The 144,179-nt window shown below is 36.4% G+C and overlaps 1 protein-coding gene and 1 non-coding gene across 3 annotated transcripts; both read left to right on the forward strand.

The window, feature by feature from the left end:
- The first annotated feature begins 5,750 nt into the window (after positions 1 to 5,750).
- Positions 5,751 to 102,735, forward strand: Cop1 (COP1 E3 ubiquitin ligase). 2 transcript variants are annotated; one of them, XM_048356422.1, is made up of 20 exons: positions 5,751 to 6,440; positions 19,981 to 20,040; positions 27,835 to 27,932; positions 33,941 to 34,005; positions 34,688 to 34,807; positions 38,402 to 38,470; positions 48,523 to 48,582; positions 49,780 to 49,856; positions 51,748 to 51,805; positions 60,429 to 60,543; positions 65,777 to 65,912; positions 70,839 to 70,982; positions 72,714 to 72,822; positions 73,682 to 73,763; positions 75,778 to 75,894; positions 77,364 to 77,481; positions 79,208 to 79,332; positions 80,420 to 80,580; positions 100,443 to 100,487; positions 102,404 to 102,735. In XM_048356422.1, exons 1-20 carry the CDS (start codon positions 6,022 to 6,024, stop codon positions 102,419 to 102,421), a joined length of 2,196 nt encoding a protein of 731 aa, XP_048212379.1. In that variant the 5' UTR covers positions 5,751 to 6,021; the 3' UTR covers positions 102,422 to 102,735. The 2 variants fall into 2 exon arrangements, with proteins under 2 accessions (XP_048212379.1, XP_048212378.1); XM_048356421.1 differs by having other exon boundaries at positions 5,752 to 6,440; positions 33,941 to 34,017.
- Positions 91,557 to 91,695, forward strand: LOC125360299. Its single transcript, XR_007212695.1, has one exon. It is a non-coding gene; the product is annotated as a small Cajal body-specific RNA 3 (non-coding RNA).
- Positions 102,736 to 144,179: the final 41,444 nt, after the last annotated feature.

Consider the following 144,179-nt stretch of genomic DNA (forward strand, 5'->3'; position numbering starts at 1 on the left):
TATAATTCAGGATTTTGTTTATGCAGCTATTCACAAGTTTTTGTGGAACTATTGTGTATGTGTGATTGATAGTGGTGCTTTTTGCCAACTTCTTAGATAAAAGGATTGAGATAAAGGAGATGATTTGTAAATTATGTGGCCATAGCCTTAAGGTAATTAAAGACAATATTATGTAAAAAAACAGAATTAATGAGACCTCGTTTTGATTTGACTTATGATCTTCAAATAAATCCTTTACATATCTTTGCAAAATGTAAACATAATCACTGTACTTAATGCAAGTTCTTTTTTTCCAGTAATTGTTGCCTTTTTGTTTTTTTTTAAAAAAGCTGAGAAATTATTAGTTAACTTGTCTTCCTTTACTTCCATACAGCCCAACCTACCATCATCCTTCATTTTTACAGTACTTCCAATTGCCCAGATCATATTTTACAAATGTCTTAGCTAAAAATTATTAGTAAAAGACTGTTAAAAAAGTGCTTTAATAAAAAATATTTTTGTCAGTACTCAGAACTTAGGACTGAAATCAGGGCCTCATGCCTGGTAGTTAGGTATTGAATCACTTAGGCCATATATCTAGCCCCTTTGGGCCCTGGTATTTTTGAGATAGGGTTTCACTTTATATTCTACCTGGGCTATGATCCTCCTACCTGTGATTCATGTTACTGAGGATGACAGGTGTGCACCACACTCCCAGCTCATTCATTGAGATAGGAGTCTTTTGAAATTTTTCTTGCTTGAGTTAGACTCAAACTTCAATCTCCCATCTCCACTTTCTCAAGCAGCTAGGTGGTGGCTTGAGCCACCAAGATTAGCTGAAAGTTAACTTTGAAAAATATGGTAATTGATCCATAAGGATATTAGTGCTATTAATTTACCTTTCATAAAAATGATTGTAGTTTTATAAAAAGTTAATGGTAAAATTTCATTCAATGAACAATTGTGTAGACATTTGTCTTTTACTTTTCACAGTCCCAGAGTTTGAATCCAAGGTCTGGTTCTCACTCAATTTACTTGCTGTACTAGTGTCCTACCAGTTGAGCCATACTTCCAGCCTAGTGTTCTGCTATTTAGGTTAGAAATAAAACATTTTCTTCCTAGGCTGGCTTGAGCTATAATTCTCTGTATCTCAGCCTCCTGAGTAACTAAGATTACAGAAATGCCTCACCTATTGTGGGGTTACATTCCAGAGAGCCCAGTGATAGGTGAAAATCTGCGAAGAGGCAGAATTATATTCATTTTATTATTCATATATATTTTAAGGCTTTATAAACCCTTCCCAGTCTCAATAAACCTTCCTCACTTTCTTATTAACCATAATTAACATTTTATAATGTTCTAAAATTTTTAGGCAAAAATAATTAAAATCGTAAATATTATATAAATACCTATATACTGCAAAAATCCTGTGATATAGCAAAAATTCTAATATACTGAATTAGATTTTTTTATAAAAAGATACAGTGAAGCTTAAATAACTGAACCGTGATATAGCAAGGGATGACTATAGCTGGTTGTGATAGACATTTTCTAAAGAGTTTCTCTCAAATAACATGTCTAAGAAATTATTGTTGTGCAGAAAACTCATCTATCTCCCTCTGGTTTTAACAAATAGGACCTTTTCATTTCACAAAAAATTACAGATTATTTTGTTAGATGCATTTTACACTACTGGGCTCAGAAAGTCTTCTCTATTTTTCTTTCCATTCACAAACCCAAAACAAACATTTCTCCTTTTTGTTGCCAGTTTAGCTTTTTAATAGCATGTTGTTTATTTCAGCTAAAAGGATAACTACATTAGCAGGAGGTTACTGTTCACTTAGAGACATGGTTAGCAGTCACGCAGGACAGACAGGCAGAAAACCATGTGTGTTGGATAGACAAAGCTTTGTAGTGAGGATCTGTTAGAGCACTCGTTACCAAAGGATAGAGTCAACTTTAGATGGGAAACAAAAGGCTTATCTCCCTAAAATATTACATTTAGATGACACCTCAGACATATGTGAGCAGTTCAGTCTTCTTGATCATTCCATCTTAACTCTTAACTATTTTTTATTGATTTTTCATGTCATTTTTGTGAATCACAGGATTAATATAGTTAATACAATGGAATTCTTTCAATTATTTGAGTTTAGTTTTTATTTTACATTTCTTCCCACAAAAAAAAAAATCTCTTCTATTTCTCCTGAGTAATCTGGCCTGCCTCTTTCTCCTATTCTCTGTATATGTAGTTAGCCATGCTTTTTTAAAACTTTGCTTTCATTATAGATATTGCCAGATTATACTAATAATGACTATGTATTTTTATGTAGTGTTTACACACTAATCTGGTATAAAGGGAAATCCTATTGCATCAGTTTTCCTTAGCTTCCTTTTGCAAATATAGGTTTTACTGATTAGGTTCCAAAGAGTTAATATTAAGCATTGATGACTTGCTCCTAAATGTCTCTGTTGGTTCATATCAGCTTCTATCTCTTCAATAACAATATAGGAAGAGACTATATTACAAATTTTACATTCCCTACATTATTAACCAGGCTTTTCTTTTTTTCTTTTCTTTGTTGCCAATCCTGGGGTGTGGACTCAGGGCCTGAGCACTGTCCCTGGCTTCTTTTTGCTCAAGGCTAGCACTCTGCCACTTGAGCCACAGTGCCACTTCTGGCCATTTTCTGTATATGTGGTGCTGGGGAATTGAACCCAGGGCTTCATGTATGCGAGGCAAGCACTCTTTTCCACTAGGCCATATCCCCAACCCCTTAACCAGGCTTTTCAAGTGTTAGTCATCTACCATCACTTGGATTCTCAGGGGTGCTTATAAAAATGTACACTCATGGCCCTCACTTTAGGATTATGGTTTTAGAATATTGAAAGTGAAGCTATTTTTTATCGGCCCTCTGAAAAGTTCTCTGGACCAATGTTTGAGAATTATAGGTAGAGCAAATTGTTTATGTGGTTTGAATGCATTCTTCAAAGGTTCAGGTGCTAAAAACTTGGTCGTGATGGTGCCAGGTGGAAGGCAATGCCTAGCTGGTAGTGGCTAGAGAAGGATTAATGCTATTTTTTTTTTTTTTTTGGTGGGATCAGGAGTTTCAACAAAGGGTCTTGTATTTACTAAGCAGAAGCTCTGTCACTTGAGTCAAGATCTCACCTTTTGCTTTACTTTTCAGATAGGGTCTAGAGCATTGCTCCCAGGACTGCCTTCAGACTGTAATTCTCCTACGTTAGCCTCTTGAATAACTTAAGATGGGGGAAGGTGCTTCATTAACATTTTTTGCCCAGGCGGAACATTGTATCTTTTCATTGCTACTTTTGGGATAACAGGTGTGTGCCACTGCAACTGGCCCAATGGTTTATTTTTTTTCAAATTTTTATTATCAAACTGATGTACAGAGAGGTTACAGTTTCATACCTTAGGCATTGGATACATTACTTGTACTGTTTGTTACCTCGTCCCTTGTACCCCCCACTCTCCTCTCCCTTTCCCTTTCCCCCATGAGGTGTTCAGTTCATTTACATCAAACAGTTTTGCAAATATTGCTTTTGTAGTTGTCTTTTTTTTACCCTGTGTCTCTCAATTTTGGTATTCCCTTTCAATTTCCTAGTTCTAATACCAGTATACATGGTTTCCAATATACTCAGATAAGATTACAGAGATAGTGTAGGTACAACCATGGGAAGGTGATACAAGAACATCACCAATAATAGTAGCTACAGATACACATGGGACGTTGAAAGTAGTTATAACTGTGATATAACAGTCATTTCCATAACATGGAGTTCATTTCACTTAGCATCATCTTATGTGATCATAAGGGTATAGCTATTGGGCTCTTGTGATCCTATGCTGTGACTTGCCTATACCTGTACTAATTATACCCAATAAGGGAGACCATAGAGTCCATGTTTCTTTGGGTCTGGTTCACTTCCCTTAGTATAATTTTTTCCAAGTCCTTCCATTTCCTTACAAATGGGGCAATGTCATTGTTTCTGATAGAGGCATAAAATTCCATTGTGTATATGTGCCACATTTTCCTGATCCATTCGTCTACTGAGGGGCATCTGGGTTGGTTCCAGATTCTAGCTATGACAAATTGAGCTGTGATGAACATAGTTGTGCTAGTTGGCCCAATGGTTTAAATGAAGAATGAGGATAGCTATTCTCTGAAGATCAGATTAGGGACTGGGAATATGGCCTAGTGGCAAGAGAGTTTGCTTCATATACATGAAGTCCTGGGTTTGATTCCCCAGCACCACATATACAGAAAATGGCCAGAAGTGGCACTGTGGCTCAAGTGGCAGAGTGCTAGCCTTGAGCAAAGGGAAGCCAGGGACAGTGCTCAGCCCCTGAGTTCAAGGCCCAGGACTGGCAAAAAAAAAAAAAAAAAAGATCAGATTAATATGGAGCAAGCTCACCCCAAATACTAGTCCCTTCAGTACTGATCTATTTCCTATCCATTTCTCTATGATGTCCGGATGCTAGTATGGCCCTTACAAGACGCTAAATAGATATAGCAGCCCAATCTTGGGACATTCAGCCTCTGAAACTGGAACTATTAAAACAAACTTGTATGAACTACCTGCCCATGGATATTTTGTGATTGCAACTCAAACTAGACTGATAGTTCACCAAGCAATAGGTTCTAGTATAATGATGATTGGCATACTGTCTCTCTACTTTCCAACATTTCTGACATGAACTTTCTCTGGTGATCTAGTCTTTTGTTTTCAGTCTGACTGGATATGCTCATTATAAGTGGTTTCATCCCACACCCACTCAGCACAACCAAAACTAAACCACTCCCTGAATGTCTCCAATTCTGTCATCATACCATTGTTCTCCAGAACTATGTTGGAGTTAAGCCTTTCACATGGTACTTCAAGGCTTTTGAATAACATATTTGTCATTATGTGAAGAACCATTATGAAAAAGGCAGACGTGGGTCATGTCCTTTAGGGCCCTGGATTCTTTTAGAGTAGTAATATTATTGCTTTTTAGGTGATTTGTACACTTTCTGATAGCGAATGCTAGGGTTTCTAGTTTTGTGCCAGAATTATGTCAGATTCATATTAACCTGACGTCCTGACTTAGCTACTTTCTGATTAGCGCCTGTCATTGAATTCAATTTACACGCGTTGCTCACAACTAAGTGGAGTCGCTTAGTTATCTGTAGAACTGGATGACGTGGTGGAATCAGTTTAATGCCATTTAAAATTGCTCCTCCAAGCTTCTCCGTTCTTCCTGCGTGTCTCTGGCGCTACCATTTTCGATTCGGAAGCACCCGTTTCAGACTTGTCATTGGACCACATAGTCAGGAGCCTGAAATTAGGAGGGATCTAAACACTTCTCAGCCGAGCTCTGGAATGCAGTGGGTGACATGCGTGCGCGCTATAACAATTCTGCGCATGCGCCACCCATTTACCCTGAAGGCAGATACCCAGGGAAACGCGGGAGTATAAGCACCCAGGCGCGCGTTCTCGCAGTTTCCTTTTGAGCCCTTCCCAGTCCTTCAAACTCATCCTCTCTTCCTTCTAGACATCTCCATGCTTTCTTTCCTTTGACTCCACTAAAGTCGCCTGTTCCCCGCTCCACTCAGTATACCACAAAAAAACAGCTATTGACCCGAGGTGTCCAACGCCGATCAGCAGCAGCGGACGCTGCGTCGCCGCGCCGGTCCCGCCCCTTCCGCTTCGCGTGCGCGCGCACGGCGGGCCACGGCGCGCCCGGGTTGGCTGCGGCGGGATCGCGGCGGCGCCGGCGGCCGAGTCAGCGGCGCTGGCTTCCCCTCGGCGTTCTCACTTCCCTCCGCCCCCTCCCGTCGGACGCTGTCGGGTGGTTTCCTTGAGAAAAAACAACAAAAAACAAAAAGCCCTCAACTTTATTGTTCCTCAGCCCCACCTCCCGGCGCGCGCCCTCAGGATGCACGGCGGCTGAGAGCGGAGGGGCGGCGGCGGCGGAGGGTCGCGCTCCTCCGGGCCGGCCCGGCGCTCGGAGGAGGAGGAAGAGGCGGAGAGGGAATCACGATGTCCGGTAGTCGACCCACCGGGTCGGGCTCCGCCGGGACGAGCCCTGGCTCCTCGGCGGCCTCCTCGGTGACTTCCGCCTCCTCGTCCTTATCCTCGTCCCCGTCACCCCCTTCCGTGGCGGCCCCGGCGGCGGCGCTGGTGTCCGGCGGAGGCGTCCAGGCCGCGGGCTCCGGCGGCCTCGGGGGTCCGGGGCGGCCTGTGCTGGTGGCGGCCGCCGTATCGGGCAGCGGCGGCGGGAGCGGCGGCGGGGCGGTGTCCGCGGGCCTGTCGCGGCTCAGCTGCGGGGCCAGGCCCGGCGCCGGCGTAGGAGGCGGCAGCTCCGGCCTCGGCGGCGGCGGCAGGAAACGACCTCAGCTCGCCCCGCTCTGCAATGGGCTCATCAATTCCTACGAGGACAAAAGCAACGACTTCGTCTGGTGGGTTGACACCACAGTCCTTGCTGGAGAGGGCCGCTGGGTCCTAGGACTAGGGTGACGGGTTGGAGTCCGTGGCGTCCCGCCGTTGGGCAGGTGTCCGTGTGCCGAAGGACGGGAGGCTAGGGCAGAGTTGTTCAGGCTCGTGGTTGGAGGGCGGGCCGAGGGGCCCTGGGAATGCGCAAATCCTGACGCCGAGCGGGGAAATGCGAATAATAAAAGCCAATGTTTGGCCAGTGGTGGTGTGCAGGAAGTGAAGGGTTTAGGGAATTATAAATAGTAAGTAAGGGTAGGATTAAAAGGTCAATGTAGTGTTGTGCAGAAAGAAAAACGGGACTGAGAGCTTGAGTTGTGAATTAGGCACCCATAAATCAGGAGTATTTGCCCAACTGAATTAAATTGGCAGAGGAAGAGGACTTGATGGAGTTGCCGGTTGAACACTGGTATGGAGATTATAGATGTAAGATGAAGTGGTCTTTAGGGAAACATCGTGGCTGTGTAAATATTTCTCCTTTTTAACATTTTCCTTCTCTCTTCCTATCATTTTCTTTTTCCCTTTCCTTTTTTTGTTTTTAAATTAGCGTATAGTGCACAGTTTTGTGTTTATAATATACTTTGTGCCTATACTTTAGAACATACTTTGTGCCTTTACTATACTTTGATTAAGTTCATCTTTTCTACTTTAAATCCGTTGCAGATGATGCAATCAAAAGAACCTGTTCACAAAAAAATTTCAGTTTTCCACTGGATAATTTGAAAGAGGGAACATATTTATTCAGCACTGTCCAAGTGTATATAGCACACTGTAGTACAGTATGCTGGAATTTCTGAAAGGAAAAATGCTTAGTATAGACATTTGTCCTTAGAATTGGCATCTTGGATAATGAAGTGTTTGGTCTTATTTGTTTCGACCTATTGAGTGAAAGATAGAAATAAGTGACTTGAAGAGAGTGTGTTGTAATTTCATTGGGTTTGGATTATGATTTGTAGGATTATGAGAGTAATTGCCAATAATTAAGAAATGGTACCATTTTGTGCCTTCCCTTCTGAAAGGCTTAAATGTTGACTTAAAATGTTAGTGAAGTAGGAAGTTAGCTTGCACAGTCATTCATGTGGAAGTTGATTCATTCCAGGGTTAAAGACTCAGTTTTTATTAATATGAAAGAGCTAGGAGTTGGAATTACTGGAAAGTTAGTGTTTACACTTAGTTTTAGTTCCTGAAGGAAAATAGTGATGTTTTTGTCTTATTTCAGCTTTTCCTTAAATTATTCTGGATTTAGAATTAACTTATATTTGAGTGAAACTGGATTGTAATTGTGATTTATAAAAAATTCAGTTTCTGAATAGATTATTTGTACTTTTCCCCAATCAATGGGTCACATAAGATAGAAACTACTTAAAATTGGAGTTTGTAGACTTTTTTAGCTACCACCTGCATTTCAATGCATTTGAAAGTACAAAAATATTTCAGCATTTACATCAGTCATAAAATGGTATAAAAGTTGTGAAAAGAGAATTATTCATTTAACAAGTACTTACTGGACATTTACTTTTTTAGAAGTAACATTAAAGTTTTAATTTGTTCCAACTAATTTTTAAGTATTTCAGCCCAATCTCCTATCCTAACCATGTTATATATTTATGAAAATACCTAATGAAATATTTTTCTTAAAAATGTCTGAATATTCTCTAAATTTTTTATTGGTTCCTACTTGTCTATCTGGTAAGGTTTAATATTCAAGAGAATTTATCAGTAAGAATATTTTCTGTTTCTCATGTAATACTTGTTTTTGACTAAACAAATTGGGATAAGAAAATACGCATTAGGCAAAAGCCCTAGAAACTTTTATTCAGTTCTAGTTGACCTCTGGGTGGTTGGTCATATATGCCTAAGATCAGGTTGTGAACCAGTTCAAATTACTCTATACAGTACTTTATCTAAATGAGGTCCCAAGTTTTAATAATTATAGTAATTCCTATTCATTGTTTACACTTGGTGGGGGTGTGATTCTGGGATATAAAATCAGTGCCTTGCACTTAGTGGGCTGGAGCTCTACTGCTGAGCCAAACCTCCAAGCTTGCTTTCTGAGGGGCAGGGGCGGTTTAGGTTATTTTAGGATAGGGTCTTATTTTACTGTTTGTGATCACCACTTGTTGCTGAAACAGATGTGTGCCACCATGTATGACTACCTTTCCTTCATAAGACTTAGTCCAATTTCAGCCTCCACGTGGCCCATAAAAGTTGGATGCCACTGTGCCCAGCTGTAGATTGAGAACTAGTCTCAACCTTTCTCCCTAGACCTGCCTTGAACCTTGCTGATCTCAGTTTCAGCTGCCCAGGTAGCTAGGATAACAGGCATGAGCCACTGGTGCCTGGCCTGGCTGTTGGTTACACATTGTAAAGATAAGTTTATCCTTTTAATCTTATCCTTAGATCAGTTCCCATTTTATCCATCTTATCCTCCTTAGAACAGTTCTGAGAAATTATACGGAATTTGTTAGTTGACTATAATACTGTAGAGGCGCAGAGAGGTTTAAGTAATTTTATTTCAGACTGGACAGCTAAGGGAGAGAATGAGAATTCAGATTTCCAGTTTTTCAATATAGTGCTTTCTTTATATGCAGCTGGAAAGTTTCAGTCCTACTGTTAGAGTATATATGTTTAAGTGTGTGGTGATTGGAGGGAAGGAGCAGTTTCAGTCATAAAATAATATGTAACTCTAATAGATATATTAGAATTAGAGGTTAGGGTGAGCAGTTGTGTGTGTGTGTATACATACACACACACACACACATATATATACACACACACATATGCTTTCATTCATTCCCTAAGAGTATAGTTATTTTAAGTAAAGTCACATCTAATTTCAGGAGCACACATTGACCTTCCTATTTGAAAGTAAGGTTTTTATAGTTTGCATTTAATTATTTTATAGAACAGCTATATCAAGTCACATGTTATATTAGCAGTGTTTTGTAGATGGAGCTTTTATAGGTAGCTTATAAATGTACTTATAAAGTGTTTCATAGATAGCTTGCTGTTGGGTACATCTTCAGTATTCTAAGTAAGTTTACTTTTTTTTCTATTTTCTTTTCTGTTTTCTATCTAAACGAAGTCTAGGCTGAGAGGTTATTTCTAGCTTTACTCTCTTGTTTTATTCTATAACATAACTACTGCCTCTGTATTAGCTTTTTCAACTATCTGAAATGACCTCTGCAGAAAAAGTTATTTTCCAAGTTAAAGCAGACATATGTATTTGCTAGTAAATAGTATGCTTCTTCAGGGAAGATTACCTTTAACACAAGGCTGTTTTTTGTTTGTTTTTTGGTAGTTGAGTTTTGAACTCAGATCCTTATGTTTGTTAGGCAGTGCTTTGCTTCTGAGTCATGGCTCTAGTCCTTTAATTATATTGATAGAAAGTAGAATCTACATTTAGATCTACCATTTCACAAATGTGTGGTTGCCTATTTATGTAAAATTAATAATAGATATTCTTTATCTTTGAGGAACTCATTGTTTAATGAGAACAGTTAACTACATGACTACAATATGAACGTCTGTTAGTATCCCGACAAACACTAATACCATATCCTTTTCTTATTATCATTACCCATGTTAAATAGTCTATAATGAATTCAGCTGTTGTCTCATAGTCCTCAACATACACTGTATGAACCCTATTAATCACATTAAGTATTGAAGATAAAACCTGTTGACCTTTCTTGCTACTGTGACTGTTTTTTAAACTATTACAAAATGAAATTGATTAGGAGTTGCCATAGACTATCAAACATAACAGTAAAGTGAATCTGATGAAACTTTTGATGATGTATGTGCAGTATATGTGATATGTTTCTTGACAAATATCAAGGTAAAAATTGTATCACTGAATTATGAAATATAATTTTCCCTGTGATAACGTAAATTAAAATTTTAAGGGACATTTTAGATCATTGTAAATTTATAGGTCTAAATGTTGAGTTGTTAAAACATTTAGTTATTGAAATAAACTTTAGAGTTCGTTGCATTATTATGTTAATATCAGTCAAAACTTCCTTGAGTCTATCAAGTTGAAACTATTTTTTTAATGTATAAGCCATTTGGATGGGAATGATGAATGTTTCCAAACTATATCAGATGTTGAAGTATCAACATCAGTGTTAATGGAAGATTTAGGTGAATTAATTGGTAGTAAGAATATAAAACGGGGTTGGGAATGTAGCCTAGTGGCAGAGTGCTTGCCTAGCATGCTTGAAGCCCTGGGTTCGATTCCTTAGTACCACATAAACAGAGAAGGCCAGGGTGGTGCTGTGGCTCAGGTGGTAGAGGGCTAGCTTTGAGCGCAAAGAGGCTCAGGGACAGCGCCCAGGGCCTAATTAAATTCAAGCCCCCGGAGTGGCCAAAAAAGAAACACACGCACACACACACACACACACACACACACACACACACACACACACACACACACTTGTTGCTGGGGGTCAGTGGTTCATGCCTATAATCGTAGCTACTTAGTAGGCTGAAATCTGAGAATCACAGTTCCAAGCCAGTCCAGGCAGGAAAGTAAGAGATTTATCTTCAATTGAGCACCAAAAAAAAAAAAAGGAAAAAAAAAAAGTCAGAAATAGAGCTGTGGCTCAAGTTGTAGTGCACAAGTCTTAAGCAAAAAAACTCAAGTGGGTAGCGCCCAGGCCCTGAGTTCAAGCCCCAGGACTGGCACACAACAAAAAGAAGATGCTACCTATATTATTAGAAGTTAGCGTGAGCATATATGAAGAAAAGAATAAACAAAATAGAAGGCAAAGATAGAGAGGACACATAAAAATACATAAATGATTTTTAAAGGATTTTTTTTTGGTGTGTGAAAGAAAAAGCCTCTTGTACTCTTGTTTTCGTTTCCTGGAGTTCATTTCAGTAAATTCTTTTATATGATCAGAGGCACATAGGCAGTTCCTCCCCTTGTAATACATATTTGAGCAGAAGAAAGGCTGGCTAACAACCAATGTTAAAAACCTCCTTCCTATCAAGGTATAGAGGTTTTCTGAGGAAAAGGATTGTGGCTAAAATAGTTATATGAAATAGAAATCAAGAACATACACAGGGCTGGAAATATGGCAAGTGGCAAGAGTGCTTTCCTTGTGTACAGGAAGCCCTGGGTTCAATTCCTCAGCACCACATATGTAGAAAACGGCCAGAAGTGGCGCTGTGGCTCGAGTGGCAGACTTAGCCTTGAGCAAAAAGAAGCCAGGGACAGTGCTCAGGCCCTGAGTTCAAGCCCCAGGACTGGCAAAAAGAAAAAAAAAAGAACATATAAAGAAAGTTATGTAGCTCACATAAGTAATGTTGGTTCACTATCAGTAAGGATACACAACTTTGCAAAAAGCAGATATAACTACTAATCAACATATTCTTTAGTAATACATGCTAATTCACAACTACCTGTCAGGTTAGAGCCTAGAATCCAAGTTAATAGTCTCTCACACTTTTATAAACACCTTAATTTTCACCACCAGTTAATTCACCTAAGTCTTTTATTAACAAATACTAAGTCACTGTAATATGTGATTTCTGCAGAGAACATTCATCATCATTGCCATCCAGATGATAAATGTATTTTTCAAAATGAAGTTTCAGCTTGACTCAAGAAAATTCTTGACTGACAATAACAATGTAATGAACTCCAAAGTGTATTTCAATAAATGCTTAACACTACCTTAACATTAAGTCCTATAAGCTCACAATGATCTAAAACGTCCTTTAAATTTATATTTTTTTGATGTTTCACAAACTGATTTTATTTACTTTTTGGTATAACTTGGGGAAAATCTCTCCATTTTCTTCCTTCTTTCTTTGTTTTGTGATAGGTACTCTCTTTCCCAAATTTTCTTAGAGGACACAATCAAGGCCAAGGTAATCTAGTGCACCGGAAGCTTTTGTCAGTGTTAGTTCAAGGATGGGCATTTGGTTTTGGTAGAGATGATGAGACAAAGTGGGCTTTAAAAATTACAAGTAACAATTATTTTGGAGCTGTTCAGACACTCAAAACTTAAAAGTTCATAAATGCCAAATCCACACACAGTGCAAGTGGCTCATACTTGTAATCCTAGCTCCATATTAGGTAGGACTTGGGAGATCTCAGTTTGAAGGGAGCCTGGGAAAAGGTTTGCTAGCGTTATTTTCAATTAGCTAGCAAAATGCCAAACTGGAGGCATGGTCTGAGTACCAGCACCAGCTGTGAGCAAGTAAGCCATAGTGGGAATCTCTTGAGTTCAAGGTTCTGGTACTGTACCAGGAAAAACAAAAAGACAAGTAAATGCTAAGTCTAAGGTTTAAATGGAATATGTTTTATTAACAATTGGTGGACAGAACTCATAATCATGTGTTCAGTTATATGCTTTTGTTATTTAGTGTTATAAAGGTTTTAAATTTTTATTATTAATTTTTTACATTATTTGTTTGGTCTTCACAACTCATAACTCGTAGAGTTCTCATTTTGTTGGTGAGGAAATGAAGTCCAGAAAGGTTATGTCTTAGTTCACACAATTATAGTGGTGGTACTAGCATTTCAGCCATTTTTTTACTATGACTTATCAAATCATTCTATATTGTCTCATGGCTCTTGGGCTCTTCCACCTCTTTAATTTGAATTATTTCTCTTATTTCCACAAATTTACTGCTTCTTAATTTTTGTGTTGGTGAACCTATCAGAATAATTATTTGTCTCAGATCATGTGTTTTTAAAACTTTAGCAATCCCATTTTACTTTGTTGTTTTAGCTCAAATTCTGTATCTTTTTATACAGACTGTTTTTTTTCCTACTAGATCCATTAATATTAATCATAGTTTCTTGAAAATTTTTGTCTTACAGTCTTACCATTTGATTTAGTCTTGAATCTTGATTGCTTTGACTCTTGGCAAGGGTTTATTTATGTTTGCTTTGTGTTTATCTCATATTGGAGATTGTGTGTAGACCAGTGGAGACTAGGCAAATAGTGTTTTTCCTAGATAAATCGTATTTTTTTTTCCACAAGGGTGTTTTTGTTTGGATTGAGTGAGGAGTTGGACTGAGTTTGAATTTTTTTCCTGTACTTATTTTTCATATACCATGAGCTTCAAATTTTACTTGTGTTGTCTTGAGTCTGGGGGGACATTTGGGGTGCCCAAGAGCTTTTCCCTCATTGTTCATTGTCTTTCGTTTTCAGTTTCACACCTCTAGTGGAGTACGTTTCTGTCTATAATCTTTTCCCCTTTTTTGGAAGGGAAAAGGATTATCACAATATTTGTTACTTGATGATCCTTAGGTTGGTTCTTACTCATTGCTGTATTTATTTGTTGTGGCATATGCTTAAGTTTATTAATTTTGAGAAAGTTCATTCCCAGTCCATTCCAGTATTGTTAGACTTTTCAATGACTGCCTGAACCATAAATTTACTTGGTATTTAGGCTGATTTAAAAAAGCAAAACAGAACAACAACAAAAAATAGACTGGATGTCTTTAAACAAAAATTATTTCTCATAAGGTGAAAAGCCTGAAATACAGGCATTAACAGACCCATTGTCTGATGAAAGGCCACTTCCTGACTTGTGAATGGACACTTTTATGCTATATCCTCGTGTGGCTCAGTGAGAGCAATCTCAGTATATGATGTTCAAGCCATGTTATTTCACGTATCTTTGGCTCATTCCTTCCGACTGTTGCATGATATACATAACATAATGTACTACCCCATTCTACTCATAGTGAGTATCTAGGCTGTCTCAGATACAGTGCTGTCATACACTGCTGTTCCAAGTATATTAATACATATTTTCTGACTGACAAGTTTAATGGTTTTCTTGTATTTGTGTGTATGTACATACATAAATGTACATGTATACTATAGATGCACAATGTATATGTACAAATACACATATATACTCAGATATCTATGCTTATTTACATATAATCTCAAGAGTAGAGTCACTGGGTCATACTTATATAAATATTTAACATTCTATTTTATACATTATTAATAAATATTTAATAAATAAACATTTATGTAATTCTATATGTTTAATAGAATGTCTCTGTATGAAGATTCTTATTTCTCCATTTTGTCCCTAATGTACTTTGTAGTATGGTTTTTTAATAATTCACTGTTGCTTTAATTAGCAGTTAGCATTTTTTAATAACTAGTGATTTGGAACACTTTGTGGTTGTAAGACAGTATGAGTGTTTTCTATTCATTAGCAGTTTATAGTCTTTTCCATTAGGGTTTTCTCTCCTGCACATTCAGTTATAGGAATTGTGTGTGGTTTTACAGAAGGAATATAGAGTTCTAGGAGAAGCTTTAATGGATTTGTTGAGTTTTGCCCCTTTTTTTGGATGATACCACTATATCAGGTGTCCTTAAACAGTTTTAGATTCAAAATTGTCAGCAATGGTGTGGAGAAAAGGGAATTCTTATTATTTATGGAGATACAAACCCAAACAGCCTTCTAAAATAATGTTTTCCATAGAATGTGGAAGTTCTTGAGATGAATTCAATGAAAACTACCATATTATCTAGTAATCCTACTTCCAAGCAATTCTGTACCACGTATAGAATGAAAATATTCAGGAAGGTAAATCTTTACTAACCCCATGTAGACTTTTGCTTTTTGTCATTCCCTAAATAATATACAATGCCTGTTTACATAGTGTTACATTGTGTTAGGTATTTTAAGTCATCTGGGGAAGATTATACAGGAGGATAAGCATTGGTTGTATAAAACTTCTACACTTTTTACACAAGGGACTCCTACCTTTGTTGTACAAAGGACTTTCGATTCAGTATGTCAGTTTGTGAGTGCAATGATCAGGATCATCCCTTTCATCATTCTCCCTCATCTCCCAACCTGCTATATTTTATATAAGGAACTTGAGTATTTGCTAATTTTTTGTATCTATGAGTAGTGCTGAAACCAGGCACATATGGATGCCAAGGGACGATTGTATATCCAAAAGAAGTGATCAATATATGGAATACATATTTATGTTTTCATGTTCATTGGGTATTATTTATGCTAGCTGAGATACAGAATCAATCTGAGTGTCCATTGATGAATAAGTGATGAAAAATGTGTTGTCCTTAATAGAGTATTATTCCTACTGTTTGCCAGCTATATATAACAAAATGCATGGTAGTAGATACAGGATCCTGGTCCTGTCCTTGAGGATGCTGCCCTCATGATTTAATCACGCCCTAAAGGGCCCTCTCTCTTTATATAAGAACTTAACATAAGAACATTTTTGGGATATATTTAAACTGTAAGCATTGATCTTCACAAAAGAAGCAAATCCTGCTATTTACCACAACATGGATGAACCTGGAGTAGTTATGCTATATTAACCAGATATGCTAAATAACCAGATAGAAAAAGACAGAATGTTCATGGTTTTATATGTATTAAACTTAAAATTTATTTTCTTTTTAAATTTGAAGTTGAGAGTAGCTGCACACCAGTGGCTCAAGCTTGTAATCCGAGCCTCTCAGGAAGCTGAGATCTAGGGGATTATAGTTTGAAGTAAGCTAGGTCCGAAAAGCCCAAGAGATTTCATCTCAAATTATCCAGCAAAGTGCTGGATTGGAGCTATAACTCAAGTGGTAGAGAGCTCTAGTAGTGAGCAAGAAAGCTGAAAGGGTGCTTGGGGCTCTGAGTTCCAACATGGTACCAGGACAAACATAAAACAAAGAAAAAAGAAAAAAAAAAAAGAAAACAAGGAAGAAAGAAAGAAAAAAATAGTAGAACTATAGAACTGTGGTTGCCAGTGGCTAGGAGAACTGGGAAAAGAAGGAATTGCCCAGAAGGTACCACATTTCAGGTATGCTGAATAAGCTTTAAAGATCTAATGAACATCATGTTGGCTAGTTAGTACTATAAATAGTACACCTGGAATTGTCAGAGTAGTTTTAAAATATTTTTACTACAAAAATAAATGTGAGGTGATACATACGTTAATTAGCTTGAATATGGTAATCATTTGAAAGTATATACCTGTAACAAGTTCTGTACCTTAAGTATATCTTAAGTACCTAGCAGTCTTACTTATTGATGGACATCACAGCTGGAAAAGTTTGGAAAGTCCACAAGAAGTATTGGGGATCTGTATAAAGATTCGGGTATTTGTATATTTGGTCTAGCTACTACTTCCAGTTTGAATGATTGTCAGTTGTGTGTGTGTGTGGATTGGTGTGGAAGGTCCCTAATTGGATTGTTTGTTGTGTATGGGTACATATTTCCCTGAATCTGCTTTGTGCATATTCTTTCCCTTTCTTGTGATTTGTCTGTACTTCCCATGATATTTTCTTACCAAGGGGAATGGTTCTTTAGCCGTTCTTATTTTCCTTTATTCTGTGTTCTATTTCCAACAGGAATTTCTTACAGTTTGTGGCTTGTCTTGGTAACTAGAACAGTTCCAAAATGTCCTATTCTATTTAAGTAGGTAAAACAAAATAACATAAACAGAAATTTACTTTTTATAGTTGTGGAGGACGGCAATTTAAAGATCAGGGTGCAGGCATTGTATCTACTGAAAGACAGAATTTCTCATCCTCATTTGGACCTCATCACAGAAGGGGTGGTTATATTTTCTCAGGCCTTTTCTGTAAGGATATTCACTAATTTTACCCATCTAGTGATTCTGCACCAACCCTGCTATTTCTGGATCTGGACTATTAGAATTGTTTTCAACATTTCAGAGGTATTTGTTTGATCACTGTTAACTCCTGTCATGTAGTTATGTTAAATTCTCCAGGGAATTACTATTTTGCTCACTATAAAAGCCAAGGTCCTTTGGGTAGATGCCCAAAAGTGGGGCTGCTGGGTCATAGGGGAGCTCTATGTTTAGCCTTCTGAGGAATCTCCATACTGCTTGCCAGAGTGGCTGAACCAGTTTACATTCCCACCAACAATGAAGTAAGGTTCCCTTTTGGCCACATCCCCTTCAACATTTATTATTGTTAGTTTTCTTGATATAGGACATTCTTACTGGGGTGAGATGGAATCTCAATGTTGTTTTGATTTGTATTTCTTTTATGGCCAGTGATGTAGAGCACTCTACCCAAAAGACCACAAACAAGAACACACAAAAGCCACCAGCACAACAATGTTCATGGCAACACAATTTGTCATAGCTAAAATATGGAACCAACCCACATGCCCCTCAGTAGACGAATGGATCAGGAAAATGTGGTACATATACAATGGAATTTTATGCCTCTATCAGAAAGAATGACATTGCCCCATTTGTAAGGAAATGGAAGGACCTGGAAAAAATTATACTAAGTGAAGTGAGCCAGACCCAAAGAAACATGGACTCTATGGTCTCCCTCATAGGGAATAATTAGGACAGGTTTAGGCTAGTCACAGCAGAGGATCACAAGAGCCCAATAGCTATGCCCTTATGAACACATAAGATGATGCTAAGTGAAATGAACTCCATCTTATGGAAACGACTGTCATATCACTGTTGTAATTACTTTCAACATGCCATGTGAAACTGTAGCTTCTATTGTTGATGTGTGGTTGTACCTGCACTATCACTGTATCTTATCTGAATACATTGGAAACTATGTATACTGTTATTAGAACTAGGAAAGTGAAAGGGAATACCAAAATCAAGAGACACAGGATAAAAAGACAAACGACTACAAAGCAGTACTTGCAAAATTGTTTGGTGCAAACCAACTGAAAAACTCACCGGGGGAGAGGGAAAGGGGGAGGGGGAGGGAGAAATGAGGGATGAGGTAACAGTACAAGAAATGTATCCAATGCCTAATATATGAAACTAACCTCTCTGTACATACATCAGTTTGACAATTAAAAAAAAAGTCAAGATCCTTATATATTACTTTGAGTTATTGAAGTGGCTCTTAATACCTAACTACCCTCCTATTCTCCCTCTTGCTTATTCTGTTGACCTCCTATTCTCCCTCTTGCTTATTCTATTGACCTTCTTGTTAATTTGGGGGCATGTCAGGTTATTTTTTACCCCAGAACGTTTTCACTTACACTTTCTGCTGGATTACCGTTCTCCTAGATTTCCACAAGGATGATTTCCTCCTTACCTTGAAATATATACTCAGATGTCACCTTCTCATTGAGGCTTCCCTGATTACTCTGAACAAATCTGTTGTCTTTCCTTATCAGGCTCACTACAGCCATTTTGTGTGTATGTATGTGTGCGTGTACTTTCTCATTGCCATTAGTGTTTATGCTTAGATACTTTTTCTTAAGTAAATGAATTCCTATTTACAATTTTTAAGTGTCACTACATACATAAGGACAGGATTTATCAGTAAAGAAAGGATTTATCAGTAGCACAAGAGTTGATACTGGTTTAAGAAAATGAAGATATATTTTTCTCATGTAAAAGAAATTCTAGAGGTTTGATTATATATATATATATATATATATATATATATGCTTCCTGGCTGTTGTGTTTGTCGTAATCACAAGATAGCTTTTGTATCTATAGAAACTCATTGGAATTTGAGGAAAGAAAAGTATGATTTTTTATAAGCCTTTTATAAGCAATTTATTACTGATAGTGTTCTGTTAGGGAGTGATGTGGCCCCACACTATAATGAAGACTGGAATTTTGAATATTTTTGCTTTGGAGGGAAATAAGGGAAAGAAGAAATAGAATTGCAGTAAAAAGTGGTTAAGAACATAGGTCTGAATTTGAATTTTACTTTATTGCTTCCTAGGTATATGGCTTTTATAACCCTATGCTTCCATTTCCTTATCGATCTAAATGGATCAAGTAATAGGTACCTTCCTCATTATGGTATAGAAAAGATTAAATGAGTTGTAGGTGATGAGATTTGATAGACAGTTCTTTTATTTTAGCTGTCATTGTTATCAATATCTTTTACGTAGACACGTAATTGAAACTTTGGTATAATAATCTTATTACTCAGAACTTTTTTGGAAAGTGTTAGTCTTGGGCATGTTGATCAAGTGCTCTACAATTATCTCATACCCTCCTCCTTCCCCTTTCTTTCTCCTTTTGCTCTTTCCTATATGCCAGTCCTAGGGCTTGAAATTAGGGCCTGAGTGTTGTCTGAGCTTTTTTCCTCAAGGATAGCACTCTATTTGAAGCCACGGATCCACTTTCAGCTTTTTGGTGGTTAATTGGAGAGAAGAGCCTCAAGGACTTTCCTGTTCCATCTGGCTTTGAGCCACAATCATCAAATCTCAGCCTCGTGAGTAGCTGAGATTATAGATGAGAGCTACTAGTGGCTGGCAATAGAACTTTCTTAAGGGCTATATAGTGACTGCATTACAATATAAAAATTGTAGGCTGAGTTAATATGTTTGAGCCATTTAAATTTACTCACTGAATTTATAGAGTTTCATGGCCCTTTGGATCATTTTGCACACATTGTCCTTTAACCAGCATTCTCATAACATTCAGCTCAATAGAAATTTTATTCAGAACTTTATTTCACTGATGTTACTAATTTGCAATTACCCTATTGAAAAAGTTAACAATTCATTTTGTTTTCTTTTTAGCCCCATCTGCTTTGATATGATTGAGGAAGCATACATGACAAAATGTGGCCACAGCTTTTGGTAAGATAATTTTATTTAGTAAAAGGCCTTTTGGCATTTTTTAAATGTAAATATCAGTGTGATCAAGGAGAAATAGTGCTCTTTAAACAAATTTCATATTGTTTCTCTGAAAAGTCTTTACAAGTTTGATACTAACATTCTTATTACATAAATTTTGGGAAATAACTAGATTTACTATAGGTATGCAAGATGGATTTTAAAACACTTTTGTTATTAACTCGTAATGGGACCTTTGTTATTTTAGAATACTAAGAGTATTGAGTAATCAAGATCATGAAACTTCATTTATGGGGATACCAGAGAGGCCTGGTAAAGAAAATTGAGAACATGGAAAAAGGATGTAGAGTTCTGAAGTTCTGTGTTTTCTTTCAGAGTGTACTCACTGTTACTTGTACTGTTGTCATCTACACATCTCACATTAATGTATATATTTAAATTTTTAATTTAAAATAATAAAAATAGAATTTATTTTTATTTTTTTATATTTTTATTTATTTTTATTTTTACTTTTATTGTTTTTTGGCCAGTCCTGGGGCTTGGACTCAGGGCCTGAGCACTGTCCCTGGTTTCTTTTTTTTGCTCAAGGCTAGCCTCTGCCACTTGAGCCACAGTGCCACTTCTGGCCTTTTCTATATATGTGGTGCTAGGGAATTGAACCCAGGGCTTCATATATACGAGGCAAGCACTCTTGCCACTAGGCCATATTCCCAGCCCTAAAAATAGAATTTATAGATTGAGCCATTTTGATAAATCATTAACATTAACTGTGTTTGTTTGTTGCACACTTAATCTCCAGAACTTTTGCATCTAGTAAAACTGAAACTGTGTCAATTGAAAACACTCCAGCTTTTCTGTCTCCTGAAGACTGATAACAACTATTTTGGCTTTTGATTATATAAATAACTACAGATACCTCACAGAAGTGGAAAAATACAGTGTTACATTTTTCTGATTGACTTGACTTAATAATAATATCTTTTACGGTTACCTGTGTTGTAGTTTGGGTCAGAATTTGGTAGAAGACTGAATTGCAGCTGTTTATCCATTCATCCCTCCACAGATACTAAGATTTCTTCTACATCTTGTCTCTTGTGAATACTAGTATGAGTATGCATATAAAAATACTTCTTCTGGACCCTACTTCTAACTACTCAGGATACATAACCAAATAGTAGAATTGCTGGGTCATATAGAAATTTTGGTTTTTAATTTTTTCAGGTCCTACTATACAGTGGTCCTTAGCTATTTCATATTATCACTGAAATAATACCTTTTTAAAATATTCTCATTAGCAGTACATAATTTCTCTACTTCCATACCAACACTTTCTTGCTTTTCATAGTAATCATCAGACATGTCGCAGATAAGTAATCTCTATTTTGAATTTTTTTCTTTTTTAAACTTTTGCTGATTTATTATAAAGGATACGTGATTATAACGGATTATATTAAAGAATACAATGATGAACCAGATGCAAAAATATATAGGGTAAGGTATGTGGGATAAAGCAAGGAATTTTCATACCATCTCTAGACACGCCTCCCTCCCAGTACTTCTCCACGTTTATTAACAAGCAGCTTTCTGTGCTCTTTTTGAGATTGTATAGACAATTCACTGAATTGCCACATTTGATTAGATCATTGGCAATTGGTGTACACTTTAGTCTCTCTTCCCTTCTTGTGGATGGAGGCTAGACTGAAAATTTCCAGCATTCTACCTGTGTGTTGATGTTACCTATTTAATAAACAGCTATCTTGGAGCCTACCTACGACCTCTCAGGCCTCAGTCATCTCATTTAAGTTTTTCATTGTGTTGATTGGAGCTACTTGTAACTAGTTATTTTTGTAAGTTATTTATCTGTAGTATTGGCAGTTAGTTTAGCTTTACTATTTCTGTTGTGGTCTAATAATCCTTATATTCTAATTATCTTTGAAGTTGAGCTCATAATTTTATGTTGAAGTTGGATGTAGCATGTGATTCATAGCTTTCATTTAGTCATGATGGAAGGGTATTAGGTGTTAATACTATTCTTAATTAAAGAAAATTAAAAGCAGTAAATATCTTGACTTAGAAAAGGAACTTTTATACAGAGAAATGTAATATGAAATGTTAATATTTCCCTTCTGTCTTCTATTGTTTTCCATTCTCAGAAGTTATTACTAATCAAAGGATTCTTCAGAATCCTTTTGAGTACCCATCTTGGGACTTGAACTCAGGCACTGACACTGTCCCTTAGCTTTTTCCACTCAAGGCTGACACTCTGGCAGTTGAACTACATCTACATATGACCTTTAGGAGACTAATTGGACATAAGAGTCTCAAGGATTCTGGCTGGCTTGAACCTTCCTTCCTTGATGCTTAAGAGTTCAGCCTCTTGAGTAACTAGAATTTCAAGCATAAGCCATGTGCCCCCCAGTCATTTTTGTTGAAGTTACTTTGCCTTCTGAGTTTTTAAAGAAACATTTCAGTTTGTTCACATTTTCATAATTAATTTCTTTCTGTTCTGTTTGCTAAGAAATTCTGGTCATATGAATCTCAATATTAGGCTGATACATATATGGTGTTGATCTTTTTAGGCTGCTTGTTGAACAGTCATATTTTCTCTTGTCCAAAAAATTGATCCAGAATATTAGTGTTTTATTGAAAACCACATATTTATTATTTTGATTATTCTGAAACTTTTTTGGTGGTACTGTGGTTTAGACTTTTCAACCTTGATATTAGTAATATATTAGGATAGATAATACTTGGTTGTGAGTTATTGTCCTGTGAAGTATAATGTGTTTAACAATGTTAATGGCTTCTATTCAGTGGAAACTCTCTACTCCCTGTTGGGAGAACTAAAAATACCTCCACATATTGCCAGATGTTCTTTGGGGGACAAAAATTGCTTGCAGTTGGGAGCTATTTATTTAGAGCCAGCTCTTGAAGTAGCCACTACTTACGTTTCTAAATTTTACCTCACATTTGTCCAATCATTCAACTTTTCTCTTCTGCTACTGCCTTCTTTCTCCTCCTGCTTCATCCCTCCTCATTTCTCATCTGCTTTCTAGTCTTGTCTTCATCTTCTCCCTCCTTCTTCACTTTCTGTCCTTTAATAGATAGATGCACAATTGTTCAAATACTAAACAGAGTTTAAGATGGAGTTTTAAATTTGTTCCCTTAATCTCCATTAACCAATATGTTTATTTGCTGTTTAGAAAAACTTTTTGGTGAGTTCAGTAATCATTCTTTTCTTACTACATAGTAAAACATAACAAGTTACTGATTAACTTTACAGTTGGATAAATCTGGCTTTTACAGTATATTTTGTAATCTTTGTGTACTTACGTTATTTTAGGAAATCTTCCTGGATTTATTTTTTTGTGTGTTTTGTCTTGTTTTTGAGGAGGCAAGGGATGTGAAGTGAACTCATGGCCTCATGCTCCATTGGCTTTGCTTGATGGTGTTGGTATTTTACCAGCTGAGCCATGCCAGGCTTTTTGGATGTTTGTTTTGAAGACAGTTTTGTGGACTTTTACACTGAGGCTGGCTTCAAACTGCAGTTATTCAGACCTCAGCCTGCTTAGTTTCAGTACCTAGGATTGTAGGTCTGAGCACCAGTTCCTGTCTCTTAATTTTTTTGAATAGCTTTCCTGGCTCTCAAATTACAGCAATTTAGGCTTAGGTCCTTGTAAAAATTATATACTAATGTGAATATATTTTAATATATCTTCCTAAGAGCAGGTTTTAATATGATTGAGACCATAATCATGGCAGGAGCTAATAAAAATGGAAGCTGGCAGGCCCAAGTTTGAAACTTGTTACTCTATCGTTTTTTGGTGGTCTTAGAGCATGAACTCAAGCCTTTCCTTTGAGCTTGTTAAGCAGATGCATTGTCATTCGGGCCATGCCTCCAGCCTTTATTACTTTTGCTAAGTTTTGAGATAGAGTCTTTTTGCCCTGGCTAGAGTGAACCAGAATACCCTGTATACTTCCTGCTGTAGCTGTAAATGAGGGCGATAGCACTGCATTTAGCTTTTCTTCTAAGATGGGGTCTTGAGAAGCTTGGCTGACCTGAAACTGCAATCCTCCTGATCTTAGTCTCCCACTTTGCACAGATAACAAGTAAACACCTTTGTGCCCAACTGTTGGTTGAGATGAGATCTCACAGACCTTTTGCCCAGGCTGGTCTTGTACCACAGTCCTTCTGACCTCAGATTTTCAATTAGCTAAGATTATAGATGTGAACCAGGGCACTTGGCCATAGTTACTTTTCCTAACATTTATTTGAGTCCTCTGAGTGTTCAGTCATTTACAGTAAATTACAATGTCATCCTTCTTCTAGCTGTAGTCCTGGCTGGTAAGGTGGAGCCAAACAATATTCCCCCTTTAAAGCTCCACCTAGATCATTACCACTATTTCATATTGAACCCTATTAACTCTATTTCTGTGCATACATACCAATGGCAAATTAGGGTAGCAAGTTGGAGACAATATGGCAATACTTTCACATTACTCTCTCCCACTTGAGAACTCTGCTCTCATGTAACCATAATGGTGATTTTGTAGCCTGACTGAAACTCAATGACTTACTGAAAAACCTTGCTATTATATAATATATTGATGAAGTCATCCGTCTTTTCCCAGTAGTATCCCCAGCTTGTTTTTTGTACCTCACTTCTCAGACTTCATGTCTCAAGCCTTGATATACTGCTTTGATTCATTACCAATTAATTACAGCCTTGTCATCCATCTAGCTGATCAACCAGGGTGTCAGATTTTCAGGCTAATTCATTACCTTATGTTAGTCTTTTTTTTTTCAATGTGTGGTTACTATACTTGATAACTGATTTGCTGATTTGCTCTTGTTCATTTTTCTCTAGAATTTTCTGATATCTGCTCATCTTCATAAATGGAAAAGTATTTATATTTTATAAGCAGATATACATACAATTGAACAAACAACTATGTTCATATTATCGATATGTCCATTCTTTATAATTGCATATCTACTCAGTAGAAGAAACAGGCATTTGTATGTCTGCTGTGAATACTTCATAATGTCAACTTAAATCTTCTCAGATGTACCCAAAATGTATGGCCTGTTTACTTCTTTATATCCATCCAATTTTTACTTGCATTCTTGTTACTTGTCCTCTTGGCTTCTAAACTGTTTAGACAAGTGATAGTCAAAACAGATGAGTGAGAATTAATTAGAAATATTGAAATTTTTGATAGTGTTTTATGTAACATGGAAAATAGCATAATATCTGTTACATGGTTTGCTTTATTCATTCAACATTTATTAAGCTAGAACTCTTATTTTTTTTAATGTTTTTAAATTGAGGGCCTTGTACTTGGTAGGCATGTACTCTCCCTACCACTCAAGCCACACCTGCAGCCTGAGTTCTATCTCCTTTGCAGTATTGTGTTATACTTTAAAAGGTTCAGAGGTGAGCAAAACAAAATTTTCTTCTTAATAAGCAAGTGGAAGAGGTTTGACAGTCACATACAGAAATAAGTACAAGATGAGGTAGTTACTTTATTGGTCAAGTTTGTACATGACAAATAATTTGGTGAAATTTAATTTTCTAATGTAAATGGATATTGTCAAATCCACTTTACAGAAGTCATTTGCGTTTTGTTGCTGATAGTCTTTTTTTTAGCTATGCCTCAGTTTTTTCTGTAGGAAGGGATAGTGTGGTATTAAGCCTGTTGATAGGGAATATGGGTAGCCTGTCATAGAAAGGATAGAAACTAGACTTTGGGATAGTTTCTTGTATATTGACAAGTTTTTCAGTTTAATAATTTCTTTTCTTTCCTTTTTTGCTGAAGGTTGGAGATAGGGACTTGTGAATAGGAGGCAAAGTATTCTACAGAGCTATGTTTCTGGTCTTTAACCTGCTATTTTTTATGTTTTGTTATTGGCTAACGCTTTCTAAAATAGAAGCTATTTCTGATACCACAAATATCCTCCTGCTTATCTGTCACCTCTCATCTTTAATAATCTTTGCAAATTCTCATCATGGCTGATGATTTTTTGAAAGGGTAATTCTTGTCACGTGTATTCCCCAGTAATGATAACGCATCTCCTTTTCTACTGAAGCAGACTGTAAATTTCTCCATATTGGGATTTTTAGTCTGTTGTATTTGTGTATCTACAGTATTCTCTCTTGCTAAAAATATTGCTAAAATATTTCATATGTAATTTACTTAATTTATGTATCTAGATAGGAAACTTCCAATCAGGTATGGAGGGCGCATTGTAATACTACAGTAATATAGCCTTGGCATACATGCAAGCAGGGATGAAATTATTTCTCCAACATGAAGGTCTAGGTATTGAATATTACAGTGCTAAGCATTTACTTAGACCTCTGTGCTGTGCCAAAGACCAGTGTTACTTTGATTCTTTGTACCTTTCTCCTGTTCACTTATGTTGAAAATATCAAGAGGAGAAAGTAATTTAGAATAGTGGAACCTAATCAGTTTGGGTTCATAAAGGTGAGGTAATATAAGATAATTTTGCTATAAAATAAATGCATTCATTTTAGGGATGATTTTAATAATTTCTAGAATTTTTTTTCTGATTATCAGAGTAATGTATATTTTACTACAGAAACATTTTTCTGCAGTTTTTCACTCCTGAAGGAAAGTTTTAACATTGTAGTAAGTGTCCTTTTTAGTTTATTTAAAATACATGTATGCAAATTCTTTTTAACAGATGTGGGATTATATTGTACATATTATATTGAATGTATGTATGCATATGTTGTCACTTTTGTTCAGCAAGTTGGTATATTGATGCTTTTATGTCATGCCGATTCATCCTTTTTTAGTGGTTTGAACAGTACATAAAAAGGTAATTTTATCTTAAGGTAATACACAATTGTTAAAGGTTCAGTATTACAGAATTATGACATAAAGAGAAATTTTCTTATAATCACATTTTTCCATTTATAACTTACTGTGTTGTTCATCTCATCATATATATTACAATATAATTCTTATTGGCACTATAGTATTATGTTGGATTGATTTTTATAGATTTACTTAGTCAATTTCTTAGTGTTTTAAGTTTCTTCTATTTTAGTTTGCTACTTAGAGATATAGCTGCATTGAATCCCCTTCTGAATATACATGAACTTAGGACAAATTCCTAGAAATAAAGCTCACTATGGTAAAGGGATTGCAAAACCTCAAGGTTATTCCTACATCTTGCTTTCTATAAAAGAGCTAATGCTAGTTATATTTCCTTCAGTAGTATGTAAGATTGTTTATACATATTGGTGCTCATTAACTACAACAGTATTTTCTTGTTTTTCTTCTAAATCTAATCTGATTAGCTAAACTAGTGGCTACTTTTTTAGTCTTTTTTTTTTTTGCCACCACTGAAGGTGATAATTTTCTGATGTTTATGGACTAATTTTTGTCTTTGCTTGGGTATTATATTTTTTCATTTTTCTTTCAATGAGCTCTTTATGTATTAAGAGTATTACACTCAACATAAATGATTTGTTTAACTAAAGCTATAGGCATTTGTTTTTATGGTATTGGTATGTACTATATAAATTGCATAAGCTTTGGACTTAGTCGATATTTTAAAATTTTACATGTAATATGTTGATTTAATTTTAAAACAATTTATATACTATTCATCCAACTAATACCTCATAAATTTTGTGGTATAAAAAGATTTGTTAGATTATTTACATTTAAAATAAGTACAACACTTAGATTATCTTTTACTGGTTTGCTAATTTTTTGTTCATTGATTTAATTCAATTTATTTTATTCTTTCCCTGCTAATAGCTACAAGTGTATTCATCAAAGTTTGGAGGACAATAATAGATGTCCCAAGTGTAACTATGTTGTGGACAATATTGACCATCTCTATCCTAATTTCTTGGGTGAGTCTGGAATTATTTTAATTTTCAAAAATAATATTTTTCCCCAGAGAAGTGATAGCCATAATTTATTCAGAAAACCTAGCTCAGAACTAAGCAAGTTTCACAGGTACTCACCAAAGTGCTTTATATCTTCTTGGCTTATGAAAACAGATTTCATTTTTTCTACTCTATTTCTCAATACAGTATTTCAAAATCCTTATGCCTGATTATGGAACAGAAATAAGAATTAACAAAGAAAAGAGTTAATGGAGATGGGAACACAAGCTTGGGGAATACTGAACAGAGAAGGTAGAAAAAGGGTTGGGTAGGACAATTCCCCCAGATGGGGGAAGAGAGTATAAACTGGCCAACTAGTTGCAAAGTAAGAATTAGAGAAGGCAAGTATGGAAATACATTTTTGATTTAGAAATAAAAGAACTGGAAAAGGCAGATTTGAGACCCTAGCTACAAATGGCTAGAATTAGTAGTATGTAAGTCGGAGGTCAGTTGTAAATGTCAAGAAACCCAGAGATCTAGCCAGGTGTGATATTCCTTTAAATCTATCACTTGGAGACTGAGATAGAAAGATCAAGAATTTGAGGCCGGCCTGGACCACATATTAATGTTCTGTCTACAAACAAACAACAGTTTGTTTCTGTTGAATTACGTAAGATATTTCATATACCCCTATTGTCAGATACCTGTAGTATCTGACAAGATAGAAATATATGTGTGTATGTATATGTATGTGTATGTGTGTGTGTGTGTGTGTGTGTGTGTGTGTCCAAAAGTTTAACTGTTCATTTAGAAGAGTATCAGAGTATCAAGTTTAGCATGTGGTAGCTATTTGCACATTAGATTTTGGCCTACCAGAAATACTTACTTTTCCATAGTATTTTCTCTCAGTGTTGTACCTTTTTTTTCCTCTACTGTATACATTCTTTCTCTTCCCCATTTCCCTCAGTCTTGAGAATTCTCTTTCTCCTGTCTTCAGAAGTCTGACTTTGTTGAGATATTAATCTTCATAACCAAAGGGTACCTTTCTCCAACATATCATAGCCAACTTTGGTGTCAAATTATGTGCTAAACTTCAGTTTGGTAATGAAAATCTAAGAACTGTTACTCTGCAACAGAAATAGTGAGACTAAGTTAATATGCTAACACTGCAAATAAATAATGTATGAAGATGGCTCGTTACAAGTGCCATCTCCAGTCCAAAAATGCACAAGTAAAATGCGATGACAGATGCGTGGGAGCTCCTAGGTAGGCTCGTTGTACCTGGCTGTCAAGAGAAACCAAGCACACAAATAGGAAGAGAGTCTGAATTGTGCACCAATGGTCAGTGATATATCGAATCAACTGTGGCAACTCAGTGAATCATCTATAGAACTCCCATAAAACGGCATAGAAAGCTCCTTGTTGATTAACCTGTAGAGGTGCTAGGAGGGAGGCACGGCTAGAAATGGTATGAAAAATTTCCCACGTAACTTTATTTATGTCTGCATCTGGTTCATCATTAGATCCTTTAAGGCAGACTTTGTAATAAATAGCAAACATTTAAAAAAAGGAAAATGCCAAAAAAATAATTCAAAATACACAGATTACATGTCTGTGATGTTTAATGGCTTCTGTGAAAAGAAAACAAAAGCAAGTGTTGGTATAGATGTAGAGAAATTATGTACCTATAGTGAGAATATAATACATATTATTTTATTGATAATAAAAATAGGTAAAGAATACAATATGATGGTTCCTGAAAAATTAAAAAACCCAAATTTCTATATGATCAGACAATTCTACTGTTGAGTTATATATCCTGAATAGTTGTAATTAGGGTCCAGAAAAGGTATTTTTATATGAATGCTCATAGCAGCAGCATTCCTAAGAGCCAAGAGGTGGAAGCCACCTTAATGTCTGTGGAGGGCCGAATGGATAAACAAATATGTATGCTTAAAATTCTGATCCTTGTTACAACATTATCAGGTGGCTCAGTCCTCTTCATCTCCCAACTTTGTTGATAGTCTCAACTATAATCAAATCTTAGTCTGTAGCTCCCCCAACGCCTCCTCTTTTGTCTATTTCACTGTTTTCTCTATATGTAAAATTTGTAACTAACATTTTCTTGAGAATTGAGTGAACCTGCTACCCATTAATGTAAAGGGCAAGGAATTTAAAGTTTTAAATCTGTTTAGGCTTAGGTGTGTGGCATGTGCCACCATTCCTAGAACCTAGGCTACCTAGAGAGAACTTGTCTCCAAGAAAACACACATGTGCGCGAGCGCACACATGCGCACACACACACACACACACACACACACACAGCAAGCAAGCCTGTTTTGAAAAGTAAGAACATATGAAGCCCTCACTAATATCAGTCATTGTTTTAACAGCTTTATGAACATGGATTATTTACTCTTCATGGCAATATTTTTGAGATACTGCTATTATCCTCAGATAAGCAGACCTGAGGCCCAGACAATGTTGTGTGTGTGTGATTTATATAAAGTTATACAGCAATTAAGTGATGGAGTTGGGATGTGGTCTTTAGTAATTTTGTTTAAGAGTTTATACTTTTACTATAATTGTCTTGCCTCTAAAAAGACAATTGGTGGAGTAGAACTTTTAGCAGTAAAATCCATTTTTCTTGGTACTAAGATGTTGTTGTCAATACTGTGAATGTTGCAAGACTTCACAGAACTGTAACCAAAGTATAAACTATCCTTCAGGTTTGGCTCTCACTTCTGAGCACTAACTATGGTTTCAAGTAAATGTTTACCTTGATGAGAAATGTGAAAATTGTACGACATGTGTGGAATTGTGAAATTAAGGATTAATTTATTCATTCTACAAAGAATAGATGCTGGTATCTGTATATCCTGGTGTCTGTATGTTGGTCAGTAGGGCAGAGATGGAATCTTTAAATGCTTCAGTTTATAGTATACTGAGGAATCTGTAGCTGATGCTTTTCCTAGCAGCAAACCATCATTTAAAAATAAAGAGCCAAAGTTACAGAAGAAAATTGGGCACTTTGCTTTTCTTGTTTGTGAGTTATAGCACAGGTCTGAAGAGTTTTCCTTTAAATATAGAATTTTGATTGTGCATATTTTCATTTGAATGTTGAATTCATTAGTTATAAGTTGGACTTTTAAAATACTTCTTTGTTAATATTTGTATGTGCTAAAATAAAAATGATTCCTTTGATGAAGAAATTGAGCAGAGTGTTGTGGAAAAAGAAGTTTCTTTTATTCCTCAGGGATTGCTACCACATCTTACAGAAGGATATAATTTTTAAAGAAAAAAAATACAATTTTTAGATACACGGAAAATGTGATCCAGTGATAAAAACTTTAGTTTGATAAATGTACATATTAAATGTTATTAATACAGTTTTTTTTTGCTTTTTCTTTTGTTAACTTTTTGCAGTTTGATTTGTGGCCTTAAAATGTTTCATTTAAGATATATTTGGCAAATCAAATAAAATGAAGATTTCTTATTAGAATACTTTTACAATATTATAGTTGCTTTTAGTCACAACACTTATTTACGTATGCTTGTTTTTTCTCATTGCATTATCTTCTGTGGACTATAACTTTGTGAAGTATACGTATTTTGGGCTCAGATATGCCTGTATTCTTAAGAGTTAGTTCATAGTCATAGTTATTTACAAAATCACTGTCACCCTGTGTCTAATATATTTTTATTTTATGTAGTCATTCATTTATTTGTTTTGCTGGTCCAGGGGCTTGAACTCAGAGCCTTGGTAATGTTATCTCTCTACCACTTTAGTCACAGTATCACTTCCAGTTTTTTTGAGTAGTTTATTGGAGATAAGAATCTCAGGGACTGACCTGTCCAAATTGACTTCTAATCGTGATCCTCAGATCTCAACCTCCTGAGTAGCTAGGATCACAGGCATGAGCCACCAGCACCCAGCTATGTATTTATTTTAAATCATTTATTTCCAGTTGCATTATGGCTTTAATACAGAACAGACATACATACACACACACACACACACACACACACACACACACAACCTTTTCTAAATTCTTTTGTATTCCTCTGCTTAGTATCTTTGGGCCTATTTGGCCCAATTTTAAAGTCACATTATTTGAAGCCTATTTAACATTTTGATTGATCCACAGGCTGTGTATTTGTAACTTTATTTCTACAATACCTGGCCTTTATCCTTTGTAAACCTTTTTCAAGTGTAGTGCAGATCATCACACTATGTAATAACTACTGTTTTATTTATCTGTCTTGATAGTTTGAGTTACTTGAGGTCCTGGCTCCCTGGTATGGCCTGAATGTTTGTTTGTTTGTTTTTCATTCAAAATATTTGCAGTTGCATGGTGGGCAATAATAGATGGATAGCCATGTTCCTAATTCTTTTTTTTTTTTTTACAGTTTCACATGGCATGTTGAAAATAATTACAACAATGATATAACACTTTTTCCGTAACTTGGAGTTCATTTCATTTAGCATCATCTTATATGTTCATAAGGGTATAGCTGTTGGGCTCTTGTGATCCTCTGCTGTGACTAGCCTAAACATGTACTAGCTATTCCCTATGAGGGAAACCATAAGGTTTATGGTTCTTTGGGTCTAGGTCACTTCACTTAGTATGATTTTTTTTCCAAGTCCTTCCATTTCCTTAAGAATGGGGCATTGTCATTCTTCCTGATGGATTCATAGAATTCCATTGTGTATGTGTACCACATTGTCCTGATCTGCTCATCTACTGAGGGGCATCTGGGTTGGTTTCATATTTTAGCAATGACAGATTGTGCTGTGTTGAACATTGTTGTGCTGGTGGCTTTAGTGTGGTCTCTCTTGTAATCTTTTGGGTAGCCCATTGGGGCTACTGGGTCGTTGGGGAGCTCTCTTCAGCCTTCTGAGGACCATGTCCCTAATTCTGTCTATTTCTTATCTACACTGAGTAAAGTCTTTACATTCTCTATCTTAATGTTCTTTCCTTTCTAAATGAACACTATCCTTAAGGTATTGCCTCTAAAGTGCCTAATGGTGCCCAGTATTATTTTCCTTTGGACTTTTAAAAAATTATTATTCTAATGCCAGTTGTATACATTAACTATAAAAGCAACCAGAAGCATCTAGAAAAATAAAATTCAAAGTCACTTATACAGTATAAACAATATTAGTTTATAGGAAAACAATGTATTAATCCCTGGTTCAGCATTATTGTTATAAAGTTTTTTCCATCTTTCTGTTCTTCCATTTCCAGCCTATGCTTTGGTCCTTTGGCTAATTAGCTTCAAGATGGAAAAAATGGTTCTAAGTAGGTTGACATACCATGCTATTATGAAGAATTTGACCCAGCAAAAACTCTCATTGGTAAAACTGGGTCATCAAACAGGTCATAGTGGAACATACTAATTAATCCTGGAACTGGAGGCCTAGGAAAAAGGGTTACAAGTTTGAGGGCAGCCTAATCTGTATAATAAGACCTGTTTGGTGTAGTGGCTCAAGCCTGTAATCTTAAAAACTCAAGAGGGTGAGATGAGGATTGCAATTAGAAGCTAGCCTGGGCAATAAAGTTCATGAGCCTCTTATCTCCAGTACAAAAAAAAAAAGCCAGAAGTGGAGCTGTGGTTCAAGTGGTAGAGCGCTCACCAAGATGGTTTTATATAGATAATTCATAGTGGTTTCCATAATAAAACAAAGCAGAAATCTTTAGTGCTTATCTGACAGTAGACATTCAAGTATCATTTGCTTGCTAGCATGAAACTATATCACATAGTGAAGAATCCTCTATAAAGAAGGTAGTAGTAACAGGTACAAGAAAAGTGTTACAATTTGAAATAAAACAAAAGCTAACACATTCTGTTTAGTATCTTATTTTTAGATATTGTAAAGTTAAAGTAGAATATAGAGCAAAAGCTAATATATTCTGTTTAGTATCTTTTAATTTTTACATATTATAAAGTTAAATTAGAACCTAAACAGAAGAATTACAAGATCTGTTTAACAAATAAATGAGTTTTGTGTTCTTTCTGTTTGTTTTTAGTGAATGAGCTCATTCTCAAACAAAAACAAAGATTTGAGGAAAAGAGGTTCAAATTGGACCACTCAGTGAGTAGCACCGTATGTTTCAACTCTCATTACTATTTTTAATAATTTTTTGTTGTTTTTGTTTAATATTGAGTTGATGTTAAAACTTAGTATGTTATTTGTTTTATTAAAGGGTATTTATTTAAAGTTCTATTCAGATAAATAACTTTAAATCTACAAATGAACAACTGTATTGTTTGTCATAGTTTAGTGGAATGGTTACTTTTCTAAAAGTTGGATGGTATCAATGTTGAGATAGTTTTTAATAGTGACATTTGAAAGATTATAATGGCCAGGCTAAACAAAATGGGTAGGTATTTAGAATAGAGTATTGATATAACTGAAGAGTTTATTATCTTCAAATTATTCAGACAGTTGAGCTTTAATTACTACTTTTTGAAATGAAAGCTTAAAATATGGCTAGACAAATAGTGAAAACTTACTTATTCTGAAATCATACTTTTGAAAATTCTGACATAATGTTTGCCTTTATGTCCCTTTCATACCTGTTACCTAACAGAGAAATAATGCTTAAATTATAACTAGAAGAGAATGAAGAGCTATTGATTGTAGAGGAGTATTGTAGAACAGCAGTGTATTTTTACTATATATAATATGCATATTGGAAGCAGCTATTAAATATTTGTTTTAGAGTCTATAAACATTCTTGTTAAATGGTTACTTTGATTCTTTTCATTTTCAGAATGGCCACAGGTGGCAAATATTTCAAGATTTGTTAGGAACTGACCAAGATAACCTTGATTTGGCTAATGTCAACCTCATGTTGGAGTTACTAGTACAAAAGAAGAAACAACTGGAAGCAGTAAGTGGTAGCTTAACTTAAAAAAAAATGTTTAAATGGTGATGTTTATTGGAGTTAAAAAGTTCTAGAAATGCTTAAAATCATAGTGTCAGTAATTCATCTTTATTATTTGGCTAAAAAGATATGGAAAACTCACTTCTGACAAAAGTACTCATTATCAAGAGCAAATTCCTAAGCAGGCTTAATCACAGAACCCACAGAAGGAGGAAGCTGGAGGATCACAAGATGGAGACCAGTCTGTGCTACATAGACCCTCATCTCATGGGAGAAATAAAGGGAGAAAGCAAATTTCCTGTATAACATTTTCAATGGCTAGTTGTTATTAACATAAATGCTAAAAAAAGATAAAATAAAATTCTTGTTATATGACACAATTATTGATATTTCCTTCTAATAATTGTCTTTATCCTTTCATCCCCTTTCCATTTGAGACTTGGAGGGGAAGTAGAGATTTTTTTGTTATTTCCATTAGGCAGAAATCCTTGCAGAGGTGTTGCTTCAAAGCAGCAATTCTATGGCTTAACTTAGAGCATTTAAAACGTGATTATAATTGGGTGTAAAATGTTATTTTATGTAAGTAAATGTAAATGTAAAAAAGTATAAACTGAAACTGTATATTAATCTGCAGTTGAATATTTTAAAAGCAACATACCTTAACCTAAGCAAATATACATCTTGACTATTTTACTGACTTTTAAGTTAATCAAGTGGCTATTAGATAGTGACTTGGATTGAACTCAAACAACCAAATTTTAGAAGATTAGATAGTGGATTTTCTAAAATACTGCGAGCAAATGAGATTAGAGATTTGAATGTTTTTAGGAACCTTTTAAACCAGTTATGCTTTCTTTTCTGATACATTTTTTTATATGTGACACTTAGTTTATTTTTCAGACTTTTGATAAAAGATTATCTTTTTCCAACTTCAGCTAAAATAAAAAATCTGTTCATTAGTTAGCCCTCACCTGGGGTCTCACTAATAGCACAGGAATCTTTTAGTAGATGAAAGAAATTCCTGAGGTTAATTTCCCCTATACTTCTAATTATAGGGTTTTGGGTTTTTGTTGTTTTTTTTTTGCGTTTCCTGGGGCTTGGACTCAAGGCCTGAGCACTGTCCCTGGCTTCCTTTTGCTCAAGGCTAGCACACTGCCACTTGAGCCACAGCGCCACTTCTGGCCATTTTCTATATATGTGGTGCTGGGGAATTGAACCCAGGGCTTCATGTATACGAGGCAAGTGCTCTTGCCACTAGGCCATATTCCCAGCCCGGTTTTGGGTTTTTTTGTTTATTTTTACTATCTACTATTTCACATGTTGTGTTAAAAGTCGTGGAGTGTACTCTGAGTGTATGTATGACTGTGTGTATGTGTGTGTGCACACAGGCGTAGATAAACAGAACAATAAATCCTTTCATAAGACATCTTTGTGATAAATTAAACATATACTGTTACCTTGCCTTTTGACCTATGATTATTACAACGAAGGGACAGTAAAGAAAAGGGTTAGTGATTTAGTTTAGGGAAAAGTTCTTTCCTCTGTACCCCCACACACGCAAAAAGAAGGAAGAAAAAGAAAATGACAGCGAAGATAATAGGAGTATTTTGTAAGTATATCAACAAAGGCAATAGATTCAGATTGCTGAAGGGTGGTGGTGTCCTATACACTAAACCAGTAGGCAAAAGCTAAGAACTAACACTATGTTGTGGAACAGAAATTCCAGCATTGGTGACATCCGTTCTTTCATGTAGTCCAGGCTGAAGACAGAATTTGTCAAGAGACTGTTGAAAAAGTAGATGAAATCCATGATCCTTTCCTATTTGGCTCAGCTGTTTCTCCCTCCTCTACTTCCCACCCATAGTAAAATAGAAGCTCTTTGTACTAATGTACAACTGCATCTTTAACGATGTTGGAGACAAGTACTTTTCTCAAGCTAGATGATAGCGTATTAAATGTGATTACTTCACTTTCCGATATGCCATTGTACGTCTTTCTTCCTTTGTGGCTTAGAATTGAAGAAACACAGTTCCCTTAGTTTTAGATTATAGATCTTTGCTATTATTTTTTCTGAAAAAGGAGCCAACTCAGGAACAAATTTCCTGTCCTAGGCTTTTTAGCTACAACTGTGTATTGTTTCTGTGAATTAGAAGTGCACATAGGTTTTCATACTGTAGTTTTTTATTTTGACATATATACATACCTCTTTTTTTTTTTTGAAGCTTATAACTGATAGAGATTTGGTTTTATTTTAATGTATCCGGGATGAACCATTATAGGAATATTTTTACTACTATTAAACAGCATCTCCATTTCATTTATTAAAGGAAAATTGATTACTATGTTTATAAACTTATTATTATTCTGTTTTTAGCTTTTCACACTTTTTTTTCATGCAAGTATGGGGATTGAATTCATTGCTTCTGATTCTCCCTTGGCTTTGTGCTTGTGGTGTGCTTTCACTTTATCTGTACAGCTTTTGTTGTTGTTGTTAATTGGAGATAACAGTCTTGAAAATTTTTCTGCATTTAATTCCCTTCTGAATATATATGAATTTAGGATAAATTCCTACAAACAAAAACATTATGTTAAAGGAAATTTTTCCTGCATCTTGCCTTTTAAGAGTTGTACTGATTATATTTCCTACAGTATTGTTTAAGATTGTTTATGTCTAGGTATACTCCTTAACTACAACAGTACTTTTTCTTTCTAATATGATTAGTAAAAGCTAGTATATAATTTTGAATCACTTCCTTGTTACTGCCAAGGTAGTTGATTTTGTGAATTTTAATATTAAAAGATACTTGTTTTTATACTCAATAAATTTCAAGGCCCAATCGGGCACTGGTAGCTTATACCTATAATCCTGCTACTCAAGAGGCTGAGATCTGGTAATTTCAGTTCAAACCAGACTGGGCAGGAAAGTCCATAAGACACTTACTTTGAATTAACTACCATAAAGCTGGAAGTGGAGCCATGGCTCAATTGGTAGAGTGCTAACCTTGAGCAAAAAAGTTCAAGGACAGCACCCAGTCCCTGAGTTCCAGTACGGGAACTGGCACCAAAGTCTCATAATTTTAGTTTATTAGTTTCGCCTTTGTTTCAATTACCAGTTTGTTGTAGACACTATCTTCTTATTTATATTAATTTTTTTTATTTCCAAAGGTTTAATTTTGACTATAATCTATGGAAATGTATTCTTACTATCGTGACTAATAACCAGAAAGTTGTAAATTTGACTTCTGAAAAGTATAAATATCTATTTTTTAATGCTTACTGCTACACATGAAATTGTTACAGGAAAACTGATTTTCGTGTCTAGAAACTTTGTCTTGAATATGCTGTAAATTTGATTGGAGAAACAAAACCATTTTCTATAAGTAGGTTTTCAATATGTAGAATATCTGTTTCCTGTGTTTCTTGGAAAATGACTTGTTTTTTGAAATGCCAAATAGCAAATTATATATTATTAAGTGGTAAGAGTAGATTAACTTAAATGTGTGCATAAAAGTATTTTTTAACTGGTTTTGTTGTAGTATCAGTGAAATTTTTTAATGGAGTTATATTTCTTAAAAGAATATTTATATTTTTTTATTGTAGGAATCACATGCAGCCCAACTACAAATCCTTATGGAATTCCTCAAGGTTGCGAGAAGAAATAAGAGAGAGGTATATTATTTTGTATGTTTTACATGATGTTCCATTTGTTCTTGTTCCTACTTTGTAAAATCTTTGAAATACAAAGTGTTACAGTATTTTTAAAACCATTTAACTTTTCAGAAAATTTTCTCACATTTTAAGTTCGTTTTATTGTTTAACCTTTACAATTTAGTGTTTTAAAACAACTTTTGGAGATGTGTTAAAATAGAATGATCAAATGACATTCTACTTCTGTCATACAGAGACATCTTGGGAATATTTAAGAGTTATAGTTTTTCTTCCAGTAATACAGTCAGGAATAAATTAGTACAATGATTTCTTGATAAACCCATTTAGACTTGGAAGTAAAGTCATTTAGGCCAACTGAAAGTCAGTTTTATATTCATGGTTTTATAACTAGAAAGTTTTAATACTTATAAAATTCCTCAGTCATTTCACACATATACAAAATATAGGAATTGGAAAATTAATAAATAAGATTACATGCTCTGAACATGCCAAAATAGTTCTGAAAAATCTTTATTTTTGATCACATTACTAGGGTTTGAACTCAGGCCCTTATTCCCGCCCCTTAGCTTTTCTACTCAACTGTTTGAGCCACAGCTCCACTTCTGCCTTTTGGGTGGTTAATTGCAGCTAATAATCACATGTACAGTCTTTTTTGTCTTGGCTGGTTTTGAACCAGGATCCTCAAATCTCAGCCTGTTATGTAACTAGGATTATAACATGAGCCACCAGTGCCAATCTTGTTTTCTTTCTTTTTTTTTAAGAACTATGTATTTAGGGCACCTCCACTCCTTAAAAAGATACATACTCATGTACTATATTCTGAGTTACCTGTCTGAAAATAAAATGACATATAATTTTATTTTGATGATATACTCTGTACATTGCCAGAATTTTCCATTCGCTTAGTGGGATAATTCTTCTTTTGATTATTTGTTGTGTTTTTTTCTTTCTGACTTGGTTCAGATTACATTTGGATTGTGCTGGTGTTCATAGTGAAATATTTCTTAGATGATTTGTTATTGTAGTTTTTTTTAATGGGAGCTATTATTTATGTTTTTAATGTTTTAAATTTTATTGTAAAGATGATGTACGGAAGGATTACCTTTATGGAAGTCAAGTAATGAGTACATTTCTTTTTGAACAGTGTCACCCCTCCATCATTGTCTCCTAATTCTTCCCTCTCCCAACTCCTTTTCTCCCCAAGTTGTATAGCTTATTTCCGACATTGTGTTTAGTAAGTATCAAGGCTGAATTGGTTCACCCTTTGTCCCACCCTTTCCGAGTTTCCCCTTCCACTTCTCAAATCAGATCAACTTTTATACAAAACAAAGGATACAGAAATCAAAAACAGTGACAAAAGAGAATATACCAAAGAAAAAAGGAAAGAAAAAAAACTGTACAATTGAAAACTCTCTTATTTCTATTTCTTGGATGATTGTATTTTCCTCATCCTTCACTTTTGCTAAGTTAACATAGAAACATTATCTTCATTATATGTTTCAGATTTACTTATGTTGTTTGTATTTTATTTTTCCTTTTTGTGGGGCAGTACTGGGGTTTGAACTCAGGTCTTCGTACTGAGTCTGCTTGCTTGCTTGCACCTCTGGTACTTTACTACTTGGCCACACCTCCAGCCCTCCTCTGGCTGGCTTTCAACCACCATCCTTTGGCTTTCAGCCTATTAGGAGTTATGGAGTTAAGGCTAGGATTACAAGTGTGAGCTGTTGGCACCCAGCTGTGTTTTAGTTATGTAATTTTATTATTTTTCTTGGCAGAGGTTGGGAGGTGGGACATGAAATGGTATCCAAGCATTCATTTGTTTAAATACCTTATGACTTAGTACTCTTCTTAAACTACACTGTGCATGAGAATCCACTGAGAATTCTGTATAATGCTGATTTTTATTAAGGTCTTTGGAGACAGATGATAGTATCCATACTAGCTAGCTGCGTGATACTGAAATATTCAGTCCTTGGGGCACACTTCTGAGTTAACAAGACTGAAAATTTTATAATATATGGAAATTATTAATCCAACATTCACTCCGCATTTATACTGTAGAGAGAAAATTGTACTTTTTCAAATTTATGCATATTTCCCTTTTGAGAAAAATGTGTGAAATTATGTTTTTTAATTTTTTTTCTATATTAGACTTTGAACTTATTGAGAATGAGATTTAGTGCAAAATAACATGCCAGATAATGGTGGAGTAAATACATCAATCAAGTGAACTGCTCAAGCATAAGAATATTTGAGGGTTAAATAAAGTGGCTTTTGATTTTTAAAGTTTTACTTAGCCCCTAAGTGTTTTTCACTGTACAGTGTCTTTGGTGACTACTGATGTTTGCAACAAATACTCTTCAAATAGTTTTAAGTGATACAGGTCGGAGATGTTTTACTGTTACTATTAGGTTACCTTGCCACCATTTCTCAGATGCTAACAGAAGTCCTGAGACTAGTGGCTATCTTTCTCTCTCTCTCTTTTTTTTTTTTTTCCTGGTCATGTGCCTGAGAGGTGTGGGGGGCGGGTGTGGAGTGTCTCTCTGGTTTAGGGACCAATTCAGTCCTCGCTATTAGCATTTGAATCAGGCAGCCTGCGGGTTTTGATAGGAAAGAGGAGCTAAGTGTTGCAATTGAAGGGGGTAAGTCATTTTCTGGTACCCTTTAATCAGCTGGAACAGTTGGGGAAATGGCTAGGGAGAGCAAAAGCCTGTGCTGGCCTGGGAATGCAAATGGCCTCGTCTCCGGAGGCTCTCTGGAGAGCCATCTGAATAATCAAGGAAACGGGTTAATGGTCAGGGTCTTCTCTCAGGAGCCACAGGAAAGAACAGGCAGGCTTGGGTATGGACAGGCCAAAGCCTTATCCAGACAGCTCACTGGCGGGATGGTGGAGATGACTTGAAGGCGGCACCTATCTCTTGAATTATTTGACAGACCCACTGGGTTTGTATACAGCTGAAGAATGCTGAGCTTAGGAAAGATACCTAGTCTCTTCAAGAGGAATATATTCAGTATTCAGGGAAGCACTATTTACTGGTCAGAAGACAAATCTGCCCTGCATGTATTTACTATATCTGTTGTTCCAGGCTGTTCTTTATACTAATATCCTTGTTTAAAAAACAAAACAAAACAGTTTAGAGTAAAAACTATCAGGTGATGTGCAGCAATCGGAGGGATCAATAGAGATTTTTTTTCAACTCTCTGTTGTAGCTGACATTTTCAGTAACACCTTTTATGATACTGAGTTGCATTACATATCTCTATATACTATTTCTGTTTCTACTATTAAATTTCTGAAATTATGCTGGAGAAAGTTTGGCTTGATTTATTTTGAATCATATTCCTTTGGAGAGGTTATATTTTCTTATAGTAGGTAACGGACAAACAAACATAATAGTTCCAAGTACTTCTAAATATTGGATCCTCTAGTGATGACTGACTACACAGTCATGAATATATTTTGGGTTTTTTTGTTCGTAATTATTTGTGATTGAGTGACTTATATTTCATTTTTGAGAAACTAGATTAACTTTTTTACTGTTTTCTTGACCAAACAGTGTAAATTTCTTCTTGATTGGAGTCTAGTACTTTCATGTCTTATATAATCAAAATATGCTGAAGTCTCAAAATTTACTTGATGTTTTTCCCTGTCAGTGTACACAGAATGAAATTAGATGAAGACATTTGCATATTTAATCTTCAACAATATATGTGTTATTCCTGTCTCTTGGAGTATAGTTTATTGTTGAATTTTATTTAATTAATATAGATTGGATTAGAAACTACTACTTTGGAATTTTTCCTATAATTGATCCTGAAAATTAACTTTGTGATTTTGTTTGTGGTTTTAATTAGGTTATTGTTTTAGACATATGTAACACAAGTTAAACATGCTTTTCAGATTTAATATAGTTATTACTTCACTGTCATATCTGGCTATTAGATGCTTTTAGGTGCTAGCTATTAGGGCTATTTAAATCAGTGTTTACTTCTAAGTTTCAATTTATTTAACCTTACTTACTCTTTTCAGAATACTTAGAGAACAGAAAGTTTAAGGTGCCTAGTAGGCATTTGCATTGTATATGTAACAAATTACCCTCAAACTTGATGGCTTCAGACATCAAACATTTAATATCTCCAATCAGGAAATGTAGTACAGACTAGCCAGGTGCTTGGCTCCGTATTGTTGAGCAGGCTGCAATCAAGGTGTTGGCCAGGGCAAAATTGTCAATTTTGTCTGATGTAGGAACTTTTCCAGACCACATGGGATTCTTCATAAATAGGACACACAGTCCACAGTCAGCTTTCATCAGAGGTAGTGATTGAGAAAAATAGATACCATCTGCTATTGATGTTTAATGTTATATCCTAACATTTTTGCTGTTTCCTCATTGTTAGGAACAAATCATTAGTATATTCCAAACATGAGGGTTCCACAACTGTGGGAATACTAAGAGGTGGAGATCTTGGAAGGTCATTTGAGAATCTGCCTACCAAAGCATGTAGTAACCAAGTATGTTAATATTCCTTAATTATTTTGGACATAAGGTCTTTGGGTCCCAGTTAGAAGCCAGTTTCATCAGTTCAAATCTGTACCAGCATTTGAGTGATTGCTTTATCTTTCTTTTGATTTAAATTTGAATAGACTTTTGGACAATGTTAGTATCTCTTTTTGAATTTCTTTGGAGTTTCAAATGAATTTTAAACTTTTATTGGAAATAAAGAACAGAAAACCGAATTAATGAAATTTATGGGTTAAAGTGGTTTGGAGTGACTGTGTATGTAACTACTATCTTGATGGTGCAGCAAAATATTTCTACAATTCCCGAGGCCACCTGATTTTTCAGAATACAGCCCTTTCTCTTGCCCACTAATTTACCAATATTCAAATATTATAGCAATCAATACCTTGCCTTTTTTAGTGTTTTTCTACTTAAGTGTTTTGGGGCTTTATATAAATGTGCTTGTATACTATGTAATCATTTGTTCCTGTCTTTGGTGCAGTATTAAGATTTATCTGTATGGTTGTATGTAACTATAATTAATTTCTGTTGTAAAGTGTTTGCTAAAATAAATAGCTCAATTTTTCATAAAAATAGTTGTAGGTAGACATTTGAGTGGTTTTCAGCTTCGAATAGTCAAAGCAAAGCTAGTATCTCCTATTTATACTATAGCTTGAATATATATTAGCATACATATATGTATGGGATGTATTTAAATGTCATAGGGTATATAAATTCATATTAAACTCACAGTGCCAATATGTTTTCCTAAATACTGTTCCTTGTATTAAATACTTCTCCTATAGATACTGTCTTAGTGTTTGTATTACACTTTGTTCTTGCCAAAAGTTGGTATCAGTATGCATTTTCCAGTTTAATTGTGAAGGGTTTTAATGTACATTTTTCTGATGAGGAATTAGATTTAGCATCTGATACTATGCTTACTGGACATTGGATTTTTTTAAAGTATATGTTTTTGGAGTATGTATTATTAAGACTTTGCAGGGTTATTGGGGGGGGTGGATTTTCCTTAGTTTGTATGTTCTAGATATAAATTCTTTATACTGATCTTTCACAAATACCTTTTCTTCAAATTATGTTGCTCCTAGCTTTAACTCACAGAACTTTTAAACTTTTTTTAGACTCCAATTGATTGTTCTTGTTAAAATATCTTTTGATCCAGAGAAGAAATCTTCACCTGTGATCATGATGGTATTTTCCCGTTCGATTTTTTTGTTTGAAAATATTTTCTTATCTTTCACATTTACACCTATAGCTGGAGATAGGGTTTTATGTAGGGAGTGAACTTTTCAGATGGATACCCAGTTAGCCAAGCATTTTAAACTGTCCATCCTTTTCTCTTTTGCTTTGAAGTCTCAATCTATCATATATCATGTGTCCATATATGCGTGCGTGTGTGTGTGTGCGCGTGTGTGTGTTTCTGGGCTCTTTTCTCTTCTACCATTGTATTTTTGTATCCATTGAACAATACTATATATTACAATAAATACTGGAATTTTTGTTGTACGTAAAACTCTTGGCTGCTCATGGCTATTTGCATATATGTATTTTTTTAATCAGCTAGTACACTTCCCATCATAAATCTGGTGTGATTTTTTTATTGGTATTACTTTGACTCTAGATAAATTTGGGAAAATGTATCTTTACAATGTATCCTCTAATCCATAAACATGCATATTCTATATACACATATAGGTCTTTTAAAATGTCCAACATTTTTTATACTATTCAGGATATCTTAATACATCTTTATTTGAAGTTTAATCATTTTGTGTTATTATTAATGATGTCTTTGTCTTTAGTTTTCCTACTGTTGCTGGTATATAGATATTGATTTGATTTTTACAAGATTTTACAAATAACCAGCAACTTGTCGCACTCATCAATTCTAATTTATTTGTAGATTCTTTTATGTTTTCTATGTACACATCATAATCTGCAAAAAATAACAGTTTAGTGTCTTTCTTTATGATCCTTATATCTTTATTTATTTTTCTTGTCTTACTCTGCTGGCTAGGACATCCGGTACAATGATGAATAGAAGTGGTGATAGCTGAGCATCCTAGTCTTGATGCTGATCTCAAAGTGAAAGCATTCGACGTGTCACCATTAGGTATGACATTTTCTGTAGGTTTTTTATTTTTTTTTTAGCTAATTTTTTTAATCATTCGTGGAAATAAATTTCTATTTTTATTCCCAGTTTACTAAGAGAATTTTCTTTCCTTACTAGGGGGGTTGAGTATTCTCCAAACTTTTTTGTATATCTAAGACAATCATGATTTTTTTTCATTCTTTTAATGTGAATAATCATAATTACATTGGTTTAACATTAGAAAGTTAATTAATCACCTCTGTACCTAAAGTGACCAGACATCCTGATTGTCTCATATCCCTCATCTCATATCTCCTGTTTCAGGTATCCCCTGAATAGGTGCCCCTATTTGTATCTGTGTAAACAAAACATACATATATATTCTCTTCAGTATGGTTTAGATTATTAACATTTGGTTAGGTTTTTTTGCATTTATGTTCATGAGTAAGGCTGTGAAATGATTTTTTTCTAACACTACTCTTATGCTATTTTGCCAAAAAGATGGCTGGTTTTCTCAATTGAGTTGGGAAATGTATCCTTTTCTTCTGTTTTTGGATGACTGTAGTTTAGAATTAGTGTGTATGTCAAATCTGTAAAGATCTTGTTAAGATATCCGGACGTTTGTAGGAAGATTTAGATTACAGATTCAGTTGAATAGTTGCATGCTTATTCAAGGTTTTGTTTCACTATCATTTTATTTTTAAGGAAATTGTCTTTCATCATAATTTCAAAACTTATTGGCATAAGATTTATCTTAATAGAATCTCAAGTGTGTCCCCAGGATTTCTAGTCATGTCTTTTATTTCCAGTATTGCTTTGTGTGTTTTCTCTTGATCAGTTCTTACAAGCAATGTATCAGTTTTCTGAGTTTTATCTTTTGGCTTAGTTTATCCTGTTTGGTGTTTTTTTTCTATTTTATTAATTTACGTTTCTTACTTTCATCTCTTTAATCGATTTAATTTTATTTTGTTGTTTCTCATTTACTTATTTAGATTTTCATATAATTATACAGATTACTTTTGTCATATATCATGTAGGCCTACAGTGCCTCCTTCATCCCTCCTTCCCTTTATCATAGTGTTTTCTTAAGTTTGTGTATTATTTAGAAGCAATCTTCCTATTACTTGAACATGAGGATTTTCTTGGTATATTTTTCTATTTGAATGGCATTACAATAAAAAAATACTGAAGTTTTGTTTTGTCAGATATAGTATTTTCTGTACCACCTGGTGTAGTTGGTTAGATTTTGAAGTATTTGTGCTTGAAAAGAATATCTCCTGAAATGGTATAGTACAGTATAAGCTGGTTAAATGTATGGTGAGAATTTTCAACATCCTTACTGATTCGTTGTCTTCTTGTATTAAATTCTGAATCATTTGAGAAGAGTTTATTATTAACAGTATATGTCAATATACTGTTAGTCTCAGCCTTTTAACTGTGTGCTTAGATTTTGCATTTGACTTAAAAATTGTAACTTAAGCCTGCCATTTTGTTTTCTTCTTTTCCTCTCCTCTATTGTGGTTGTTCTGGGTGTTTTTCTCTATTTTCTTTACAACTTTTTCAGAATATCATTTGATTCAACTATTTTTTATTTTCTATTTGAATAGGCTTTTAGTAGTCCCACTAAGTATAATATAGTTTGTAATAGGTAGTGACATACATTTTCATTTACTTTTAAATAAGCTATCTTACTTTTCCATCTCTTCTATTTATTTAGTTATTTATATTTGAATTTGCTTGTTATTCACTTAAATTTTTCTGTGGAGAGTTCAGTGAAGTCTTAAAGTCATCTCTTCCGTTAAGTGTTAAGTATAAATATGTATTTAGGGTGATAGGGAAAAAGAGGTATTTGGCATACTGTAGTATATTTTGGTTAAGTGCTTTTCTTCGTTTAGTAGTAACTCTTTTTGAATTATTTTTCGAATTAGTTTTGCCACTATTTTCTTTACCAAGTATCTTACCTGAAAGTGTAGCTGCATATTCTTTACTTTGGTTTTTAGTAATTGTATAATGTATTCTAAGTTATTAGTTTATGTAAAATAAAATTCTGTGGGTTTAATACTAACGCATATTTTCTTAATCAAACCCAATTGTGAAGGCCAAGTAAATGAATACCAAATATTTGTACTTACACCAAAGTTATGAATTTTGAACTATTTTATTTTTTATTTTCATTATAAGATGTTCTGAGAATGTTCTTTATTTTTAAAATTTAAATGTTGTTGTTATTTTTTGACTTTTATTCCACTGGTGAGTTCTTGCTATTGATGTCTTAGAACAATTTTCCATTGTATGTGTGTGTGTCTGTCTGTCTGTCTCCAACCTCCATGTGAAGGCAAATTATATTCAGTACTTTTATGATTCTCAATTTCTGATTGATTTTCTTTCACAAAAGATCATCTGATCTTCATGGGCAGTTCTCTATATTGCTACCATTCTTGGACTTTTATTTTAGGTTAATGTTTCTAGAGTAAATTTAGTCTTGTTCTTTTTTTCTGCTACTTTCATCTAGCTGTCCTGTTTCTTTTTTTCAATTTAACAGTAGTAAGATGTGTTTCATTGTTTTTTTTAATAATTCAGTTTCCTTCAGAATCTTGAAATGTAAATGCTTCAAAATGGAAATGCCTAAGATACGTGGATTGTGGTCTATGCATGCACTCAGGCAGGAAATATGACCCTCCAAATAACATGTGCAGTAAAGGGCTGGAGGTGTGACTCAGCTGTAGAGTACCTACCTATCAAGCATAAGACCCTGAGTTCAAACCCTAGTTCTCTGCCTCCCCCCAAAAATCACTGAATCCTTTAATAAAATCAAGATGATACTATAGAAAACACTCACGTTGTAAAATTACTTATGATTGTTTACAAACAAGTATCAGTAATATTTAAATATATTGTTGTGTGTATATTTCAGTGACACAGAATATGGTTGAGATACCATAGGAAAGATATAAAAGACAAAGTATCTTAAGTATGTTTTAAAAATCTATAGAAAGGTTGGGATGCCAATATATGGGTTGCTTTGGGGTGGTGTTATTAAATATTAGTAAGACTATTGTTACTCATATAAGGAAGGAGTTTTACAGCTTTCATGGCAAATTGTTAATTTTTTAAAATTAAATGGGGTAATGCTAAAGTTTTTGTGTATATTAATATTTCAAGTCACTTATTACTATTATTTATTTTTTATGTTTTTATTATGAAGTCAATTCCTATTGTATTAAAATATAAGTATAAAGATATATCTATATTTACATTTTAACATTGGAACTCAAAGCTGAAACTTTTTTATGTGTGCTAGTTTATATCCATGAACCTTACCATTAGTTCCCAGTGTTTAAAAAATAATAATTTCCCAAGTGTGGAGTTCTCTTGTGAACATGGAAATGCCAGTGGTTTGGTTTAGAAATTTTTCTGTCTCTTTTTTTAACCTACAGCAATTGGAACAAATCCAGAAAGAATTAAGTGTTTTGGAAGAGGATATTAAAAGAGTGGAAGTAAGAAATCAAGAATTTCTCACATCTCTGATAATTTTGTATTGTCATGAAAATGTCACCTTTAAGTTGTTGCATTAGACTATGGGACTGGTCTCAGATATAAAGTACCAAATGTTAATTTTAATTGACAGTGCATTTTTTATTGATAAAGTGTAATTTAGTTTGTTTTGTGCTATTTTATTGCCATAATTCTTGGTTAAACTAAAGAAAAATCACTTAATTTTCTTTATTATATTAGCTTAAATCAATTTTCACAAAATCCTCTACCCTTAACATTGAAATGATTTACTGTTACATTTTTAAAGCAAAATATTTTTATATGCCTGTTTGTATGCAACATTGTGGTTCACTGAAAGGTTTGTGAATATATATTATCAATGTTACAGGAATTTTTAACTTATTGTTAGGTGAAGTTACTGCTTGTTGGCTGAATTTAAGTTCTGTGTATATAAGTTATTCACATAGTAAAATATATTTTATTTTACTTAGTTTTGGGTGGTACCTGAGGCTTGAACTCAGGTGCTAGGTGCTGTCCTTCAGCTTTCTTGCTGAAAGCTTTCTGCCACTTGAGCTCAGCATCATGTTACTGCTGGCAACCCACAGCAGATAGTGCAGGGTTTTTTTACTGGTAGACATTACATGTTAAAGAATAATGGTATAATATTTGTGGACTGCCATGTGTTGGCCATAACTTGTTATATTTATGTTGATACTTAGCTATATGATTGAACCAAGGTTAGGTTAACTAGAAATAATTGTACCTAATTATATATCTTTTAGTGGTAAATTTTCTGTTTTTCCAGTCATCAAAAAGTATCACCCTCAGAAAATATTAGCCTTGATATCCTAATATATATTAAGAGACTAGGTAAATGACTAGTTAGCTCATAGCTCATATAGTACGCTGTACATCTTTTTAAGAATACTTATTCTGTATTGGCTGGCTTCATTTGAGGTATACGAGTATTAGAATTTACCGTTCCTTAACATTATATACTCTCAAAATCTTGCCTCCTAACATTTCAGTTTATCTTTGCTTTTGCATTTTTTGGAAAGGAGTCTTTGAGAAATAAAGAGTGTTAAGAACAAAAGGACTAATGAATACTTGGGATTAGAATGGCATATAAATTATCTTTTTTATTCATGGAACTGCTCTTTGGAACTTCTACTATAATTCAAAAAATTTGTTTTTTTCAGGAAATGAGCGGCTTATACTCTCCTGTCAGTGAAGATAGCACAGTGCCTCAATTTGAAGCCCCTTCTCCATCACACAGGTAAAAGCTACACTCTACTGATTGTTTAGGGTTTATGTTATAAAAAAGTGCACATATGATACTAGCTTTTCATGGGCCCCTTCTCAATGTAGCATGTGAAACCCTTGAGAAATTGCTTTTGGTTGTGAACTAAAAATTATATTTAGCCCATGTATTTTCTTTCCTTCTAGGAATAGTTAGTATTTTCAGTTCACTATTGGATTAAAAATTGGGTGAATTTTTTTATGCCTTATGAATTAGACAGATGGAATTCAAAATCTGAATTTGGAAACATGAAATGGAAAAATTAGGAGAAAGTATGATTTTTTTTTTAACTTGGAATTTTTTAGCCAAGATCTGGTGGCTCTTGCCTGTAATTCTAGCTACTTAAAAGACTGATATTTTAGGATCCTGGTTTGAAGTCAAACCCAGGAAGAAAGACTATGATCCTCTTATCTTCAGTTTACCACCTAAAAAAAACTGAAAGTAAAGCTGTGGTTCAAAGTGGTAGAGCACTAGTTTTGAGTAAAATAGCTCAGGGACAGTGCTCACGCCCTGAGTTCAAGCCCTATGACTAACAAAAACAAAAACTAATTTGGTGGGTTTTGGGGGGGAGAGGTTGTGTGGGGTTTTTTGTTTGTTTGTTTGTTTTTGGTTTTTTTGTATTCTCTTCTTTGACCTTCAGCTTATAATTATGTAGCCCAAACTGGCTTTGAACTTGTGAATCTCTAATCTCAGCCTCCCAGTTACTGGCCTGTGCCACCACAGGTATTCTTTGTTTCTTGAGATGGAAATTTTGCTAAGTTGTCCAGTTTGACCTCACACTTGAAATCCTCCTGTTTTAATTCTAACTATTCATTCAGTAAAGACAATAACTTTTGTATAGCTCCCTGTCACTAATTTAAGTCTTCTCTTCTATGTTCTCTCCAAGAGCTTGAATTCTGAAATCCCTAGTAAATATTTTAGAACCATTTTTAGCTTCGTTTAGATGTTTACACAATATAGTAAGTTAATACCATCCTTTGAGACTAAAACTCTTACGTCATGAATTACGTGCTAATTTGTTTTTTTAATTATTTATTAAATTATTATTTTTTTGGCTTGCATTGAGTGCCTTACATTTTTGCTTGCTTTTTCTGCTCATGATATCATGATATTAGTAGGACCCCATCTCTTCCCAGCTTTTTTTTTTTTTTCTGGCAATTGGACATAGAGTGTTGCATGCACATGCTGTTTTTGAACTACAATCCAGACTTCAGACTTCTGAATAGTTAAGATTATAGAATCTGCCAGCATCCAGTGTACTATAGATTTTGAATTTTGAGTGTTCATGCTTGAAATGTTCCAAGTAAGCGCTATTTTACATGAATTCACTTTTTAAAAATTTACTATTACATTTAGACAAAATCACTTTAGGATAATGTGAATTATCAGGAACTCCAGTTTAGTTAGTACATGGGATTACATTAACTCTCAGAAAGTTGTTATGGATCTAGTTTGGCATAACATGTGTAAAAATGTTAGAAATGATGCTTTTAGTTAAGGAACATTTCTGAAAAGTTTAATATTTTTCCCATTAACTAGTGTGGATAATTCTTCTTTTACTTAGTTCTGTGGTTACCTTAGCTGTTTAATTCAGCTGATTTTACTTGGTATTTTACTTTATTTAGAATATTTCTAAAGACAAGGTGTGTGAAAAATAGGTATCTTTAAACCTAGTTTTCCCTTTCTGACATGAACTCTTGGGTAATTGGGTACTTCAATGAGTGCATAAAGGGAAGTGAAAATTTTCACATCACCAACATTTCAGTAATAAATGGTCATTCATTCTCATTGTCATGTGCCTCTCTGTTTAATGATTTGTTTGTTACTGAGTCTTATACTGTTGAATTTTTCCTTCTTCATTTTTCAGTAGTATAATTGATTCTACAGAATACAGTCAACCTCCAGGTTTCAGTGGCAGTTCTCAGGTAAATATATTTAACAGTTTTAGTTCTTGGTACCATGAATATAATCCCTTAAGTTGTAAATCAGTAACTTTTCAGTAACCCAATGTTTATCGCTAATCTTTGAAGTGTGTGTGTGTGTGTGTGTGTGTGTGTGTGTAGAAGTTGGGGAGGGGGTAAGGCTTGAACTCAGGGCATAGATGCTGTCCCTGAATGAGGTTTTGTGCTCAATTCTAGTGCTTTTCCACTTGAGCCACAGCTTCATTTCTGGTGTTTTGGTAATTTATTGGAGATAAGAGTCTCATGGACTTTCCTACTCCGGCTGACTTTGAGCCATGAGCCTCAGATCTCAGCCTCCTGTATAGCTAGGAATACAAGTGTGAGCCACCAGTGCCCAGCAGCCTTGAAGTTGTTTAGATGTAATCTCACAACAAACTCATTAGGCAAGACCATCTATCATTGGTGAAGTGTAACAAAACTAATATTAGTTCATGAACTTGTTTAAGCACATGAAAAAACCAAAGTGACTGTACAAACAATTTCAAAATATTTTAGACACATGCAAATCTTGACTAATATATTATTGCTTCTTTTCCTATTATTTTTTCAGCCTCACTCCTGTTTCCTGTCTTATTATTATTACTACTTTTTACTATTGTTTTTAATACTTTGCAGTGTTGGAGACATTAATAGCCCTTCTATTCTTCTACATAAGAGTTAGGGTACTTAGTCGTAGATTAATCTCATATAACTGTTCAATCAAGAGGAAAACCTATCCTTTTCTATATACTTTTCCTATGACACCTCTTTGTATGTGTGTGCCTACGCATGCACATGTGCTTGAACTTGGGACCTGGGCACTGTCCTGTTAGCTTTTTCTCTCATGGCTGGCATTCTACCACTTGAGCCAACTCTTTTTTTTGTTTTTTTTTTTGGTGGTTAATTGGAGATAAGAATCAAAGGCTTGCTGCTTGGGCTGGCTTTGAACCGGCATCCTCAGATCTCAGCCACCATGAGTAGCTAAGATTATAGGAGTGAGCCACTGGCTCACAGTTCAGATCCCTCTTGCTTATCTATACTATGCTCTCTTTCTATGCATTGGGCACTAAAGAAAACTGTGTCAGTTTTGGTGTTTGGCTTGAGAACATTGGGAAATTCTAAGTAAAGGAGCAAAACAGAGTCTTTATTCTTGTAGTTTTTATAGCATTGTTTTTGGCCTTTTATCATGAGCTAGGAAAAAATAGAAAGTAAACCTGAAAGAAAGAAAAATAATAGTACTTATAGTGATTAGTCTTAACCATTTTCTGTTTTGATCTTTTCCTAGGTATATTTGATCTTTTTTCCTAGTTATATGTAGTATAGTACTTCATATATGTTCTGAGATGCTGTGTAGTGACAGCAAACATACTTCCCCTTGACCAGTAGAGTTAAAAAGTTAATTCTCTCCAGAGCATTATGCTTAAGTATTTTGACTTAAAATTTGTTAGGAAATATCCTTATATTAGGTAGTGGAATTTTTAGTACTTTTAAAGTATTTTATAGTAGCTTTTACTAATAAGTAGTGAAGGACACTTTTGGTTTGAGAATAAGTAGTATAGTGAGACAGTGTGTTAGTATCTGGACTTTTTTCATCCATAAGAAATCCCATTGATTGCACCTGAAGGTGTGTCTCAAGTGTTGGTGTATCAGCCTGGAGTGTAAAAGCTAAGCAAGAGCACAGTTGCTTTACTTTCTTTAGTTTAAGCTTACCTATAGAGTGCTATTCCTATAGAGCTGCCTCTCCTATGAGTCACTGAGTGCAAAATAAATGTATGCTTAAGGAATGAATAGTCTGCATCTCTTAGGAGAATCCAGCCTTACTATATGCAGAGGGACAGAACAGTTGTTGAGAAGTAAATCCTACTGACACCTCTGTGGAATGGAATTAATATGATATGTTGCACTGAATGATGTACTGTTTGTTCATTTCTAGCTATGGTCCGAGACAGATCTAAAATAAGTTGATGGAGAAAAAAACCTGAAATGCATTAATGTCTGAAGCTAAGTTTGGCAAGTGTATACTAAATCTAATATGAAAACAAAAACCTGAACTATGTCAACAGAACTCTAGTATAAAACATGAAAGACACATTGTTTTCACAGTAATAAAAGGATGTATTCCTCAAGAGTATCAATCAAGCAGTTGCTTAGAATCAGCAGAGCAGTAGTTCCTGGACACTCCTTTCTGACTGCCGTAAGAAAATCTGTGGAAGATAGGTGCAAGTGGCTCACACCTGTAATCCTAGCTATTGAGGAGAGTGAGATCAGGATTGTGTTTGAAAGCCAGCCAAGCAGGCTGTGAGACTCTTCAATTAACCACCAAACACAAAAATGGTGGTGTGATTCAGATGGTAGAGCACCAGTCTGTGTGCACAAAGCTAAGTACAGTGCCCTTTCTCTGACTTCAAGCCCTTAAACTTACTGGTACAAAAAGAAGAATCTGTGGATCGTCAAGTCTTTTATGTAATAAAAGTGGCATGGAAAAACTTATTATGATATAACATCTAAGGAATAAGAAAAAAGTATATACGTACTCAGTACACAGGTTTTTTATCTATAGTTGCAGAATCTGCTTATATGGAGGATAGATTGTACCTGATGTTGCGTTAAAAAAAATAACTGGAATTTACATAAAACGAAAACTGTTAGAAACCAAAGAAAAACAGCCAGGTGCCAATGGCTTATGCCTGTAATCTCAGATGTTCAGAAGGCTAAGATCAGAAGAGCATGGTTCAAAGGCAGCTCCAGTATCAGAAAGGCTGGGAGACTCGGTCACTAATTTATCAAAATTCTGGGTTGGAGGTGTGGTTCAAGTAGTCAGCTGACCAGGCAAACACAGGCCCTGACCTGGAGCACAAAAAACAAAAGAAATACATGTATTCACAACCAGGAAAATAATTAGGTAACATTTATTGTTCTTCAAGTGTTAACTAATTTTCAGAAATACCCTCTAGGTAGTTATGTTATTAACTGGTATATTAACTGGTATAAAGAGAAGTTAAAGACCAACGAAGCTATTAAGAGGAAGAAGATGAAATTTTAAGCCAGGTACTATGGCTTCAGAGCCTGTGCTTTTAAGCATTTATTCATTCAACCATTAGACCTTTATTTTTTTTAAGTATCTGGTATTTATGAAGATGTACAATAGGCTTTGAGGATACATAGAACAAAAACAGACAGTAGTCCCTGCTATAAACAAACTTCCAGTCTAGTTTGAAAGACAGAAATGTAAAAAAAAAAGTTCAGTGACTTTTGAATGAAATAAGCCATTTGAATATCATTGTGTAGAAATTGTAAGAGAGTGAATGAGGTAAAAAGCCCTAAGGTAGGACTATGCCTTACATAGTCTAGTATAGCCACGCAGAGTAAACATTCAGAGAAAAGTAGATGAGGTAAAAAGCCTAACAAGTGTAACTTATATACACAGCTTTTTCTTCGGCCATTGTAAACAGTGTTTAATCCTTGGAGCAATTAGAAAAATAAACTAATTCTAAAATAGGATAAATTGCTGAATTTGGAAGATAGTAAACTAATGACTTCTCTGAATAGTTTTATAAGAATGATACTTCTTAGTACTAGATACTTCAAAAATTATTATCTTTAAGTGGTATACAAGGAGGCTTCAAGTCAACCTATTAGTTTTTTAGTACAATGCATGCTGATCAACGTCACCCTTTCACATATCCATCCCATCAAGTTACTTGGTTCCATTTTTACATATGTACATTGAATAGTATGACTATATTTGTCCACCCTTCCTCTCTCCATTGCCCTCTTACTGATTTCATCCCTCTGGCTACATATTGCAGCTTCCTAGTATTTATTTTGTTAAGCTATAAGTTATTCAAAGGCAAAACTCAAATAATGGAAATTAAACATTTAGCACATCCCTGTAATCCTAGCATTTGGTAGGCAGAGACAGGAGGATAAGCCAGGATGAATCCACCTGAGGCTAAATAATGAGATCTTGTCTTTATATATATGGAGTACATTTTGTTTTTGGTTGTTTTGTTTTGTTTTTGGTCAGTTGTGGGTCTTGAACTCAGGACCTGGGCACTGTCCCTGAGTTCTTTTTGTTCAAGGCTAGTGTTCTACCACTTTGAGCCACAGCTCCATTTCTAGTTTTTGAGTGGTTAATTGGAGATGTGTCTCGTGGAAACTTTTCTGCTCAAACTGACTTGAGACCAAGATCCTCAAATCTTAGCCTTGAAACCAAGATCCTCAAATCTTAGCCTCCTTAGTAACTAGGATCACAGGCGTGAGTCACCAGCACTAGAGCCATGTGCTGGAAATGAGGAATGTGGAATGAACACCAAATATATTTCACATAAATAAATTACATATAAAATTTATTAAGAGCAGTTAGAATTATACTAAAATCAAAAGCATTAAATACCTTATATGATGAAAAATAAACTAAGCATCCACTTCACTATAGTGTTGTAAGGTAGTCAATGTAGTTTGATAAAAGAGCCCATATACAACATAAAATTAGGTACTTTACTGATACAGACTAGATTAATTAATAGTGAAGATCTGTACTTGTAAAATAGTTTCAAAGAAATGTATAACTTTTTGTAAAATATTAAAATGGTTTAATGCAATTACAGGATAGATGAGATAAGCAAATAATCTTAATTATTAATTTGGTTACTTAAAATGTACAGAGAATGTGGCCAACTGACTTTAGCATTCTTTGATAAAATATATAATTCTGAGGTTACTATGGTAAGTATGCAACTGCCCATTCAACTATTTCAATGTATTACTGTAATGAAAGCAAAATGAAACATTAAAATCTAGTCAAAACATAGTTAATAGTTTAACTTGTGGTAGAGGCAATCATACAGTATTTCAAGTGGGAAACTGATGAAAATTAGTTTCTTGTTTTTATCACTTAATGAAAGAGGTAGCAATAGAAGGACAGAAATTATGAAGGAACCCTACATTTCGTTAAGTACCACAAAGCCCAAATTGGGAAAAATTTCATAACTATGAAATGGTATAGTCGCTTCAAAATATAACAACAACAAACACCTTTGATATCGATTCTTGATGTAAGTTAGGGCAAAAAATATGGTGGAGGAGACATGGTTAAAGAGATGAAAATGCTAGATTTGATCTGCTTGGTTTTGTGTGTGTGTGTGTGTGTGTGTGTGTGTGTTTCTGTTTATAAAGGCTATTGTTCTTTTTCAACATTCTTTGTTCAGTTTGGAGTGGATTAGTTTACATTGTGTTACACCAAGGAAATAGTTCAGGCAGTTAATTTGTTCAAGATTACAAAGAACTGTTTATAGGGACAAATTATGAGTGGTCTGTGATGAATAGGCTAAGCTCATATACAAGGAGACATTCATATTTCTAGTGGGAAGGCAAAGAGGGAGAAGGGGAAAAAAATTGTCTGGCAAAATGTTAGGGTTTACTAATAAACTACCTTCTATCCTTAATCCATTAAGGCCCTACCACCCAGTAATGCCAACCAGAACCAAACCATTAGTCACTAGCTTTGTATTCAAACTATCAACAGAAGTATGACAAAGATCAGGAAGTGTTTTTTCCTCCCTTTGTTCCCCTAAGAAATTCATATAATTTTAGTGTTATTTCTTCCTTAAATATTTGGTAGAATACCTAAGTAAAACTATTTGATAATGGAGTTTTGTTGGTAGGAAAGCCTTATAAAAACTTATTCATACCTTCAGTTTTGATTTGTGGCAACTTTGGTAAATTTTATTTTTCAAATTATTTGTTTATCTGTTATCAAATGAATTCTAGAAATTTGCTCATAATAGTTTATTTTCTTCTATCGAAATATTTTTGTGCACAGCCAAAACTTTTGACACCCAGTATATAAAGTGTTTTCCACACCAGGAAATTCTGTTTACAACCTTCAAGATAGCAGTTGGGTGAGCACAAGTGTATGGAGGTAGTTGGTTGTCAGAGCTTCTCTGGGTGTCTGTACAGTCCCAAGAACTCAATGTCTTTACCAACCCAGAAATGATCTAGTTGTTCAGGAGCAGTAGAGTTGAATTTCCAGACCTCACCTACTTCCTGAAGGTTGATGGCACAGTCCCTACCCTGTAATCAGTTGGTCTTTTTGGTGACTAGTACCTACCTCACTGTAAGTCCCTTTATTAGAGTTAATTTAGCATTGGACTTAATATTAGTAACAAAACACAAAGCCTTAAGTTTTCACTAAGTTTTCTTATTCATGGCTAATGCTCTGCCACTTGAGCCACACCTTCTGACTAGTATTTTACTAATTGGATATGGCTTCAAACTTGAGTCCCTAAAGTCTCATTGCCATATTTGGCTAGGATTACAAGTGTGAGTATACCCAGCAAACTATTAGTCTCTGTGTAAATTTTTTTCTTTTGGCAGTATTGGAGTTTGAACTTGAGGCTTAGCACTTGTGAGGCAAGTGTTCTCCCATTAAGCTAGCTTGTTTCACTATTTAAGTATTGGATTTTTTTTTTACACAAATTTGTTTTATGTTTAAACTGTTGTACAAGTTTCAATTCAGTGTGTCAATTTTTCTTAGTTGATTTTGCTGACCAGAACGTCTTAATTTCTTTGTCATAGAATTCATAACTTTTATAATGACTGTTTTTATGATTTAAGAAATTTTGCCTCTGCCCAAGATCAAAAACATTTCCCAATAATAGTATGTGGTCAGGTTTTTTTTTAATATTACATCCATGCTTAAGAGGAATACAGTTTTTCATTAGTTATGGTATTTTGTATCCATTAATTAAATTACAGTTTCTGTTTGACTAAATGTGTATTATTGTTACTTTTACCAAACACCAACTCTGGTTAGTTATAGCACAACAGGCCAATTTGGTGTTAAGAGACAAGGTGTTGAAGCAGGGAAGATAACTTTATTCAAAGAACAGGCTGACCAAGAAGATGGATAACTCGTGTCCCAAGTACATTTGACTGACTTAGGGATGATTTTTATAGGAGATGGGTGATCACAGACTACTGGGTACCTTCTCAAAGTCACAGGTTCATGGCCAAATGTTGCATATAAGGCATGATAAGCTTTTTTGTTTTGCACATCTCTAAAACAGATATCATTATTTCTTCAGGCTAGTCTTGTCACTAAATTGTTTGCCCATGTTCCATTTCTGACATATTACATAGTGTGCAAGCTACAGGGGTTTTCTCACAGCTGTATTGCTGATAACCAGACTTATAGTAGTGAAATAAATCACATTTACCTGATTATTGTGTGGGACAAGTATTAGTGCAGGAGTCTGCATCAGTGTTCCACTTCATTCCTGCCATATTTTTTTCAGTTGATGAAAATTGGTGAAATTCATCTCTCACTATACTGGAGTATTTTTCAGTGTGGGAGTTTCTGTTTTACATATTTCTGAGGCTGTTTTATCATGAACAAATACTTGTTTAAACTTATTTCCACTATGAACTGGCTGTTTCCATCCTGATTATAATATTTTCATGTTCTATTTTATCTTTTCCTTATACCTCCTTCAGCCTCTCCCTCCTTTCTATTTTCTTTATCATGATTTTTTTGTGTTCATGTATGTGAAGAGTTTTGCCAGTAACCCACATAACCCACATTAAACTCAAACTTAAGATCCTCCTGCCTCAGTTTTCCAAGTACAGGTGTGTGTCACCATGAATCTCTTTCTTTTTCTCTTTTTACTTAGCGGCACCTAGAGCTTAACACTTCATAGGCAGACATTCTACCTATGAGCCAACCCTCAGGTCCATTTTGCTCCAGTTGTTTTTCCAAAAGGATCTTACTTTTTTGTCTGGCCAACCTAGATAGTGATCCTCCTATTTATGTTTTTTACCATAGCTAGGCTGACAAGTGCACACCACTAAACCAAGCCTGTTCTGGTCAGATGAGTTCTCACAAACTTTGTACATTTGCTGACCTGGAACTGCAGTCTTCCTACTCTCATATTCCCAAGTACTTAGGATTATAGGTGTGATCCACCACCATGCCTAGGTTTGACTCTTTTCTCTCTCTCTCTCTCTCTCTCTCTCTCTCTCTCTCTCTCTCTCTCTCTCTCTCTCTCTCTCTCTCTCTCTCTCTCTTTCTCTCTCTCTTTTAATGTTTTACTATTTTTTTACATTATTTCTAATTTTTCAGGATTTATCATGTTTTCAGGGTTGCTTTGTCAGACAGCATATGGGCATATTTTTAGAAACCCATTCTTTTACTGTTTGGCCTGTGTCCCCATTTACATTTGTTATGAATAATGATAATTTCACTGCTTTTTACACTGCCATTGTTTTTCTCACGTTTTAACTTATTTCTTTTTGAAAAATCTCTTCCAATTACCCTACTACTGGTTTTAAATGTATGTTCTCTCTTGCTTTTCTTCTAGTATTTATAATTGAAATTTCTCCATGCTTATTATCCAAACAGAATATATTTTATTCTGTGAAATAATTTTTCTATTTTTACCTTTAAAGAAATGGAAAAATGAAGCCTGAGATCTGTAGCTTTTCACCATTTGTGATCAGTTTATTATGGTGAATTTTTGAAAATATATTGTAGTCACTTTGGTATTCTATTAAAAGAAGAGTATGGTTTGCTTTGAGTTATAAGTGTCTTTTCTTATTATCACCATAGACAAAGAAACAGCCTTGGTATAACAGCACATTAGCCTCAAGACGAAAACGACTTACTGCTCATTTTGAAGACTTAGAGCAGTGTTATTTTTCTACAAGGATGTCTCGTATCTCAGGTACATGTTCAGGATTTCTCTTAAAATTTTTATCTCACAGTAATATTTCTGATATATTTCTAGGATTTAATATTGGATTTACTGCAAATTCGTAGATGCAAAGTATATATTTTTGCCATTCTATTAGAATACTTTGTAGAGATCCACAAGAATATTGTTTTTAGTAGAATTTTTTTGGTTTGCTGAGATTTTTTTATCTTGATGTAATGAACTATATAAGGTTTAAACTATAAAGTTTAATTAAACTAAATAAGTTCTATTCAGTTGCCTCTTCTTTTCAACATTAATAAGTGTTAAGCACTTTCTCTTTACTGAAAATAAAACAAGAATGAGCCAGGCACTATAGTACACATCTGTAATTATAGCACTTGAATAAGTAGTGGATTAAGAGTTCCAGACCGGGCTGGGGATATGGCCTAGTGGCAAGAGTGCTTGCCTCGTATGCATGAGGCCCTGGGTTCAATTCCCCAGCACCACATATATAGAAAATGGCCAGAAGGGACACTGTGGCTCAAGTGGCAGAGTGTTAGCCTTGAGCAAAAAGAAGCCAGGGACAGTGCTCAGGCCCTGAGCCCAGGTCCCAGGACTGGCCAAAAAAAAAAAGAGTTCCAGACCAACTTAAGCTGCATGACAAAATTCTATCTTTAATAAGAGAATGAAATAAAACAATTCTTACTGTAAGAGTTTCATAAACATAGTACGTGAAATACAGCAGATATATGTTGCATGAACATGCAACTATTTTGGAAATGAGAATAAAACAGGCCAAGAAAATTATATGTGATGAATGATCTGGGGACTTGAGGGGAATTGCATTTCGGCCAGGTTAGTATGAATTAACTGAAATTGCTAATTAGAATCCTGTCAAAATAGCAAAGTACAGGAAATAACATATGGGACAACATGTGTGTGATAGTATAGGATATTCTTTTCCTGATATAAAAGAAATTCAGTTTTTATTTCAGTAGTTAAGAAACATTAGTTTTAGTAGACTTTGTGTATGGCAAGATGGTAGCTGGTGCTGAGAGGAGAGTTGAAAATCAGAGGCCTGCTTCTCATGGTCTCAAATCTCTAGATGTGAAGCCTAACAAACATCTCTCCTCTGTGTCAGTCCCTCAGTTTTTAGTTTAAATGTCACTTGAGAATAGACCTGCCTGGTAAAATGTGGCATATTTGTGAATACTTGATTACTTGCTTGTTTCCAAGATCAGTGGAAGTATTCTGTTTATCTTGCCAGGTCTTAGTGTTTTAAGAGCACTGGTCTAGAACCAATAGCCTGTGTTCAGATTCCTGATCTATCACTCAGTCTTATGACTGAGAACAAATCACTGCAAGCTTTTTTTATTCTCACCTTGTTCCAGTTTCATCCTGATCATTTATATAAAGTATGAATCAGGATATGAGTGACTTTTCTCTAAATAATAATGCAAGAGTCCAGCTTTCGTCCATTTTGTAACACTGCTATTTTCAATATATGGCTAGTTCCAAAGGTTTCAGTCTGTTGTGGCAGGGAGAACTTGGGTAGTAGCAGGGTAGCCAACATCTTGGTGGCCAAGAAACAAAGAATGCCGGAAATAGGAAACTTTTTAATGCTTTAAAAAAGTAATAAAGCTCCTTGTTCTCTGTTATTTAGTCATCCTAGCATCTTTTTCATCAGAACTATAAGAGTTTTTCTGTGTTTTATTTTTATTTATTTATTCTCTGTTAGTCTTGGGGCTTGAACTCTGGGCCTGTCCTATCTTTGATGAGTTCTTTAGCTCAAAGATAGTGCTCTACCACTTGAGCTACAGTGCCACTTCCAGTTTTCTGGTGGTTAATTAGAGATAAGAATCTCATTGACTTTTCCTGGCTTTGAACAGTGATCCTCAGATCTCAGCCTCCTCAGTAGCTAGGATACAGGTATGGGCTACTGGCGCCTGTTTTATTTATTTATTGTTTTATGAGGAATTTAACTTTTTTGCTGACATGCTATGAGGCAAAACAAAATTGACACCATGCAAAATAACTTGTAAACAATATATATAAAATTCAATACTTGGCACATCTTGGGTGCTGCAACATAGAAATCAGTAGTAGGACACCTTTTTAGAATGAGTTCAGCAAGGAAAAGTTTCTGATAATTTATTGATTGTTAAATCCTGAGCCTTGGTTTTATTCTTTTTCTGAACATGCTTATATTTAGTATTAGTAAGAACACATGTACCAATTGTTTGCATGCTTTGGACAATTTGCCATAGAACTAATGTGGGAAAATTCACTTAGTATTGTTTCTAGGAGAAAAAAATGGAGCCTAAAATTTGTTTGCTAAGCATGATTTAGATTAATAGTAAACAGTTTTTATGCATGGCAACTTGGTATTTTGCTGGCTTAGAGTTGAGTCCCTTAGTGACTAAATATAAACTACAATAAAAAGTTGTTAAGCTTTCAGTACTCCATGTCTTGCATTCTGACAGTCCTTTTGACTTGCTGTGTGTGTGTGTGTGTGCACGCACGCGCGTGCGTGTGTGTGTGTGTGTATGTGCACACGTGCATGCTTGCACAGCCAATACTGGGGCTTAAAATCAGGGCCTGGGTGCTGTTCTTACCTTTTTTGCTCAAGGCTGGTGCTCTACCACTTGAGCCACAGCTCCACTAATGGCTTTTTGGTAGTTAATTGGAGATAGTCTCACAAGACTTTCCTGCCTGGTCTGATTTTGAATTGCCATCCTCAGATCTCTTCCTCATAAGTAGCTAGGATTACAGGAGTGAGCCACTGGTGCCAGCAACTTTTGAACTTTTAGTTGTATAATGATGTTGAAATAAACAGACCAAATATTATATTATTAATATTAACGTTATTGATCATCTTTAAATTACTAGTAATATAGGTATGCTATGGTGTATAAAAGGTGTTCACTAGACAATTTTTTGGCATAGTTGTACAGGAAGACTGAATTAAAAGCTAAAGGGAAAATTAGCATTTTTTTTTAGTCATGGTTGTTTTGTAGTTAATGCATATCATTTCTAGGTGTTAAGAATTTTACATAACTGTATTTCTGCATAGCAAGTATTTTTTAGTTCCTTTGGGAGTAAGGACAAATTTTAACTTGTACATATCTGAGAATGTAAGATGATGATTGTTCTTTGTATATTTCCAATAAGAATCCATCCATCTATTCCTACCCTCAGTTATTTCCAGTTATGAAGATGAGAAATTATAAAGAAATTAATGCCTTAGACTGTTAATTGTAATTGATAGACAATGTAAATGATAAAGCATTAGAGGGGGGGAACCCAATATTGATCCTATATTTTTATAACCAGATAAATGAAAACCAGTTGTTAGGCTTCCAAGTACTGTAATGATCCTTTTTACAAGTTTTTAGTAGTTTCCATTGAATGAGCTTGAATTTAACTGGAAGTCTATTTACTCTACAAAAGGGTTATTGAATACATGTTCTTGAATGCTTATGATTGCATACTTAGGAATTGATTTAAAAAGGTAAAATAACAGAGTAACATGAAAACAACTTTTAAGCAGTACTCCGTGGTTCATGCTTTTAATCCTAGCTATTCAGAGGGCTGAGATCTGAGGATTCTAGCTCAGAACCACCCCACTCAGACAGATTTGTGAGACTCTTATCTCCAGTTAACCAGCAAAAAGGTGAAAGTGGAAGAGTGACTCAAGTGGTAGAGTGCCAGCATTGAGTGAAAAGGCCATGCAAATGGGTAAAAATCCTGACCAACCAAACAGAACAACCAAACAGAACAACCAAACAAAACAATTTTAAATGGATTAAAAAACTGTCTTTCATAGCATTAATTACACTAAAAAACTTACTGTAATAGAATTGCATTTTAAAAAAGCAGTTTACTACTACATATCTATCATTCCATGATAGAGTTAATGTTTTTCAGTAACTACATTTTATTTATAAATGGTTGGGTTTACTGAGAATAAATTCTAGAGGAGAAACTTTATCTCAATATCATTGTGATGATTTTCAGTGTTAATTACAATATCCATTTTGATGCTTTTAGAATGAAAGCACTACTAGTAATGTGTTCTTTTTAGTGTAGGTTGTTAGATGAATTTGCTGACTTACTGTTTTCGTTTTTCAAATTTGTAAAATACCTGGGAAAATACTTTTAGTGATCTTTTTTTTCTGTTAAATTTCTTCTGATGTCAATAAATTTTATTAAAGATAACCTAATCTTCCATATCATTTCCTTACTTTGTATTAAGGGCAATCATGAACATTTACATTGAAAATCTATGTGTATGCACATGAGAATAGAATAAACAAGTTATGAAAGGGTAATACTAAGAAGATCTGTTTCAGATTGTCTCTTAAGAGGACAAAATACACTTTTTTTTCACTCTTTGGAAATTAAATTTCTAAGTCCAAATTTGAAGCAATTTTGAAACACTGAGTTTTTAGTTTGTTTCCTTTCACTGTGAGCCTGCCTTTCCATAGGAGAATAGGTAAGTTGTCAGTTATGTTGTGAGCCAATCTTATTATTTTGATCTTGTATGATTTAGCTTTACTGTACTAAGGTAGACATAACTCACATATTTGTATGATATTCCATTGAATGGAATTTCGACTTTTCATATCTTAAACATTTGAGTTAATCTTTTTTTATCTTTTGTACTTTCGGATAAATGTAAGCTACTCGAAACATACTTTTTGTTTATGAGACTCAGTCATTTGTACATTGTCTTTTTCTAGTTTTTTTCAGTAATAAGATTTAAGATGCCACAATGATATAGGCAATTTTTTTAACTTTTATCTATAATGTTTGGTAAGCTTTATTTTGACCACAAATAACTGTAGAGTTCTTATAAAAACGTTCTTTATAGTAATACTTATCCAGAATTCCTTTTTCAAACCTCCCTGTTGATGTGAGACTGTTGTTTTAATAAATGATAAATGATTTAGCTTGACCATTAGTTACTATATTTAGTTACACGTTGACTAATCGTTACTTAATCATTTTGAGGGAAATTTTACTTTCCTCAAGAAATTTTTGCTGAAAAAAAATAGAGGCTTCACAGTTTTGTTGTTATTGATGTGGATACAATACTATCTTTTAAAGAATCATTGGTATTTTTCATTGAAGTTGAAAGATATTTAATAACGTTTGTATAAAATATTTTAAATAACTTTTAGAATTTAGAACATATTTAGCCTATGGAAAAGTTCTTTGTTTACATTGTAATACTGATCATTTATTATTTTTTTTAATACAGATGACAGTCGAACTGCAAGCCAGTTGGATGAATTTCAAGAATGCCTATCTAAGTTTACACGATATAATTCAGTACGACCTTTGGCCACATTGTCATATGCTAGTGATCTCTATAATGGTTCCAGCATAGTTTCTAGGTAAGTAAAGCACTCTTTAATTTTTATTTTGTGACATTTTCTAGAAACAATTTGAATTAGAGAAGCAATTATAACATATTGTTTAAAATATAGGTTCTGAAGCTAGATTGCCTGAAATTATTAGTATTGTGACCTTAGGCAAGTTTATGATCATCTCAAAGAATGATTAATAGTTCCTGTCTTGTGTAGGGTTGTAATTTATTTGCTTGTAATATCTTTGTCTAGTTCTGATGACAAAATGTACCAATCTCTTAAGTATTCTCTTTTATTTTCTGAACACTCTTATAGGATTAGTATAGCTCTTCCTTAAAAAATATGAAGAATATTTTAGTGAAGCTTTCTAGGAGAGATTTTCTTTAAGTAGTTATACAGGTGGAGATGATATCAATCGAGGGGCATTATACTGATTTATTGCATAGTAATCTTTTAAGAAATTTGCTGATGTTATCTGTTAAATTTTTTGGTACACATGTTCATAATAGTCTTTTAATCCTCTTAACATCTTTAGATTCTATGATGATGTTTCTTCCCTCTCTTGTCATTGGTACTTGTACTTTTTTCTTGAACGGTCTTGAGTAGTATTTTAGCAGTTTTATTGAGCAGGTTTTTTTCATAGTTTTGTATTTCTCTACTATGTGTTCCATTGACTTTTGCCCTTTGTTACTTTGATTCTTTAGCATTCTTTAGTTTTAATTTTTCTCCTTCCTTCTTTCTGTCCTTCTATACATACTGAATTTTGACGTCTGGGCTTCATGCTTGCCAAGCAAGTGCCTTATGTTATAAACATATGTTCTTCATTAACCATCAGAGTCACAATGATAGACATGAAAATAATTGTCTCATCGGTGCAAAATTTACCTCTGCAAAAGGATGCACTATCAGCCAAAACTCAGGCAAACAAGCACACCGAGCAGGCAGGTTGCTTCCTCCTATTTATCTCTAAAGCAGCAGGTCCTGCCTCTGCTCACGTTGATTGAGCTCAGGTTCACAAGCTGCTCATGATTGTCTAGTTTGAATAGGATAAAATGTATTTACATAAGGTGATATTGAAATAACGGTAACAGTACACAAGTTATCTCAAATGTTATGCCCTCTGTTGTTTCTTAAACAGCCTGAGGTATGTCTTTAGTCCATCTTGAAAAGAAACCAGTTTAAGACCAAACCTTATATTTCAAAAGATAAAGAAATATCTCAAGATGTCCCTCTTTTCCTTCACAAGATTCAAACCACCTAACTAAAGCAGGGACTTTCAAATGACATACTTTGATAGAAAAGAATTTTTCTCACACTTAGCACACTCTCATTTGCTAATCTTTTAAAGTAGAAACTGGGGTCACTGAGATGTTTGTGTGATATTGTTACTATTTTTATTCAGGTCAAAGTATTTTTTGTAAATTTGAAGTTTATCTTTAATAGATATATTTTTATGTACAGTCTTTTGGTATATATATATATGAGATGACTTCTTTTTTATGTGTTCTTGTTCTGGGGGTTGAACTCAGGGCCTAGGTGCCCCTAAGCATTTGTGTTCAAGGCTAGCATACTACTACTATCAACCGCAGTTCCATTTCTGGCTTTTTGGTAGTTAATGATTGTTAAAAGTTTCACATACTTTCCATTGGCTGCCTTTGAACATCGATTCTCATATCTCAGCTTCCTCAGTAATTAGGATTATGGGCTTGAGCTACTTGTGTCCAGCACAGATTTCTTTTTAATTTCTATTTTTGTCTTTCTTGACCAATGAATTGCTAAGATATGTGCTGCTAGTTTTCAAGTATTGGGATTTTCTAGTGAGCTTTATTTACTATTTTTGTCTTCACCTTTTTGATGATCATTATAAAATGTTTAATGAAGGGATAGAACAAGAAATTGGGAGATGAATGATTAAAAAACCATAAAGTATATGTAGGAGAATTTCATAATAAAACTTTCTGTACAATTAATATGTGCTAATAAAAGTTAAATCTCTAATTTTTCTCTTTGCTTGCTCAGGGGTTAATAACATATCCATTAGTCCACAAGGTGGCAGCCTTTGTTTACAATATTAAGAGTTAGGTAATATGAGGTATGCAAAATTGATTGTTTGTAGTCAGATTCATTTACTTGCTTACCAAATTATCCTCAGATAATAAGAACAAGCAATTGAAAGGAAAGAAGACTCTCAACACTCTTTATTTACGTTTTGTCTTCCATTAGGTTTTCAGTAGCCCAACAGGGAGAATTGGTATAAATTTAATTTAAACTTACTGAATCCTTGCTAGTGATGATTGCTTTTTCATCCATAATGTGAATTTTACATTCCAAGTTTTCTATGGCAATTTAAGGAATTGTATTTGCTGGGTAAGTGCTGTACTCCATGAGTCATACCCTCAGCCTCATGCTGCCTTTCTACCCTTTCGTTTTGCTTTAGCTGCTCAGATTGGGTCTCACACTTTTGCCCTTGGTGACTTTGGAACATAATCCTCCTACTAGAAATATCACATAGAAAATACTATGTTATTAAAGTGTTATTCCTACTAAGTGTAGAATCACAAACATTGATCACCACTGGCTTACTGATTGAGATGGAGTCTTGCTTTCACTGGATTGACCTCTACCTACTAAGTATGGGGGGTTACAGGAGTGAGCCAGCATCCAGTTGCATGAGACTGTTAGCAACTGTTTATATTTTCTTTTGATAAATTGGGTTTTAGTGTATAGAGCTATTAGTCTACCTTGTTTGTTATTACTTGTTTTATAATTGCCAAGAGATGACAAACTGTGAGAACACAAAAAAATTGCTGTTTGGCCATATTGACAGCATTGTATTGCTGTGCCACATTGTACTGGAAGTATGCATTAATCAGCTGTTCTATATGGTCTGTTGCCTTGCTGCTTAATCACTTGACTTACGCTCTTTTGACAAGAAATACTGGCAGTTTTCCATAGCTAAATTAGGATTTTTCAACTGTTAAAATCAATCACTTTCTTTAAACTGTTAAAGTATTTCAAAATGTGAAAATGAAACTTTAATCCATGTTTAAAGTAAATCTCCAGTAAGTTTTTGAAACAAAAATTGTGGTTGGTAATTTTAAATGAATCTTGTGATAATGAAATTGAATTTATTATTTCAGTAATAAGCCAGTGGTCTTAATAATTGGTAGTAGTATATCACCAAGTTAACCTTAGTATTGCAGTAGGGAGACTTTTAACAATTCTTTGAATTCAGTTCTATAAGTAGATACAGTTGTTAAATCTTTTTTTCTTTGTCTTCTTCTAGTCTAGTCACTGTTAAACATTTGTTTAACAGGAACTGAAATACCCTGTGAAATAAAAGATTTTTCATTTTTGTTCCAGGAAGTGCTCTGCATTTGAAATCTATAGTGTTGCATTGAGTTATCCCATGATCTGCTTCTAGAGTCTGGTTATGTTTATATTCAGGAATAACTAGGATTAAATTTGTCAAAAATAGGGCTCCATATTTGAAAGCACTAAAATCCCAAGTTAGTGATGTGATACAAGTACTTTTTTTGTTGTTTTAAAGAAAAGCAGCATTTACTTTCTCTTTTAGTGAAAACTCACTAGAAATAATATTCTTTATATTTTTGTTAGCATTTATATTAAAATCGTTTTCTCTAATTATAAAAGACTTCAAAACCTCGAATTACTAATTTGAGTATTTTTTCTTAATTCTCCCCTCAGGCAGTGCCATCTGTGGTCATATATGGGGAGGAATACACTCAACTCATATATGTATAAAAGGCACATGCATACATATTTTTATTATATTTCAAGCCTTTGTACTTTGATTTGTGATATAACCTGCTAATTATTAGCATCAAGTGTGAAACCATACTACTTGATTTTTAAATACCAGTTTGAACACTTAACAAGGTGGCTAATGTTGAGCAGATTACATCACTCCAATATTCATTGCTCTCATCTGTAAAATGTAAATCTGTAATCTGTAATATAATAATGCCTACCTCATAGGATTGTTATGAGAATTAAATGAGTTAATACACAAGTAGTTGGTGAATAACCAGTGAATATTAGCTGTTTTTACTATGCTATTAGATGTAGCTTAGAGAGAATTTGTGTTCTAGCATTATAGCTAGACTCTAGAAAGGGTGTGTAAATCAATTGAGAAGTAATATATTCATTTCAAGTTCAACTTCTTTGGACCAGTCAAATTCTAGTTGGTTATATAACAATAACTTTACTGAGGCTTCAAGTTAAGGTCTGCGAAGAGATGTGACCTTATACTTGCTTTGGGGGAGGTTATTTTTTAGCATGGAATAAAAATTTTACAAAGATCACCAAGAAATGAGTAAATTCTCTGTATCTCAAAAGGAAGGAAAAATCTGACCCCCTTGCCCCCTCGCATATACAGTGTGTGGTTTGAGGAATGTGTATTCAGAGAGATCATATTTATTTGAGGAATAAGAAATGGATTTGTAAGTAAGTAATAATGTAGCTAATAGTAATAAGTAAAATATTTCCATTTCGATGTGAATTCTGTCCATTTGTCATCATCAAGTTCTTTTAGCAATTCTGTTTGTTTACTATTTTATTAAAATACCAATAAGTCCTGTGAAATCTATCATTTCTGTAAAATGCCTAGGATTCATAAAAAGAAAGTTTGTAGTTTCCTTTTGACTTATTTGTCATATACCAGCCATTATATCTTTCCTTGCTAAATTATAATGTGGTTGCTAGGACTTAACTAAAATATGTGTTTGGTATCTAGGAACAAATGTGTCTTGACACAGATGTAGATGTATTTGGACATGAGTGGATGACTTATTCAGAACATAGGGCTTCACATAATTTGGAGATAGTTCCTAGATGGAATCATGTTAGAAAAAGAAAATCCTGAAATGTGTTGTAAATTTCATAAAAGATATGTGAAGGCTGTTACATATGAACAATGTACGTTTTCTTTAGTATTGAGTTTGATCGGGATTGTGACTATTTTGCTATTGCTGGGGTTACAAAGAAGATTAAAGTCTATGAGTATGGCACAGTCATCCAGGATGCAGTGGATATTCATTACCCTGAGAATGAAATGACCTGCAATTCTAAAATCAGGTATGTGTGTATAAGAGTTGATATGAATAATTAGAGGAGATTATTTTACTTCCCCATGAGATTCTTTGATCATACTTGGTGAATGCTATAAATTGTACTGTGTACATCGAGAATATCTTCCCTATGGATTTAAAATATCCTTAAGTTGCTTTTCCCCTGTGGGGGTTTGGATTTGTTTTTCCAGTAACAAATGAAATTCTTTCACTTAGTTAAAGGTCTTTATTTGAAATGGCGAATAGTTGAATGTTTAGCAAAAATTACTAGAGCCTCTTAGTACTGGCTGTGAGTGAAAGTATTTCCCATAGCATGAACAAGTCTCTAAAGAATGTAACAGTTTTTGTTTTTAAAGAATTCATTTCACAGAAATTTTGCCTTTCATTCATAGATAGTATTTAAGTTTCATTTATTTGGGATTGTAATGATAAAGAATGCTTATCTAACCCAAAAACTTTTTTAAAAAATAAAAAGTACAAAAATTGGGTAGTCTCTCAAAATATTTGGAAATCCTTTCATTTTCTTTTTCACCTCTTTCCTCTTACCTTTTTATTTTTCTTCCTAAAACAAACAAAACAAGCATGAAGGTAAAGAACACTGATCTAAAGAAGCCATTTACCAATAACTTTATTTACATTGTTGAACATTTTCAAACCAGTCTCTGTATCATTCATATATTAATGGTGTTTTTAATGTGGTTACTTATGTATGTAATGATACTACTGGGGGATGGGACCCAAATCTAAGCATAAAATTCATTTATGTCTCATATATTCCTTCTACAAGTAGCTTAGAGGTAGTTTTCTACAAAGTTTGACTTTATTGAACTGTCACCTGTCTTGTCATGTAATATCAGCACTCAGAAAGTTTCACATTTTGAAACATTTCAGATTTTTGAACCAGGTATGCTAAATCTGGTATATGCTTATGTGTATATTTTTATAATGTTAATATAGTAAATGTTATAGTCTATGTTGTTTGGGCTTCTAATTTTTCCCTAATTCATTAATGAAAGTGCCTCTTCATAATTTGTGAGCCTGCCCATTTATCATTAGCATTCATCATTGAGATTAGACAAATGAGGTTATAACTTTATTCAAGTCTTAAATGTTTTGTACTATTTTAAATGCTTTAAGAGAGCTGTGAGACACCATAGTATAGAGGTCATAATGGTTATACCTCTTTTATAAGACTATTCTTTTAAAATATCACCATACTATACTAATAAGCATAGCTAGTCCATAGAAAAGTAAATATTTCTGTGATGGAAATGTTGAGGGTCTAAATGTGCTTGCGACTATCATGACACATAAAAATATACACTACTTTATATATGGTACATTACAGTAAATTGTAGAAATTGCTCCATGCTGAAAGCTATAAGCTTGGGAGTGAAACAATCAATACCAAGAACATCTAAAACAGAACACTAAGTTAGCTAAAACCACAAATCTCAGGTGGCATACTTGGAATTTGGACATAGTTCTGATTTCCATGTTTTAACTCTCTTAAATAACTTTTTTCAGAAAGTCTAGTAAGTATATTTAAAAATACAAATGACTTCTCCCCATTACTGAAATCTACAAGCTTTTTGCAGGTTTGTTATATAGGAAATTTGTAGTTCTAATTTACATCCTATTGTGAGTGAAGTGAGATGTGTGTGTGTGTTAACTTTTATATTAGACTATTTGTCTTTTTTTCCCCATAAGTAAGGTAAGTTTTAACTTTTTCTTCCAGCTGTATCAGTTGGAGTAGTTATCATAAAAACCTGTTAGCCAGCAGTGATTATGAAGGTACGGTTATCCTATGGGATGGATTCACAGGACAGAGATCAAAAGTATATCAGGTAATTAATGATGCTGGTTATGTAAGAATTGCAATCTTTACTTTTTAAATAACTAGCTTCCTTTGATTAATGATTATAGATTTGAAATCACTGAATAGGTTTGGGTTTTATGTTGTTGTTGCAACAACATGTTGGTTGTGAGACTTGAACTTGCCCTGGGAGCTGAACTTTTCTGCCTAGTACCCTCTCACTTTGAACCATAGCTCCACTTGCAGTTTTCTGGTGGTTAGTTGGAGAGTAAAGTCTCAATGATTTTCCTATCCCAGCTTGATTTAAACCGCAATCCTCATATTTCAGCCTCCTGAGTGGTAGGATTACATGCATGAGCTAGTAGCTTTGAATAATACTTTTAGGTCCTGTAATAACTATGTAATACCGAATGGTCTTCTGAAGACTTTTTAGACTTTTATGTGTTTAGAATGTATTAAATAATTTCCAAAAGCAGTAATTTCAGTTAACGTGAAAAAGTTTTATGGTTGCTTTAATCCATACTTTAGTTTTTTGTTTTTGTTTTTTTGGGGGGGTGTGGGGTAGGAAGCCCTGTGGCTTGAAATCAGGGCCTGGGCACTGTCTCTGAGCCTCTTTGTGCTCAAAGCTAGTACTCTATCACTTGAACCAGAATGCCACTTCTGGCTTTTTCTGAGGAGTTTATTGGATATAAGAGTGTCTTGGCCTTACTGCCTGGGCTAGCTTCAAACTGAAATCCTCAGATTTCAGCCTCCTGAGTAGCTACAATTATATGCATGAGCCACTTTGTTTTTACAGACTACCCCTCCCGAAGCAATAAATTATTATCTTTTATTTTCTTGATTTGAGGATTTATATTCTTTCTGAATCTTTGCCTTCCTTGTACATCCAGGAACATGAGAAGAGGTGTTGGAGTGTTGACTTTAATTTGATGGATCCTAAACTTTTGGCTTCTGGTTCTGATGATGCAAAAGGTACTATTTATTACTCTTCCTTAGCACTTTCCTCTTCTTCCCAGTTTTCTTTATGGTCAGAAATAAAAGCATTTATTGAAACTTGTCACAGTCCTTTGTTATTACTGATTATTCAAAAAATAACCTAAACACATACATCAACTTTTTTTATGAGTGAAGGAAAAATGAATATTTTGCATCTTTATTATTTTCTCAATTTGTGCCACATGGTAATATGTAGAATTGCTGCCATATAAAAACCATGTTCTTTACATGTACCATCAAGAGAATGTTTCGCCTTCCGAAATAAATATTTTAGAAATCTATTCTAATTTAATGAACATTTTTAATATAGAGTTCCATAATATGGTTTGTAATATTCCATGACAAAACTTCCATGTATCTTTTATGTATATGAAAGTAACAACGTGTTTTGCATTGTGTTTGCCTTTTTGTACACATAAAATTCGCCTTTTTGACTGTTCAGAATTGCCACTGTACATGAGTATAGAAATACAAATATACCAGTATCTCTTCATGTTTTTGTTTTTAGCCCTTTTAGGTAATACTCAAGTGAAATTGTATTATATGTTACTTTTATGATGAGTTTTTTGTGGAATTTCCACTAACTTGTCTACAGAAGCAGTACCATTTTATATTTCTTTAAGTAATTCTTGTAATGCCTGTGTGTTCCATTTTTTCTTTACCTTTGTCAACTCTTGTTATTTCATTCCTTCCTATTCTTTGTTACTTATTGTTTACCTTTCCTCATTTATTCTCATGTGCTACCAGAATGGAAACTTGTGTCCTCAAAAAGCTGTTTTATAAGTATTTCATAATACCTATCCAACTGTAGACTTACCGTTTAAAAATATGTATTTGCTCCAGTAGCAATATAAAATAGCAGCTCATCTTTCTAGTTCTGCTTTCAGACTAGATCTGTTCTAATAGATCATATTTTATAATAATTATGAAAAATTTTAGTATATTCTGTTGCAGTTGTCTAGAAATTAAGTGCAAAAGTACATCTTTGAGCTGTGTGCCAGTAGCTCGTGTCTGTAATCCTAGCTACTCAGGAAGGCTGAGATCTGAAGATCACCATTCAAAGTCAGGCCAGGCAGGAAAGTCCATGAGATTCTTGTCTCCAGCTGACCATCAAAAAGCTGGAAATAGAGCTTTGGCTCAAGTAGCAGAAAGCTAACCTTGAGCAAAAAGGCTCAGAGATAGCACATAGGCTATGAATTCAAGCCCCAGGCCCAGCACCAAAAAAGGAAGGAAAGAAGGGAGGAAGGGAAAGAAAGCAAGCTTAGAAATTTTGCTAAGTTTAAAATCTATTATTTTAGGTATATTTAAAGCTTACTGTTAAAGTCGCATAAATTTTTTAAACCATTGGAAGACAACATCTTCATTGTATGCTAACACCTTTGAAAGTATTTAGAAGATGTTTTTATTCTGATTTATAAATTATGCATGTGAGAATGTATGATTTATCAAAACATATGCATTTGAAGAATACTGTAATGATTATACCATCTAGCTCCATGTTTTATTGTTTTATAGTGATCTTTATATCTCATAGGTCCTTATTATTTCTCTAAAAATTGCTTATTTCTGTTGATATTTTCACATTGTAATTAAGCTCTCCTACTTTCAAATAAGGTATTTTATTAATCAAACATTCTGCTTAAACACCTTTTGGCACTTGAAAAAAAAATTTCGTATTGTTACAAAAACACATCTGTGCTAAAAGATTTTTTGTTTTTGTGGGTTTTTTTTTTTTGCCAGTCCTGGGCTTGGACTCAGAGCCTGAGCATGTCCCTGGCTTCTTTTTACTCAAGGCTAGCACTCTGCCACTTGAGCCACAGCGCCACTTCTGGCCATTTTCTGTATATGTGGTGCTGGGGAATTAAACCCAGGGCTTTATGTTTATGAGGCAAGCACTCTTGCAACTAGGCCATATTCCCAGCCCGGCTAAAAGGTTTTATAAATTATAGAAAAATTTATTGATGTTTTACTTTTATTATTTTTCCTTTAGTGAAGCTGTGGTCTACCAACCTAGACAATTCAGTGGCAAGCATTGAAGCAAAGGCTAATGTGTGCTGCGTGAAATTCAGTCCCTCTTCCAGGTATCATCTGGCTTTTGGTTGTGCAGGTAAGAAATGAAAGCAGGTAGTTTTTGATTGTCATCAAAAGAGTCTTGGCTTACGTAATCATTTTAATATGAACAATTGTACCTGTAATCTTAAGGTTTTTTTCATTGTTGACCTATTAAAAATACATCAGCATGACTCAGAGGTAGTGGTATACCTTAATTACTATTTTGTAACTTATCTTTAATATGTAAGCATGTGTTATTGTTGTCTTCTTAACTCACAGTGTATTTAAACAGCCTAAATGCATACTCATTCACTCAACAATTATTTATTGAGCACTCATCTAGAGGCCATGAATAGGCCAGTTCTATTATAGAGTACAAGTTGATAGAGTAAATAATCAAAAAGATTCTAATCATAGAATTATGTGTTCCCTTTTTCTTTTTTTTTTTTTTTGTCTTTGGGTAGTTATACAAAGGAGTAGCCATTTAACAAAGCAGTTTATGAATACAGTATACCTAATGTCACTACTTGCAACCTTCTCATCCATTCCTCCCCTACCTACTTCCTTCCATCACTCTTCTTAATTTTGTAGTATATACATTGGCTTCTTGTCTTTATTTTCCCCCTCTTCATTCATCTCCTCTTTTCCCCCTGACTCTACCCCACACCTTTTAAGTACCCAATTTCTGGTAGTTTAGTTTGCTTAATTTTTCTTTTGTCTTTGTAAGGAATTACACATTTCTTGAGATCTCCCATGAATCTACTGTATTTCAGTTATACATTTTTATATACTTACATACTACTTAACATATTTACTTGAGTTTATAAGCTAATTCTGGCTTCCCCGACTTACTTCACTTAATATAATTTTTTCCAAGTTTTTTCATTTCTTTATAAAACAAAAAATATTCTTTCTAATGCATGAAGATGGCACTGTCTATATGTGCCACATTTTTCTTAATTTATTCGTCCATTGAGAGATACCTGTGCTGATCCACACAAATGTTTGGGTTTTCAGGGTCAGTCCTAACTTACTGTCATATTACTGCTTGTAGACTGTTTCATTGTAAAATGTCATGAGTTGGAGGATAAATTGTTTGGTTACACTATCCTTAGTCCTTTGACTTTGGTTTTTTTTTTTTTTTTCTCCCTTGAAGATACAAGAAAATATATGGTTTAACAGAAGTACACTGCTATTTGATTAAATGGAATCTCCTGAACTTTTACCTGGGCTAACCTTGAGCGTGTATTCTCCTCTCTGCCTCTTGACTAGATTTAGATTATAGGAATGACTAAAGGGATTTTCTTTTTTTGTTTATGAAGCCATCATGCCTATAAAAATGTCTGCCATTTCTCTTGGTAGATTATCATTGAAAATCTTACTCTTTCTTCATTTCTCTCTTATCTGCTTGTTAGAAATTTGACATTGTAAAACATTTGCTTAAAAAACACAAAAACCAGATAAAATTAGTTTCCCTTTCCATTTCTACATACGCTACATTTTTTTCATTTTGTTTTGTTTTAGATCACTGTGTCCACTACTATGATCTTCGTAACACTAAACAGCCAATCATGGTATTCAAGGGACACCGAAAAGCAGTCTCTTATGCAAAGTTTGTGAGTGGTGAGGAAATTGTCTCTGCGTGAGTATTACTCTCCTCTGATGAGCTTAATATACAGCTCTGACATCACTTACCACTTTGTAATTCACTGTAAATGTAACATTATAGAATAATGTTAGATTATATGACTTTTTTCTGAAATAGTAGATTTTTGTATCTTGTCCAACTAAATTACATGTTTTGATCTGTATCATTCACTTTTATACGTTATTTGTGAATGAAATCCTAATCCTATAAGCAAATACTAGTTAATTTTTAATGTGTCCCACTTATCTAATGCTAGGTTTAATTGCATTTGAACTTCAAATTGTATTTCAGTAACTGCTTTTCCATAAGAGAAACAACGTAGAATAAGTGCATTATTTGTTAAAGTCAAACAGTATATTACATATCTGCTTTTAGTATTATTTGTAGGTTTTTATAACTGTTCTCTGATTTTGTTCTCTGATTTCAAAGAGAACTTCCGAGTATGGCTATTTATACTTGATAGATGTTATTTGAAAAGCCTTCTGAACTAGACAATCTTAAGTTTTTAGTTGTCCTTTTTAAAGTAATAAGAAGATGTCAGTGTGGTAAATAAAGCTCAGTTGTCAAAATATTGACAAACCTCTTTTAACATAGGCAGTCCCATATTTTTGGTTTATATTACCTAGTAAATAACTATTCCTGATTTTTTTTTCGTTTTTATATCTACCATTTCTTCTGAAGGAGAATGACACATTTTCTTTTTTACTTAGTTTCTTATCTCTCAGGAGACTATTAATACCAGAATACCCTGTATTTGGTATCTCTTACCTCCACACACTGGTTGCTCTAAATAAAAACTTGGTCATTTGAATTGAGTTACAAAAGAGAGAAGTTAAGGCAGAACTCTTAAGGCTAAGTAATGTGGGTAATTTAGAAATTTAAATGAAGTAGTAACCAGTCAAAGAATATCCCATCTTTAAGAAAGAATAAAATTGACAGCAAATAATTTAAATATTATTCAGATTCAAGTACAGATTATTGTTTTATGACCATTTTCTTCAGTTTCAGATTCATAAGTTTTTAATCAATTACTTTTACTTCAATTAGTTAATATATGTATTTATGTGCATCAATTGGAAATCTTAGTTGGTTTTATTAAAATAAATCTAGAACATTTTTTAACCCTATTTCCCTCTTAGTTTTTATTAATCGGTGATTTTTTTTCTTTGGGGGGGGGGTAAACCTTTGAAATATCTAGAACAAATTCTTCCAGAAATATATTGGGCAATACCAGTATTAATATAAAATACTTTGGTACCATAAACAAAGAAATATTTAGTGGAACATTGGTTAAAACAGTGTTGTAAAATATTACAAGTCTAGCTCCTATTGTCAGGCAGTATGTTGGCTATACTATTTATTAGCTGTGGTGCCCTGAAAATATTAGCCTTTTTAACTTCAGTTTGCTCATCTCCAAAATGGGGGTGCTTTGGGGAAGCTATCCATGTTTATCACTTCCTACACACCCAACACTATTAGAGCCATTTTAAATAAATTCAATTTTTGTGTTATCTCATTGGATTTACTTAGTTTTATGAAATAGTCATCATTATGTTTCACATTTAACTGATGAAAAACTAAGACCAGTTAGGAAACAGACTCAGACAATCTGGCTCCATTGTCTGCCTTCTTAACCACAAAACTAGATTGCCTCTGATTAGTAGTGGTGATGAATTGGATACCATGAAATCTAAAATATGTTTTTTATTCTTTATTTCAGCTCAACAGACAGCCAGCTGAAACTGTGGAATGTAGGGAAACCTTACTGTCTACGTTCCTTCAAGGGACATATCAATGAAAAAAACTTTGTAGGCCTTGCTTCCAATGGAGATTATATAGCTTGTGGTAAGTAAAATCATCTTTTTAAGGAAGGATAAATGGTGTATAAAATCAGAAAGACGCAAAATAGACTTGACTATCCAACAAAAGTTTCCCTCAGGCTGTGCTGGAAGAGCATTTGTCTCTCTCCATTTTATTGAGCACAAGCTGTGAATACGTAATAATTGCATTTAAATTGTAAACATGTTTGTAGTTCTCCATTTGACATAATTTTTATAGACATTATAGATAAGCAAAAAACAAATTATTAATTTTTGCTAATATTCCTAAAATACATTTGTTCGTCCTAACTTTAATATTTTCTTTCTCTAGAGTTCTTTTCATTTTGCAATCTGGTTATGTAGCATGGACCTGTTATTCTTGGACTTTTATTACTATAGATAATTTATAGAAATTTCAATCAGAAATAGAAAAATCTAGTTATTAAACTTTCACTTGATGTTTTCAAATGACATGGCTTTTATTTAGTAAATTTAGTTTTCTTTACATATAGGAACCTAAACATCACAGAAGGTAATATGAAGCACAATTGTCCTACTCTGATAGACTGTTCAGAAATACAGTTCTATAAACTAATAGAGTAATACTTAATTGTAAAATAGGAAATGAATTATGTAGGCTATTCATATTTGCCTTTGTAAGTGCTTCTTTCCAAATTAATTAACAAATTTGTGCTCATATAGACCTCTTGCCAATGATTATTGTATAATGATTTTAAACTTCGAATCATCTATATTGTTACATTACTTAACATTGGTTGTCTCTTTAGTAAGTCATAGCTTTTATTCAAGAATTCTTTTCTCATTTGGATTCTTTTCTCACCTGGCTTCCAAATGATCTTTCAAAGTTGACCTTAAGAGATTAGTGGAATCTAGGCTAAAACTTTTGAGTAGTAATTACTATTTAAATGTGCTATTCTGGATGTGTGTGGTAGTACATACATGTAATTCCATTACTCATAAGGCAAAGTAGGAGTCTTCATAGAGTTTGAAGTCATCCTCAGCTCAATTGTGGAACTACTTCAAAAAACGTTTTTAATATTCTAATTCCAAATTCTCCCATTCTAAAGAGTATTTTCATTGTTTATTTTCAGGAAGTGAGAACAACTCTCTCTATCTGTACTATAAAGGACTTTCTAAGACTTTGCTAACTTTTAAGTTTGATACAGTTAAAAGTGTTCTGGACAAAGATAGAAAAGAAGATGATACAAATGAATTTGTTAGTGCTGTGTGCTGGAGGGCACTACCAGATGGGGTAAGTTTTCCCATTCTTTTTTTATTTTGTTTTTGTGTGTCTGTGTGTTTATTGTGGGTATCTTATATAATGCTTTTTTGTATACATAAGGTACTTAAATTGCAAAGTATAAATTGATATGTTTTCTTCTATGCTGTATCACCAGAGAAAGCAGGAGTGTTAGATAATAACTGAAATGTCACTAGTGAAACAATGTCATGCTGATCAGTACCTCTCTTGTGTACCCATGGCATCTTAGGTACACAGATGTACATCTTTTCTTGAAGACTGAAAATTCCCCAGGGTACTCCCTATGTCTTATTTTCCCTAACAATTACATGTAGTATTTGCTTAGTAAGCATTTAGCTGAGATGACATGGTAGGGGAGAGGGTGCATTTAATTGAGGTAAGATGAATGACCTGTATGTATATCTAATTCAATTCTTCTTTAGGGTAAGCATGTTTTTACAAGTACACATATGTAAGAATATTTAAACAATCAATTTCCTTACAAGAATGTTACCCTACTGGGTTGTTCAAAACAAAACAAAATATGGTTTTATTCATGCATTTTAAATCATTAAACTTTCCATCATATGAAGTAGTTATCTTTACTATTTTGATTAATGTAAACATGAGTTAATTATTTGCGATATCTTTTTAGAAATAAGGTTTTTGAGTACTAGGGGGTATGGCTGAACTGATAGAGGCCCTTTTGTTCAGTCCCTGGTACCAAAACAAAAAAAGAAAAAATACAATTATTTATTTAGAGCTAGGGTATGGCTCAAGTAGTAGCTGGTTGTTATATCATTGTTGGGGGATTTGAATGCTTTGGTGCTGAATCGCAGGCCTCTCAGATGCTGAGCATTGCATTCTACCATTGAGCTATATTTCAGCCCTTAATTATATTTTCAGCACAAAAATTTCTGACTAAATGTATAATTTGAAATATCTGAGTTTCAAATATATTCTATTACAGTCTTGTTTAAAGTTAAGTGACTTGATTTCCTGCTTTTGGTAGTAACAAACTAGGTCATTTGAATCAGCTCTCACTCTACATCAGTGTCATGTACTACATGTGTGATGAACTACATAATGTAAGACTACATGGACTGAAAGACTCCTGTCACATAGTAGAACACGTGGATGAAAAAGAGGAAAGAGAAAAAGAGAAAAAAGTTTGAAAACATGAGTCCTAACACTGTAAGATTTTCATTACTAGAAAGGAATATTCATGGTGGGTCACCTGCTTATACCCCATCTATGATGAATAGAGAAATAAACCAAGCAAACCTTACCTTGGACACATTTCTGAATAGTGACCCTCCCTCTAGAACAGCCTCAGAAAGACTTCTTTAGGAGGAGTTCCGGAAAAGCTGGCTTTATCTGTGCTATCCACCCTGAAGACATGGAGTTGGAATACAGTGTTATTGATGTGTAGGCCTAGAGTAGTTATGTGTGAGTTTGTCAGTTTTTTTTTATGAAGTTTAAAAAATGAATTTTAAAACTTGAGAAAATTTATAAAGTAAAAAAGTTCCAGTGAGTTCAGCTATTATTGAAGAAATATTTCAAGGTTAGTGCGGCTTAACTATACAGCGTTTTTGAAGTTTACAGCAGTGCATAGTAATGCCATAGGCCTTTACATTCTCACCACTCACTGACTCACTCAGAACAGCTGCCAGTCCTGTATACTCTTTGATAATTATACCATATAAGTATATTTTAGAAAATATTTATACCATATTTTTACTATGCCTTTTCTGTAGTTAGATACCCAAATACTTAGCATCAGGTTACAATTTCCTACAATATTTAGTACAGTAACCTACTGTACAGGTTTATAGCTTAGAAGCAATAGACTGTACTATAAGAGCTGAGTATAGTAGGTGTTTCTGTAAGTACATTGATATTCATACAACGTTGAAATCATCTTACAACTCATGACTGTATTAAAAATAAATACTTTTTTTAAGGTAAAAAACAAATGTGACAGAGAAAAATTACCAGAGCAGGAATGAAAGCCTGACTTTTGGGTCTGCTTTTTTTCTGAGAACATTGCTGGTTAAGTTACAGCTTCGCAGAAATTGACATCCACTATCTATCATCATATGATTGACTCACATTGCTTTAGGTTCAAAAAGGGATGGGGTCTAGGGTAAACCAGTAGAAGACTTCACATGAAAACAAAATGTCACATAAATCCCTGAAATTGAATCTAGGAGAACCTGAATTGCTATTGTCCCTAAAATAGAAACTTAAAACATGTTTTCATATTTTCATACAGTAAAGGTAAAATTTTCAAATACAATAAATATAAAAAATAAGCATGAGAAAACAGTATATGTAAAAATCAACTTAATTGCAGCAGCTCTGGATTAGAGTTATCAAATATAACTTAAAAGTAACTGCTTACAAGATGAAAGAGGATTGCAAAATTTATATGGGAACTAAAAGCTATTTTAAAAATGAAAACTCTAGGCTAAAATGTTTACCAAAATGAATAACTTAACGAATATGTTCAAAAGGAGATGAGGTAGAAATAAAAGAATTACTGTCTGGTAGATTTGTTAGGAAGAGATGCATAGAAGAAAGCATAAGGAGACAAAAATGATGAGAAAATACAGAATAAAGAGTGTCAAATAAGGACAGTTAATATTTTCAATAAGAGATCTAAAAGGAAAAAGAATTCAACAGTAAAGAAAATTAGAAGGGATTATTTTTAGAATGTTTAGAGTTGATGAAGGCAAACATTCTGTAAGTCTTTGAACTATGAAGAATGAAAGATATGAGTGTGAATAAATATTAATGTTGTCCCCCAAGCTTGAATTAGGCATAAGCCTGTCATGGGATGCCTTCTCATGGCATCATTTCCTTGGAAATATACATTAACAATATATAGAATATTAAATGCTACTTGCAAGTTATCTTTCAAATTTATTATAAAAGGTTATGGCATATGGACTAGGAAATTGTAAGTTGCTGTAATGGCCTTTTATCTGTGTACATTGATCAGCGTAAGATGGATTGGAAACCAAGATGCATTGTTGTATAGAAGTAAACTACATGCTGTTTCTGGCAATAGTGTGTATTCTATGTGGGTGAGAGAAAGTCAAAGATTCTTAGGCCTTCAGGTGAGTTTGAACATACTGTACAGGCTTAATTTCCCATCCTATATTCTTTTATAACCAAATTAGTGCTAGATTAAAACGATTTGATAAAATACACAACTGTAACCCTTCTGTATAGCACCTTGGCAATAAAAATTGAAAGGAAAAAAAAAGAACAGGCAGGGTTCTAACAACAACAAGAAAAAAAATCTGATAAACCTCCTTTACTGGCCTACCTTCAAAGTGCAGAGAGCAGTCTCCAGAGTCATGAGGATTACAGGCATGAGCCACTGAGGCTTGGCTGATAATTAATTTTCTATGGATTATTTTCCTTTGAAACCATAGAAATAGCTTCTCATTGATGTATTCATGCAAAATCACTGCAAGTCATATTTCACATGTAGGTTGATGAACACTAGTTCTCTTGAGTAGTAAGAACATTGCTCTAGGACTTTGGACTTAGTCCTTCATATATGATTGAGATATAAATCTGAAGCTGTTGGCACTGCTTCCAATGATTCAGAGTAGTTGGAGTGTAGCAGAAAGAATGAGCAAGAGAGAAGGGGGGGAGGGAAGGGGGAAGAGACAGATTGGTTGACATAAGCATAAAGGATAAAGATACTTATTTCAAATACATCCTGACCTTTCCTATTAAGTCCTCATTGGTTTGAGTTAAAATTATGTGTTCATTAAAAAGAGGCCTAATGAATATCCAGCATTTGTTTTGGGTTTGTTTTTGTTTTTTAGAGAAGGAAAGATACATTTGGCTCCCAATTTCAGAGCTGCCAGTTCATCATGGCAAGAAAGATGTATAGAGCAGAGAATTTCACATCATGGTGGCAGAAAATGGAGAAAAGGATTACCAGAAAGTCGCAGCAAGATAGAGCCCTCAGGGCATACCCCCAGTGACCATTCCTTCCAACAGGGCCTCATGTCCCTCACTACCTCTCAGTAGTGCCATCACATTGTAAATCCATCAAAAGATTAATCCACTCACTAGACCAGAGTCCTCAAGATCCAGTTACTTCCCAGAAGCTCATCATCTGACAGCAAAGCCCTTCAATATATGAAGTAATAGGTCACAGTTCATATTGAAACCACCACAGACCCTCAGACCCTAAACTAGAAATTCTGTTGCAGTGTTACCAACCCATGTTTCTGTCTTATACCTTTGAGCATGTTAGAGCTATGAGGAAAAATGCCAGAATAATTAATTACCAAGAAAGATTAAAATTTGACTAAATTAGCTTTATAATGTGTTGGGAAAGTTTACCAAGGCAAAACCAAAATGTCTCTAGCAGTTATATAGTAGATTTTGAAGTGTTAGTAAACAATGTAGTGGGCTTTATGTTAAAGGAATTGGGGGATTTTTTTGTGTTATTTTTGTTCGTTTTGTGCCAATACTGAGGTGTGAATGCAAGGCCCGGGCACTATCCTTTAGCTTTTTTGCTCAAGGCTGTTATCTACCACTTAGGCCACAGCTTCACTTCTGGCTTTTTGTGGTTCATTGAAGATAAGAGTCTCAGACATTCTGCCCAGGCTGTCTTCTAACCATGACCCTCAAATCTCAGCCTCCTGAATAGCTAGGATTACAGGCATGAACTACCATTGCCTCTTGGGAATTGAGTTTTAGCCCCAGTCTGTCACGGTATATATATATATAGGAATTTAGACAAAACATATAATTTCCCTTTCTTTTGTCTCTGATTAGTAAAATGATGGAATTGGGTTAAAAAACAAAAAGACATTTGCCTCTGAGTCTTCTAAGTCTAGATCACTCCTTGTTAGTGGTGAGACATTCACATTTTCATATAACATAGTAAAACTGCTGAAAATAAAGTACAAAGTATTTTTTCTCCTTTAGCCATGCTTTTTAAAATTATTGATAAAATTATTTATGTGGTACAGTGTCATGTTTTGCAATACATACACACAGGTACATTATGGGGTAATTAAATGAGGCCAGTTAACATTAACTTTTTTCTTGTGAAAACTCTTCAAGTATATTCTAGTAATAATTTTGAAATTAATGCTATGCAAAAGATCTGAAAAAACAATCTTCCTGCCTAACTTATGACTAACATCTTTCTATTTCATTCCCAGCCTTCTATGAAAACAACATATTTAGATTACATGTAAAACTAAGATCATAGCATTTTTCTTCTGCATATAAGTTATTTCACTGATGCTAATGTCCTCTAAGTTATCTATATTGTTGCACATGACAGGATTTTGGTTTTTATGCTTGGGTACTGATGTGTGTGTGGTGTGTGTGTGTGTGTGTGTGTGTGTGTGTGTGTGTGTGTGTGTATGTGTGTTAATTTTAGTTCCTTATGTATCCAGAAGTAAGATTATTAGATCATATGGCATTTCTTTATTTAGATTTATAGTGTTGTAAAGTTTCTGCCATATTGACTTCCTTGATGACTATTCTAATTTATGTTCTCACCAATTGGGTTACACCATTATTTTGTTTTGTTTTGTTCTCACATTCCTGACCAGTGTTTACATTTCATCTTTTGATTATATGAATTCTAGTAGACGCAGTATTTCATTGTGGTGTTACTTTGCATTTCCCCGATGATTAGTCATTTTGAACATTTTTTTAATATAACTGTATTATCTATTTTTATATTTAGGTTGAGAAATGTCTATTCATATCCCTTGCCATTATTAAAATTAGGAAGTTTACTTTCTTTTGAGTTGTTTTATGAGTGTTTGCTATGGGGTCTTTAACTATGTTGCAAACATCTTTCATGAAATTCATGAGTTTTGTTACTTTGTTTCCTTTGTCATGCAGAAGCTTTTTAATTTGGTGTGGTACCATTTGTCCAGCTTTGCTTTTGTCACTTATGCTTTTGACACCATATCCAGAAAGTCATTACTTGTGAAATGTTTCCTTCATGATTTCTTAGTATTATAGTTTGGGTCCTACTAAGCCTTTTTTTCTCTTTTGAGTTTATTTTCCTGTGTAGTGTAATTATTTGTATGTAAGAGTCTATTTTCATTCTTATCTATGTTGATACCTAGTTTTCCTAATACCATTCATTGAAGAAACTGTCTTTTTCTTTGAAGAGACTTTAAAAAAAGACAGGGAGAAAATATTGTCTATTAGATGGCTAGCCAATATCTAAGTAACACAATAGAAGCGAGATGATAATGAAATCAGATATGCAAAGTATGAAGTAAAATACCTACCTACCTAAACTCTAGTTAAAGTCTCTCAAAAGTGAAATAACATTTTGAGCTAAAAGATTAGAAAAAATTGCTTATCAGTTGGCCAATACTAGTCTTAGTACTTTAAAAGGAAAAAGATCCTGATTCAAATCAGATTACTGTTGTTGTTTGGGAACAAACTAATCATGCTACCCTGGGAAAAGTTTATGTTGATAATAACTATGAAATCCAAATAGTTTTCAAGCATCTATTAGAGAAAATAATTACAATTATGAATACCTAATGTTTGATTTTGCTATTTCCTAACCTATTTTAGCAAATTAAAAAAGCGGTTAGCTGTGCTCTTTATTTTTTTCATTAAAAAAAAAAAAAATGTTCTTGAAGTAGGTCCATGGCTCAAGTGGCACTAGCCTTGAGTTGAAAAGCTCTGGGACAGCATCCAGGCCCAGATCAGGCCTCAACTCCACACCGGGGGGAAAAAAATCTTAAAATGTATTGACTTCCTACACTTACAAGCTACTTCTTTTCCAAAATTCCACAGTGAACACAAAGTAAACAGTAGAGATTTTTCTTTCTGTTTTTTTTTCTTTCTTCCTTTGTCCTTTTTCATCAACTGCTATTCTTTGTCTTTTTGCCTTTCCTTTAGCTTGATGGTTTATACCACTTTATCTGAATTAACTCTTGTCTGTGTTGTGAGTGGAAGCAAAGACCTCACTTCCAGAAACACAGACTGGCCTGTCTTCTCCTCCCAAGTGTGTAGACTAGAGAGAAGTGGATAAGTAGAAAGGGGAGGTAAAAGATTGAGGCAACCCTGTTAGTTTTTCTCTAAAGAAACTATGTGAAATAAAATTTGCTTTTAACATGCAGTACTGTGTGGACAGCCTCTGTGAAAACATGCTATAGTGAAATCAAATAGGATTTATGAAGTGTCTTGCTAGGTGACATTTTAAATGTTTCTTTATGGTCATTTTAGTATATTTACTATAATTACATTTTAGACTGGTTCTTATGTTTTATAAGCACTTTTACATATGAGTGTTGCAAAGCATAAATTTGATACAAATCTTAAAACTGCTTGCCCTTTTTTAGTTCTTTTTTTTTTTTTTTTTTTGCCAGTCCTGGGGCTTGGACTCAGGGCCTGAGCACTGTCCCTGGCTTCTTTTTGCTCAAGGCTAGCACTCTGCCCCTTGAGCCACAGCGCCACTTCTGGCCATTTTCTGTATATGTGGTGCCGGGGAATTGAACCCAGGGCCTCATGTATAGGAGGCAAGCACTCTTGCCACTAGGCCATATCCTCAGCCCCTAGTTCTTTTTTTTAAGGGAAAAAAAATATTAATTTGCCAAGACATTGTAAATGTTTAAAAATATCTGAAATACTTTAAAATAGGTAGGGATTTGAAGATAGACATGGAATCCTGCAATCTTTTCTACCCAGACTGATTTAAAACTGAGATCCTCCAAATGTCAGCTTTCTGAAAGCTAGGTATTACAGGGATGAGACACTAGCACCTGGCTTCTATTACTGTTTATAACTAAACACTGCAATTTGCCATTCCTTTGATTCTTTTCACATTTGGCATGTTAACAGCTTTGTTTCTTTCTGACTTTATCATTCTTTCTTATTTGTCTAAGCCCTAGAACCCCAAAATCATTTTTTAATATTTTCCCTCTAATTGCAATAATGCTTTTTTGAAGTTGCTCCTATATTTTTTCTTGAAATTCCTACTCTTTATCTTCCCATTTCTATTGCTTTCTCATATCTAAAACTTAACCATCTCTTTATTTGTGTCACTGTGGATACCTTTTTCTAATTTTGAAATTATTCTTTATATAAACACTAATAAAATGTAAGGTTTAGTTATACAGTTTAGTAGTGTAAAATACACTGTTAACCTGTGTGTATTTAAGAAAGCCCAGAATGTGAAAAAGTAGAACAGAAAAATTACTCAAAAATAGCTCAAATGTCAAATTTACTAGTAAATATTTAGCTTTTTAAAATGTATAATCAAATACGTGATTTTAAAATGCCTTTCCTTTTTCTACTTAGCTTATCCTCTCCATTCCTGTTAACCTCATATTGTTGAACCTAAGCATCATATCTACTACTTATAATGAGATTTTTTTTTGTTGTTGTTGTCTTGATTTGTTTTTTTGTGCCCATACTGGAGCTTGAACTTATTTAGGGCCTGACCACTGTCTCTGGGCTCAAGGCTAGTGCTCTACCACTTGCTCCACTTCTGGCTTTTTGAGGGTTAATTGGTGATAAGAGTCTAATCAAACTATCTTGTCTGGGCTGGCTTCAAATCATGGTCCTCAAGTTCCAGCCTTCTGGTTAGCTAGGATTATAGCCACAGTCTCCTGGCCATATGCTAACATTTTAAATACTCTGACATAAAACCACTTGCCCAACTTTATTTTTGCCCAGACCATTTACTCCATTAAGAAAGGAGTTAGTTTTATTTTGTTTTGTTTTATTGCTGTTGTACTGGAGAATGATCTTGCTTTTGAGCTTGCTAGGCAAGCATTTTCTTATTTAAACCACTACCCTAGTCCTTTTGTGTTTGCTTTCTGATATAGGGTCTGGCCAGCCTATTTTCAGTCTTCCAAACTAGCACCTCACAGATAGCTGGGATTATAAGTGTGGGATTATAAGTGTAAATGTGTAATGCCACCTGGCCTCCATTAACAAAGAAATTCCTGTTCCTGTTGCTAAATTTGTAATCATGCCATTACTCAAGATATATCTGTGTTGCCTTGTCCTCTTCTGATTAATTCTGTCATTCTTCCCCAACACAGTTATTTTTTTTTTCTGTCCCTTTCTTAACACTCCATCTCTTTGGTTTCTGATTTTTCACAGCTGTTGATGTACCTACAGAATACACTTTACCAGCTGCCATTAAAATACTCTCCTTTACTTGTGCTTCATAAGTGTTGTGTCATTTACATTTTTTTCCACTTTGAACAAAAATACAAAACCAACAGCTAGCGAAGTAAGTACTAGTTAGTTTTTTGGGAAAGAGTGACAGAGTTCAGATTTTAAAACAGAAAAAAAAATCTTAACCCAAAGTGTCTTTTTTACAGTTTTTAAAACTTTCATAAGGTAATAGTATGATGGCTAGAATGATATACTAAATTGATTATAATAATACAGTCATTACTTGAGATAACTGCCCTTTAATTGTAAGGGAATGTTGGTTGCTTTTGGTAAGAATAGATACCACTTATTGGCTTGATGTCTACAATTCGCCCTATAAGAGAGTTGATTTCTTATCCATTGCTAGGTTCATAATTGAAACCTCTAAACACTAGAGATTTAAGAGGAGAGCATGCAGATTTATGTGTAGTACAGGAGCTTCAGAAATCAAACCCTAAAGAATGGATAAACTTGTATGTTTTCATGCTCAGAGTTGAATAGGTGACTAGTCATAGAGAAGTATAATTTAGGGACCAAAGGATCTGCTTGTAAACTAGCGGGAACATGAACATAGCAAGGCCTGCTTGTATTCTCGATATCCTTAAATCTTTAGAACTGGGCATATTCCTTTCCTCCAGGTATAGGTGATCTGTTTGCAGAGAAAAAAAAATTTTTTTTATGGTCTGCTTCAGAGGCAAAGGGCAAGAAGTCAGAGAAGCCTGCCTATAATACCAATGTGCCAGATTTAGGGGTAGTTTGTACTAAATCCTATTTATTTTTCTTTTTATTTATCTATTTATTTCTTTATAAAGACTCTTATTAAATACTAAAGATTACTTATAGTTGAGGAAGTAGAATCTTTAAAAAAAATTTAAGCAGTTTTGTGGCAGAACCAAAATGCAGATCCTTGTCTCTTATATTTTAAATAAATTTCTACTTCTATTATGTTAGAAAGTAAATAATACAGAACTCTAAAAGTAGCTTTATGAGAGTAGTGTGGAGGAAATTTGAAAATAACATCATTAGAAATTCTAAGTTCAAAAGGTGTGAAATAGGGTCAAGGAAAATGGGATATACAAATAAAGAGAAGAATTGAAAGGGGTATACAAATGAGAAGAATTGGAGGGAATGCAGGCAAATAAATATTCAATATATACCCTTCAAAATTAAGAAAAGTGGCAAATGGGATGGGTTATTAGGGATGGATGAGAATATTGAAAGGGATGACAGTGATCAGGATGCCTTGTATTCATAAACTACTTTATTGAATAGCAATTCCTTTCTACAACTACTTAAAGATAATTTTTTAAAATTTTATGTTCAGAGGATCTTCTCAGTAGCAATCATTTATGAGCTCTTCTCACCATTAGCAATCATTTTTACAATTGTATGTATAAAATTTTATCCAGAAACCAGAGATTGTGATTTATGATACAGGTTGAAGGTGACTAGAGATAAAGTTTCAGTGCTGTGTAGCAAGTGTAATTGAATTGATTGAGGCCACTTGGTGCTAAGAGTTTGGAAAGCATTAGGAGGAGAAGGTATGGTGAATGTATGTACCTTTGTATATCTCACTCCTTTTCCCCCATATTATTTTTACAACTTTTTCTTCTTGACTGAAAAATCAACTTGACATTTTATGCTAAGTATCTTATTTTGATTCCTTTCCTTTTGTTTTAAACCTTTTAAACCTTTATTTGAAAATATTAGTATGTATTTAAATGAGATATCTATGTAGCTAGGAAACTGAAATTTAAGATTAGATAGCAAAAGTAGTTTTAATAACAAAACACACTAAACGTGGAAGCTGCAAGAACCAACCATGTGGACAAATGAGGAATACCTTTTGTCTGCAATTAGCAGCTTCCTACATAAACATGGAGGTCTCTGTCTGACTTAGGACAGCTGGCTAAGTCTGATCGTTCCCCTCCAGACACTTGAAACTTTCACTGTAAATATTGCTTTCAACACTTTAATGTCTTTGCTGTTTAAATGTACAGAATTACTAAAGTAGGTAAAACTACTTCCATCATCTTAACTCGTTTTTGAGTTATATTACTAACCATTTTTGAAAATAGATGTGTTAATTTCATGTTTAAGAATCTTGCCAGGTACTGGTGGCTCACTCCTATAATTGTAGCTACTCAGGAGGCTGAGATCTGAGAATCACAATTCGAACCCAGCCCAGGCAGAAAAGTCCCTGTGAGACTCATGTCTCCAATAAACTACTCAAAAGAGCCACAAGTGGCGCTATGGCTCACCTGTTAAGAGTGCTAACCTTGAGCACAGAGACTCAGGAACAACACCAAGGCCCTAGGTTCAAGCACCAGGACTGGCAAAGGAAGGGAGGGAAAGAAAGAGAAATCTATAGCCAGGAAGTAGAATGAATGCAGAAATATTTTATAAGGGGCCATGTGTTTTTAAATATTAAATAGGTAGATTCCAGGAAGTCTTGCTTTGAGGTGATTTTCTCTTTTATTTTTTCTTGTTTTGAGGAGCCATGAAGGATTGAGATGGGGACTTGCTAAATAACCCCTCTTAGCCTCAAACTCCTCAGCCTTCCAAATGATGGAATTACAGGAGTGTATTATGACATGATAAAACTTTATGTACATTTAATTTTTTTCTAGTGCTAAGTAAGGATTCAATTCAAGACCTTGTACATGCTAGGCAGGCGCTCTCTTATTGCTAAGCTATCTCATATACCATCATAGCTCATGCCTTTAATCCTGGTTTCTTGGGAGTTGGATATCAGGAGGATTGTGATTTGAGGCAAGCCCAGGAAAAAAGTAGGATTAAAAATAAATAAATATCAGTGCTGTGGAGCAAGTATAATTAAATTGATTGGGGCTACTTGGTGCTAAGAGTTCAAAAGGCATTAGAAGGAAGGAAGTATGTATGTAACTTTATCTTAGTCCTCCTTCCCCTCATAATCTTTACAACTTTTCCTTCTTGACTGAAAAATCAAACTAGTTGGACATGGTACAAAGCAGCATTGATGCTTTTAATCATTCTTAATAAAATTTGCCAGCTTAGTGTATTAACTATGTGTATTAATTTTTTAGTATTTTTACTATCTTTAAGTAGTGTACAGAGGAGTTGCCATTCAATAAAGTAGTTTATGAATACAGTGCATCTTGATTAATGTCACACCCTTTACATTGTCACTCATCTCTTCCAACTCATCAGTGTCCTCACTTTTCTTTTTCTTTTTTTTTTTTTGGCCAGTCCTGGGACCTGGGCTCAGGGCCTGAGCACTGTCCCTGGCTTCTTTTTGCTCAAGGCTAACACTCTGCCACTTGAGCCACAGTGCCCCTTCTGGCCATTTTCTGTATATGTGGTGCTGGGGAATTGAACCCAGGGCCTCGTGTATATGAGGCAAGCACTCTTGCCACTAGGCCATATCCCCAGCCCCCTCACTTTTCTTAATTTTGTAGGATATGTATTGAGTTTTTGACTGCATTCTCACCCCTTTCCTGTGTATATGAATTTTTAATGTTACAAAATCTCACTGAGATCATGTTTTCTCATTACAGCTGTACAGATTAGGCAAATAATCTATAGTTATCAAAGTAGCAAATAAATACAATAGTAACAGATAATAGCTACAGATAATGCCAAAGTGTTACTCATATCTATGTAAGATAATAAAATAAGACACAACTTTCATTTATTGTCTCTTTACAAATATCATTCAAACTACACCTTTTCCTTTATAGGGTGAAGGTAGGGCTGTTAACATTTCAGTTTAAAGGGCAAGATCTCATTGATTGTGAATTGAGGCTCATTCTTTCTAAGACATATTTACACTCATTTTTGCCAAGTCAGTTGAGGAAAACCACACACCAAAAAAAAAGGTCAGGGACAAAAAGAGACTATTGGGCTTAGAAATACCATTTATTTAGACAGAAGATTGTCTTAGATCCTTCGTTTAAGTATCTTGTATGAGTTCTTACATGCCATCCATGCACAGCATAGATTTCTGTCTGTATAAGGGAAATAATCATTCTGGCCTCTACTGATGGCAGCAAATCTTGGCAAAAGTGAAATGTAAATTCTGCAATCCAAAAACAGTAGGACATTTGATTTTTTTTCTAAGATAATATACTTCATGGTAATTTTAAGAATGATTCTGTTTGTCATTCAACCAACTACAGCCCAGTGGAATGGAGCATCAAGATGTTGGAGCTTTGACTATTTTCTCATTTGTTTTAAATCACAGTATACCATAGGGAAGTACAAAAAGTTGTAGAATAATATGAAGGAAATAAAAAAGAATGATAAAGTTCAACAGTATCACTTATATGAGTATTGCTCAAAGAAAGATTATTCAGAATATCTGTATGTTAACTTTTTCCAAAGAGAAAGGAAGAGGATGTTCACAAGACAACTCTAGATATGCATCAAAAGAAAAGCTGAGGGGGCTGGGGATATGGCCTAGTGGCAAAAGTGCTTGGCTCGTATACATGAAGCCCTGGGTTCAATTCCCCAGCACCACGTATACAGAAAACGGCCAGAAGTGGCGCTATGGCTCAAGTGGCAGAGTGCTAGCCTTGAGCAAAAAGAAAAAGAAGCCAGGGACAGTGCTCAGGCCCTGAGTCCAAGCCCCAGGACTGGCAAAAAAAAAAAAAAAAGAAAAAAGAAAAGAAAAGCTGAAAGGGAAGATTTATTTGAAAATATTCTGTGGCTTCAGGATCCTGGGTGAAAATAAGATTTGACTGCACATAGTCTGTGAATTCCTACATGAAGAGAAAACCACTTAATTTTCAAGATGTAGTTGAAATACAAATATCAGTACCCTTCCCTAAAGAGTGAGGGAGAAAATGATACAGAATCCCATACTGTATTATTTATAATCTTGATGTGATAAGTGTTTACGGTAGTTATGGCCTTTTTTTTCAAATAGGATAAGAAGCTTAATGGAGAGAACATTACAGAATTAATAGACATAATGTAGACTTGAATTGTTTTGTTTGAAGCCGTTACCTCAAGTTTATATTTACTTTTTCCATTATTTGAGGAAAGATATAAATTGAGCCATCCTTTTCATGGTATGTATCCTCTAAGGAGCTCTATGTGAAGGGATTGTATGTACGATTTTACTGTTTCTACTTTTCCATATTCTTGTCTGAACAGCTTAAATACACAGTTTTAACAGTGGGAGCACATTAAGAAGAAAATTTCAGACTTAAAGAATGAACTGTAGAAACTACAACTGTTTATGTTAATTTTCACTATCCAACCTAACTTCACTTCTTGCTGTTATGACAATTGTGAATAGTACTAAACTATATGTCATGGTTTCCATGTCACTAATAGTGTTCTGTCTCTCACTTCAAAGGGGGACTCAAGCTTGAAGACTATATGTCTAGGCCTTTTCTTTGTTTTTGCTTTTCCACCAATAAAGCCTCCAAAAAAGGTTTAGTTTTACAGTAAGAGACCATACAGTTGTTTGAGGAAAAATACAAACTTTTAGAAATCTCTATTTGGCAGATTTGTGCTTTTAAACATCTAAGGGTAGAGTATATGTCATTTATATTGGTGTCTTAGGGTAGTGATTTGATGGAGTGCTTAAACACCAGGTTGTCAGGTTGCTTGCTTCAAGCAAACTATGAAGTGGTGAACAAAAGACTTATCCTTTCTCAGCTTCAATTTCCTCTTTAAATTAGGACATATTATCTTTCATATAATGCTGTGGAATGAAAAAAAGTAGATGGCATTAGTATAAATAGTAAATAATAGTAAATAATATTTCAGTATCTTTTAACATAACTAGATGGTGATGCTTGTTTTCAGTTTGTAAAGTATTAACTGCAATATAAAAATATATCCTCTGCCTTCAGTAAGCTAAGCATTTAGCTTACCGGGTATAATATTCATAAATAATTCAGTGAACCTTAGTGAAATAAGTCTATTAGAGAAATAACCTTGACAATATTAACTCTAGAATAGAAAAGAGAGATCACTTCTAACTTGGAGAATTTTAGAAGGTGTAGGCATTCAAACTGAGCTTCATAAAAGCATAGAATGTCAGAAAACTTCAGAGGGGCAGGAGACCACATTGAGTGTCAAACCAGGCCATTGTATTCAGTGCAATTTTAACTTAAAACCATCATTCCAATTAGATAGATTTTAAGTGATTTAACTTTTAGTATTTAATCTGTATTGAATTTCCTTTTAAGTAACAAGAATAACAGCATCTATTTGTAATGCCTAACATTTTTTAAATCTTATGGTTGACTTTACGTATTACAAACATGTTTATTGAAAGTTAAAACTTTTGAAACCATGTTTGAGCAAGCAATAATCATTTCCTACTTACTGAATATACAACTTAAACTTGCTTTTCAAAGAATTTCACTTGTTTAATTGAATATCTGCAAGTTAAAGAGTTTTAGGATAGGATTAAATAAGTTAATTGTAGATTCCTAGAAAGGGGGAGTGTTAGGTGAGCCATCACTGAAGCAATAGAACACCGGGAGGAAGATACTTCTTTGTCCTCTTAGATTCTCTGAGTGTTAAACTGACAACTAATTTACAGGAGAAATAGCATATACATTTATTTGATGTTAAAAGTATTGTATCACGTGGAAGGGGCTTTACAGAAAAAAATTTTTAAGTCAAAGAATAGATTCAGAAGCTTACTATTTGGGCAAAAGGTTAAAAAGAACTAATGATAGCAAAGGAACTTTAAACTTGTAGATGTAACAAATTGTAGGGAGTTGGTAAGTTTATGAGAAACTAATGATATGGGCTAGTTGGTAAGGTTTGTTTGTGAATATACTTGGTGCCATCTGCCAAGATAAGGCTTTTGCCCTTTTTTGTATGGAAAGTGACCAGGGGTGTGTAGGGTAAGAGAATATACTTTCACAAGAACTTTATAATCGGTTTTCAGACAGAAATTTCCTCCTGTTACTTTTTCACATTTCCTTCCACTCAAAAGAATCCTTATGGCAGTGTAACAGTCTCTAGTCTCCTTCTGGTATGGTACAATTAGTTTTTATGTATGTCCCACTTGCTATTCCCATCTAATGAGCTAATACACAACCTGTTTTGTAATCACACAATTTGTTTGAAAACCTTTTTTTTCCTCAAATGTATTGAATAGTTAACATGCCTAGCTTTTTTGCAACATGCCCTTTTATTTTTTTCTGGAAGTTTTAACTCTTGCATGTTCCAGTTGTGACCTTGTTTATAAAACCTTTCAGGTATCTTCCTTGGAAGGGGTCCACTCTGTTCTTGCTTCCTCAGTTACCCCTTTGCCCCTAGTATATATTTTTGTAACATAATAATATAATATTTCTGTTTAAGAATATTCTTTCCCTGATACTCAGTAATCTCAAGAGTAGACCTGTGTTACTCCTCTTCAGAATTGAAGTGCTCAGTACAGAATATCTTCCCTAATAGTGGTGGTAGATGAAAAAATGGTGTGAAGTTATTAAATTCTGAAGCTACTATTGTATCATAAATGTGTTATAATGATGTATTTGTTTTTTTCATAAAATCACTTGGCAAAGGAGAAAAGCAATAGGATATGTAAGGGTAGATTGATATATGAGAGGGAATTTATTAATGGAATTGATGCAAGGAAAAAAGTTGCACATTAGACAGACAATAGAGGCTAGTAGTGTGGCTCTAAGTTGAAAGACCTGGGAACCAGGAAAGCACAAAGAGTAACCTTCAGTCTGAGGCAGAAGGCCTAAGAACATTGGTGTTAGCACTAATAGAAGTTTCTGAGCCCAAAAGTTGTAGAACCAGGAGAAAGGTGTCCCAGCTTCAAGAAAAAGAGTTAATTTGCCCCTGTCTATTTATTCTGTGCTGTCTCCCAGGTGCCTAGGTATTGCTGAAACCATACTAAAGGCATACCTTGCCCACTTAGTTCACCTATCACCAATCTTTGAAACCACCCTCACAGCACAGTGCTTTACCAGTATAGGTAATTCTTAATTTAGTTGAGTTGACATTTAAAATTAACCTTTATACTTTACCCTGAAGGCAAGGATAGACTTTCTGTTTAAAACCTTTGTCAAAGCCAATATCTAAAGGCTAAGTTACTCATATACCTATACAAAGGCCTTTTATAATAAAAATTTGATCATCAGTTAAGAGTTGATTTTGAGGTCAAGTAACCTATTATTACTAAATAATTTTTTCATGTCATAGCTTTTGGTTCTCTGCCTCTTTCCTGAACTATTCATTATAGTAACCTGGCATTCTTTTTAATTATTTCATCATCTGGGGCTACTTTGCTTTTCTTGAAACTAGAAGCAGTTTTACCTCACAGAACCAACAGTCACTTGTACATTTAGTTCCAAGCCCATATTTATTTGTTTTGTTTATTCATAACAATAATTTACTGTCTCAATTTTATTAGCATTTGTCTATTTTTGGGTAGATTGAGATTAAAAGAGTTTTTAAAACTTGCCCCTATTAATGTAGTTTGAAATTCCTATCTTTAAATCTGAAGACTTTATTTCACTCATTTGCTCTGGCTATCTTTGTAATATTTATATTTTTCCACTTTTTGTTGATTTGATATATAAGTAGAGATTTTCTTAGCATAGTTGCGGTCTAGTTCATCAGAAAGTCCATTCCTCTTCTGTCTGTGCATGCAGCAGTAAACTCTGAAGTTATTTTTCCTCTGAGAGAAGACTACAGACCTCTTTGGTGAGCTTAAAAATGTGAGCTAGGCCCTAGTGGCTCATGCCACTATCTAAGAGGCTGAGTCAAGGGCAGCCTGAGCAGAAATATGTCTTATTTCTTGAATTTAATGTGATATAGACTCCAAGCCCCTCTTCTGTGGTTATCTAGTTAAATTATCTTATTTACATTAGGCCTAAACTTTTATGCTATACGGTAATTAGTAGTTGAATATCCCTAATCCAAAATTCCAACTTGACATTGTATGCTTCTGTAGAAGAGGGAGTGATTTTTCATGGCCACAGCATCTAGTGGTGAAAAGCCTCTAGGAAGTTAGCATTCTTGGAAAATATGGAGTTATTCCCATTCTTAAACAGAAACCAGTCAACCCATACTATTTGCAGTTTTGCTTCTTAGTACTGTTTATAAAAGTAATTTCTGGATCCTCTAGTGGCAGTTCTGATATCACACAGCTTTGGTTGAAAAGTTTTTACTGGAAAAAAAAGTCTATATTGCATCATACAGCGTGTCTTTGCTGTTTTCTGTTCTAGAAAGTCTGCTTTTGACAAGTTCAGGGTGAGTTATATTTCTTAAAGAGACCCTAAACTCATGCCAACGACTTAAATTGGGGTCACTAAAAGAGTAGGTAAATCTCTAGTTCATCTTCTTAGTCTCCTCAGTTCATCTCCACTCAACATTGATACTATGCACATGAAGTCACAGAAATTACCCATAACCTCCCCCCTCCCCCCAAAAAAAGAGAATACTGAAACTGTCTTACTGAATTCTGTCATTGTTTTCTTTCCAAGGACAACTACTTAAGGAGAACCTTCAGCTAGGAAAAGATCGTCAGTACCTATGCCCACATGTCTGTTCCTTGATACGACCATAATCCGGTTGCTATCACTGCTTAAATATAGCAGATATAGGTGTCTTCCAATCCTACTAAAAGTTCTGTCGTAACCAAAGAAATTATTTCTTCCCTTATATGCCAGTAATAACAATATGAGCTATTTTCAGAAGTAGCTTTATAAAACCAAAGGGAAAATTACAATAAAGAAATGTAAAAAGACAAATTACTTATACCTAGGAATATCAAGGAAACTAAAACTTATAATTCAGCTTGGCTGAAGTAACTTTCCCAGCATATAAGCCAAAACTATCCTTTATTCTTCCCATCTCTTGGTCATGAAGCCTGAAGAAGGTTCAGGCAGATCCTGGCCTTCACTGAAGTCTGGTTCCTTTTTCGGTTTCGCATTGTTGTCATTTGTATTTGGTCTTTCCATCAGCCATCTAGTCTCTATGGCAGTCTTGAGTTTGTCCACTGTGTAGTGTCTGTCTTGGAGAGCAAGCCTAGAATATTGCAGAGTCCTTCTATATACACTGTTTGTCACGGGAAGCATGTCCCAGCTCCTACTGCTTTCTGAGATTCTCTGATGAGCTCATTCTTGTCCATCCCTTTTCCTGTTATTTTTACATTCTGGGGGGAAAACAGTCACACACTGTGGCAGAAATTTTCACTCAAGTAATCACCAGAGTTATGCACAGTACATATGTTGAATGATAGATTATTTTTAAAGACAACTGTCCCTTCTTTAAGATGAATATTCTCTACTTGTTTTGCCAATTATAAACGTCTATCCAAAGATATGAGCAGCATTTATACTAATTATAATTACTATGTCATGTCAGAAAATGAGTGTAGAAGTGTTCTGATAAAGCAATTGCTTTGTTTTTCTAAAGCTGTTCTTATATTTTTATTTCAATCTTTCTTTTTCTGTGCTTTCCATCCCTTGGCAGTCCTTTTTCCTTTCTATTTATGTTCAGAAGTTTTCTACTTCTAACTTAATCTTGTATTAGAACTTAATCCTTAAAAATTGGAGTTTTCTGGTAAACCTCACAAATAAATGCATGTTGAAAGTTGACTCTCCACTTCAGGTTCTCTTGATGTCTTAGGGTAAAGTTAAGGAAGAAGAGAAATTATCCTTCTGAACTACCCTCTGGGAAATTTTTCTCTATACTTAAAAACTCTTGTTCTTTCCTAGGAGTCCAATGTACTGATTGCTGCTAACAGTCAGGGTACAATTAAGGTAAGCTATTTCATACATCTCCATTTTAAACTCAATACCCCTTTTAGACCATAACTGTATACTGAGCCTTGCAGGGCATTCCAAATTATGGGTCATTGTCTCATTGGATATGACTAGATTGAAGGAGAAAGAAATAGGTAGCTTACAACTATGGAGAAGATGATAGTGCTTATTGAGATTGTACAGGTGGTAGATGGATTGTTAAGTGGTCATTGAAAAACATAAGAAAACTATTGAGCATTAACTGTGAACCAGGCATTCTTTAACTTCCCTTATACAAATTAACCTCTAAGGCATTCAGTAGTCACAGTTGAGGCACACTGAGAAGTGTCTATGCACTGCACTTAAATATGTTGTACTCTCATTTTACTCATCCTAATGTTTCTCTTCCTTCTGACAAGTAAATTTTTTCTTGAGTTACTGAGGTGAGTTAGGATAGAGAAGAAATGTTAGTGCTAATTGAAAATTGATTGATCATGTGATTATACTGTTGATGTGGTCTGAAAATGGAAAAGTTCTCTGGCACAGTCTCAGTCACAAACTCATATATAATGTTTCCAGGTACTTAGTCAACAGAAGCTTAGGAAATAAAAATTTTGTCAAATAATACTATTAGGTATGTGTACCTGGACTATTAGATAAAGCCCAAGGTGAAGCAGTGATTTTTTTTCTAAACAACACAATATTTTGGTGGAGATTTTTAGTGCATAGGTTTTATTTGTATATATACCTACTGAGCATACCTGTCCTTTCTACCTTTTCTCCGTGGATTATCAGGAAGGTTTTCTTTCTCTTAAGAATATATCTATTTTACCTTCCAGTGGGCATTAATTTTTCCATGGCTTTCCTCAGCTTATAAGAGCTAGAGAATATACCAGCCATCCAGAAAGTAAGTCCAAACCAAATAAATTGATTAAGATGTTTGGAGGAGATAAAACAGACACTCTTAAATAGAAGAACTGCAATGATAGTTGGTCACACTAATTCATATGGTAGTCTCACTTTTTAGATAGCTACTTTATCTCTTTGGTAGCCCATTCCAAAAAGAAAACACAATACCTTAAATGAAAACTAGACTTTGGAGATGGGTATGATGGCATACCATTAGCACTTAAGTGGTTGTAATCCTAGCACTTCAGAGGCTAGAGTAAGAGGACTGCTAGTTTAGAAGATATTGTGTACAAATTAAGATTTTGCTTAGCAGCATGGACCTCTCATTAAATAACCTGCTTGTCTAATATAAATGACCAAGGTCATATGGAAGCACAAGTATAAGTCAAACCTTAGCAGTACAAGGGCAGAAAGAGTATACCTTTAAATCTTCACTACCTAGAATTACCATCTTAATGTAACATAATTCTTTTTGATAGTGTCTCATAATTACCCTATCCTTTCTTAGCCATTTGCTTTCCTTTTACTGTAAACTTTAAAGGAGTAACACACAAAATGTCACACCAAATGATTGACACAACATCTTAGGACATGTACTTTGATCAGTAGTATTTGGGAAGTATTTGTTTGATCCAACTAATTTTTGTCCATAGGAGAAATAAGTAGGCTAAATTTGGCAACAGTAATATTTTAAATTTTCTGAAGAAAGTAGAAAGATACAACAAATATTCCAAAAATATTATGTTTATGCTATGCCATCGCCATCAGTTCATTTATCCATGTTCCATGTTATTTATCTTGAAAGCTTACTAATTAACTATGGTTGTAACTAGTCTGAAAGAGTTCATGCAGTGATTGAATTGAAAGTAAGAAAGGATTAATGTCCGATACCTTCACCTTCTTGAGCATTTCACCAGTTGGTAAATATTCTTTATTTGCTTCCAATTGATAAACATGTTAGAGATTCACTGAACTCTATTTTAAAAACTATTATGTAATACCCTTTTTCTCCAAACTCCATTTAGGTGCTAGAATTGGTATGAAAGGTTTACTGAAGACACCTTGGGCTTGGGCTTGCTGGAAAACAACTACAGCTGACAATGAGAGAAGAAACAGGAACGTCAGTGATGTCTCTCCCAAAGTCATCATGGGTTTTAGATTTCTTTTGAGTACCTTTTTCCATTTTTCCTCCTTTATGACCTTTGGGACATTGGGAATACCCAGAGAACTCTGCACCATCAATATAACTCCACGGACTTTGCTGCTGTTGGTGGTGTGGTTATCTAATTTTTGTGATAGGGAAATAAATTCTTTTGAATAAAAATAACAAAAAATAATAAAAATTTATTGAGCCACAGTAAGCTGCTAAAGTTTTTGTCAAACGTGAGGAGACAAACTTGTCAAGAAGTAGCATACATTAATTATATACAAATATATCTGTGAATGATTTTGAAATACTGTAGGGTGGTACTAATCCTCCCCAGCACCTCTAGATCTGAATATAGATTTAAAATTTTGATTTTAGAGCTCACATTCAAACAGAAAAGGAATGTCAGTCTTTAGTAAACAGTTCCTGTTACTGCTTTCTGTCGCATATACATACTGTAATCCTTAAGTCAGTGTCATAAAAGCCCTGTCTGTCAGTTAGTGCTATCTTAGTTGGAGCAAGGATCAGTACATTTTTTTTTTTCCTGTAAAGAGTCAGATAACTATTTTAGCCTCTGCAGGCCATATGGTCCCCTATGCAACCACTCAGCTGCCAGTACAGCAGGAAAGCAGCCACACACAGAATGAGAACAAATGGTCAGAAAATAAATAGAATTACATATCATGGTTTGTCAGCCCGTTTATTTTATAGATCATTTCAAATTGTAAAAGAAAAGAAATTAAGATTAGCAAATCCAACACATGTCATAAAGAGCTACTTTTAAATCTGAGAGCATTTTTCATCAGAAGATAGTAAAGTTATACTCCACACTTCAGTATCCTGGCTACCCAGGACTTGAACCCACGACAAAAGTCACCAACACTCAATCAGGCTAGGAGTCTTTATTTAGCTGTGCACAGCGTCTGCTCTCCACCATTGGGATGGTAAAGATGGCAATGAGCCACCGCAGGGCTGGGTTTTAAAGGTAGAAGCTCTGCATTCGACAACAGGTGGTCATGTAGCACAGACAACGGGGTTAATGCAGTGGGTAGAGCAAATCACAAACGGGTTAAGCAAGCCATTCATAGAAGCAGAATTTCATGGTCAGGCTGACCTAAATATCAACTTTATCTGAACAATCATTACCACGTTTCCCTAATATCAACTAAGCACACATGAGCGGGCTAAAACAATCAAGTACTCAATCTTAAGTGAACCAACTTGGCAGTCGCCATGGCATTTCTGTAACTACTACTATGGTAATTTATATCATCTATTACTATGATCATTTTTACAATCCGTTACTGTGGTTACTACCTAGGTACAGAGAGGAACAAGGGCTACATATATATTTTATATGTCAAACTACAAGGAACTAGTCTCATGGGTGGGCGTGCAGCCTTCTAGCATGGAGTCACCAAAATGGAGTTATAGAAGCTAAGAGAAAACTCTTAAGACAGTAAAATTTCACAAGACCTGTTGTTTCTAGGAGCTCAGAGGGCTACACTCTTCCTTGGTTTTCACAAATTTTATAAAAAATAAACGAGGCTAAGCATGGTGGCTCATGTCTGTTATCTACCTACTTAGGAGACTGGGATCGGGAAGATTGCAGTTTGAGTTTAGCTCAGGCAATAGGTTAAGGAGACCTCTTTTGTGTGTGCTGACCCCAGGATTTGAGCTCAAGGCCTGGGCACTGTCCCTGTACTTTTGTGCTTAAGGCTAGTACTCTACCACTTGATATAGTTCTACTTCCAGATTTTTTTTTATGTTTAATTGGAGATAAGAGTCTCATGAACTTTCTTGTTGAGGCTGGCTTTGAACTGTGATCCTCAGATCTCAGCTTCCTGAGTAGGATTACAGGAATGAACCACCAGATCCTGCAAGGAAACCTTATTTTAACAAGCAGTTGCATGCACCTGTTACCCCCACCTGATCACAGTTGAGGCTAGCCCTCTGGAAAATTTTGGATTCTACACAAAAAAAATGAAGCAAAAGAAAGTGATGGAGCTGTCTGCCACCCCCAAATAAGCAAGTACCTGAAGACAGTTGAATGAAGATATTCATGTTTTGCATCATGTAATCAATATCACAAATGTATCCCTCAATTTAAAATTATCAAGACTGGCCACAGGTTCATATTGATTGATCTGAATATCAGAAAATTAACATTACATGTACTTTATATTAAACAACCTCCTACAGAGTGGAGAAATAGGCCATAATCAAGCACATTAATGTGTATATAAGAAAGCATATTAATGTTATTAACATTGTATGAGACTAGTTCCAAATAAGTTCATTTCAAGTGTTAGGTGATTGTTTTTTAAGTTTTTAAGAGTTGCAGGAGTATTATGCTTTACTAACTTCTGAGAGTGAAGACCTGGTAAATTTCTGGAGTCAAATCTGAAAGCAAAGTCTGGTGATAAGAAGTAAACACACGGGGCTGGGGATATAGCCTAGTGGCAAGAGTGCCTGCCTCGGATACACGAGGCCCTAGGTTCGATTCCCCAGCACCACATATACAGAAAACGGCCAGAAGCGGCGCTGTGGCTCAAGTGGCAGAGTGCTAGCCTTGAGCGGGAAGAAGCCAGGGACAGTGCTCAGGCCCTGAGTCCAAGGCCCAGGACTGGCCAAAAAAAAAAAAAAAAAAAAAAAAAAGAAGTAAACACACAACCAGAACCGTGGTATTTGGACATCATTTCCAAGCTTAATGAGTGTCTTTTGTCAAGATGTGGAAAGAATTCTCAGATGCAGATTCTTCACTTACCAAACTTCGCTTAAGGGGATATATGGCCTGAAAATCATCAAAATGGCAAAGAGTTAGTTAAAATTTAAATAGAAGTCCCATCCCACCAGTCCTTTTTTCTTTTTCAGATAAGCTTTCACTTTTTTTTTTTTTTTGCCAGTTGTGGGGCTTGGGACTGGGCCTGAACACTGTCCCTTGACTTCTTTTTGCTCAAGGCTAGTACTCTACCTCTTGAGCCACAGCACCACTTCTGGCTTTTTCTGCTTATATAGTACTGAGGAATCAAACCCAGGGCTTCATGCATGCTAGGCAAACCCTGCTGCTATTCCATATTCCCAACCCCCAAGCTTTCACTTTTGACCAAAGCCAATATCAGATGACTGTCTTCATTTGTGACATGATGTTAGTTCCCTTAGGTTTGGAAGGCTGCATTTAGATGCATTTGGTTATCGTAGCACACAATTTTTAAATTATTTAAGACTTTCCTTTAAAGTATTTTCTAGGATTGTGGTTCAAAGCCATCCCAGGCAAATAAGTCTGCAAGATTTCTATCTTCAGTTAACCATCAAAAAGCTGGAAGCAGATCTGTGGCTCAGTTGCTAGACCACTTGCCTTGAAGGGAAAAAAAATAAAAAATTAAAAACCTCAGGGACAGCACCCAGGTCCTGAATTCAAACCCCAGGAACAGCAACAAAACAACCTTTAAATCTGAATTAGTCTTTGGCAAGACATCCTTGTCAAACTCTTCTTTGTAAAAATAGCATACTGTTTAAATAATGGTTACAGATGGTATACATTTTAACATCAAAAATACTTCTTACTCAAATAATATACATTGACCAGATGTATTTCAACTTAATCTTTATTTTAGTGGCATTTTAGGGGTTCTCACAAAGCTTATCTTTATACCCAAATGAATAGGAAGCATTACAGACTGGAGTACTTTATAAAGTTCTCTTAAGATTGAGTTACTAAATATTAGATTTGTGAGACTAAGCTACAACTTCAGAAAGATTGGTGTTACTGGCTTTTTAGGGAGAGATTATAGGATGCAGTTGAAGTAAAGAAGCTCAGTAGAGTAGAGCCTTTTATGGCATGGTTTGGAATTCTTATTCTGTTAAAAGTTAAGAGGGAAGAGGAATAGGCAATAATAGCAAAATCTGATTTATGGAGAATGGATGAAGGGGTAAGGGTACCATCAGGAAGAGGTGATCAGTGAAGATAATAGAGTTTACACTTAAGCCTGTTTCAGGTAGTAGAGTATACCACAACTAATCTGTATCTTGGAAGATGCCTTGTAACCTTTGAAGTCATTGTTTTAAGAATAGACCTCAACAAGGATATTTTTTAGTGGTTATACAACCCCCAGCCAGCAGTAAGTGACTTGGAAATATAGCCACAATGCTCATGATCTTCTAGGAGGCACCTGTTCTCTAAGCAAAGCAATTATACAAATGTAACTTGGGTTAACTGTTTATCCTGAGCTTATTAAATCATATGTGATAGTGACACCATGCACTTCCCCCAGAGCTGTTACCTATCTGTTCTTATATGGTTTTCTGGTTAATATGTTTGACACCACCAGACTTTGGAATTCTAGAAATACTTCTTTAGCTTCCATTCTATATGAGGACTGTCATAATACTAGAGAGAAAATAATATGATCCCTGCCCTCAAGATCTTGTCCAGTGGGAGAGACAGGTAAGTACACTGAGTAACCATGGCAGACATAAACTTAGGTGTACATTGGGAAAACAAGAGACTATGTTGGAAGATGGGATGTGTTCTTTTCTTGCAGGAGAACATCTCAGCTCAGTCTTCAAAAGCAAAGAAGAAGCTGTGAGAAGGAAACGTTCTAGGGAAACAAGGAATGAAAAGCTCCCATGGCCAAGACCAGCAAATGAACAAAAAATTAGTAATGGATTACCATCCAAAATATATGTGTGTCTTTACATTTTTTTAATCCTGAAGCCATACTGCTGGAAATAAATGGATAGGCAAGAAAAGACAAATTTTCCAAGCAGAATTCCTAATGTATTAATGTAAACACTCTACCCTCATGGGGATGAAGTACAACCCCACCAAGGATGCCCTTGGTGACTTCCAAAACCAAAGTGTAGAGGGAGAAAAATGTAAACTACAGTGTGGGAACACCACAGACACTGCTTAGCTAATATCAAAGGCATTGGTATGTTGATGTTATATACTGTTGGTAGAATGTAATGAGAATAGTGCTTTAGCTCTGTGGTCTTTTTTTTCCTCCAGGAGGGGGGCAGTGTAGTTTAATAACTCCAGCCTAAATAGGAAAACATACAAATCCCCCTTGAGAGATTTCTTCCTAAATACTTGGTCAGTATTTTCAAAAATACTGTTAGCAGAACCATCAAAACTTAAGTCTGAGAAACTCAAGGCCCTAATTACACAGGATTACATGTTCTGTGTGTCCTGGATGTTATTCTGAAACAGGAAAAGGATATTCTATAAAAATGAAGGAAACCCAAATAAAGTATCAACTGTAGTTTGTATTAAAGTGTCTTGGTTTATAAATTTTAATAAATGTACCATAGTAAATTGCTAATAGAGGAAGTTAGATACAAGGCATAAAGGGAGTTTTACTCTTAATTTTTCGGTAATTAAAAAAAATCAAAAATAAAAAGTTGATCAAAAATTTAGAATTTTTAAAAATTAAAATGTATGAAGGTCAGAATATGCAAAACAAAAGTCCAGGACACATCAATTTAATATCATACTACACAAATTTTGCAGCCATTTTTATGATTTAGTCATGCAGATGAGTACCTGCAGTTATTTAATTACTGCCACCTAATGGCATTGCATCATAATATGAGAATCAAGAAGTCTTTTCATTTATGTATGTTTTTCACCTGTCCTCATTTCTCTGTGAGTCATTTTTTCTTTAGTAGTTTCAGAGGGAAACACTATGGTACCCCAAATTTGGAAGATCCTGAGGACAATCTTTTGAGATTTCAAGTTACTGAAGATAGTAGCAAACCATGTTAACCAACTGTAGGGAATATTTGCAATCTGCGTGAACTGACATTAGCCCTACTGTCAATGCTAATCTGTGGCCAGAGGTTTAGGAACATTAGGAAGAACCACAGAAAATCTTCAAAAGAAAGAACTAAGGCGAAAAAAAAATGTATACTCAGAAAGTAAATAGTTTTAGAGCATGAAGAGTGTTTCATCCCAGAAACGTGGTGTGAACATCTAATTATTCGAACCACAGAAAATCTTCAAAAGAAAGAACTAAGGCGAAAAAAAATGTATACTCAGAAAGTAAATAGTTTTAGAGCATGAAGAGTGTTTCATCCCAGAAACATGTGGTGTGAACATCTAATTATTCATTCCATACCTTTAGTAGAAATTGACAGTGAAACATTTGAGGCTCATGTTGGCCATAAAATCTCCATCTTATCTCCTTAAGTCTTCACTGCAGCTTGTGGAGGGTCCTAGACAAAATGTAGTTGGGTCCCTGTAAAACCACAAAATTAAATTTCATTCTCATGTTTTTATTACTTTTCTAGCGTTTAAAAAAGAAAAACCATCACAAACCATCAAGGGTGGTGGGAACAGAAGCTGGGTTTAACATGCAAGCCATGGTTTGCTGACCCATATTCTAGGTTCTGCCCATGCCAGCAGGGGTGGGAAAGAAGATGAACAATTGATTATTACCAGCTTGCATTCATTCCTTTGAGCAAAAGCATTTTTGCAAAATAGCATTTCTTTTTCATCATGGTATGACTCCAGCATAGGAACATGTAAGGCCATTTGGATAACACACTACCTAACTAAAAACTTGGTTTTGTAGCGTTACATAGTAGCCACAGGCAGTGTTGATATGCATTGGTGTGTGCCATTTCAGAGAACGAAGGAACACTTTCCATGATAAAAGGGAAAGTCCTGACATTTTGTTATTGGAGTGGGCTGTGAAGGTCTCCATCTTCTGCCCATGAACAAGCTTCAGAGTCTTGGGTGAAAAATTGTTAAATGAGAACAAGCAAAGGATATTTTGCAAGGCTGTTTTCCTCCTTTCCTTCACTTCTTTTTCTTTTCCTTCCCCTTACTCTTCTCTTCCCTCTCCTCCTTTCCATTTCTTTCTTTTCTATTCCTCTTCTTGCACTGTTGATATATAAAAAGCTTCTTGGGTTCCTCAAAACCTGACACTTCTTCGGAATGACTGAAGCATCTCCCATGGAAAGGCCATGATCTGATGGTGTCTGTACTATAAAAAAATTCCTTATTTGCATTTCCCAAATTCTGCATGGCCTCTCCAGGGGTGGGGGTAGGATATCTGGAGATTTATCATGGTTCCCCAGGGAAAAGTAGCCTTCTAACCAGTTGTCTGTTGAATTACAACACTTTTCTGTTCAATTTCAGTAATATGACTTCTCTAGAAAGGCCTCAGGCACTCCTGGAAATTAAAAAGCACTCTATGAGCATAGGGCAGCATTAGCATATGTGTATTAAAAATTTAATCACTCCTTTAATTTTACCATCATGAAGAAATTTAAAAAGGGTTTAAAATATAAAAGTTGCTTTTAAATGTGGAAGGTTAAAAGAAAAGTAACTTCTGGAAATTTCAGCAGGTCTATAACATATCTTTATTCTGTCTGTTCTCTGAACACGGTGTCTGCCATTTTCTATGTGAGCTGAACTACCAAAGGCCACTGTCATAGCTGCAATAAAACCAGCATTGGTAAATGCCTGACAAGCTCCTTTTTCTACCACATGCCTAGTGCATTGGTTCACTGGAGAGCCAGAATGATTGGCTGTAAGCCAAAAAGCAGTGTCATGTGAATATAAAAGCTCTGTCTTACCAGTTATATAAAAGACAAAATTTCTGTCTTTACTATCCCGTCACAGACTGCCCAAGACCTGCTTCACATTCTGGATTAATAGTAGTTTATCTACTTATTACTTTGGTAAAGATTTCTGGGTTAAGATATTTTGCTTATAATTATGTTTCCTCAATAAATGTGTTTATGAAACTGGCAGGTCTGGCACTTTCTGAATAAACCGTGCAACTGTAGCCATTCAATTGTCAGGAAAGAAATCCTGTGCTGTTTAAAAAAAAAAAAATTCCCTTTTAGCTGGCTAGTGTTACTGAATATGCTGGGTGAACTACCTTCTCTCAAGCTTTTATTTATTTATTTATTTTTAATCTTTTTTTCTTTCAAATTTTTATTATCAAACTGATGTACAGAGAGGTTACAGTTTCATACGTTAGGCATTGGATACATTTCTTGTACTGTTTGTTACCTTGTCCCTCATACCCCCCTCCCAACTCCTTCCTTCCCCCCCCCCCCGAGGTGTTCAGTTCACTTACACCAAACAGTTTTGCAAGTATTGCTTTTGTAGTTGTTTGTCTTTTTTTACCCTGTGTCTCTCAAATTTGATATTCCCCTTCAATTTCCTGCATCCAATACCAGTATACGCGGTTTCCAATATACTCAGATAAGATTACAGAGATAGTGTAGGTACAACCACAGGAAGGTGATACAAGAACATCATCAATAATAGAAGCTACAGATACACATGGGACGTTGAAAGTAGTTACAACTGTGATATAACAATTGTTTCCATAACATGGAGTTCATTTCACTTAGCATCATCTTATGTCTTCATAAGGGTATAGCTATTGGGCCTTGTGATGCTCTGCTATGACTTGCCTAAACCTGTACTAATTATTCCCAATAAGGGAGACCATAGAGTCCATGTTTCTTTGGGTCTGGCTCACTTCACTTAGTATAACTTTTTCCAAGTCCTTCCATTTCCTTACAAATGGGACAATGTTATTCTTTCTGATAGAGGCATAAAATTCCATTGTGTAAATGTACCACATTTTCCTGATCCATTTGTCTATGGAGGGGCATCTGGGTTGGTTCCAGATTCTCACTATGACAAATTGTGCTGCGATGAACATTGTTGTGCTGGTGGCATTACTGTGATTTTGTTTGTGGTCTTTTGGATAGATACCCAAAATTGGGGCTGCTGGGTCATAGGGGAGTTCTATATTTAGCCTTCTGAGGAATCTCCATACTGTCAAGCTTTTATTTTTAAATAAGTGGGGGAAATCAGAGCTTGAAAATCCCATCAGAATTATCATTAGATTTGGTGTAGAAAAATAGAGATGCCAGAGATGTGTCCTGGGAGTGTCCTCCCTCTCACAGTTGATAGTCTTTCTTCAATTGATAGTACATTTAAATATACACGTGACAGCCTAGTCACACAAGAGCTAGTGGAGGGGTCACTTTTTTATTTTAAAAAATATTTTTACTAGTGAACATTAATTGCACAGAGGTTTTTTGGTGTTATTCCCATAAACACTTATATTGTACACTGATCAGCGTAACTGTCTCTGTTGCTGTTTCCCGCATTATATTTTTAACAGTTTTTAGTGAGTTTTATTATTTCCCCTTCATATATAGTGTATGAAGAGCATAACGCACTTTGGTTGATATTCACTTCTCATAATTCTCTTCCCATCTACTCTGTCATTCATATGGTACAAATATACGATCTATGCTACGTCTTTAGGTTCATGATAAATATGCATGCATATAGGTAGTATAAATAGGTATGTACACGTTTTACATGTTTATATGTATGTTTTATATAATATACATTTACACAACATAATATACACAATATACATAAAATGAATTATATTATTTAGACTCTCTGGTCTAAATTCTGCATGCGAGTGAAAACATGGTATTTGTCTTCTCTTTTGGAACTAGCTTGTACCACATGATCATATCCACTTTCACTTTTTTATTTAAAAAATTATAAATTAGCATATACATGGGAGGGTGTTTCAAGATAGTATTTCCCTATATGCACACAGCGTACTTTCTCTCTCTCTCTCTCTCTCTCTCACACACACACACACACACACACACACACACACATCTCATATCTGTAGTGTCCTCTAATGTTTTTTACTCCTCCATATTCCCTCATTCCCTCTCACTGTCTCTCTGATTCCCTCCTAGACAGTCTCTTTTCTTCACATTCATGCTGTTAGAGATATGATCGACCAAGCTCAGGTTCACAATATGCAACAGGAGGTGGCTTAATTAAAAAAAAAAACAGCATGTCTTCACTAACAGGAACAGGATGCAACTAAAATTCAATGAACTTGTAACAAGATTTCTTAACTAAAGTATAAAAAGAATAGGATGTAACTAAAATACAGTCAACCAGGACCAAGTCACCTGGCCAAAGCAGGAACCTCTCAGAAAAACAATTCTCAAAGATATACAGAAACTAAGGGACACACTTTGATAGAAAAGATGGCTTTTCTCACAATGCCCATTACATGAATAGTATCATTGTCACCATCGTCATCAATGTTATCATTATCATCATCATCATCATCATCATCATCATCATCATCATCATTTTAGGTTTATATTCCACAGATGAGTAAGAATATGTGACTTGGTTTTTTGCTTACCACACTCAACATGATCTCCATTTTCATCCATGTTCTTGTAAGAGAAAATTTCATTCTCTCTCTCTCTCTCTCTCTCTCTCTCTCTCTCTCTCTCTCTCTCTCTCTCTCTCTCTCTCTCGCCCTCTTTTCCTCTCTCTCTTTCTGCAGTACTAGTGTTTGAACTCAGGGCCTTGTACTTGTTAGAAGGGTATGATACTCTGGACCACACCTCTAGTTTTGCTTTTCCCTGGTTAGTTTTAAGATGGAGTCTCACTGCCCATCTGAGCACATACCTACTGTGCTCTGTCCCCCTTAGTCTTCTAGTCATGGTGAGATTTCAGGTGTGCAACACTATGTAATTTCCCACTTTCAAGGGAAGATTTTTCCACCTGGGCTAGCCTGGATACACAGTTTTCTCAATCTCTACCTCCCACATAGTTTGGGATGATAGATGTGTGCCACTGCATCCAGATATGGGTTGAGAAAGTCTCCTATACTTTTCTGTCCAGGATAGCTTTTAACCTCAATCTTCTCATTTGAAGCCTCTCAAGTAGCTTGAATTACAGATGCGAATCACTAATGCTTGGCCAGTTTCTTTTCTTTTTTTTTTTTTAATGACTGAATGATACTTCGCTGTGTGTATATGCCACATTTTATTTATTATCTTTTTAGGGCTTCTAGTCTGATTCTATAGCTTGGGTACTGTTAATAATAATGCTATGTTTCTGTTGCATGCTGAATTACTTTCCTTCAGATATATACCCAAGAGTAGTATGGTCAGATCATATTGAAGTTCTATGATTAGTTTTTCAATACTCCTTCAAACTAGTTTCCATGGTGATTGCGCTATTTACATTTCTACCAGCAGAGGAAATATTCTGTTTCTGAAAGAGTTCCATGCGCAGCTGAGAAAATTGTGTAATTCTATGTGTAATCAAATATGTTTTTAAGTCTCTGTAAATCACATTTCCTCTATGGCACTGTTTTGTCCTGAGATATCCTTGCTTTTCCTTTTTGAGTATGGATGTTCTATGTATTGATGAGAGTAGAATGCTGAGGCCAATGTTTATTTTATGGAATCAGAGGCACCAAAAATCAGTGCATACATCTTTAGAATTTTTATGCCTTTATGATGGAATATTACTTTATTAACATGCAGTGACCCTCTTCACCTTTTCTGACTAGTGTTTCTAGAAATCTGCTCAGTCTGATATGAATGTAGTTACTCCTACTTGCTTTTGACTTCCTCTTTCTTGACATGTCTTTTTCTTTTCTTTTTGATAAGTATTATTTTACATGATCAGTGGCACAGAGACATTGCACCTTTGTGTTCCTCTCCTGTGGGTATCCTCCATTGGTCTGACTGTGTGTGAATGCCTAGAGTCCTGTATAATTTATCATGTCCCAGTGTATTTTTATATCTAGCTTTTTAAAAAATTTATTTATTTCGCCAGTCCTGTGGCTTGAACTCAGGGCCTGAGCACTGACCCTAGCTTCTTTTTGCTCAAGGCTAGCACTCTACCACTTGAGCCCCAGCGCCACTTCTGGCTTTTTCTGTATGTGGTGCTGAGGAAATGAACCCATGGCTTCATGTATGGGAGGCAAGCACTCTACCACTAGGCCATATTCCCAGCCCTAGATCTAGCTTTTATCTGCTATGACATGCACCTTGATCTCTCTGAGTATGGCTTACCTCACTTAATATGATTTGTTCTAGGTCCATCCATTTCCCTGCAAATGACATATTATTCTTTGTAATAGCTGTGTAAAATTCCATTGTGTATAAGTACTACATTTATTTTGATCCACTCATCCATTGTAGGGCATCTAGGCCATTTCCATAACTTGGCTATTGTAAGTAAGTAGTGCAGCAGTGAACATGAATGTGCAAGTGTATTCTGGCTTGTGATATTATGGGTAGATACTCAGGAATGGTATGGCTGGGTTGGAAGGAAGATCTATGTTTAGTTTTTTGAGGAACCTCCAGACTGCTGTCTAAAGTGGCTGTACTGGTTTACATTCCCACTAAGTGTCATGGGTTCCTTTTTCCCCACATCCCTACCAAAATTTGTTGTTATTCAATTCACAGTGCTGGCCAGTCTAACTGGGGTGAGATCAAAGTTGTCTTGATGTGTTTCCTTTATGGCCAGGGATGTTGACAATTTCCTTGTTTGTTTCTTTTCCATCCTTACCTCTTCTGAGAAGTTTCTCTTTAGCTCTTTTGCCCATTTGGTGATTGGTTTGTTAACTTTGAGAGGGTTCATTTCTTGAACTCCTTTTATATTTTGGTTATTATGCCTTTGCTAGATGTATTGCTTATCTTTCTAGTTTAGTAACTATGTGCTTTGCTGTGCAGAAACTTTTTATCTTGATGTAACTCCGTTTGTAAAGTCTCCTATCTTCTGTACTTCTAGGAGTCATTTAGCCTGCTCCCTCTTGCAATAATTTCAAAATTTCCAGTCTGATATTGAGGACTTTGATCCACTTTGCATTGATACTAATACATAGTGACAAACAGACATCCACTTTTAGTTTTCTGAAGATGGCTGCCCAGTTTTCCCAACACCAATTATTGAAGAGGCTTTCTTTTTTCCACCATTTATCTTTGGCTCCCTTATCAAATACCAGATAACTGTAAATATATGGCTTTATTTGGGGTCTTCTAGTCTGATCCATTGATCTTCAGATCTATTTTTTAGTTAAGCTTGAAGTCTGGAGTCACGATACCACCAGCATTTCTTTTTTTGCCTTGAACTGCGTTAGCTGTTCAAGGTCTTATGTGGCTCCATATGAATTTTTTATTGTTTTCTCTATCACAATAAAAGATTTTGATGGGGATTGCGCTAAATTTGAAGACCATTTTTGGCAGTATGGCCATTTTCACAGTATTAATTCTACCTAGCAATGAACATGGAAGATCTTCCCATTTCTTGATGTCATCTTTGATTTCTTTCTTCAAATGTTTATAGCTTTCTCTATAAAGTTCTTTTGCTCCTTTGGTTAGGTTTATTCTCAGATTGTTTTTTATAAGGCTATTGCTAATGGAATTGCTTTCCTGATTTCCCTCTCTGCTTCCCGCTCTGTTGGTATACAGAAAGGTTACTAATTTTTGTGGGTTAATTTTGTATCTTGCTTCTTTGCCAAAGTTATTGTTAAGCTCCAGGAGCTTGAGAATGGAGTCTTTTAGTTCTTTAGCTACAAGATCATGTCATATGCAAATAGGGATAGTTTGATTTCTTCTTTCCCTAAGTGAATCCTTTTCATGCCTTTTTATTGCACTATTGTCCTTGCTAGGAATTCCAGAACTATATTGAAAAGAGAGTAGACAGCCTTGCCTTATTTCTGATTTTAGACAAAATGGTTTTAGGGGTTTCTTTTGTTTTTATTTTTGTTTTTAGTATTTAGTATGATGTTGACTGTTGGGTCTGTCTTATATATAGCCTTTGTTATTTTGAGGTAAGTTTCTTCTATTCCTAGCTTCTCCAGAGATTTAACATTATGCTGGATTTTTTTCAAAGGCTTTTTCTTTGTCTATTGAGATTCACATGTGGTTCATGTCTTTGGTTCTGTCAATATGATGTTTTATATTTATTGATTTATGTACATTAAACAAGCTTTACATCTCCAGGTTAAAGCCCATGTGATCATAATGTATGATTTTTCTGATTACTTGCTGACTTCTGTTGGCTAGTATTTTATTGAAGAGTTTGTGTCTGTGTTCATCAGAGAGATTTGTTTATCAATCTCTTTCTTTTGTTGGATCCCTACCTGGTTTTTGGGATGAGTGGGATGCTGGCTTCATAAAATTAGTTTGGAATTATCCTTCTTTTCCTACTTTATGGGAAAGTTTGAGGAGTATTCCAGTGTTAGTTCAACTTTAAAAGTCATAGAATTCAGCAGTGAATCCACGGGGACCTGGGCTTTTCCTTCTAGGAAGACTCATTACTTCCTCAATCTCATTGCATGTTATGGGCCTGTTTAAGTGATTTATAGCTTCTTGGTTCAGCTTAGGCAGTTTGTATGTCTCAAGGAATTTATATTGTCCATCTTCCTTGAGTATAGGTTTTGGAAGTAATTCTTCATAATCGTTTTGATTTCTTGGATGGTGGTTGTAATGTTATCATTGGCATCTCCAATATTGCTGGTTTGAGTCTCTTCTCTCCTTTTCCTCATCAATTTAGGTAGTGGTCTGTCAATTTTACTGATTTTTTTTTCAAAGAATCATCTTTTTGTTTCATTGATTTTACCTATACTTTAATCCATAGCTCATTGATTTCTGCCTAAATTTTCACTATCTCTCTCCATCTGGTAGTTTGGGGTATGGTTTATTCCTGTTTTCTAGCAGCTATAGTTGCATCATGAGGTTGTTTACGGCACACTTAGAGCTATGAACTTTCCTCTCAACACTGCTTTTGCTGTATCCCATAGGTTCCAGTATGTTTTCCTTTTCACTGAGTTGTAAGAACTTTTTTATTTCATCGTTTCTTTTTCTCTTTAGTGACCCACCGTTGTGCAATTATGTGTTGTTCAGTCTCCATGTGTTTGAGTCTTTTCTGTAATATCTTTTGCTGTTGAGATAGAGAATAATTCCACTCTGATCAGATAGAATGCAAGGAGTTATCTCAATCCTTTTGTATTTGCTCGGGCTTGTTGAGTATCCTAGAATATGATCAGTTTTGGAGAAGGCTCTATGGGCTGCTGATAAAAATGTGAATTGTGTGGTTGTTGGGTGAAATATGCCAGCAGCGTCATGCATGGGGATGCACATGTATACTTTTAGAAGGCACCGCCTCCCCTGAAAGAGCCACCAAGTCTGTTCCTGCCATTAGTGGTGCTATTGAGACTGTACCTGGGGTTAGATGCCTTATCACATCCATTTTGAAATTAGGAGACCTCCTGTATCTATTGCTGGGGCTAGAGAACTCTGGCAGACTTTTGTATTTACCTCATAGAGTCACGTTGTCTCTGAAAATGGTGTTTCTGGTGCATGCTTCTGTGGCTGCCATATCCAGTTCTGAGATTCAGCTTCTGGATCACAGGTATGTTGTTGCTGTGTGCTAGTGAGGGGGAGTCACTGGAGAGTAGTGAGGGGGGAAAGTAGGTGGGAGGGGAAGGACAAGAAAAAGATTGGGATAGTTCTCTGGCTGGAGCCTGTGGGCTACAGCACAGCTGCACTGGGTGTGCCTGCTTCAGTCACTTGGTGTTTGTTTCCTCTTTTGTAGATCCTTAAATTGGGATTTTCTTAGTTGTGCCAAACTAAGAAACTAGTTTGTTTGGTGTGGTCTCTTGAAGTGGAGTTTCATGCTAGAGGCCCTGTTCTTCTGTTTGGCCAGAGGGTATGCAGTGTGATTCCTGTCACTGCTCTGCCATCTTGATCGTCTGTTCAGGTTCTTTTGATTTGGATAAATTACTGCATTTGCAGAAGTCCATAAAAGTGTCTCTTTTCAGGCAAATGAGTTATTGATGTATATGGGATGAATTTTATTCTAAGAAAAAACTTAAGTATTTAGACAGCCAGAGGGAAGGACTGAACCACAACAAAGGAAAGGAAAATAAGAAAAGAGGGCTCTTTTCCTTTCGCAGGAGCCTCCTATTTTGTCTACTGATCTTGTCTCTTGGTTCCTCCTCTCTCATTTAGCCTTACCCTGACATCAGACCAGACTCCTAAGGGGTAAGTCAGGGACTTACAGATGGGTGGTTTACCTTCCTGGTGAGTTTTCTTGGGAAATAAAAGGAGGGAGTAACTTTTCCAATTGCCTGTCCTATTTGAGGACATATAATTATGTGTCTCCTCACCCACCCCTGAGTCCACTTTCTGTCTTAGACCAGATTTCATCTCCAGAAGTCCCTTCTCATCCACATACCATTTAATAGATGAACCCCTGAAAGATGTAAGTATAGATAACAGACAGCAGGATGGAGAGTAGTTGTGCTAGTTATTTGACAACAGATGAACATACAAGGATTGAAGTTCATAAATACAAATACAGAAAAAGAGACCAAGTCATGTAATTGTACCTTCTTCCTATTTCAATGCAAACAAAACCGGTTCTTCCACTTGGATCTTTTTTTTGTCTTGTTTTTTGCCAGTCCTGGGGCTTGAACTCAGGGCCTGAGCACTGTCCCTGGCTTCTTTTTGCTCAAGGCTAGCACTCTACCACTTGAGCCACAGTGCCACTTCTGCCTTTTTATGTTTATGTGGTACTGAGGAATCGAACCCAGGCCTTCTTGCATGCAAGGCAAACACTCTACCGCTAAGCCATATTCCCAGACCATCTTAAATCTTCTTAACAAAGCCTATTCCACTGACAAAGCCTATTCCACTGACCCAGGCTCAAAGGACACCCCTTGTGCTCTTCTCTATAGATTTCAACTACCTAAAGACTTCATCTGGTATCCCAAGAAGATCTACCAAGTATTCAAAAGTGCTCCATGGTATGTTGTCAATGCACAGCCATCGCACATGGATGCACCCTGCTACTGCCAGGAGTTCTACAGCCAGCACATTTCACTTGCATGATGACCAGAGCTTGTCATGGACATGGACACAATTCACCACAAAAGGGATAACATGGCACAGAGAACCCCTCCCTTCAATCAGAGAAACTCTAAGCCTGTTAGAGAACCATCTAGAGAAATGGCTAACAACAACATTTCAAGCCTTCCCATCAGTGGTTTGTTGAGGCTTTCCCAAAATTTACTGGCATGGACCCCAGGCAGATGCAAGCCACACTGTAGTCTTTGTCATCTTATCTGAGTTCTACCCAAGCACAAATTAAGGGGAGGGTAGTAGGATGCCAAAGACAGACTGTTGCTCAAATCCTGGCAGTGTCAATTTAGTTTGGTGATTACTGAGAGAAAAACAAAGACAAAAAGATATAATTGAAGGCTGGTGTGTTGAATACTCAGTCAGAAATCTAAAGTGAATAATTCCTGCCCTGGCTGTATTATAGAGGTAGCAAAGGAAGAGGAGAAAAGTATGTGTCACTCTTGCAAAATACTGTGCCTGGTGTTTGGTGGCTCACACCTATAATCCAAATCTGAGGATCACAGTTCAAAGCCAGCCTGAGCAGGAAGGTTGGTGAGACTGTTAACTCTAATTAACCATCAGAAAACTAGAAATGACGATGTGGCTCAAGTGGTAGAGTGTTAGCCTTGAGCACAAAGCTCAGGGACAGTGCCCTGGCCTTGGGTTCAAGTCCCACAACTGACAAACAAAAAAACAAAAAATTAGAGCTCTGGCAAACAGTTTTGAGAAAGAGACTGGAAGGTATGGGGTATGGTGGTTACAGAGATGGACAGTTAGGGAAAGCCCAGCAACACCAAACACTCAGCTATGAAGCACTTAGCAAATGGCTCAAGATTGACAGCAACTGCTGAGCTCCTCTGCCAGTGACTTGGGCTCAGTGAATCTCTCTTTGCCTTTCCTAGTAGATCTTGATAGATCATTTAGTCTACAGTTTACTTGGAAAACTCCCACTTTTCATGTGGCAACAGGTCAATCAGTCCACGTTGTCGGTATTTCAGGTCTGCCCTCTGCTCTGTGATTGCATACAGGTAGGTGATGTTACTGAGGATTCATCTTTCTTATTTTCTCCTAGTCCTTCTGTAACTGTATGGGAAATGAGAGAGAGAGAGAAACAGAGAGAGAGAGAGAGAAACAGAGAGAGAGAGAGAGAGAGAGAGAGAGAGAGAGAGAGAGAGGTCTTTCAGGAAAGCTAATGGCTACTGTTATTCTGAATTCCAGCAAGAGGAGTTGAAGTAGACCTTTCTGAAAACAGCCCTGAAATAGTTACCAGGTGCTTTGTGGAAGAACGGGGGTATGATAAAAACTCAGTCACACACTATGCTATGGAAGAACCCTGAACTGAATAGATCACTAACTTGCTTGCTCTGGGCCCTAGGGAATAATGAAGATGCTCTAAGATATAGGGCCAATAAAAACTGCTTACATGAAAGATAAGGATTAGCCTGTGTAAAACAACATCCTTTTTCAAGAGTTCAATTAAAAGGGATAAGGCTGATTATAAAAGTATTAGGAAGATAAGGGGTAATTTAAAAGGGACATTCAGGGGCTGGGAATATGGCCTAGTGGCAAGAGTGCTTGCCTTGTATACATGAGGCCCTGGGTTTGATTCCTAAGCACCACATATACAGAAAATGGCCAGAAGTGGCGCTGTGGCTCAAGTGGCAGAGTGCTAGCCTTGAGCAAAAAAGAAGCCAAGGACAGTGCTCAGGCCCTGAGTTCACGGCCTAGGACTGGCCAAAAAAAAAAAAAAAAAAAGGGACATTCACCCTGCCATATTACCATACTTCCAGTAAAGAAGGAAAGTAGGGGTAGTAATGTGGCTTAGTGGTAGAGGGCTTGAATCCCTGGGTTCCATTCCTTAGAACCACATAAATAGAAAAGGCAAGGAGTAGTGCTGTGGCTCAAGTGGTAGAGTGTTAGCCTTGAGCAAAAGAAGTTCAGAGACAGTGAGTTCAAGCCCCAGGACTGGCAAGAAGGTTTACTTAACAAAGATATAAAGAACCTTGTGCAATAATGTAGAATAAGTAAATTTGTTATTCCATTCACTCTTTTTTTTTTTTTTTTGCCAGTTCTGGGGCTTGAACTCAGGGCCTGAGCACTGTCCCTGGCTTCTTGTATATGAGGGCTTCATGTATATGAGGCAAGTGCTCTACCACTAGGCCACATTCCCAGCCCCTTCCATTCACTCTTGTAGTTACTAAAAGTGCAGCTATTCTCAGTTAGCATCTCTCTGCAGTTTACATTCTGCTTTTTTTCCTGCACTCTAGGAGATGTTTCTAAATTTTTTGTTTGCTTTTACTCATGAAAAAGTTTGATATTTATAGAACGGAATTCTTCAAGAGTTTTGAGTCTCTTTCCAACTATTTTCTCTAATTATTTAGAGGAAATTGCCTCATGTATGGTCATACAACATAATTTACTGGTGGCCTCAAAAAATAATGAAGGATGCAGAAACAAGCCTAGTAAGTATAAAGCCCTGAGTTCAAGCCCCAGTATCACAAAACAAACAAACAAATGAACAAAAAACAGAAGCTTAGGCTTTACTGCAATCTTTGTTTGCCAGAGTCACAAAGCTTCATTAGACAAACTGCAGTATTGCCAAGTTGTGGCAGAATATTAGAGTACCTAACTGTTAGCTGAAGGCTATAAAGTGTGGAAATCTAGGAGCCAGTCAATTTTGCGTATAAAAGGAACACTACAGGCTGGGGATATGGCCTAGTGGCAAGAGTGCTTGCCTCATATACATGAAGCCCTGGGTTCAATTCCTCAGCACCACATATATAGAAAAGGCCAGAAGCAGCACTGTGGCTCAAGTGGCAGAGTGCTAGCCTTGAGCAAAAAGAAGCCAGGGACAGTGCTCAGGCCACGAGTCCAAGTGCTAGGACTGGCAAAAAAAAAAAAAAAAAAAAAAAGAAATCTACAAAAGAACAGCTCAGACAATTTGGGGGATGAGTAGGGTTTAATACAATGGATCCCAGCTTTTGCATAGTGTTTAAAACCTGTGACCATTTCTGACAAGCAATTGTGTAACTCTAGACCTTCTGGTGGGACCTTAGCTTCTGAAGAGGCATTTGAATAGCTAAAATTACTATACTGTCACCCAGCTTTGAGAATTGCATATTTTTGAATTATTTTCCCACTCATTTTTCTATGAAAATTAAAGTGGAGTGTTGGCTAAATGTTAGGATTGGACTACATGGCAGTATTTCTCTGATCTCTGTTTCAGATGCTGTAGTGCTGTGTGTGTCAGGTACCTAGAGCTAAAGCCAGTACAATATGGCTTCATTTTTTTGTAATTTATTTATTAATTAAACAAATTTTTTGACAAGGTGTTGTGCAAAAAGGGTACAGTTACATAGTAGGGCAGTGTATACATTTCTTGTGATATCTTACACACTGTTTTTCTTTCCCTTCCCTAGGTCAGGTAGACATATATATAATACACAATGTACCAAGAACATATACAGTAGTCGCGTGGCCTACACCCAAGAAAATTTGCCTAGGGCTTTAAATGTAATGTCGATATTAGACAATATGTCGACAGTAGTCTTATATGAACGTACATACATAGCTTTTGAGCTATTGTATTCCACTGAGAGGTCAATTTTTGGCCTTTATACATTGAGTAGTTGTTTGGTTTTAGTTACATAATGTTGGGGCGCTACCCCAATCCTGTGGGAAATACCATTTGACAAGCAGTTTTTGGTTTCACAGACCTGGTCTCTACTGTCTCTCCGTCACCCCTTCTTAACAGTCATATATCAGGGAGATCATGCCCCTTTGTTTTCTGTGTTCTAGGCTTGTCTCGCTCAACATTATTTGTTCAAGTTCTGACCATTTCCCTGCGAATAACAATATTTCACCATTCCTAATCGCTATGTAGTATTCCATTGTGTATAGGTACCATATTGTTTGGATCCATTCATCTGTGGAGGGGCATCTGGGTTGTTTCCATATTTTGGCTATTGTGAATTGTGCAGCGATAAACATGGAAGTACAAATATCTTTTTGATATCTTGGGATCTGCTGTTCAGGATACATGCCTAGGAGTGGTATGGCTGGGTCATAGGGTAGGTCTATATTGAGCTTTTTGAGAAACCTCCATACTGTTCTCCAAAGTGGTTGTACTAATTTGCACTCCCACCAAATCCCTCCAGCATTTGTTGTTGACTGAGTTAAGAGTATAGGCCATTCTAACTGGAGTGAGGTGGTATCTCAGGGTTGTTTTTATTTGCATTTCCTTTACTACCAGGGATGTTGAACATTTCCTCATATGTTTCTTTGTCATTTTTATTTCTTCTCTTGTGAAGTCTCTCTTTAGCTCCTTTGCCCATTTCCTAATTGGTTTATTGGGCTTGGAGGGGCTTAGTTTATTGAGTTCTCTCAATGACACATAGTAGGCCTTTGTCTGTTGCTGTGTTGGTAAAGATCCTTTCCCATATGGTTGGCTGTCTTTCTAATTTGGTGGCTATGTCCTTAGCTGTACAGAAACTTTTTAATTTGTAGTAGTCCCATTTGTCAAGTCTCTCCCCTATTTGTTGTGCCCCTGGGACTCTATTCAGGAAGTTCTTTCCTGTGCCTATAAGTTCTAGCCTCTTTCATACTCTATCCTTCAGTAGTTTCAAGGATTCAGGTCTGATATTGAGGTCCTTGATCCATTTTCAGTTGATCTTGGTGCATGGTGATAGGCTTGGGTCTACTTTGAGTTTTCTGCATATGACTGCCCAGTTCTCCCAGTACCAGTAGTTGAAGAGGCTATGTTTGTTCCATTGTATGTCTTTAGCTCCTTTGTCGAATATCAGCTGACTGTAAGAGTGCGGTTTTATTTCTGGATCTTCAATTCTAATCCATTGGTCTTCGGTCTGTTTTTATACCAATACCAAGCTGTTTTTGTTATGATGAACCTATAGTAGAGCTTGAAGTCTGGTATTGTGATACCTCCTGCACTGCTTTTTTTTGCCTAGAATTGCTTTGACTATTCTAGGTCTTTTGCTGTTCCATATGAATTTATGGATTGCTTTCTCTATTTCAGTGAAGAATGTAACTGGGATTTTGATAGGGATTGCATTGAATTTGTATAACAATTTGGGCAATATGGCCATTTTCACTATATTGATTCTGCCTACCTATGAGCATGGGAGGTCTTTCCATCTCCTTGTGTCTTCTTTGATTTCCCTTATTAGATTTTTATAGTTCTCATTAAATAGGTCCGTCACATCCTTGGTTAGGTTGATCCCTAGGTACTTTATTCTTTTTTTGGCTACTGTAAATGGAACTGTTTCCATAATTTCCTTTTCTGTTTGTACATTGCTGGTGTACAGAAAAGCTGCTGACTTTTGTGGATTGATTTTGTATCCTGCTACTTTTCCAAAATGGTTTATTAGGTGTAGGAATTTGGGGACTGAGTTTTTTGGGTCCTTCAGATATAAGATCATGTCATCTGCAAATAGGGATAACTTGATTTCTTCCTTGCCGATGTGGATCCCTTTGATGTCCTCCTCTTGCCTTATTGCTATGGCTAGGGATTCCAGCACTATGTTGAAAAGAAGTGGGGAGAGTGGGCATCCTTGTCTTGTTCCTGAGTTTAGGGGGAATGATTTTAGTTTCTCCCCATTTAATACGATGTTAGCAGTTGGTCTGTTGTATATGACTTTTATTGTTTTGAGGAATGTTCCATCTATTCCTGTTCTCTCCAGAGCTTTTAATAAGTATGGATGTTGTATTTTGTCAAAAGCTTTTTGAGCATCGACTGAGATAACAATGTGATTCATGATTTTAGTTCTGTTTATGTGGTGAATTACATTGATTGATTTATGGACGTTGAACCATCCTTGTGACTGTGGGATGAAGCCTACTTGGTCATGATGTATAATTTTCTTGATCAGTTTCTGGATCCTGTTAGCTAATATTTTATTGAGGAGCTTTGCATCTGTGTTCATTAGTGATATTGGTCTGTAGTTCTCTGTTTTTGTTGGGTCTTTGCCTGGTTTGGGAATGAGTATGATATTAGCTTCATAGAATGAGTTTGAGATTTCTTTCTCTGTTTCTATTTCGCGGAAGAGTTTGAGGAGTATTGGTATTAGCTCCTCACTAAAGGCTTTATAGAATTCATTGGTGAATCCATCTGTGCCTGGGCTTTTCTTTGTTGGGAGGTTCTTGATTACCCCCTGTATTTCACTGTAAGTTATTGGTTTATTTAGTTGATTTATTTCTTCTTGGTTCAGTTTGGGCAGTTTTACTTCTCTAAGAATTGATCCATTTCTGTAAAATTATTGTTTTTTAGTGAGTAGAGGTTCTGGAAATAGTTCCTTATGATTGTTTGAATAGTGTGTGTACTTCTTGTAATTTTTCCGGTGGAGTCCCTGATTTTACGTATATGAGTCTCTTCTCTTCTTTTTTTTTTTGTAAGTCTTGAGAGAGGTCTATCAATTTTATTTATTTTCTCAATGAACCAGCTTTTACTCTTATTTATTTGTTGAATGGTCTTTCTATTTTCAATCAGATTTATCTCTTCTTTAATCTTTGTGATCTCTCTCCTCCTAGTCATTTTAGAGTCGATCATTTCTTGTTTCTCCAGTTGTTTTAGTTTCATCATGAGGTTATTCACCTGCTCTGCTTCCTTCCATTCTTTTAATGTGAGTGCTGAGGGCAATGATCTTGCCCCTCAGTACTGCCTTAGCTGTGTCCCATAGGTTTCTTTGTGATATATTTTCATTGTCATTGTGGCTTATGAATTCGTTGATTTCATCTTTAATTTGGTCTGTGGCCCAAGTGTTGGATAACAGTGTGGGGTTTAGCCTCCAACAATGTGTATAGCCTCTATGGTAACTGTTGTTATTGAGGGTTACCTTTATTCCACTGTGGTCAGATATAATACATGGGATGACATCAATGCTTTTGTATTTGCTGAGGTTCTTTGTGTGGTCTATGACATGGTCTATTTTGGAGTATGATCCATGGGCTGCTGAGAAGAAGGTATATTGGGTCTCTGTAGGGTGGAAGATTCTGTATAGATCTGTCAGATCCATTTGGGATATGGTGTTATTTAGGTCCTCAGCTCCCTTGCTGATCCTCTGGGTGTTGGATCTGTCTCTTGGAGAGAGTGGGGTATTAAAGTCTCCCACTATGATTGTGTTTGGGTCTATCTTGTTCTGTAGTTCTGTGAGAATTTGCTTGACAAATGTAGGGCCTCTTTTGTTCAATGAGTATACATTTATCACCGTGATGGCTTGATTCTAGATTTTTCCTTGTATTAAAATGTAGTGGCCTTTTTTGTCTTTTTGAGTTGATTTTAATGAAAAATCCAGCTTGTCTGAGATCAAGATTGCTACACTTGCCATTTTGGTAGGTGCGTTTGCTTGGAAGATCTTGCTCCATCCTTTCATTCGGAGCCTGTTTTTGTCCCTTGCTGTGAGGTGGGTCTCTTGTAGACAATAGATGGCAACTTTTTGTTTTTGGATCCATTCTGCCAGTCTGCTCCTCTTTATCAAAGAGTTTATACCGTTTATATTCAAAGAGATCAAGGATAAGAGTGTTTTTTTCTCCTTCCATTTTCTTGTTGGGCTGTTTTTCCTCTTTTTTTTTTTTTTCTTGTCTTTAGTGAGTTGTTCTTTCTGTTGGGCTCTGGCTATTGTAGTTTCTTTCTGTTTCTGTCTGTGTGTCCTGTACGATTTCTGTTGGGTGGGATTCCCCTCTTAGAATTCGCTGTAGGACTTTTTTTTATTTACATACTCCTTTAGATCCTCTTTGCTGTGGAAAGATCTGGTTTTCCCCTCGAATATGAACTCCAACTTCGCTGGATATTTTATTCTAGGTTGGCAGTTGTTGGCCTGTAGAACTTGGATGGTGTTCTTCCACTCTCTTCGTGCATGGTAGGTTTGTGTGGAGAGGTCTGCTGTTATTCGGATCCTATTCCCATTGTAGTAAATTTCTTTCTTCTCTTTGGCTGCATTCAAAATTTGCTCTTTATTCTTGAGATCTGAAGTCTTGAATTTTATGTGCCTTGGCATGGCTTTTCTGGGGTCTGGCCTGCCAGGTGTCCTATAGGCTTCGGTTACCTGGATGGGGTCCCTTGTGAGATTGGGGAAGTTTTCTGCAATAACTTTATTGAAAATATGTTGAAGCCTTCTGCTCTGGTATTCAGCTCCTTCTTCTATTCCAATTATGCGCAGATTATATCTCTTGTCTTTGTCCACTAGCTCCTGGATTAGTCTGCCCTGAAGCTTCACCATTTCTTGGAGTGTGGTAATTTTCTGGTTCTTATCGGCTGCATCATCGTCCAAGAGAGAGATTCTAGATTCCATTTGGTCAATTCTTTGTGCTGTGGATTCAATTGCAGAGTTTATGGATGTCAGAGAGCTATTTATGGTTGCCAGATAAGCTCTGATTGTGGAAATTTCTTCCTTTAAAGAATTGTATTTTAAATCTATTTTTTTCATGCATTTCGCTTCTCAGGATGTTAAGGTCTTCTTTAGTGGAGGTTAGCATTGTATCCATTTTTGCTTCCATTTCTTTCTTGGCTTCCTGGATGTCCTTCAAGACTTCCACTCTAAACTCCTGGAATTGTTTTCTGATTTTGTTTCTGAAGCTTTCCATCATTTCTGCTAACATGGCCTCAGTTGATTTTTTCTTCTCCATCTCCTCTTCAGTCGTGCTGCTTTTTAGAGCTGGTGAGTTGGCTTGCCCTTTGATGAACTGTGTTATATTTCTCTGTGATTTGTGCATCTGGAGATTTGTGGGTGGCTTCCCTGGTTTGGTTTTGTGTCCTGCTGTCCTGGCTCTTGGTTTGGGTTTGGCTGTTGAACCTTGCTGCCCAATGGGTGAGCATGACATTCTTGGTTGTTGCTGAGGTGGTCACTCTCACTGCACTTTGGGGTTGGTAGGTTTTGTGTCTTTCTCTGCGGGACAGTGTCCTGCCGCTGTGTTGTGCTGACCCTAGCGTGCCCCTGGTGGGGTTTGCTGGTCGCTGATTCAGCGTGGCATGGAGGCTTATCTCTTCTTTGGTTCTTTTTTCCACTCTGTATCTTGGTCAGAGGAGCTCACCTCTCAGGCAGTTCGCCTTCCTGTGTGAACCGCTCCGGGGCCAGTGTTGTTGAGGGGCGGCCCATCCACTTGTGTGAAATGTGCCAAACTGAGTGGGTATGGCCGCTGGAGAGCTCTGCCCTCCTGTTCAGGCACGCCTACCAAATCAGGTGCTGTCGCCGGGGGCCCCGTCCACCTGTGCAAAGTGCACCCACTACAGTGGGCGCTGCCGCTGTGGCCCTGCCCACCTGTGTGGGGTACGCCTACCAGAGCGAGCCCTGGGTTGTTGGGTTGTGCTTGCGCCCTCCCGCGAGTTTGCTGTGGGGGGCGGTATGTGTGGGCTCTAGTGGGATCAAATGTCCCAGCGCGGGTTAGCGCCCTCAGACTGCGCCTCCGCTGCAAGGGGGGCGTGTGATCAGGCCCAGGTGTCCCTGCTGGGCTGGTATTGCCCAGCAGCGCCTGTGACTTTAGTTGAAAAAGTCCACGAGGCCCACTGCCGGCCGTCCCGGGCCCCTGTTGGGAAGGGGGCAGGGCCGGTTCGGCCAGTTCAGGCTCCTCTGCTGCCTTGGGGCTGCTCCGCCCTTCCCCTGCTAACTCCTGTGTCTTCCCAGAGCCTGATGGGAGCTTGCCGCCTGATGTTTGGGGGTTCTTTGTTCCCTCGGGGTGGGGAGAGGGAGGGAGGGAGATCTAGCTTCTTTGTAGGGTTTGGGTCTCTGATAGCTGGTCTCCCGTTGGGGGAGGGGGCAATGGGGGACTCACTGGTCCTGGATTGTGTGTGTGTCCCGCACCGCCGTTGGTCCTTCGGGGGTGGAGTGCTGGGGTGTGGCGAAAGGTTGTGGTGGCGGCCCCAGCTCTCCCCTTCTGCACCGCTTGGTTTCCCTGCCGCTCACGTCCAATCCCCGCCGTGCGGTTCCGAAATTTCCGTCGCCACCGTCTGTCTTGGTCCACGCTCTCCCTGGGGTCCGTGGAGTCCTGCTGTCTGGACTCTGAGCTCCCGGTGTGGGTTTTCAGCAGTTGGTCTGCTGTTCGCCGGGTCCCCTTTCCCAGCCTGGCCCTGTTCGGGCCAGGGTCGACTGGTGGGGGTAGGTTACCCTGGAGATTCTCCGGCTCCGTGCAGGTTATAGGCTCTTCTTTTTTTTTTACTCCTTTTTGTTTCCTGTGTTTCTCCACTGCTTCTGGCTGCTGGTTTTGCTGGGTTCTTGATGGGGTGTTGGGTGCAGCTTGCTATTCAGTTGGAGCGAGTTGGGGTGCCTCCCTACTGTGGCGGCGCCGTCTTCCTCCCATGGCTTCATTTTTGGTAGGTACTAAGGTTTGAACTCAAAGCCTTGCACTCTATCATCTTGCTTTCTCAGCTGACATGCTACCATTACCCATGCGTATAGCTTGTAGCTATTTTAGAGATGGAATATTACAAGTTTATCTGCCTGGGCGCGCCTCCAATTTCAATCTTTCAGATCTCAGCCTGCTGAGTAAATAAGATTACAAATGTGAACCATAGGTGCCCAGCTAGCATAGTATGGAATTCTTACTGAAATGGCACACACCTGTCCCTCTATGAGATGAGTCTAAATTTTTGCATGCTTTTACTTACAAAAGAGCTAAATATTTGTAGCAAAGAATTCTTCAAAATTTTGAAATCCCCCTACTATTTTTTCAATCACTGGGAAAATGTGCCACAGGCTCTAACCTAATTTGTCAGATTACTAGTATTCTCAACACTGAGGAAGCTGAGGCTAGTGGGGCTGGGGATATGGCCTAGTGGCAAGAGTGCTTGCCTTGTACACATAAGGGCCTGGGTTCAATTCCCCAGCACCACATATACAGAAAATGGCCAGAAGTGGCACTGTGGCTCAAGTGGCAGAGTGCTAGCCTTGAGCAAAAAGAAGCCAGGGACAGTGCTCAGGCCCTGAGTCCAAGCCCCAGGACTGGCCAAAAAAAAAACCAAAAAGGAAGCTGAGGCTGGAGAATTGTGAGTTTGAGATCAGCCAGAGTTACATAGCGAGACCCTGTTGCAAAAAGTGGCCCAGGAGAGGGTGGGCAATGGGGGTGGAGAAAGTATTATTAAAGAGGCTAAAAGAAAGTTGGCTTAACTATGGAAGTTAGCTAACATAAATTTCTATGCACTTGCTTGTTCACTCATGTGTCCTGGATAAAATGACTGAAACAAAAACCAAAAAACTCCAGGCACATTATAACCCATTGCAACAATGAAGTTACTAAAATCATGAAAAAGAGATGTGCTCTCTGATAGCAGAATTCTTCTGAGGTAGATCCCAACGTCAAGTCAGAAAGTTTTTCCTGAATGAATATGAAGGATAAGAGATGTGTTTTTTTTTCCTAAGTGGTGTGTGTGTGTGTGTGTGTGTGTGAGTGTGAGTGAGAGAGAGAGAGATACTTTCTTCAGAAACAGTGGGGAAGGCCCCTACTCTTGCAGATACCAAAGCACATTGAATCAGATGACAGCATTTTATTTCCATAGCTGCCCAGAAATTATGCAAATATTTGCAGATTCTTAAAAGCCCCAGTGTTCTAGACAAGTAGAGCAATAAATCAAACTCACAAAAAGCCCCAAATTCTCGTTGGGTAAGTTCCAACAGTTTCCTGGGTTAGATTTAGCCAAGCGTTTAACCAATGGCCTTATTAAAAATTATAATGAGAGCTGGGGTTATATAGCTTTACAGTAGAGAATTTGCATAGCAAGTGTAAAGCCCTGGGTTCAATTCCCATATCCACAATAGATAGGCTGAAAATGAAATCAGAATAATACCTGCAAACAAATACAACATCCTCCTTAAACTGATGTTTGAGAGGCTGTCAATTGGGGTCTGAGGTTACATCTGCCTGAATTAACTGAATCTGTTCAAAACTCTGTTCAGTACTTCAAAGACTTCTCCTCTCCCAGAAACCATGAGTCTTAAACTTATACATCATAAAGATCTGCAAGGACTAGCCAGAGGAAGTTAGCTATACCTCCCAACTACATGAAAGTGTTCTGGAGGGAAGATGGCTGCGGAGGTGCTGTGAGGGGTCCTTTCAAAGTGCTGAAGATGACTCACATAGCTGTAACAAGACACATGGCTGGGATCATGATTCCTGTGGGAAGCCAGAACTGCAGGAGGACTGGACTGGACTTTGTGGTTCCCTCAAAGGGCCTGGAGCCAACTTTCACAGTAACCAATCAGCAATAAACTGAACCCAAAAGAAACATTCTCAAAATGTATTGCTATTCCTCTGGGATGCTTGACAGTCTTGGTACAGCAGTGGTTCTTCAGTTACCTTGAGCATCATATTTGGGAGGATACTGCCGTCTGTGAAACCTCTCTTCCTTTCTGAATGCCAGATGTGGTTCCCATATCCATGTATTTCTGGTGAGTTCTAAACGATGCTCCCAGTACTGACTTACTCTGACAATCTGATTTTGGCAGAACAGGTAAAAACATTGTCCCTAGAACGTTTTGTTAGTCACAAAGTAAAAGTAATTAGGACACATCTAGGAGCTCAAGCTCAAGATTCATAACAAAAATGTTAATTGGCTGAACTAGAAGGATGATGTAGATAAGAAAAGCACTTAATTACTAGAAAAAATAAACCGCAAAAGACAGGCACGTATTATTCCATTCACATTAGAATGCAGGTTCTTTCCAGTGCCAGTATAGATGGATAAACAAAGGAAATACCTGCCTGTTACATTTGGAGGTTATTTTCCCCAAGGCAAATATTATACTGAATTTCTAAATTCATCATATTGTAGTTCTGGTAATTGCTTTATTTGTGCTTTACTATGGACTTGCTGGATATTCAGGTGACTGCATTTGCTCAGACAAAGGTACAAACTATAATGAAAATAATTAGGAGATTGTAATGCTATTTTATAGTAACAGGAGAAGGTGACTATGAGGGCAAATATGAATTAAAAAAGGAGAGGCTTAACCTTTCTTTGTTGAAAAGACCTCCCTTCTTTCCTTTCAGAATTTCTTTGTCTTTCTGAATGCATATAAATCCTCCTAATGACTACATAAACATCTTGCTAGTCTCTTAACAGAGCAATGTTTCCTCAAGGAATAGAGAGCAAACTTTATGAGAGATGGTCGACTAGGTCCCACAGAATGCTAAGGGTCTGTTACAGTTTTCATCTGAAGGCTGGTGTGTTAAAGGTTTGGTTGCCAGTTAATGGACCATTGGCATTACTGAAGTTTCTAGTGGCCTTATTAGAAGGTGATGGAAAAGAGGAAGTGATGCCTAGTTGGAGGAGGCAGGTCAGTATGAGTGTGCCCTGGAAATAAATATCTGGCTTGTGGCCCTTCTCATTGCTCGCTACTTCCTGGCTGTCAGAAGATGAGCATCCTCCTTCACTCTACACTCCTGTTACTAAGATAGTATGGCTCACCTCCAGCACAAAGTAGCCGATCTAGTGGACCTTGAATTGAAACTACTGAAACTGTAAGCCAAAATTAATCTTTTAAAACTCTTTCTCTTAGATAGTCATCACACAGTGAGGAAAAAAAATTGACAAACTCAGAGCGTAACTTTCATGGGCACATTGGTTCAATTTGCACAACAACCTTCTGCTTTTAGAAACATTTTGAGAATTTTTTTGGGGTCAGTTTATTGCTGATCAGATTGTTAAACCTCCTGTAAAAACTCAAGAGGTTTACTTTTTCTTCTCGATAAAGTTAACACAGGTGGTCACCCCAATTACCAAGACCGCATTAGGAGAAACTCTGGAAAACGGTAATGTCAAATTCTCTCACTTGAGAATGAGTTCTGGAGTACTTGAGGATGTGAATGTTAGGGGTTGTGTCTGCCTAACTATGTTGAGATATTAGATCTTTTTCTGTCTTTGCAACCTCTTAGCAAATTGCCTGGGTTGTGCACTGAATTCTTATTTAATTGTTATTAAACCATAAAAGTGCTTTATCATTTTACTACCTTTGCAGAGGATTTCTGTGCTGGGGGAAGATTTTGTTTTTAATTTCACTGCCCTAGCAGTTCCTCAAGCAACATGTCCTACCCTATCATTGTATAATAAATATTCCCCTGAGAAGAATGTAAATTGTCCAAATTAATTAATGAAGCCTCTCTATGCTTTAATCTCATCCCCATCCCCCACCCCAACACACTGCCAAACAGCTAACAGACATGCAACCATACTGTCAAAGGTCTGCTTTGAGAAGAGGGATGGGCTGTCTCTGTTTTCTCTCTTTTGTTCAGATAGATTTGGGCAGCAGCTTCTATTCATCTTCCATGCAAGCACCTTCTCTCTTGTGCAGGACAAGGCCCCCTCGAAGTTTCCATAGTGGTTAATGACAGGCTTCCTATGCTTCTTCTGAGAGCTACTACAGATTCAATATCATTTCCCTTTACTATTAGCCTTCTGTGAAGCTGGATATGTGCAGAAATGTGCTAGCAGCTACTACAGTGACACTTTGCATGTGTGTGTATGTGTATGTGTGTGCGTGCACGCGCACACCCATGTGCACCTGTTTGTGTTTGCATGTGTGTTTGGGTGTGGGTATGTATATGCATGTTTCGTTCTCTCATTTAGGAACTCTTTCCCAAAGGTCATCTTAAGGTCATTTAGAGGAAAGGAATATGACCACTCAAGTCACCCTCCCTTTGCCTCATCCTTCTCAGTTTGTTCGAGCACACCTGCTTTCTCACCTTAATTTTGAAAATCATAAAATGGGTATTAATCCCCCTCCCTCTAACATAAGAGCATCTAGAACCCAGCTCTGACACAATGGGTGCTCAAACATGTGTCCATGAAATTCAGATTCCAGCTCTAGTGCAGCCTGCAATCTCTTACTGATATGCCTGCACCCTGCTCTATCAAGGAATCCTTCCAGATTGCTACAGCACACTCTTCTGCCTCCAATCTGCCCTGTCTCAGAACCAGAGCAACTGGCACACATTTGTTAACGAACCCTGTCCCCTTCCCTTCAGAAAAGGAAATTGTCTGCCCTCTACCATATCCCCCACCTCTCTCTCTCTCTCTCTCTCTCTCTCTCTCTCTCTCTCTCTCTCTTCTTGCAGCACCCTGCCCTTCAGAGGGGAAGTGAGAGGTGACCAGTGTCACAGCCAAAAGCACATAAATATTTATAGACTGGGTTATTTATGGAGCTCATGAGCCCTGCAGCTCTGTTTTAGTGTCTCTGGGTGTGGTATGTGGCAGTCTCAGCTGACTTCAGGTTCCTGAGAGGGTCAGGGCCGTTCTCCACAGTCCCTGTGTAAGATTGACCATCCTGAGTTCCACACGCTGGCATCAGCAGGATGACTCATCTGATGAGAAGCTGGGCATGTCCTGGCTCTCCTGAGAGAGAAAGAAAGGGGAAACTGTTAGGTAGATAGGGATAAAATGTGGTGGATATAACACAAGACTGATAACATGTAACCTGTTAAAGTGCTTCTTGTTCCCACAGTGCCTCAAACTCCTGCTCAATTGCTGCTGCTTCCCATAATACAGGGGGTGTCAGCTCAGCCAAGGAAAAGAGTGGGAGCAGCTCCTTGTAAAAGCCAGCAAGCAATCACTCAAAAAAACCCAGGGGAGGAGGTATGGGAGGAGCTCCATAATATAAAACTGACCTTCAGGAGGACTCCATTGGACTCCTCTTTGGGATCCCTCTGAATGGAGAATATCCCTATTTACAAGTCTTTCTTTTTACTTTCAAATCAACCTACTCTGTCTGCTTTAAACACTCTCCAGCCTTTTACATCTTTAATGAGCAGGGAAATGAACCCTTACCCTGAGATGGTATCATAGCTAATCACCAGGCCCTACCCATAACCATATTTTAATCCACTCTAGCAGTTCAAATGGACTGCTCTACCCACAAATCCATGGATGTGACTCTTTAGCAGAGGCAGGAATTTTCGGCTTAAAGAACAGACAGTTGCCTTACAGAGGCCTTAAAAACATGTGAACTGATTCAGGAAAGTATTACTGCTCTCCTTTTCCTTTTGTTCAAGCATTCTGAAGCTCAGAGGGGTTGGACAGGAGACCAGCAGTAAGGGAGAGACCCCAGAGAAACCTCCAGAACACTATACAGAACACTTGACAGAGGCAAGGCTTTGAATTTACATAATCATTAATATTTATTGTGCTTACCTATATGTCGAACATTGTGCTGAATACAGTACTGCATTATTTTATTCCCCAAACGACAATAACAAAAACCCATCAATAAAGTCGATATGTTTAATGTATGAGGCTAATTAAGTTGCACAATGTAACTGGTTTGTGTTCAACCCTTTGGATGTGCAGTATACTATAGTATAAAAAGCTTCGTGAAGTACTTATTGTTATCCCTTAAAAAACAAACAACTATTTGATCCACGAGTTTAAATTTGTAACCACTGGGTACCTGGAAGTGTCTGTAAGAATTTCTCTTATACAGGATGGTCCAGCAGGACATCAGCATCTAGCCAACTACCCTTTCCCAATGAAATCTGGTTAAATGAGCTAGGTCCAGTTGGGCTTTCTTGCTCCCATGCCACATGGCTCAATCAGTACTTTGAGGGCAGAGACTTTTATGAATGTCTCACCCAACCAACACAGCTAGCCCTTCCAGGTTTTACTTTCAGAAGTCACTGAAAAATCCCCAGCCCTTGTTAGAAATGTCTTAGGGCTGTGATTCAATTTATAAATACATTTAAAAGAAAGAAAAAGAAAAAGAGTTCATTCTATGGAAACTCTTACCTGTTATCTTCCCTAGGAATACCCTGGAACTAACTTCACACATAACTGGCAAACTATTGGTACTGCAGAATGGGTCCAATGGTATGGAACTGATAGAAGTAGGATTGAGCCAAATGTTCTGAATTTATATGAGAGGCTTTATTTGGAAGGGAGGGTTCAGCTTGGTGAGGAAGGCAGATACTTCAAGACTCTCCCCCCCCACACACACCTTTTTGACCATTTCCATCTATGTGCCCAAACTCTCATCTTCATGTGACTCTATGTGGAGGGATCCTGGGGAAGTAAGTAGGTCCAGAGAGGAGGCTTTCCCCATGAAATTAGTGTCCTTACAAAGAAATGCCACATTCAAGGAGTATAGTACTTGTCTAGCACTTGTGGGACCCCGAGTTCAATCCCCAGTATAAATAAATACATATGGCTGGGAATGTGGCTTAGTGGTAGAGTGCTTGCTTAGCAGGCGTGAAGCCCTAGGTTCAATTCCTCAGTACTACATAAACAGAAAAACCCAGAAGTGGCATTGTGGCTCAAGTGGTAGAGTGCTATCCTTGAGCAAAAGAAGCTCAGGGACAGTGCTGGGGCCCTGAGTTCGAGCCCAGGACTGGCAGACAAACAAACAAATAAATGCGGGAATAGCTTGCTGTCTTTCTGCCTGAGGACATAATTAGGAATTGGTTTTCTGCAATGTAGGAGACAGTTCTAACCTGAACATGACTGCTCTTACATTCTAATGTCAGACTTATGGTATCCAGAACTGAGGCAAAAACGTTTGTTGTTTAAGCCACCTTGGCTCTGGAAGGTTGTATTACAGCCCAAACTGACCAAGATCCCCACCTTAGATGTTTGAGAAGGCTCCAGCTGCCCACCTCCTGGCCCTCCCACCAGCTTCTGCAGGGCCACCTGGAGCTCCTTCCCCTTGTCACCCCAGTGCTTCCCAAGCAGCACCCTGCTTATCTCCATACCCACTCTACAGTGCCCAAGACTACAATATTCCATCAGGAGGGTACTCAGATAGAAGGCCACTTTGCCTTCCTCCTGGACAAAGCTTGTGACACAGCTTCCCAACCACCCCCCCCCAGTTCCCCTAGCCTGAGCCCCGACTTATAACAAGCAAGTACTTAGTAACTACTTTTACTACAAATCAGACTGACTCTTTACCTAGTCCCACAAGGTGAGTGAAAGAAGAATAAAATCTCAGCATCCTTGCCTTTATTTTGCATCTGTGCCCTCCATCTTGAAACATTTAGATCAGACTCTTGTTTAACTCAGCACACAAAGCATGTTCATTACTCAAGGAATATCTGTCTTAAAACTGATGATACCTACTCATCCTTTTTCAAGGTGGGAAGTACAGAGATAGTAATGACCAGGTTTCTGGCTGTCACCTCATTGTCCTTGCCCTGGATTCCAGCAACAGCAGAGCCTCCAAGATGAAACCTATGATGAGAGCATCTCCAAGATGAAACAATCCTCACTGGAACACACTGTCCCCTCAATCAAACAGCTCATCTACAGGCTACTGGTACAGCCAGAACTGATATAATGATCAACCAGGCCAAGTGTTCTGGCCAATGTGAATTAATTATGCACACCTCTTACCCTAATTCTTCTTCTACATAAACCTGAAGCTCATGCCAGTACCCCAAAGCTAGGCTGAAATGCCTACTTTTTATCTTCCCAAATGGCCATTTTCTCATGATTGTTTAGTTTGGGGTTTTTTTTGGGGGGGGAGTGGCCAGATCTGACCTGTTGAGACCCCCAGAATTGGGTGTAGGACTCTGATTCACCCTCTCCCACTTATTAGGAAGCATAGCAGAGCCATGGTAGGGGCAAGGATCTTAGAGTACAGCCTGCTCAGAGTGATCTTTGACTTCCTCTACAGCGAACATGTGACTGTGGGAAATACTTCTTAATTGTAAAAGCTGTTGCTATTATGGACACTTCAACTGTTTTTAGTGGCTACTCATTTGTGACACAGTCCACAAACCCAACACCTCATTATGTGTCTGAGAAACCACAATGAACTGTGTCTGGGGAATGGAGAAGATATTGCAGTCACCATTCCATCATTAGGTGCTGCTTACCCCAAGAGAATAGATATGGAGCCACCATGGGTGTGATGTCCATTGGGAGATCTCCCCTCCCCCACTACATTCAGTTGGGATGAAGCATGGCTAAAACCAAAAGTGAAAGAGCAACAAAAACATGTATGGCTACTCAAAGTCAAATCATAAATCTTGGATTGAAACTCTTTCATTTGGTTTCTCTAGACTGTAGGCTACTTAGGGGTAGGAATGAGAATGGTATTGGAGTCAATCTCCTCTACACTCTGAGGTTTCATAATTGAGCCTATAAAATAGATTGACAGTAGTCAAGACTGACAGGAAGAACAGTTATAAAGACTTATTATGAGTATGGAGATATCCTTTGAAAGACAAGTAAATATTCAAATGTCTGTGAGGGCAGGGGCATGGGCAACTTATGTCCAAATAAATTATTTCTGGGAAAGATGAACACACCCCTGGAATACCAGGTGACAGCCTGTGACAGACTCTATCCCCTTCTATGATAGAGTTAGTCTTCCCTTCGATGTGTCTCCCAGATGGGATTCCTAACATTTGAGTTCTCTTTGGAGACACTAGCTTTAGACAGATCAGAAGAGTCCAAAGAGCCTCTCGCACTGTAACTGCTCCCCAAGTGCCCTCATGTTGTAGTCAGTAGCCAAGGAACTGCATTTCGGGGGATGCATTTCCTGAGCTCCCTCAGGGTCACCATACTCCGTGATCTTGTAGCTCACCTTCACCTAGGACCTGGCTTCTACTGTGTCCTGCTGCCTCAAATTCAGAATCAAACAGAACAGTTCCTTCAAAGTAAAATGGGCTGAGCAGCCTCTTTCTCTCAAAAGTCACTTCTTTACATGTCTGGAAAGGCTAAGGAGACCCTGAAGAGGTAGGGCTATGGCAGATACTGCACGTTGATGCATGGGCTGGATGCCTCTTCCAGGGAACAGGGTGTGCCTGGCTCACCACTGAACACTGACACACAGTTCAATTTGAGGCTGGACCCAGGTTCAACCTCTTTAACCTCCCACTCACTTTCCTGCTATTCATGGATTCATATCTTTATTTCTTGAAGGCTATGAAAGATATTCTGATAAAGTAAAAATGTATGTATTTGATCTTCCCGGATGGTTTCTGGCACAGAGCTCCTAAAATCCTTGGAGTATTCCAAGTGATTTTTCTTGTTATTCATAACCAGCCTCTTTCGCTCATAGAGCAGCAAAAATTAAATTAATCTTTTTAAGAAAGCGCAGACATCCATCATCCCCCTTTCTTTTTAAATGATGAGTTACAATCTCCTTAGATGAATAATAGATCCCAAACTAGAAAATGTAGTGGTGAATTAATTCATTGACCAGAAAGTAATGCTCAGGATCACAAAAAAGCAGATGCTCATGAGGTGAAGCCTGATGTCTTCTCACTGGTGCATAGGGAAGCCGCCCTAGGATCTGTTGTCTTCATGTTTTGATTAGAGATTACAGATGCGGGACCACCAATCTAGGGTAATCTTAAGTCAGATTCCCCATCTTAGTCTAGACAGTACACATATAACCATGATGAGGACCACCATTGCTCTTGTTCCCACCCCCTGCATGCTGGGGAGGGTGTGTGTGCGCCTTTCTCTATTGCTTTTGCTTCTTGTTTTGCTCTACATTGCCAACTAAACCTTTTCCAGACTTCAAAAAATAAAATTAGCTTATGCTATTGAGGTAACACTTGGCAGATGGGGATCGGTAACCAGAGAAACTAGTCATTTGATTAGCTCCTCCCACCTTCAGGAAGGAGGGAGGAGCTTGAGGTAGACATAGCCATCAATAGCCAGTGCTCTATTCAATGCTGCCCACATAGTGGGACCTCTGCGATAATGCTGAAGAAGGGAATTCAGAGTTTCAGGACCGGGGAAAGCCATGAAGTGGCCTCCTCCAACTTTGTGGAAGAGAAGTTCCACACGCAAGACCTTATGTACCATGTCATCTGCCACCTTAAATCTACACTAATAATTTAAGTATTTCCCAAGCTCTGTGAGCCACAGAATCAAATGATTAAATCTAAGGGGGGCAGATGCTGAGTTGTCAGTGTGTAGAGGAGGGCTTGTGATTTGCATCCTGGCATAGTTTATATGCTGTTAGTCTTAAGTTGTCTCTCTCCACCCAGCACTCCTACCACAACTTTTCCATTTCCAACATCATAAGGACAGGTACCACCTGGAAAAGGCCTGTAGCTTTGCTCCTTGGTCCAGAGTGAGTATGAAGGTCAGTCTGGTGGAATTACAGAAGGGATGCCCCTTGCCTTAGAGGTTGCCTTAGAGATAAGATTCATATACAATGTGAGGAGGGGAGAAGAGGAAGCTTGGGGCAGCAAAATCACACCAAAGCACACGGAGCATGGCTGAACTCATTCCAGGAGACAAAGCAATTCCTGTGTAAATCTTCCTGCTAGTGGCAGCATACCAGATGTTCTGGGCAACAGACAGCACCAGCAGCTGGTTAATGCACCACCAGTACTTTCAGTAGAAATGTATCTGTGTTTATATGAATAAATGTACTGTTCACAGTTGTATGTGACATCAGAATTGGGAGAGCAGCTTGCTGCACAGCTCATCTGGCAGCTGCAGCACAACATATACCCTGTGCTGTCTCTCTTCAGCCTAGGTTCTAGTCCCTCATGATCAACAACGGAGGCCAGGTCATGAGCTGTAGAACTGCCTTTGGCCTTAGGGCTGCCTGGCTCTGCCATTCTGGTGTGTGCCATCTTGGTTCTCTGAGTCTTGGGTCCCTCATCTGCAATGTGGAGGGAGTAATGGCAACTACTTTATGGCTTACTATTAGCATCAAATGCGTGTGTTTAAATATCTCAGCACTCGGGACAGCACTTGGCCCTTAGACCCACAAAACCCAAATGCTAGCTGCCAAGGGCTATTAGTATCTCTTTGATCTGGGGCATTTGTTGTCCTGAGTGATGCCCACTTTTGTGGACACTGTCCATAGGATTTGGAAAATGCAGATGGTGGTTTTGTGGTGATATAGATTAGAAATGGATGCCCTGGGGAGGTGAAGTTGACAAATGAAACAAAGGAAATCATTGACCATCCATTTAAAGTTGAATTTCAGATAAATAGCAAATGATTTTGGTATACGCTTATTTTGTGCATTATTTGGAACATACACAGCTAGGATTTTAAATATTATGCATTGAAATTCCAATTTAACCTGAAGGCCTATACCTAACCCTATGAACCCTCCTAGGAGGGATTTCTCAGGGCTACGCCCTCTGATCTGGCAGCCACGGTGTCTCTGAGTGGAAGAACACACAGGAGTCAGATATAAAACCAAAGACCTGTCCTAGAAACTTTTAATCCAGCATGTTATAGGCACAGACCTTGTTAGGGCTTATCACTGATTGAAGGATGGAGGGAGTGGGATGAAGGGTATGTGGGTATGAAGCTTGGGGAGGGGGGAGTCTGGAAGATATCAGAACCCTCAGTAGTTCTCACTCATACTTCCCTGGATGCCTGCAGATTTTATCGCTAGAGAACCATTTCTCTGGGCTTGGGAATTTGTCTACTGGAGCCTCCAGGGTCACTCTGGAAGGGCTCCACTAATCTTCTATCAGCCAAACACACACTGGCAAGTTCTGTGAGTAGCAAGGGTGGTTAAGTAGAGTCTCAGAGGCTCAGGGTTATGGTGCTTGAGTTTGAATTTCAGCTCCATACACTATATTTCCCCCTTCTCTGTATCAGTCAGCTCTCAGAAACTGCTCAGAGGCAAAGGCAATGGCTTGCTATGCCCTAGTGCAAGACTGAACAAACTGAAGAGATTATGTTTAATGCCATTAATGAGAGAGAGAGAGAGAGAGAGAGAGAGGAGGAGGAGGAGGAAGATGGGGAAGGTGGAGAAAGAAATGGAAGAGAAAGAGGAGAAGAAAGGGAGGGAGGAAGGAAGATAGAGGAGGGAGGAGGGAGGCTTCCTCAGAATGGAATGGGGCAGAGTGAGGATTGTAAACTACTTGACAAAAGCAAATTGGGATGAGAACAAGAACTCAGAGGGACTTTCTTGTCTCTTCTGGAGGATTCCTTGTCCCCATAAGTGATGCAACCTGAAGTGACAATGAGAACAGTAAGATGGATAACTCAGTAATGAGCAATGTAGATCAACAATAGCAGTGTTTATGGAGTGCTCTGGGCCTGGCACTGTTTGTTCCTGCCCTACAAATGTTAATTCACTAACTCCTCACAGTGTCTGTGTTTCCATCAGGAGAGAGCTGAGTGGAAGGGAACTTAGCCCGGGATCCAGCAGCAGGTCTTCTTTGAAATCTTGTGAGAGATCTTGGGTAAGAGGACCAGGGGTGACTGAGGATAAATTTCCCTCAAGCTGGAGCAGAGAGAGACTGGAACTTTGAATTCAAGTCCATTAAAGAAAGAAAGAGGCAATGTGGTATATGGCTTATGAACTGAAATCTAAACTCCTGGATACATCAATTAGGGGTCATTTGTTGACTCCCTTTTGCCCCAATCAGACATGACTGAGGTGACAGAAAGCTCAGGGATCAGACTGTTTCTTTCACCAGTCCAGGTGAGCTTAACATAGCTCTTCTCACTCACCAGAGCATTCTTTGGCATCTTTTAAGTGGAATCCCCAATCCCTAAACTGCCCTGACTCCAAAAGGTGGGACTAGTTTGGGCTCAGTACTGTGGAGGGCCACCAGGGGCAATGTCAGCCTGTGGTTCTCGGGGCTAGCCTAGGCTAGGGTGGCCTGAGGATTCTGATGCAGATGCTGTAGGTCCTGGCTAGTGTGTCTGGGACACAAACACATCCTGCTGAGTCTGATGACAGGTCAGATTTGGGACACACTGATCCAGGTCCATCTTCCACACAGTGTAGGCTTGCTGCGATCCCTCCCAAGTCTCAGTCCCTAGCATTGTAGGATATTCTGCCCCAACTTGGCTTGAACTGCTTAGGTGTATGCTGCCAGATCTTCAGAGTTCTTTCTTCCCCTGAGCCAGAGGCCTACCAGCCCCGACTGTCATCCCCTTTCTTTCTCCCTGGGGCAGCATGCTGTGGCCCCTTCCCTCAGTACCCTCCCCCACCAGGTCCCCATGAGTTACCTCTTCCTGCTTGCTGCCATCTTGCATCCCTGTCCCCACTGCACAAGACTCCCAGATTCATGCTCTCTTGTTCCTGGACCCATTTGTCTGCTTATGCAGTCAAGCCTGAGTTTGCCCCTCCCAGAGGCCCGATGAATAAAGATGCAGAGACCTCTCCCACATCTTCCCCAGGGAAGACAGTGCCTTTTTGAAGCACATTGAATCTAAAAGGTAACATCGAAGGGAAAGTTAAGCACATGCTAGTCTAACTGCACAATTGCTTTTTAAGAGTTACCCTAACATAGGTATTTAGTTGCAATCAGAGTGTGTGTACTGCTTTATATTCTGCAGTATTTTAAAAATAAATTGCCCCTTTCCCCATGTCTCTGCATAATCTTCTTAGCTGCCTTGGGATGGCAGCACAGCACCGCACCTGTGGCCCGAGTCCAAATTCCCATCTCCCTGCTGCTACGCACTGCCTGCACTGCCGAGCCTTCTGTTCCTCTCCATTAGTGACCCCATGCCCGCATGCCTGGCATGTTTGTCCATTGTCTTGCTCTGTTCCTGCCCCAGTGCCCTTAGCCAAATGGCATGCCTGCTACTTAGGTCCCTTTATGACTTTGTCCAAAAAACAGCTATTTGTGACTCTGTAAAAAAGAAATAAAAAAAGAAACACCCAGCTATTGTTCACTCAAAGACCACTCTTTGCTAATCTTTTATGGAGCAAGATGTTAAGCTACCATGGACCAGCACCGGGTGAGCATTTGGTGTACACAATCCTAGGCATTCCTGAAGCCCACTCCAGGAGATAGTCATACATAGTTCCACATTATAGATGAGGGAAAGGCTCAACAAGTTATCGAACATCACACCGCAATTCCAGAACAGTTGGGCTCAGGTCTGTGTCACTACAATACCTATGATTAAGCTATTATCCTACACTGCAAAAAAAATGTGATCTGGCTCTCCATAATTGCTTGCACCTCACTGTAATGGATTTGTAAAACTTGTCAATGTCTTGAGTCCAAACTTGGAGACATGCCTCTCCTCTGTTATAATGGGT

This window comes from Perognathus longimembris, chromosome 11, assembly GCF_023159225.1.
Source record: "Perognathus longimembris pacificus isolate PPM17 chromosome 11, ASM2315922v1, whole genome shotgun sequence".
NCBI lineage: Eukaryota > Metazoa > Chordata > Mammalia > Rodentia > Heteromyidae > Perognathus > Perognathus longimembris.

Coding starts and splice junctions, on each gene's coding strand:
- Cop1 (XM_048356421.1), top strand. CDS start 6,022: ATGTCCGGTAGTCGACCCACCGGGTCGGGCTCCGCCGGGACGAGCCCT. Junction 34,018..34,687: donor ACCACTCAGTGAGTAGCACC/GTATGTTTCAAC, acceptor TTTCATTTTCAG/AATGGCCACAGGTGGCAAAT. Junction 34,808..38,401: donor AGAAGAAACAACTGGAAGCA/GTAAGTGGTAGC, acceptor TTTTTATTGTAG/GAATCACATGCAGCCCAACT.